Genomic DNA, 112,500 nt, shown 5'->3' with positions numbered 1-112,500 from the left:
CTCTGCATCCTGCTTTCTTCTGGGGAATGGAACGATGACCTTGTCTTCTCGGGATCTGCTGTGAGGTGCACGAGAGTCCACGAGGTTTGCGGGGTCGTGATGGGGTGACCCTCTGGACAGGGTCAGGGCAAACATGTTAGGGCTTGATGCCCAGGATCTTGATGTGTATCATAAAAGAAACTAAGCTCTTTATACCTTGGGCCGGCAGCAGGTCCTCAGGCTGTAGGTCAGAGAGTAATGCACACAAAGTGGGTGCCAAGGAGGGAGAACCACCCCCCCGCAGAGGGCTGGACACACAACACACACACACACACAGCCTGCGGGACTGTGGTTTTCGAACCACCTGTTTGGAGGGACTTCCTGCGTGTTTTATCCTGTTAGCTGAATTAACACACAAATGGACAAGTGACGTGAAGTTTCCTGCCAAGAAACCAAGAATTGAAGAGCACGGTAACGACACAAGCGCCAAGAAATCAGAAGAAAATGGCAACACCAAGCGCCCCCAGGGTGCACAGAGTCTCACGGCCACAGCAAGAACCCAGCAAATCAGACTGAAGAGAAGCCAACCACCGCCGCACACGCACATCTGAAAATACCCAGACTCTGGAAACGGACTTCCATCCATGTTCATTGAGAATGAGCTATGCCTTAAGAACTCTGCTATGAAATAGTAGCTAGTGTTGGTGGCTTGCCTCTTTCCGTTCTAGAAAAACCTAATTGGGAGTGGGAGATCAGCAATTTGTACAGATAGGCATGCACAAGCTGAAGGGTTTGGCACAGTCTAGAAAGGGGATTATTATTACTTTTTAAAAATTTTATTTATTTGACAGCGAGAGAGGAAACACAAGCAGGGGGAGTGGGAGAGGGAGAAGCAGGCTTCCCGCTGAGCAGGGAGCCCGACATAGGGCTCGATCCCAGAACACTGGGATCATGACCTGAGCCCAAGGCAGACACTTAATTGAGCCCCCCAGACCCTCCCAGAAAGTGGATTAGTGGAAGCTGGGCTGGCACACAGAGAGGGGTTGGCCGTCCCTGCAGCCTCCATCCAGGGAGGGGTGCTGGTAGCGGCCGGTGGAGATTCCAAACGGTTGAGTTGACAGAACCTCTAGCAGGTGGAGGTGAGAGCGTGGCAGGGGTCACACCCCGACTCCAAGGCCCTTGCCAACCTTCCACAGGCAGCTGGACACCTAGTCTGGAGACTCAGATCTGAGGGTCTTCAGCATTGACAGGTAGGAAACTTAGTGCTCACTTAGACTTGGAGCACACCTGACGCTGACCCTGGTTTTGCCCGTGACCCACTGTGTGACCTTGGGTAGATGACATCACGCTTTAGTTTACTCATCTATAAAACAGGGCATAATAATAGGGCCTCCCTCAGAGGGTGGTAGGAATTAAATGAGAGTCTGTAAAATCGCACAGCACCTTAACACCCAAGCAAAGGAGGTGAAAGTTACCGTAGCTGCTCATAGGGCCAGGAGGGAGGGAGGGAGGAGCAGAACAGGTGCAGGGGGGGGGGGGGGGGGGGGCAAAGCAGGTGAAGGAATGGGTGGGGAAGGTAGGAGCCAGAGGCGAGAGCTGGGCTTGGTGGAAAGAGCTAGGCTTGGTGGAGAGGCAGGGAGGAGATCTCCTCTCCCCCTGCTGTCCTTTGTCGGGTTCCTGGGAGGCTGCTGGAGGTCACACATCAGGAGGTGGGCTGGGGGAACCAAGGCTGGCTGGTTCCAAAACCGGTTCCCAGCAGAAGCTAGATGGAGCAGAATAGCAGGTACCTAGGGTCCAGGGAGCTGGTTTTGCTGCCCAATTCCTCACTTACGGGCTGTGTGTCCTCAAGTCACTTATCCACTGAGCTGATTCCCCATCTGTAGGAGATCATATCCCTTTCCTAGGGTTTGGGGAGATTTGAATGAAAGCCTGCTTGGGGAGGGACCTGAGGCTTGCCACCCCCACACGGTTGAGTGAGCTACAGCCCTGGCCTGGATCAACCCGGAGGGGAAGAGGACACCAAGAAGGCGAGAGACTGGAGAGGGACACAGAGCTCTCTGCCTGCCCAAGAGCCTGCTGGATACATTGCAACGAACCAGAGAAAGTCTGGTTTGCTGCTGGTGGCGGTCGCTCACACCTATGCTCAAGGGGGCCTTGGAGCCAGACTGCCTGGGCTGGCATCTCATTTCTGACCCTCCCTGTGACACTCAGCTGTGTGCTTCAGTCGTATCAGCCGTAAAATGGGAATCCTTAGGGCACCCACCTCTTAGCGTGCTTTCAGGAAATAAACGACTCCGTAGGGCGTGTTTAGAATGCTGCCTGGCATATCAGCCCTGAAATGGTAGCTGTTTATTGGTACTGAGTCCAAGAGAGCTAAGGAAGGACTGGGTGTCCCTCCAAGCCCCCGGGATGATGGTCCAGATCGGTTCTTCTTCTTTTTTTTTTTTTAAGATTTTATTTACTTATTTGACAGAGAGAGAGATTACAAGTAGGTGGTGGGGGGGGCTGCCTCCTGGCGAGCAGGGACCCTTTGATGCAGGGCTCCATCCCAGGACCCTGAGATCATGACTTGAGCTGAAGGCAGAGCTTTAACCCACTGAGCCACCCAGGCGCCCCCAGATAGGTTCTTGAAGGAAGGCTCACCTCCTGCCCCCCTCCTGGGCAAGCAGTGAGACAGGAGCAAAGCATGCGGGTCCTCAGTTTGGCAGGGTGCCAGGCTGGCCTGGGTGGCAGCGACTCCCAGGCTGAATGGTTGGTTGCCCTGTCCCTGGCCTTTGTCCGATGCTGAAGCGTCTCCTCTTTCCTGGGCCGTCTGCCTTCCTTTGTTGGCTTAGGGGGTCAGGACCCACAGCCACCTGCATTATTAGTGATCATGGGGAAGGCTGGAGCCCCCCCCGGGGGGGGGGTTGACTGCGACTGTAGGCCATGCCAGAGCGGAACCGGTGTGGGCACTGCCAAGGGCTCAGCATTCCAGGGGCTGCCAGATCTCCCGGGAGGGGACAGAGACGCCTGGAAGCCCCTCTTCACTGAACCCGCCATGGGCGGGAGCAAGGGCAAAGAGCCCCAGCGCCCGGGCGGACCAGAGAAGCAGGTCTCCGGGGAAGAGGAGTCAGGGTCGGCCAGCGCAGAGGGCGCGCCCTGCCGGGAAGGCCGGCAGGGTCGCCTTAAGGCCCACAAGGCCAGACCAGTCTTGGAGCCCGCCACTTCGGTAAGCCACGGGACCCCTGGTGGCCGCCGGAAGTCCACCGCAGAGGGGACCGGCAGCTGCAAAGGGCCAGTGGCTGGGCCGCCACCAGAGCCCCAGGGGAGACCAGGCAGCGCGCGGCATGGGGACCCTGGTCTCCGCACCGGGACAAGAAAAAGACTATCCCCGGAGAAGGGAGGATACGGGAGCTCTGCCGCCGCAGGAAGAGAGGAAAGAGGCAGAGAGCCCTGGCTCAGCATGGCTGCCGAGAGACCCGGAGCCTCGATGTGGACCCCTCCTCGGGTGGAGATGGGAGCAGCTCTTGCCTGGACAGCGAAGCCGGCGAGGCCCAGGAAAGCGACAGCCAGAGCGGTGGGGCCCCGGGGCCGTGGCCGAAGCCAGAGGAAACGGACACGGGCTCTGGAGACCCCCAGACTGGGTCAGAGCCAGCGCTGGAACCCGGCGAGCGCCCCAGCAGCGACGGTCGGAGCAGCGACGGCGGGGACAGCGCCGAGCCCCGGAGCCGGTAAGGGTCGTCAGGGGTGGGACCCCGGGGAGAGAGCGCGGATTCCGGGACAGGCACGGAGTCGAGCCTGCAAGGGGCCGGGCCTGGAGGGGGCCCACGGGCAGCCCCGGGAGCGGCGAGCCGAGCCCCTGAGGTCAAAGAGACTGAGCCGGGCAAAAAAGCCAAGGCCTCCAGCCCCCACGAGGACAGTCGCACGTGCGTCCCCCGGAGCTCGCGGGCTTCTCAGGACCCCAGGCCGGCCTGGGACGCAAGGGACAGTGAGTTGCGGCCGGAGGCTGAGCCGCAAAGCGCCGAGCCTGGAAGAGCCAAGGCCTCGGGCGCTAGGGCTCGGCGCCGCCAGGTCGGAAAGGCGGTGGGAAAGGTGCAAGTGGCGGCGGGCGAGAGCGAATCCGGGGTGGGCGGGGGAGACAGGCCCGGACACCCAGCGTCGCTGGCCGCGCTTGTGGCGCTCCGCAGGCTCCGCGCGAAAACCCCGCCAGGCCCAGCTCCCCAGGCCGCGGCTCCGGCTCCTCGCCGCACCGGCCTTACGGAGAGGCTCCGGCGCGTAGTGCGCGCCCTGGGTCTCCTGCGCAGGCTGCGGCTGCGACGGCCGACTGGCGAGGGCCGGGGGACGGGGCCGCCGGCGTGCGAGGGGCGGGGGGCGGGGCCGCGGGCGGGCGGGGGGCGGGGCCGCGGGCCGGGGCTGCGGCGGCGTCTAGTGCTGCGCCTGGCCGGCGTAGCGGGACTGGGGGGACGGTCCAGGGCTCCCCCTAGCGGCGACTCGAGCTCCCCACAGTGGAAGAGCTCAGCTCCCGAAGATCCTTCTGAGGATGAGGACTGGACTCTGGATCCCAAGTTCGCGGTCGTGTTCCCCAGGATCCACAGGACTGGGAGGGCGTCGAGCACTCGGAGCTCAGACGAAGGGTCCACGGACGCCCCGACCGGGGAGGGGCACGTTCGGCCTTGTGCAGAAGCTTCGGGGGAAAGTGAGGGGCGCGGGGCGAGTGGAGAAAGTGTAGATGGGCCCCGCCGAGGCTCTCTCCTCGGCCGTGCTCCCCGCCAGGAGCCCCCACTCGACGAGAGCGCCTCCAGCAGCGAAGCGGAGCCCGAGACCTTGGGGGCTCAGGCTCCCGTCCACTGGGCTCAGATCTCCGAACCCCGCGAGGACCCTGGGCTTGGCATTGACGCGCTGCTGCCCCGACTCACCTTGGAGTCCCGCCTGCCATGGGAGAGAAGCCCGAGCCCCCACAGGTCCCCGCGGGAGCGGTGGGAGCCAGAGGATGAGACCGAGGAGGCGCTGGTGAGGGACCTGGAGCTGAGCCTGGGGCCGGGCCTGGAGGCACCACCCTTCCTGGCCGCTGACAGCAGGAACCTTGGGATAGGCCTGGAAGACACGGAGGACCTGTCTCGGCTGCGGTGAGCGGGGCCAGTTCCAAATCTGTCGTGTCTGGGTCCCACACTTCTCATATCCCTTATAAATTGTACCTTTAGAAGGGACTGTGCTTTTTACCAAAGGTCTGGCTGGAAGAGACAGGGGAGGGGTGAAAAGCAGGTGCCCCCGCCTGGGACTTGCTTCTCTGACTGGCACAAAGCTTCCCTCTGGTCAGTTACCCATAGAGTGCCTAACTCACTTAGCAGCCGGGCCCTGCGTTACGGTCAGGGCCCACAGAGGGGGCCTGACCTGCCCAAAGGATCTCTGTAGCCAGTGGCCGCGCTAACCCAGGCCCTCCTTCTGCCCCCAATTCCCTGCTCCGCTGTCCTGCCGTCGCCACAGACCAGTGTGTGACAGCTCTGTACTGCTGTGCCTTAAGAAGAGATTTCATCTGGGCCGAATCTACGTATGGGGGTACCTGGGGAGGGTTGGGGGGCTGGAGTCCCTGTCCTCTGGGATCAGAGGGCCCTCTGGCACTTCTAGAACTTCTTCCTTCTCCTCTGTGGGCTGGGTGCTTGAAACCTCACTGGGGACCTGCAGAGTGGGTGGGGGCTGGGGGCCGGGCTGGGGAGCACCGGAGCCCCACTCCATCCGTACCCCTGCTTCCTTCATGTTCTGACGAGAGCATCTGCTTCTTCCCCCAGACCTTTGGAGGGCCTCTTCTGCTCTCTCTGAACCCCCACAGGCCCCTGCCTCTCTTCTCAGCTGAGGTCCTGGCAAGCTACCACCCCAAGAGGGCCCTTAACACCACCCCGTACGTGAATTTGCCCCACCAACCCTGTGCTCACCACCCCGTCCACCCCAGGCGGCTGAGCCCCAACATGTCCCACTGCTGAGATCCTGGGGACTGAGGGACCTTCTACACCTAGAGGGCCCAGATGCCGGTCTCTGACAACCTTCTCATTCGCTTCCTTTTCTCCTCCCTCAGACACATCTTGGCCATCGCCGCATCAGCCTGCGATCACCTGTCTCGGAGCTCTGGGCAGGGAACATGCATTCTCCTCGGGTGAGTGATGGTGCCCCGCAGAACACACAGGCCGCTCTGAGAGCTGGGAGGCAGGGGACACGGGGTCCACATTTGAAGCTGCAGGTCTGGTCCACTGCTGGGCAGCTCTGCTGGGCTTCGTAAGGGCTGTGGTCCTGGCTAAAGTCATCCACGTGTCCCTTGAATGTGGCATCTTGGAGACTTCTTTCTCCTTGGTATCCATGCCCTGGGTCTGTCTCTTCACATTTCCGGGGTGCGGGGGTGGGCGTGTATCACTTCCGGGTGGGCATACCCCACTTCCTGGGCTCCATGGGGGGTCCTCTGTGCCCCTTCCTGGAGACCCTGTCAGCCCCTCCTGCCTGCAGTGGGCACAGCGGCTCAGGGAAGACAGAAGCTGCCAGAAAGATTGTGCAGTTCCTGGGCGCCTGGGTGGCTCAGTGGGTTAAGCCGCTGCCTTCGGCTCAGGTCATGATCTCAGGGTCCTGGGATCGAGGCCCGCATCGGGCTCTCTGCTCAGCGGGGAGCCTGCTTCCCTCTCTCTCTCTCTCTGCCTGCCTCTCCGTCTGCTTGTGATCTCTCTCTGTCAAATAAATAAATAAAATCTTTAAAAAAAAAAAAAAAAAGATTGTGCAGTTCCTAAGCAGCCTGGAGCAGGAGCAGACAAGGGACCGAAGATGTCACGTGAGGAGCAGCTGGCCTTTTTCCAGGGATCCAAGAGGGACCGTCCTTCTCCTTTGGGCCAGGAGGGTGGTCTCTGGGCCTCTGGCTTCTTCTTAGGGGCAGCCCCAGGCATCGCCTACCGTGGGGCAGGGCGAGGTGGGGTGGGACTCCCCTCTCCATGGAGGAGCATAACCCCCAGGCACAAAGTGTCCTCGGCTTGGATGGCCGATCAGTGGGTGCCACCGCCATCCCCGGGGTCCTCAAATACATCTCCCCCACATAGCTGGATGGTGTCCTGCCCATGCTCAGCAGCTTCGGCCACGCCAAGACAGTCCTCAATGCTAACGCCAGCCGCTTCGGCCAGGTCTTCTGCCTCTGCGTGCAGCAGTGAGTGGCAGGGGTCCTGGAGGGCACGGGGCCGGGGACGGCACTCATGATCGGTTCCCTTTACTGGGAACTGAGGTGCTGCCCTTGGGTTGAGCCCCTAGTGTGTCCCATTCTGAGCAGGTCCCCTAGGTTGCATGCATCCTGGACACTAACCCCCCTCACTGTCCTGTGCCCACAGTGGGGTCATCGTGGGAGCCTCTGTGTCCCATTATCTGCTCGAGACCTCAAGGGTGGTGTTTCAGGTAAGATCCATCCCTACGGCTCCCCTCTCCGTGGCTCCCAGCATGGGAAAGAGGGAGGGACCGCTGTAAGGGGTTGTGGTCACTCAGCACCCCCAACCCTGCCTTTTCCAGGATTTGTCCTTGCTTCCCCTGAGGCACAGGACCGGACCACTGCTCCCCCTAAGCCGGTCCTTCTCTCCCAAGGCCCAGGCTGAGCGGAGCTTCCATGTTTTTTACGAGCTGCTGGCGGGGCTGGACCCTGTAGAACGGGAGCAGCTCTCCCTGCAGGGGCCAGAGACCTACTCCTACCTCAACCAGGTGGGGGCAGGCCCACTGGGCACTGGGTGACCGGGCTTGCCCAGGGAAAGGTCTTGGCGTGGGGGGGGGAGGGGCGTGCTAAGGAGCGGCCAGCATAGAGGGGAGCCCTGGGCGGCCGGGCCCTGTCCCCTCACCCCTGCTGCGATCTGCAGGGCCAGGCCTGCTGTCTCCAGGGCAAGGATGATGCTCAGGACTTCGAAGGACTGCGGAAGGCCCTGCAGGTCCTGTGCCCCGAGGAGGTGACCGCCGCCTGGGCTGTGCTGGCCGCCGTCCTGCACCTGGGCAATATTTGCTTCTCGTCTTCAGAGGTGGGCTCCAGCTGTGGCCGGTGTGGACGCTGGATCCTAACTGGACGTTAGGAACTGGATTGTATACTCAGGGCAGCAAGGATAGCAAACACCCGTAGGTAGATCACAAAGCCCCGGGCTGCCCCAGGGCCGCTGGAGAGCGGGCAGATGCTGTAGGTGAGCTAACAGGCCGGGATCGTCTGTGCCGCCCCCAAGAGGCAGACCTGCGCTAACGGAGCAGCTCGTGTGTACCCTGCACCGTGGGAATCGCTTTCTGTATGTTTCCCGGTTCTGTTCCGGGCGTTTCTCCTTTAACGAGACAGTGGAGGGGCGTCTGGGTGGCTCAGTCAGGGAAGCGTGTGGGATATGGCGGGTCCGCAGCAGGCCTCTCCCCGCCCCCTCCCTTCTCCGTCCAGCGGGAGTCCCAGGAGGTGGCTGCCGTGTCCAGCTGGGCCGAGATCCACGCGGCAGCCCAGCTGCTGCTGGTGCCACCTGAGCGCCTGAGGGGGCTGTCACCAGGAGGGTCACGGTGAGTGCTGGGCTCCTCAGGAGGTGGGTCCCACTCCCCTACCCCCTCCACCTCCCCTACCCCCAGCCTCCCCCACCCCCTCAGGTTTGGCATGGGCCCACGTGGGCCTCAGGCCTGTTGTTCCACGTGTTCCTACCTCCTCTGCCCTGCAGGAGACCCCGTATGGCTGGGTCTGCAGGTCTCTGCCGGTGGAGAGCGCCATTGATGCCAGGTGACCCCGGGGGCGGGAGGGAGCCATGGCCAGGCCTGGCACTCTGGCACACAGGCTCACCCAGCCTGCCCACAGGGACGCCCTGGCCAAGGCCCTGTATTCCCAGCTTTTCACCTGGCTTCTGGAGAGGAGCAACGCACAGCTGGCGGTTCCTGGGGAGGGAGAGCACGTGGACACCATCACTGTCGTGGACGTCCACGGCTTTGAGGTTCGCCCTTGGGACAGGGCCCGGGACAGGGTGCCCACCTCATCCTGATCATTTGTGGGGTCAGCGCTTCCTGAGAGGGGCGCTCGTGAGCCCTTGCCCGCCTAGCCCTGAGTCGGCATAGGGGCTGCCGCTGAGCGTTTCTGCCCCGCTCTGTCCAGCCCCGACATCGCCTCTGGGGAGTTCTGTCCTACTTGGCTTTGCAGAGTCTCACAGGAGCCTCTAAGGTGGCAGAAGACAGAGGCCCTAGGATGGATCAGCCCACAGCCTCCCCTCCCAAGCCCCAAGAGGAGCAGGAAAAGGGACAGTCCCCTTAATGGCCTGAGTTTTCATAAACTCTTCACCCCTTTCTAGAAGATCCCACCTTCTCAGGGCAGGGAGAACGGGGCTAGAGCAAGAGAAGGTGGCCTCCACCCTCGTTCCCGGGTGGGCACTGTTCAGTGCCCCCTGCTCTCTCCTTTCCAGCATGCCCTTGGTGACTATGCCCTCTCGGGGGTGGGGGACTGTAGAGGACTGTGGCAAGTGTGTGTTCAAGAGCGAGCCAAAGCTCTCTGTACAAAGCCGTATGGAGTGTGGGCTCTGCGGGGCTTGCAAGTAAATGCTGGGGGCCACAGAGAAAGGAACCTGTAATCCCTACAGGAAGAATGCTGGAAGGCTTCTTGGAGACAGCGGCCTGGAGCCCTGCTTATGAGGATGTGGGATTCCAATAGCCAGCAAACTACTAGGTCATAGGAACAGACGCCTTCCAGACCACAGGATGGCTGTGACCAGAGGCCTGAAGGCTCACAGTCGTGCTGAGGCAGAGGGAGGGATGGGGGCTGAGGGGGGCCTTCGGACTTGACCCTGTCAGCCCCAGGGCACCACTCCTCCCTGAGTTCCAGGAGGGGAGTGTGCAGGCTCCCCCCCACCGCCCCGTGCCCCCACAACTGTGCAGGTGCCCATGTCCCTGCCTCTGTGCCCCCAGGCCCTGCGGGAGAACGGGCTGGAGCAGCTGTGCAATAACCTTCCCAGCGAGCACCTTCGGCTCTTCTCCAGCTGCTGTGGGCGCAGGAGGAGGTACGGGGCGCTGGCCTGGGCGGGGGCCGGGGGCGCCCAGGCCTTCCAGACCAGGGGCCATCCTTGGGAAATGGAGGGTGCTGAACTGAGAGCTCTGCCCCAAAGCCCCCTGGCCCACCCTCTCAGCCCTCCTGGGCCTCATTTTACTCATCTGGACAATGGGAGGCCATCCCTGCTCCGGCTCCAGGGACTCCCCCACGCATGTGGGCGTGCTCTGTACCTGGCCCCACGCTGGCTGTTCCCAGGAGGCCTGTCGGCGAGAGCTGCTGGCCTGGGTGCCCCTTCCCCAGCCTGTGCGGGACACCTGTCTGGACCTCCTCGTAGACCAGCCCCACAGCCTCCTGAGGCTCCTGGATGCCCAGACGTGGCTGCCCCAGGTGAGCCCCGAGCAGTGGGGGCCCTGGTGGCCAGTCTGGGCCTCTGAGAGGAGCCACAGGTGATGGGGGCCAGAAACCCTGCCCGTAGTATCTCTGCACAGCTTGGGTTCAAATCCTGTCTCTGGGTGATCCTAACCTCTCTAGGGTTCCTCGGGTGCTTGCTACAGAAGGGGCAGGGTGGTGGGGACAGTACAGGGCTCATGTAGGGCTGGTGGGGTCCCTTGGGCCTCCAGCTAATAGGGAGCAAGCCTCAGGGCCGTGGTGCCCCCATTCCACAAATACTTATTGATCATCCTGGAGGGATGCACGGTCCGGGCTGGGACACCTCGCGCTCAAAGGCCTGAGGGAAGCCCGTCCCTCTTATCAGGCCACAGACCACACCTTCCTTCAGAAGTGTCATTACCACCACGGCAGTCACCCCTGCTACTCCAAGCCCAAGCTGCCCCTTCCTATCTTCACCGTGAGGCATTACGCTGGGACTGTCACCTACCAGGTATCAGGGTGAATCAGGGAGAGACTCCTGGGTGAATCAGTGAGGGCGATGTGGCCAGGGGAGCCCCTCCCCAGAGCTGACTCTCCTGACAGCTAAGAGGAGTAAGTGAAGAGAGGCCCCTCCCAGGGCTTGACCATATGTTTCTACCTACGCCCTTGGCCCTGCACAGTCCCCGGTGTGATTTATTGCGTTCTGGTTGAGCACGAGCCTCAAGACCAGCAGGGGTGGGGCATAGTCGTGGACTTGACTCTGTAACCTCCGGGTGTCTGCTTCTCCTCCTGAGCCTTCGTTTTCCCATCTGTAAAATGGGAATGGGAATCTGTCCTATAACACTGTTGTGAGGATTAAATGCGGTAATGGGGAAGTGGTCAGGCAGGTGCCTGGCACATGGTATGTGCTCACTGAAGGGACTTGCCTTTACCCCTTCAGAGTTTCACGGGTGACAGCACACCTGGGAGGTTAACTGCTGAGGGGTGGGGTAAAGGGTAAAGGGTAGGACCATATGGCTAGTTTGAGGTAGAGCAAGTCCAGTAAGGCTTCTTGGAGGAGGTGACCCGTTTTGGTACACAGATCAGTTATACCTCTGCTCCCCCCTCAGAAAACTCTAATCACATTTTTAAAAAGCCGCACACACAAGGAGTCTGAATAAAGAAAACCACAAAACTATATGGAAGCTCACAAAAGGAAGTCTTTTTTAAGACTTTTATTTATTTGAGAGAGAGAGAGAGTGAGAGAGAGCATGAGCTGGGAGAGGGACAGCAGGAGAGAAGCAGACTCCCCCACTGAGCAGAGAGCCTGATGTGGGGCTCGATCCCAGGACCCTGAGATCATGACCTGAGTCGAAGGTGGACGCTTAACCCACTGAGTCACCCAGGAGCCCCCCCAAAACTTTTTTTTAAAGTAATCTCTACACCCAACATGGGGCTGGAACTCATGACCCTGAGATCTAGAGTCACATGTGTTTGCCTAAGCCAGCCAGGCACCCCACAAAAGTTATAATTTTGATGAAATCCAGTCTGGTTTTTTATTCGGTTGCCTACACTTTTGATATCCTATTCAGGAAATTGTTGCCAAGTCCAATGTCACGGAGCTTTCTTCCTACATTTTCTTCTAAGAGTTTTAGAGTTCCAGGCCTTAAATTTAGGTCTTTGATCCATTCATTTTGGGTTAATTTTTATATCTGATAGAAGGTAAGAGTCCAACTTCATTCATTTGCATGGGGATTTCCAGTTTTCCCCAGAGCAGTTAGCTGACAGACAAAGGTGGCCCTTTATTTAGCCCAGTGGGGAGAGGCTGGATTATGGGACAAAGGGCCCCGCCCCCAGCCCAGCCTTCTCTCTTTGGCTTCCCCTCCACTCCCCACATTGTCTCTTGCAGGTTCACAAGTTTGTAAACAGAAACCGGGATCATCTTGACCCTGCTGCGGTGGCAATGCTTGCCCAGAGCCAGCTCCAGGTACCCCTGCCAGCCCTCTCGGAGCCCCCACCCCTCCACACTGTGTCCCCCACCTTCTGCCCTGGACGCTCTTGCCCTAAGGGGTAGCCCCTGCAGCTTGGACCACGGGCTGAGCCTTCCGGGGTCTGGATGCTGTGGACTGACCCACCCTAGCTCCCCCGGGTTGGGGATGCAGGCCGGGCTGTGGGAAGCAAGCCAGCTCGGCCTCCTCTCGCCCCACGGCTGGTGGGCAGCCTGTTCCGGGAAGCAGAGTCCCAGTCCACGGCCAGGCCGGGCAAGCCCACACTGGCCTCTCGCTTCCAGCATTCCCTGGAGGACCTCCTAGCCCGGCTGGGCAGGTGAGACAGTGCCACCCATACGAGACCCCAGGGACTCGGGGGCTGCTCTGTTGCCCACATGACCCACCCCCCCCTTCCTCCGTCAGGAGCCATGTCTATTTCATTCAGTGCCTCAACCCCAACCCGGGAAAGGTGAGCTTCCCTCCCCCTCCCCTGCCCTGCACCTGGCCCCAGAGCCTTCCCATCCACCTGCCCTGCCCTGCCCTGCTCAGCAGCTCCCCTTGGCCCCCCACAGCTTCAAGCCCCCCGCCCCGCAAGCTCTCACTGGCTCTGTTCCATGGCCACAGCTTCCAGGCCTCTTTGATGTGGGACACGTGGCAGAGCAGCTGCACCAGGCGGGCATCCTGGAGGCAGTACGTACCCGCAGTGCCAACTTCCCCGTGCGCCTGCCCTTCCAGGCCTTCCTGGCCAGGTAGGGTCCCAGGATGGAGGCAGCCAAGGGCCCGGACACAGGACCCATAAGGACGGCCCCCTGGAGTGGCTGGCAGACCTGGGGTTCCTTCAGGGTGCAAGTGGACCCTCTTTCCTTGGGACCCTGAGCCTGGCCTCCACCCACCTCCTCTCACTGCTCTCTCCTCTCCCTCTGTCCCTCTGACCTTCCCTACTGGTGACCCCCTCCCTGCCCATGCCTCCACCTGCCCCTCCGCCATTCAGCAAAGCTCAGCTGGGGTCTGGCACATAGTAGGTGTGTTGCAAATCGTTGAATGACTTAGGGGCTGGGGGTCGGACAAGCGTTGGGGGAGGTCCTCACTGTGCTTGTTCTGACCTCAGTTTCCCCCTCCTCGGGCCAGGTTCCGGGCTCTGGAGACGGAGGCACAGGGAGAGTCCTCTGACCGTGAGAGGTGTGGCGCCATCCTGAGTCAGGTGCTGGGGGCCGAGTCACCCCTATCACCTCGGAGCCACCCAGGTGTGTGTGTGTGTGTGCGTGTCCATGGCTGGAAAGGGAGAGGAACATTCCAGAACAAACTCAGGAATGGGTGGTCCTTCTGGGTGGTAAGGCGTTGGAGTGGGCCTGGGTGGCAGGTGTCCCGGGGTCCCCATAACAATCAGTTGTGCTGCTGGAAGGAGGCAGGCCAAGGCCTCAGGACAAAAGCAGGGCAGGCCTCAGGACCCCCAGCCCTGGCAGCCTCACCTCTGCCCCCAGGTTCTGCTGCGGGAGCCAGGCTGGCAGCAGCTGGAGCAGCACCGGGCCCGGCAATGCTCCCAGGCCCTGCTCGCCCTGCACGGCTGCCTGGGCACCTACATCTCCTGTCAGCGCCTCAGCCGCCTCCTCCTGCCGCGGATGCAGGCTCGCGTTCGAGGGCTCCAGGCCAGGTCTGCAGGGGTGGGTGAGACTGGGGGCCTCTTTCAGGTGGTGGGGCAGAGTATGGGAGGGGTGGGGCCTCAAGAAAATCTACCTGCCCTGGGGCCCTCCTGTCAGCATCTCCGTGCAGTCTCTGCTTGAATACCCCGAGTGACAAGAAACTCACTACCTGATCGGGCCACCAGAACCTGCAGTCTTGACTCCTTGAGTGTTTTCTAGTCTGTTCTCCACTCTGCCCCAAGAATGATCTTTTAAAAGCACGAATCAGTCTGTGTGAGACCCCACCTATCTCTCCAGCCTCTAGGCCAGAATTTTATACTCCAGGCTCTTTGGATTTCTTGGTCCTAAGGACTGGCCTCCCCGTTCTCTCATAATTAACACCCATTCACCTTTACAGCTTGATGGGAAAGTCTGTGCTCATTGAACAACAGCTGCTGGTTGACCTTCTCCATTACCCTGGGCCCAGCTGGTGACCCTCAGGGATGGAGGGAGAGATGGTGCCTCCCAGGCACACTGGGGGGGATCAGGTGTGACAATGAACCTGCCACCAGTCACCCCCAAGGTAGCGGTAAAGCACTGAGAACGTGCTTTAAAGCACTGAGAAAGTGAGGGCAGTGCCCTGGACCCTAGGGGAGACTTCCAAGACCACACCCCCACTGCCACTATTTCCAAAATGTCATCACCAGCTGACCCTCGATCCCTCACACAGTCCTTCCCAGCTCCCCTTTCCTCCAGCCCCCAGGAACCTCCCATCCACTTTCTGTCCCTACCGACTGGCCTATTCCGGATGGCCCAAGTGAGTTGACTCATGCAGTATTTCCTTTCTCGTCTGGCTCACTGCGCCAAGTGGAACGTTCACGAGGTTCGTCTGCGTGGTAGCAGGTGGCCAGGCTTCGCTCCTTCTCGCCCCTGCGTGCACAGACCACACCCGTCAGCGGTCACTAGGACCGCTTCTACTTTCTGGTGCTCGTGAATGAGGCTGCTGGGAACACGAGCGTGCCGGTGTCTGCTCAAGTCTGCTTCCGGCTCTTCGGGGTCTTTACCTAGGAGTGGAGTTGCGGGGGTCATATGGTGATTCTGTGTTTGGTGTTTTAAGGGGTTATGCTCCCAGGAGCGTGTTTCAGGGTTCCGATTTCTCTACAACTTTGCTGGTACTTATTTTCCACTTAAAAAAAAAAAAGAGGGGCGCCTGGGTGGCTCAGTGGGTTAAGCCGCTGCCTTCGGCTCAGGTCATGATCTCAGAGTCCTGGGATCGAGCCCCGCATCGGGCTCTCTGCTCGGCGGGGAGCCTGCTTCCTCCTCTCTCTCTGCCTGCCTCTCTGCCTGCTTGTGATCTCTCTCTGTCAAATAAATAAATAAAAAAATAAAATAAAATCTTTAAAAAAAAAAAAGATTCATTTATGACAGAGAGAAAGAGAGCATCAGCAGAGGGGGAGGGAGGGGGGAAGCAGAGCCCCCGCTGAGCAGGGGGCCCCATGCAGGGCTCGATCCCAGGACCCTGAGATCAGAACCTGAGCCGAAGGCAGATGCTGAACCCACTGAGCCACCCCGGCGCCTTTATTTTCCACTTTTTGACTCTGGCCATCCTCGTGGGCACGAAGCAGTACCGCATCGTGGCCTTGATTTGCGTCTCTCTGATGGTTAATGAGGTTGAGCATCTTCTCACGTTTCTTGGCTTGTTGTGGATCATCGTGGAGAAATGTCCAGTCGAGTCCTCGATCTGCCTTTTCTTCGTATAGCTTGTCTTGTTGTTGGGCTGTGAGAGTTCCTTCTACATCCTAGATATCAAACTTTTTTTTTAAGATTTTATTTATTTATTTGACAGACAGAGATCACAAGTAGGCAGAGAAGCAGGCAGCGGGAGCGGGAGGGTGGGATGCAGGCTCCCCGCTGAGCAGAGAGCCCGATGCGGGACTCGATCCCAGGACCCTGGAATCATGACCTGAGCCGAAGGCAGAGGCTTTAACCCACTGAGCCACCCAGGCGACCCAAAACTCTTATCAAATACGTGATTTGCAAGCATTCTCCCATTCCGTGGGTTGTCTTGTGACGCTCTTGGTGGTGTCCTTTAACAAAGTATGTACATTTATTATTATTTTTTTAAGTGAACTCTAACACCAACTTGAGGCTTGAACTCATGACCCTGAGATGCTCTACAGACTGAGCCAGCCAACCGCCTCAAAGCTGAACATTGATTTTTTTAATTTTAATCCTGCCCACGACTCCTTTACTGAGGAGCGTCGTCTTCTCTCTGGACAATTCTCAAGGACATGATCGCTTCCATGATCTCTTATTAGATTTCCAGTGATAGCACTTGTTTCATTTTTTAGAAATTCCACTTCTTAAGTAAAAATAGGTGAGACTCTTCTCAACATGTGGGCTGATTGATTTCATCTTGTGGTGGGGCAGGGGTTACGCCGATCCTGACTTTGCAAATGAGGACGATGAAACTGAGAGGCCAAGGGACTTACCCATGACCACACTGACCAAAGTGGGGCTGGGGAGTGAGGCCTGCGGTCAGCTCTGCAGCCTGAGACCGTCATCCCCGGTGCTGAATACCTTCTCAATGTACTAGTTCTTTCAAGTGTCCTGTCCTTCCGCCGTGGCTTCTACTAAGCACCCAGGACCCTGTCGGCCCAGGGTCCGTGCATTTGTGTCTCACCTTGGAGGGTTCGGGTATCGGGTCTGGGCTTGAGCTCCTCCCCAACCCCCTTCCCGGCCTCCAGGAAGCAGACGGCGGGCGGCTCTGGGACAGCTGAGCACCGTCCTGCTGGTGGCCCGGCCCCTGCTCCGGAGGCGACAGAGATCACAGGTGAGTGTCTGGGAGTCAGGCAGCCTTGCTGGCGTCCAGGAGTCCTGGCCCGAGTGCATGAGGACTGGGGCTCTGAGACCCCGGCCGCCCCAGCTCTTCCCACTTCCCTGCTGCCAGGCCGGGGGAGGCCGGGGCCTCAGGGGGTCACTCCCATCATCCCTGCCCCCCCCCCCAGAGTCTGACTGTCCCCTGCCTGTCTGGGGTGTCTTCCCTTCATCCCCTCCAGACCTTCTCAGGGCTGGGCTGCTTCCCGGTTTGGCCGGATGACTCCATTATGAGGGCCATAAAGCAGCTCAAAGGTCAGTGCCCACACACGGCTCCCCTCTTCGGCCCCTCCCTGGCTGGACTTTGTCCCCTGGGACCATTTCTTCCTGCCTCCTCCCCAGCGCCCTGGCAGATGGGCAGTGGCTGGTGAGGGCTCCGAAGGGCTAGCGACAGGCAGCCGGCCCCTCTGGGTCCGGGCTAGTTTCTCAACTTGGGGCCAGAGGGGGTCACCGGACCGCTGAGGCAGGGAGGAGTTGCCAGGAGGCTCCCAGAGACCCCCTCACTGGGGCACCAGCTCCCCCTGCATCTCTTCCAGCAGCTTGGGCATCGGCGTGGCCAACACAGTGGCCCGGCCTCCAGGACAGCACCAGGCATGGTAGGTGGCCTGGAAGCTCAAGGGCGTCCGCTGGGTGATGAGCCTCCTGGGACCGGCACGGCTTGTGGAAGAGTGTGGGGTCGCCAGTGTGCATCCCTTGAGTCCCCCAGGAAGAGGCCTGGGCCACCCTTGGTCTCCCTCTGAGGGCTCTTGGGGTCCTATTTGTGTCCAGGATCAGAATCCTTGGTCTTTGGAGAAGTTTATGGTCCCAGGGGTGAGGAGGGACACTGGGTCCCTGTTCCCCTCCTTTAGTCCCTGGTCGATCATTCCTCTCTGCCAGGAGCTGGGGCGCTTGGAGATCCCGGCTGAGGTGGCCGTCTTGCTGAAGACCGCAGAAGGTGAGTTTTGGTTCGTGTCCCTCTTACACGACCCCTCCCTCCCTCCCTCCAGTCTCTCTGCTGTGGTCCCTCTCGGTGATGCTCTGGGCTCCCCTGAGTGCCCTCCGCCCCGGGACTGGGGGCAGATGATGAGGGGCGGGGGCGGTCCATAGCCAGCCTCCTTACCTTGGCCTTTCTGGGCTGCCTCTTGGTGCTACCCCCAGGCCATCACCATGCCTTGGATGGGAGCATCACCGAGTCCATGCCCCCTGAAGTTCCTGCCCTGGCCAGCCTGAGCCTCCCGCCCGACATCGACCAGTTCCCGTTCTCCAGCTTCATCTCTACTAACTTTCAGGTGGGCCCCCAGACCATGGCTCTTCCTGGCAGATTTCCGTGGCTCCCCCTGGACATTAGCCCTGCCGGGCAGAAGCTATGCCTGTGCCCTCTTCCCACTGCACCCATCCTTTCCCATCATGGGGGTGACGGGTGCAGCACCCCTGTTTGGAGAATACCCATTGAAGCGAAACATCTCACTCTCGGGAGTAACTAAGCTCCGTGATGCCACACCTGTGTTACACCTGTGGCTCATCCTGCTGTTGAAGTCGTGTCTTTAGAGTGTGTGTAACGATAAGGCAAATGTCCAGGCTGCCGTGTTGGGTTCAAAAGCAGGATTCCAAACCGGACGACAGAGTATGATCCCAGCTTTGTTAAAAGCAACAATAGGTGTGGGAGGGCGATGGATGTATCTGCGTAGAAAGCAAGACTGGAGGGGCCCCGGGTGGCTCAGTTGATTAATCATCTGCGTTTGGCTCAGGTCATGATCCCAGGGTCCTGGGAGGGAGCCCCGCATCGGGCTCCCTGCTCAGCGGGGAGCCTGCTTCTCCCTCTCCCTGCCACTTCTGCTCGTGTGCGCTCGCGCGTTCTCTCTCTGTCAAATGAATAAAAAAAAAAAAAAATCTTTAAAAAGGAAAAAAAAGCAAGACTGGAAAGAGAGGCTAAAATGTCAACTGTGGTCATGACTGGCAGGAAAATAGTAATGGATTTTTAAATTCTTTATCCTTTTCCATGTTTTCTGAGTCTTCTATATCCATGGACATCAATTTTCTAATCAGGAATAGCCACAGAGATGTGTCCCTAAGGTGGTTTTCCTCACCAGCCCCTCTCCATCTCCCAGGGCGCAGGCTCTCCTGGGATCCACTGGGGCTTCTCCCACAGGTCGGCACAGACCGGCCAGACTGGCATGTGCTCAGACACTGTCACCCTCGTCCTTGCAGGAGCCGGCCCTGCCCAGCCCTGGGCAGCTGCTGGCGGAGCCCCTGACCCGGCTGCATGGGGAGAACCCACAGCACGCGCTGGATATCAACAAGGTGGTGAGTGACACGGTGGGGAGGGGACAGGGTGGGCTGGACCCTAACTCCTGGGGTCCGGCTGAGCGTGGGGGGCGGGGGGGAACGCCCTGGCACGTCCTGCCCTCGCCTTGCTCCGTGTCTGCAGATGCTGCGGCTCCTGGGGGATGGGTCCCTGCTGCCCTGGCAGGAGCAGAGCATGGGCGAGTACCTGGTGCGGCAGGGCCAGCGCCGGCCGGGGCTGCGGGACGAGATCTTCAGCCAGCTTGTGGCCCAGATCTGGCACAACCCGGACGAGCAGCAGACCCAGCGCAGCTGGGCCCTCATGGCCATCCTGCTCAGTGCCTTTCCCCCCATGCCCCCACTGCAGAAGCCACTGCTGAAGTAAGGGGCCTGCTTTGTGGGGCCCAGGGAGTGGGATCCGTGGACTGCCCACCCCCACTGCAGCCCTGTGCTGTCCCCACAGATTTGTGTCCGACCAGGCCCCCAGGGGCATGGCAGCGCTGTGCCAGCACAAGCTGCTGGGGGCCCTGGAGCAGGCGCACCTGGCCCCTGGGACGGCACGGGCGCACCCCCCCACCCAGCTCGAGTGGACGGCTGGCCGGCGGCGGGGCCGCATGGCTCTGGACATCTTTACCTTCAATGGTGATGCTCCCCTTCTGCTCGGGTCTCTCCCTTCCTGCCTCAGCCCTCTGGCGGCACCCCCAGGACCCTGATCATAGGGTCCTGTCCTGCTCTGGGAGCCCCCATGGGGACAGCTGCCCCTTCCCATTGGAAGGACCTGCTGCCCCTCACTCCGGCCCCCACCGCCTGTCCCTGTAGAGGAGTGCTACTCCGCCGAGGTGGAGTCCTGGACCACAGGGGAGCAGTTCGCCGGGTGGATTCTGCAGAGCAGGTATGGGGCCCTGGGATGGGGAGTGTGGCCAACACAGACTGCTGTCCCCTCCTCATCGTCCCTGCCCACTCTCTGTCAGGGGCCTCCTGCAAACCCAGGGCCAAAGCCTGCTCCCCAAGGACGTTGGCGGGGAGTGGGGGCATGGAGGGGTAAGTGGGCAGGAGCCAGACCAGACCATAGGTTCAAGATAGGGAGCAAGAGTAGAGGTTATGTCTGTTGTCCAGATTCTAACGAAACAGGTCAATAAATGAGCACATCAGACCCCATGTGGAAGCAGTAGGTTGTGAGGGGCGAAGAGAGGAGAGTGGTCTGAGGAAACCAGTTCCTCCCCCAGGTTCTGCCCCTTCCCCAGCGGCCTCCCCTTGGGGACCCTCGGGGTGGCCCTCTTCTTGGCTGATTACTCCCTACAGCGCCCCTCTTCCCTCCCAGAGGACTGGAGCTGCCCCCCCGTGGCTGGTCCGTGTCACTGCACTCTGGGGACTCCTGGCAGGATTTGGTTGGCTGTGACTTCGTGCTGGACCTCATCGGCCAGACTGAGGACCTGGGGGACCCAGTCAGTCCCCACAGCTACCCCATTGCCCCCCGTGGCTTGTAGGTGCCAGCCCAGCACCCCTGTCCCAGCCTGTTCCTATCTCTGTTCTGTCATAGGTGACCCCCCGAGCCACCCTATCACACCCCGGGGTTCAGAGGACCTGCTACAGGCCCAGCCCCCCCGCACATACCTCACCTTCTCCCACACCATGGGAATGACCCCCCACACCAGCTTCTTTTCCTTGCCTCAGCCTGGACACCACCTCCATCCAAGGCACCCCCCCTTATCTGGGCCCACTGTCTCCCACAGAGACGAGGACATCCCCCCTGCCCCTGGCATCCAGGCCCCCTCACTGCCAGGTCCACCTCCAGGGCCAGCCCCCGCACTACCCAGCAGGAGCCAGTCAGGTAAGGCCAGAATGGGCACAGTGAGGTTGCCCGTGCGATGGGAATGGGGGTGCCGGATGCCCCATACCCCAGGGGGGCACTAACCCTCCTCTGGCCCCACAGGGGAGTCTCAGAACTCAGGGAACCTGGATGGCTTCCTGGACCACCTCTTCCAGCCAGTCCTCTCTCCGGGTCACAGGGTAAGTGTTCTGCACACACATCTGACCCCATCCCTGCCCCTACCCCCCGGGGCCTCCGCCACCTCTCCCATCTCTCCCGGGGCTCCAGTTCTGACTCTTTGGCCTGTGGTCTTGGTCCCTTCAGGATCTGGAGCAAGCCTGGGCTCTGAGCAGCCGCATGAAGGGAGGGGGCGCTGTGGGGCCCATGCAGCAAGGCAGCTACCCCATGGGTGAGTGTGGGGCCCAGCAATCCATCCAGGGTCTCCCCAGCCCAACCAGGCTCTCCAGGCAACTGGGGTCAGAGCTCCAGCCAGCACCCTTGTTGCTGGAGGGCTGGAGGGAGGGGGTCTGTGGGCCCAGATAAGGATTGACGCAGGAGGGCCCTGTTCCCTCAGTTTACCCAGGGATGATGCAGATGCCTGGATACCAGCCGGCCATGGTGCCTCCCCCTGTGCCCATGATTCCAGCAATGGGCGCAGTCCCTGCCATGCCAGGTAAGGCCAGGTGGCAGGTCCCTTCTCAGGTAGGAGCTGGAGGAAGGGAGGTCCTGCCAGGGGGGCCCGGAGGGGCCAGCGGGCGGGGGGCCATGTGCAAGCTGGGCACCTGTATGCCACCTGCAGCCATGGTGATGCCGCCGCAGCTGCCACCGGCACCGCATCCCCTGCTTCCCAGTGTGGACCCGAGGCAGCTGGCCGCCCAGCAGCAGAGCTTCATCAACCAGCAGGCGCTCCTCCTGGTGAGGGTGGGCGGGGCCCTCAGAGCGCCTCTCGGGGCCAGGTCTGCGGGGCCCAGCCCGACCAGCTCTTACCCGGCCCACCGCCTCTCCCCCCTCAGGCCCAGCAGATGACCACCCAGGCTATGACCTTGTCGCTGGAGCAGCAGACACAGGGGCACCGGCGCCAGACTCAGCCTCAGGCCCAGGCCCCTGGAGCTGCTTCCCCGACCTCACCCCCACCCGTCGCCCCCAAGCCCAAGAAGCCCCTGGCCCTGTGGCGGGAGCCAGAGCAGGAGCTGGAATCGGTGGGTGCCTGTCTGAGGGCGAGGAGCCAGGCAGGGTCTGGGATGGAGATGGCAGGTTCCAGGGCCGAGCGGCCACGAGTCCCCACAGGAGCAGGAAGATGAGGAAAAGATGCCTGGGGTCCGAGCCCCAGCGATGGGGTCGGGGGATGGAGGGGATGCTGGGGGAGGGGCAACTCGGCTGGCGGGGCTGCCACTTCACTTCCCCTTCCTGCCCTCAGGAGACCTCACAGGAGCCCCTAGAGAAGCCCCAGCGGCCCAAGAGCTTCAAGCAGAAACAGGACTATTTCCAGAAGATGGGTGAGGGTGCTTGGGGTGGTCGGGTTCCGCACAGGCCGGGCCGCGTGGGGCACACTCTCCTCCCCTGGGTCCATGTCGCCCGTCTCGGAGCCCGCTGGGCACAGCAGGGAGAGTAATCGGGCCACCTGGGGCACGTACAGGGCAGCAGCAGATCACGGTGAAGACAGCGAAGCCTCCACCCAAGGTGCAGATCTCCCAGGACGAGGAGCAGGACGAGGAGAAACCAAGAGGTGGGGGGGCCGTGGGGGGGCCGTGGGGGAGGGCCGGGCCCCGTGAGACTGGACAGGGTCTCATGTGTTTCTCCTCCTTCTGGTCAGTGCCCTCGCCCCCTCCTCCCCCCGTAGTGACGAGTCCCCCGACACAAGGTAGGGCCAAAGCTGCGCAAGAGGTGGAGGCCAAACCGGTGGCCCGGGGGGCAGGGCCCAGTGGTTGCCCTGCACCAGTGCCCCACCAGCCGGCCGAGCCGAGCCGGGAGATCCGGAACATTATCCGCATGTACCAGAGCCGCCCGGGCCCCGTGCCCATGCCCGTGCAGCCGACCAGGTGGGCCTCGGGGGCGACTGGGGCTGCCCCCTCCCCGGGGAGTCACCCTGGGGACTCAGGGCCTCTTCCTTCTCTCAGGAAGCCCCCGAAAAACTTCCTGAAGAAAAACAACCCCAAGGACGAGGCTCTGGCTAAGTTGGGGATCAGCGACGCCCACGCACCTGCGTTGGTGAGGCCCCAGCCCAACCGGGCATGGCTTCTCACCTCGAGGGCTCTCTGGGGTGAATTCGGTCTTAACCCTAGACCCAGCTGCGTGCATGCTTTGTGCCTCCCCAGACACCGTCCCCCAGCCCGGGGAAGGGCCCCGCACCAGCCGTGGCCCCTCGACCCAAGTTCCCACCACAGTTCGGGCCCTCCAGCTCCATCAAGGACAGCCAGGGTCTCTCTGACGAGACTCCACCTGCCCCCCAGTCACCCTCACCTCCACCAGCACCCCCGCTGCCTCCACCTGAGGAACCAGACAGCCCTTCAGCTGGGCCCCGCAGTAAGGACCCTTCTATCCCTCTCTGGTGGGCTTCCCTGGGGTGGGGCAGGGTTTCCAGAAGCCTCTCCGTGCGCAACGCTATAAGGTCAGGTGCTCAGGGCTCCGGACTTTGGAGCCATGGGCAAGGAGCCCCAGCTTCCGCGTTCCTGTCCCGGGCAGGGTCCAGGTAACTCTGGGGCCCATGTGGCTTTGAGGGCCTGCTCTGGGGTATTGTCCTCGGTGCATCCTGGCAGCTCCAGACTTAGTGGCCCTGCTGACGTGGTCAAGGACAGCAGGGAAAGTCTGAGGGCTGGAAATGGAGGCTGGAGATGGGATGTGAGCAGGAGGGAGGTAGCAAAGGTCCAGCGGGCAGAGCCCTCATTGGGCCCTAGGGAGGGGGACAGTCTTCTGTCCCCATGTCCCTGTCATTCTGGCTCTGGCAGCAACTCGATGAAGCCCTTTGGCTCCTCCCTCTGCCAGGCCGGATGGAGCCCATGGAGGACCAGGGAGTTTCCACGCAGCTGCTCGTGCCCTCCGGCAGTGTGTGCTTCTCTTACCTCAACCCCTCCTGGAGGTTGTTCCTGCGCAAGGAGGTGGGCACGAAGCTGGGGCCGCAGTCAGGCCTCTCCCTGGGCTGGGGAGGGGCGGCAGGCTGCGGGTGGGACCCCAGCATCCCCCCCCCACACACACACGGGGGCTGCCTTCCCACGACCCGCCTCATCAGGCCTGAGTTTCCGTCCCGGTCTGGGAGGCAGGGCTGGGAGGTAGGCGGGGGGAGGGCAGGGCACTGTCCCCATCTCTTCTCCTCGTCCCTGCTCTCCCACAGGTGTTCTACCCCCGGGAGAACTTCAGCCACTCCTACTGCCTCAGGCTCCTCTGTGAGCAGGTGAGAGCCTGGCCCACCTGCCTCAGGGACAGACACGCAGCACCGGCCCCTGGGCCAGGTTACCAGCGGTGCGAGGGGCACACAGCTGGCACTCAGAGGGCAGGCGCTGGGTCTCAAGCACTGCCTTCATTTACTTCGTCCTCAGCACATCCCTGAGAGTAAGGACCATTACTGGCTGGCAGTGAAGGGTTCAAAACAAAGCATACGCTGTCCCCAGCACAGGCCCTGGCACATAGCAGATGCTCCTGGATGCTCCCGGGATCCTGCCTCTTGCCCTACATTCTGTATCCGTCTCCCCCGCTCCCCCTCCAGGGAACTGACCTCACCTGACCCAGGAGCAGCAGCCCGCTAGTGTGGGTCGCGGGAGGCTAGAGGGAGGTGGGGGTGGCCCCAGGCTCAGGGGCCCCACATTCCCCCCTGCTCCACCCGTGCCCTCGGGGCTCTCCAGCTTCTCCATGTGTGGCTGCCTCCATGGTGAGCTCTAGAGCAGGGATCTGGTGGTGACCACTTGGCTCTGCCCCCAGATCCTAAAGGACACCTTTGCCGAGTCCTGCATCCGAATATCCCAGGAGGAGCGGAGCAAAATGAAGGAGCTGCTGGGTAGGGTCCGGCGACCCAGGGGTCGGGTGCTGAAGTCTGGGACTAGGTCTGTCTGGAGGGAGCAAACCCTGGGTGTCCCCGTGGCGGAGCCCGAAGATAGTCGGGGATCGTTCCTGCCCGCAGGAGACCTGGAGGTCGGCCTGGAGTCGCTCAGCACCACCGAGGACAGTGTCAAGAAGCGCATCGTGGTGGCCGCGAGGGACAAATGGGCCAATTACTTCTCCCGAATCTTCCCTGTCTCGGTCAGTGAGGCTGGACGTAGGGCTGGGGACGTCAGCTCCCCAGTCTGGATCCCAGCTCGCTCAGCATGGGCCTTTATGGCAGGGATGAGAGCTGGGGCAGGGGGGGCCCCAATGGGAGGACAAAGAGCAGCACCGGCCCTGAGGAGCCCCAGGGCGTCTTAGATGGTGGTGGGGACCAGGAGCCTGTCTGTGACGCAGCCACCTTCCTTCCGGGCAGGGCGAGAGTGGCAGTGACGTGCAGCTTCTGGGCGTGTCCCACCGGGGGCTGAGACTGCTCAAGATGACCAAAGGCCCCGGCCTCCACCCCAGCCAGCTGAAGACTCTGTGCTCATACAGGTGACCCTGGGCCGGGGGCTGGTGGGGGCGCCGGGCGGGGGCTGGCGGGGCCGAGCCGCCTCTCAGCTCGTGCCTCTCCGCCGGTGCGCAGCTTCGCTGAGCTGCTGGGCGTGGAGTGCCTGGGCCGCTGCACCCTGGAGCTGACCCTGAAGAGCGAGCAGCTGGTCTTGCGCGCGGCCCGAGCGAGGGCCATCAAGGCCATGATCGAGCTTTTCCTGAGTGAGCTCAAGAAGGCAAGTGCAGGCCGGGCAGGGGGCTGGCGGGCAGCGGGGCTGGGGGCCCGGTAGGGGAGCTACATCTGCTCTGGCTGGTCTCGGGGCTGACAGCCAAGCTCCGTCAAGGCGCCAGGGGTGGGACTGTGCGTTCGGGCCGGGTCCCTGGAACTGTGGAGGGCCGGGTGGGGAGGGAGGCCAACAGGGGGAGCGGGCCAGTCAGCTCCCCGGCCTGCTCACCCTCCTCCCGCCTGCAGGACTCCGGCTACGTCATCGCCCTGCGAAGCTACATCACGGATGACCACAGCCTCCTCAGCTTCCACCGTGGGGACCTCATCAAGCTGCTGCCGGTGGCCACGCTGGAGCCCGGTATCCCCGGGGGCGGGCAGGGCAGCCGGCACGGGGAGGGCAGCACATGGCAGAGCCGTGGAAGGGCCGAGGGGCCAGGTGGGTGAGACGCTGTCCTTGGGTGCCTTCCAGGCTGGCAGTTTGGCTCCACCGGGGGCCGTTCCGGACTCCTTCCTGCCAACATAGTCCAGCCGGCTGCCGCCCCAGACTCTTCCTTCTCACCAGAGAGGAGTGGCCAGCGCAAGAGTCGGCTGTGGCCCCGAGAGCCGGGGCTGGCTCAGTGGGAGAGGGCAGCGGAGGTGAGGAAGACGGGGGAGGCGGACACGAAGCCTAACTAGGAGTGGAGGATGGAAAGGGCTCGGTTGCCCCTGAGCGGCCAGGACCACCTGCTCCCTGGCGGGCAGCGCTCAGCCCGATGCCGCCCTCTCCAGATGTCTGTCTCCCCAGCAAGAGTGTGAGCCCCCTGCGGGCAGGGGCTGGGCGGTGCCCCCTTCCCGTCCCCTCCCAGTGCTTACTTGAGTGCTGTCCTAGAATAAAGCTCAATAAATGCCTCTGGACGTCCCTGGCTTCTGGTGGTGTGCTCTGCCTGCTGCTCTCGGCTCGGGCGGGGCGGGGGCCTGGGCGGGGGGCTCTGGACAGGCCAGTGGGCCCTCGGGTGGCACGAGGTCTCCTGTGCTCTCAGCACCATGCCCGCCCCCGGAGCCAAGCACGCAGCAATGACTCTGTAGCCTACATCTCTCTGTCCGTGGACGCCCACACCTACACCATGCAGGAATTTGCCCTGTACTACTTCCGGAAGCCCCAGACCTTGTGAGTGCCCCGGGCCCGCCCTTCTGCCTGGCCGTCCTCAGTCTCCCTAAAGCGGCCCTCCTGCTCTGAGCCACCAGGCCAGTGCTCTTAGCACCCTCCCTACACAACCCGTGATGGGAGCGGGAGGGCTGAGCAAGCAGGGCTGTCCTTCCTTCTGCCCCCTCAGGCCAGACCATACCCATGGAGATGCTGAGGAGGAGGCCATGGCCAGCCTGGTGCAGTACACCAAGGTGACGGGGACAGGTGGGGAAGAGCCGGGCCAGTGGACCTGCCTTCTGGCCTCTATGGATCCCAGACTCACAACCCAGTCTCTTTGGCCACAGGCTCCCATACAAGAATCACTTATCAGCCTCAGCGATGAGGACGCCAACAGGCAGGCTGTGGAAATCTTCCAGAGTAAGTGACCATAGCATCCTGTGTCCCCATATCTGCGATGCCTCGGACCTGGGTGCCAGGTCGCCGCCTGTCCTTGTCAACTCAGGGAAGCTCACTGGTGGTTGCAGAACCCCTCATAGGCCTCACTATTTCTACTCACTCCCAAGGGGTGGTGGGTTGCATGGAGTCTGTGCAGGAAGGCAGTAGCCACAGGTGCCCACAGAACCTCTCTGAGCCCTGTTTCCTCATCGGTAAAGCGGAGACTGCTCTGCTCTGCCTGGCTCGCGTGCATTTTGGGGAGCAAGGCATGAGATGACAGGGAAAGCCCTGTCTAGCGACAGCATGGGCCAAAATCAGGCCCCCAACCCAGCTCACCAAGCTTCTCATCCTGCAGCTCTGATGCGGTTCATGGGGGACCTGTCTAAGCCCCGGGGCAAGAACGAGATGGAGCTCCTTTACGACCTGCTGAGGGTAAGCATGTGCTGAAAGCTTTGGGGAGACTGTGTGTGCCTTGAGGGTCTGTTCCTGTCTTCCTGCCTGGGCCTGAGTGGCTTCCCCCTCCCCTTAGACACTAGTCATTCAGATCATCCAACAGTATTTATTGAGCACCTAGTACATGCTGGGGGCACAGCAGTGAACCAAGCAGGCTCAGTCCCCACAAGGCTTACAAGCTAGTGAGAGGAGACTTCTGGTAAACCACGACACAATGTGTTCAAGAGTAAAAGGTGCTGCGGAGACCGATACAGTAGGGAAGGGGCTGCTAGAATGCTGAAGCTTGGTGACAAGGCGACCCTGGAGCAGAGATCTGAGGGAAGCTGAGGGGAGAGGCATGTGTGCATTGGGGGCATCACCTGCAGGCAGAGGGGGGCAGGGGCGACAGTCCTGGTGACAGTGGGCCTTAGCACCAGCAAGGCCACCATGGCCGGTGTGCCCAGTGAGTCAGGACAAAGTGGAGGATGAGGCTGGAGGGAGTCGGCAGGTCCAGGTCACGGCAGGCCATCATAGGTTCCTGTTGGGACTCTGATTTCTCAAGAGACGTGGGCAGTCACTCAAGGGGGTTTGCAGAGAGACTGGCTTATCTTTTCAGGGGACGCAATCTGCCACCCCTCCCAGGGGGAGATAAGTGCCAGAGGGCGTTATTGCAATGATCACAGGTGAGGGATGGTGCAGGCCAGGCCCAGAGGTAGCAGCTGAGGGGAAAAGACTCAGAGCAACAGGGTTTGCTATGAATTGTACATGGGGTGTGACAGAGAGGTGCCAAGGATGTCACGGAGGCCTTGGCCAGAGTAAAGACCGTCTTCGATACGGGGGCCTAAGGGAGGAGCAGGTCTGGCTTGGTGCAGGAAAGTCTTTTGGACATAGGAAGTGTGCAGTCCAGACTTCCAAGTGGGGGGCGTGGCTTCAAGGGAGAAGTCTGGGCTGGAGGTCAGCACTGGTAGTCCTCAGCAGTGGGAACAGCTGAGATCAGCAGGGCGTGTAGACTGAGTCCCAAGGGCACTGAGGCCCTGGAGGTCAAGGAAATAAGGGGAGCCAGCAGAGAAGACAGGGCTGAGCACAGCCTGTAAGCGGACGAAGACAGTGACTTAGAGAGTGACCCGTTGGACACAGCTGTGTCCAAGACCGAGAGGTGGCCCCAGCCATGGCTGTTAGTGGGATTTCTTTTCTTTTCAATTTTTTTTTTAAGATTTTGTTTATTTATTTGACAGACAGAGATCACAAGCAGGCAGAGAGGCAGGGAGAGAGAGAGGGAGGAGGAAGCAGGCTCCCCGCCGAGCAGAGAGCCCGATGCGGGGCTTGATCCCAGGGCCCTGGGACCATGACCTGAGCGGCAGGCAGCGGCTGAACCCACCGAGCCGCCCCGGCGCCCGCAGTGGGATTCCTGACCTCAGCTCCTGTGTCGCCCTGCCCCCCCCCCTTTGGTCCCCACAGCTATGCCGGGAGAACAAGAGCCTCAGGGATGAGATTTATTGCCAAGTCATCAAGCAGGTGACCAGACATCCTGAGCCGTGAGTATGCGGGGCTGGGGGAAGTGGCGGAGGGCGGCCGGCGCAGGGGCCCGACCCTGCCGGCCTGAAGCCCACACTCTCCACTCCGCAGGGAACATTGTGTCCGCGGCTGGAGCTTCCTCAGCCTCCTGACCGGCTTCTTCCCCCCGTCAGCCACGCTGATGCCCTACGTGACCAAGTTTCTGCAGGACTCGGGCCCGAGCCAAGGTGCCTATGGGAGGGACTTCCCAGGCTGGGGTCTCGGCAGCTTGGGGAGGGGTTTGGAGATGCCGGTGACCCCGGCCCGCTTCCCCTCTGCAGAGCTGGCCCGGAGAAGCCAAGAGCACCTCCAGCGCACAGTCAAATACGGGGGCCGCTCGCGGCTGCCCTCCCCGGGCGAGACTCAGGCTCTCCTGGTATGGCAGGGGTGGGTACAGGAGGTCGGGCATTATGGGACTCCCTGGTGGGGACAGGGAGTTGGGGGCTCTGGCCACTGGTGGGCTGACTCTACAACCTGCCTTGGCAGAGAGGGCAGGAGGTCCGCTCGCTTCTAATCCACCTGCCAGGGGGTATGGACTACAAAACCAGCATCCGGACTTTCACGGTGAGCGTGGGGCCAGAGGAGAGGGGCTGGGGAGAGACAGGAAAGGTGTGGCATCAGTTCTGCGCACCCCGCGCACCGCAGCCTCACGGCCCTGCCCACGTGCCCCAGGTGGCGGCGGAAGTGCTGGAGGACCTGTGTCAGCACATGGGCATCACAGACCCGCAGGAGGTGCAGGAATTTGCCCTCTTCCTCATCAAAAGGGAAGGTGAGCCCCTCGCCTGGGGAAGAAGGGGGGGCAGGTTGGACTCCAGCAGGCAGCTTACCTACCGGTTGTATGCCTACGAGCGGGGCAGGTTTCCGGGCCGGGGCTGCCAGGACGTCAGGGCGGGCTGTGGACCTGGGCTCCCCATTCAGGCGAGCTGGTGCGGCCCCTGTGGCCCCATGAGTACCTCAACAGCGTGGTCGATCAGGACGTGAGCCTGCACAGCCGGCGGCTCAGCTGGAAGACCCCGCTGCACTTCGATAATCCCACCTACACCACCACCCACTACATGCAGGTCAGCTGCCACCCCCCCCCGCGGCCCCCACCAGCTGGTGGCTGGACCCCGGGCTGCAGTTTAGAGGAAGCCCGGCCCGGGTAGGGGCCCGCCAGGCCTCCCTCCCCTCACTGCCGTCCCCCCCTCAGGTGCTGCGGGACTACCTGCAGGGGAAGCTGCTGGTGAGCCCCCAGGCCAGTGCTCAGCTTGCCAGGCTGGCCGCCCTGCAGCACTGCAGCATGGCCCAAGGGGACCACCTGGCGGAGTGAGTGCTCACACAGACCCCCACCTCCTACTGCCCCCGGTCCCTGCTGTTGCTGGGGCCCACCTCAGCACATACTCCACGGCCTCTCCTTCAGTTCCCCAGCCCCTACCCAGTCTTCCAGTGCCAAGGCCATTCGACTTGCACCCTTCATGACCTTAACGTCATGGGCCTGGAGTTGTGGAGGCTACGTACACCTGACCCCCCACCCCCACCCCCCGCCACACCGAGCTCCTCGTAGGCAGGGCCCATGCCTCATTCCTAAGTCTGGATTCCCAATCTCACCCACAGTAGTCCCTGCTCATTCATTTAGCCCCTGCTGTATACCCAGCCTTGAGCGACCACTGTGTGTCCTAGGCGAGACCTGCTGGACTACTTGCCAAAGCCGCTGCGGTCGCAAGTGAATGCGTCCACCGTGAAGAACCTGATGTATCAGGAGCTGAGGCAGCTGCGAGGCTGCAGCTCCCAAGAAGCCCAGATCAGCTTCATTGGTGGGTCCAGGGCTCTGGAGTCGCAGGGGCCGAGGCAAGGGGCCCAGAAGGGAAGGTGTGGAGGGCCTGAGGAGGCCTCCCTACCTGCCCGGCCCGCCCGACCTAGGGTCCACTCGGGCAGGTGGCAGGGTATGAACGACCAGAACGCCTACCCCGGCCCCTCCGTTCCCAGAGGCTGTGAGCTGCCTGCCCCTGTTTGGCTACACTGTCTATGTGGTGCTGCGGGTGAGTCAACTGGCCCTGCCTGGACCCAGCCTCCTGGGCTTGAACCGCCAGCATCTCATCCTCCTGGACCCCTTCAACCAGGTGGGCCGGGATCCTGCCCCCGTGCTGGTCCGAGCGCCCCTGCGCCATTGTCCCATCCCCCATGGTGACCCCTCCCCGGAGAGAGGCCAAGCTCTGCTGTTTCTGCTGCCCCAGAAACTGTGCTGCTCCATCGCCCTGAAGGACCTGCACCAGCTCCACCTGCTGAGCCCCCTGGAGAAGGGGGCCCCTGGCCTGGAGCTCAACTACGGCTCTGCCCACAGCCCCCGGACCATCTGGTTTGAGCTGCCGAAAGTGAGTGGCCGGGGCCTCTGATGACACCCTGGCAAGGCGGGGGGTGCCTGACCCAGGCCCGGCATGCCCGGAGCCAGGCCCCATGTTCATGGCTCGGGGTGCTGCAGGCCCAGGGCAGAGGTGGGGGCACACTGGGGGGCCCTGTCCTCACAGGCCTGTTCCCCGGGCAGGCCCAGGAGCTGAAGGACACCATCGCCTTCCTGAGGGACAGCAGCCTTGCTCCCAACTAGTGGCAAGCCTCACCCAAGAGGGATGGGGGAGGGAGGAGATGAGGAAGGGGCCCCTCCCACATCCCGGTCCGACTGGGAAGGTCTCCCTTGGTGCTGTCAGGCCATTTCGGTTGGGACTTTCCCACTTGACTGTTCTGGAACCTGCCACAGCACAGCGCTGCTGGCCACAGTGGAGGCCACGGGACAGGAGCCGCTGCAGTCATATCAACCGAGAAGGACAACACAGGACTCCCCCGGGGCAGGGGCCGGAGTGCGGGCTGCAGGAACGGGCTTGGGCATGTGATGCTGCCCAGGCTGGGCGAGGGGGATATCCAGCTGGCCCCAGGCCCGGGCCCAGCATCAGCACGAACCACATAAGCCTGGGGGAAGCAAACGGTGAGAAAATAAAACTCTCAAGAGAAAAAGGCCGTATTTTGTGGGCGTGTGTGTCTCAAATCGAACAGGACTTTATTTCTCTGCTAAGTCTCTGTCCAGCCCAGCCTTCCTGACCAGGAGCTGAGCAGAGAGCAGGGCCCAGCTGCTCCCCTGCTCCCGAGCTCTGCACCTGGGGCCAGGCCGGAAGCTGGCATCATGAGGGAAAGGGCTAGTGGGCCCAGAACCCGAGGCCAGCAGGGCTCTTCCTGAAGTGGCCCCGGGCCTCGGACTGGTGGCCTCACCCTGGCCTACAATTCAACCACAAGAAGCAGAGGGACCACTCTTTCCTCCTGTTCCTCTGGCAGCAGCCACCACCCCACCCCGCCCCCTTCTAATCTGGGGATCTGGTTCAGAAAACCCAGCTGAGAGAGGCAGGGAGGCTAGGAGGAGGAAGCCCTCGGACCCTGCAAGCAGAAAGTGGCTAGTTCCAGCCTTTGGCCTTGATTTGGGAGGCGACGGGGGCCATCTCCAAACATGGCTGGAAGACACGGACCCTGAGCAAAGCTGGTGCCCCTGACGGCTGCAGGCTTCCCCCCTCCCTGTTCCTGAGTGAGGCCCAGGCTGGCCCACAGCTGAGGCGGGGGAGCATTCCGGCCCTAGCGGGTAGGAGCTGGTCATCTCTGAGGGTCACACAGACCGTGCCAGTCAGCTTCACTCTCGCACCGGGCCCGACCGTGAAAAAACTGCTTGATGAAATCCTGGGCCTCTTCCTTCACTACAGATTCGGGAAGGGGGAACCTCAGTGAGGGCCAGTCCCCTCCCTGCCACCAAGCCCCGCAAACACCTCCTGGCCTGGTGACGTGGGCACTCACCGCTCCTTCCAGGAGAGGCCTTCTGAGTCAGCGAGTGTGAGAGGTGGCGGGCAAAGGCTTTAAATAATTCCTGGAGGCAGAAGGTGACAGGAGCAAAGAGCACGGACCCCCGCCCTGCCCCCGACACCAGAGGCCCTCAGCCATGACCCAGGGGCAAGGCAGACGCCAGGGAGAGAGGCAGCCAATCTCAGAGCTAGCCTGCTTTGTCCTCTGGCTCTGTTCCCTGCCCCCACGGTACCCAAGTGTCCCAGGCCCAGGGGAGGGTAGAACCCACCCACCTACCCTACCTTGGATGCAAACTTGCCCTCCTTATAGAAAGGAGTCAGGCATTTGACCACAACATTTGCGGCCTCCTTGAGGGAGATGCCAGGGGCTGGGAGAAGGCAGGAGTCTTGCACTGTGGGGTTCAAGATGCCCGGATTGCTGGCCGAGATGCTGTCCTTGGCCTCGGCTAAGATGGAGGCATTAGCTGAGGGGCGAGGCCTCTTCTGAGCCTGGTTCTCTGGGTTCTCCTGGGCAGGACCAGAGTGGAGAGTCACTCTTGGGCTCCCCGTCACGGGCCCCTTCCCTCATTCTGGAAGACTGGGCCCCCTCTAGCCTGTCCCATCTAGCCCTGGGATGTAAGAAGAGATGATTTTTCCCCAAACCCCTCATCCAGAGAACAGATACTGACCTGCTCTGCAGGCCTCCTCCCCTGAGGCCTTGTCCCTATCAGTACCTGCTGGGGTCTGGACCGCTTGCCCCTGTGTGTCTCCTCTGAGCGGGTGGGCTGGCCTTCAGGGGGGTCCTGGTCTCTGAGTGTGCAGGCTCTGGCCAGAGGGGAGAGCAAGCATGAGCACTCCCGCCGCCCGCTGCACCCGCAACCAGCCGGCCCGACAGAGCGCACCCTAGGAACGGCCAGAGCTTCAAAGGCCCTGTTAGCAAAGAGGCAGAGAATTTCAGAACCATCAGGGCCCTTACCTTGGCCTCTCCCTGGTGCACTCCTTGGTCTGGGAGGGCACAGCCGAACACCCCAGGGCTCCATCCTCCTCTCCTGAGCACTTTTCTGGGGCTGCTGGGGGACCCCGCACTCCCTCACAGGAAGGGCCGGCACCTTCTGCCCCTGGGGCTGAGGTGAGGGGAGATGGGCTCTTGGCCCTCCGGCAGAAGCGGGTGATGTTCTGCGAATCCTTAAGGGCCGCCGCGGCTAGGAGCTGCTGCTGCTTGCTGGCCCGGGCCTTGGCACCGGCCTTCGTGGAGGAGCTTTTCACCGTCTCAGGGGAGGACCTCCCACAATAAGCGCTGCTTCCAGGGGCCTCTCCTCTGGGCCCAGGGAGGGGCTCACTACAGCCCTCCCGCTGGAGGCCACAGGGCTGGCTGGGGGGCCCCTGCTCACTTCCCCGCACAGGCTGGGGGACTTGCTCCTTAGCGCACGTCTTCTCCATCAGCTCAGTGGCCGTCTGGAATGAGCAGGAGCCTCTGGGGAAACCAGCTCCCACCCGCCTGGGTTTGGGCTGTGAAGAAGAGAAAGGTTCTGAGTGCACTCCCTGGCTGGTCCGGAACGGCTGAGCTGGCGGGCTCTCGGAAGGAGCGGAGGGACAGCCGGCAGGACACTGCGGGCTGAGGGTCAGGCCAAGGACGGAGGAGCTGTGGGGGCTGCAGAGGAAAGCTGGAGGGCCTGCTGCGGGGCACCCCGGGCCAGGGCTGCGGTGCCAGGAGAGGGCAAGTGGCCGTGCCCTGGCTGAGGACAAAGGACACAATGCCTTTCCCAGACCCAGGTTTGGGGTGGATGGCAGGACGATGCTCACCGAGTACACCTGGGAGGCCGGCAGGATGTCATACTCGGTGGGCTCTGGGGGCCGGGCCGGCTCACTGCAACTCCTGGCAGCGTCTCCCATGTCGTAGAGCTGCCCATCCTTGGAGGCTCTGTGGATCTCAGCCACCTGAGTCAGGGACAGGCAGGGACGCCGTGACACCCACTAGCTCCTGAGAGCCCCAACCCAGGCTTTCCAAAGTGGGCTTCTGGGGTTTGTGGCTGCAGGTAACTGGACACTGGCCAAGTTCTAGTCCTGACAGGGCTGGCTGGAAACACCTCCAGCTGGCCAAGAAGGGAGGTCAGGCTGCCCTTGGGTAAGTGGCCTCCTGGCAGGAGGCAGGCAGACAGCCTGGGAGGTTGGAGGGGCCGTCTCTCCCACCCCAGCCCAGAAGCATGCCCTGCCCAGCACCCACCTTCTTCAGCACGCTGGCCTTGTACAGGTTTGCTGCCTTGGCATTTCGGAACATGGCATGTTCCAGCTCCACAGCCCTGGCCTGGAGATCAGGTCTGAGGGTAGGAACGAGCATGAGGCATCAGGCGGGCCTGAGCCCTTTCTCTGTGGAGCTCCTGGGATTCTCCCTGGGGTCCCTGGAGATGACTTCAGGGCCTGGTGGGCATGACCTTGGGCACAGGGATTCCCACCTGGACCCCAGGCACCCTGGGGCTTACTGTCCAGCTGGCACTGGCAGCCCCTGTCCTGGTGAAGCCTGCACCCCACTGGGACTGCTAGATCTACAACCACTAGGAGAAGGATGGGTCACAATCTGGGGGAGGGGGGCCCAAATAAGCCAGGAGGGATGGGGGTTCTCGTGGTCTACAAGGAATAGGGGTTTGGGGAAGCCTCTTTGGCCCCTCTGACCCGGGTCACTCACCCATGGGTGGGACCTGTGGCCTGGTGGTTACTGCTCAGAGCCTCCTCCAGAAGCCCCAGGCAGTGCTCCCGGGCCTACACAAGGGAGGGAAGTTGGTCACTCAAGCCCAGGGTTGGGGAAGCAGGCACAGGAGCCGGTATGAGGCGCTGTCCACAGCTTACCTTCACAGTGAGGCGTGGGATTTTCCTGCTGGAAGCCTCTTTCAGGGGACAGTCCTCATCTGGGGGGAGAGGGCGGGTCCTTCCACTCTACCTCTGCTTTCTGGAGTCCCCAGCCCCCAATGAGACATTATACCCTAAGAATAGCCCCAAAGCCCCTAGGGACATTTCTGTACTGACCTGGAGGTACAAATTCTTCTGTCTTGGAGTCTTTGCCCTGGAAGATGACAGGAAGGGACTATGAGGCATCTTGCTCAGCTCTAGGACAGGCTCCTGTCCAGCACCAGGGTAGGGGCTGAGTGACTGGTAACGGGGGTCCCAGGCCCCCATCCCCTTCACCTTGCGTAGGTTCATCTGCTTCTGGTAGAAGAGATTCCACTCCCGCTTGTGGGCCTCGTCTCTGCCCTCATCCCCACTGCCTCCAGAACCTTCATCGTACCTAGGGGACAGGCTAGTTGTCAGCAGCCCTAGGCCTGGGCTCTGTTCTCCTGGCACACTTCTCCGGTGGGGCACTATTGTCTTTGACAGCCCGGCAGGTAGGAGGAACACCAGGCTCCCAGCTCCGACGCGGTCCACGGGAACAGGGAATGGACGATGGCACTGCGGTGCCTCTGGTCTGGCCTTGGCACGAGGGGGAGGATGCTGGCCTATCTGCTGCAGGTTGGGGGCCCCTGACTTCACAGCCCCTCACCTGCTGAAGCCCCCATAGCCCCGGCGGCCTCCTTCATACAGCTCAGGGTCAAAGCCATTCCCCTGAGAAGGCCCGATGCAAGTCTTGTTCCAGCTGCTTCTGTGCTCCAAGGCCTCTAGCTGCTTCCGCAGGGCCACAGGGTCCCGGCAGTGGTCACAGCCCTTGGTGCAGGCAGGGGGCGCATCCCCAAAGTACTTGGCAATGGCAGCATGGCGGCACCTGGCGGAGGCAGCACAGCAGAGGTCAGGGGTGAGGGACCCAGGCAGGCCAGCGTTCATCCCCCCACTCCCTACACTCTGGCTGAGGAGTCCTACATGTGGGCTCCACACTCAGTATCTCACACACCTCATGCTGTCCAAGCCTGGCAAGGCCTCATTTGGTCACCCATTTTACAGATGGCAAGGATGAGGTGAAGGAGCTTTCTCAAGGTCATAGAACATACCCAGTGGAGCCAGGGTGTGGTCCCCATTCTGTCCTGCTTTGCTACAGGTTGCTCCTCTAGGTCCTGGCCTCCTGGCCTCTACCGCGCCCTCTGGCGGCGGGGTGCCCCAGAAGCAGCTTCAGCCCTGGGTACAGACGCTGACTCTGCTGCTGAGGCCTCCTCTTTAGGGGAAGCACTGGATGGCTCAAAGCCCACACCTTCTGGCCTGTCGAATGGTGCAGGAAGAGCACCGGCTCCCCTGGCCGAGCAGGGCTGGGGGAGATGGCAGCCGGCGCACGGGGACGGAGGCGGCCCCACCCCCGCCTCGGCACTCTGCCTTGCTTCTATCTCTTGTGGACCTTCTTCGTCCCCAAGGAGGCCGCCCGCACACGCAGCCCGGAGCCGGGGGCTGCTCGAGAGCAGAAACGAGCAGCTCTGCGAGGTGGCGCCGTGCGCTGCTCGTTGGTGAGGGCCGTGAGGAGGCCAGCCTGGGAATGGGTCTCATCACATCTCCCGGGGCCTCAGCCCTGCCGCAGCCTTGTGGCAACCAGACTGCAGCGGTCTCTCTTATGACTCCCAGGATGGGGGCACAGTTGGTCCCTGGGGCAGATGCAGAGGCCCCCGGAGGGGCCCCAGATCTCTCAGGACCCTTGCCAGGGGCCAGTCCTGCCGTGGGAATGTGGCACAGGGTAGGGGAGCCTGAGAGACAGGGCGGCAGAGGCAGGGCTGTCCAGGCGCCACATCCTGGGGACGAGAATAGGGGGCGTCACTCTAACCAGAACACCGCTCAACGCGAGCACCGCCTAGAACTTCAAGAAACACTCTGAGGGGACGCCTGGGTGGCTCAGTTGGTTAAGCAGCTGCCTTCGGCTCAGGTCATGATCCCGGCGTCCTGGGATCGAGTCCCACATCAGGCTCCTTGCTCGTCAGAGAGCCTGCTTCTCCCTCTGCCTCTGCCTGCCATTCTGTCTGCCTGTGCTCGCTCTCTCTCCCTCTCTCTCTCTGACAAATAAATAAATAAAATCTTAAAAAAAAAAAAAAAAAAAAAGAAACACTCTGAGGAGCTGAGGCCCTGAGGAGCAGGAACCGGAGCAAGAGCGGATGGTTCACAGGCCCTAGGAAGCAGGGTCTGGCTGCCTCGCTCGAGAACGCAGCTTCCAGGGGCAGGGGACGGCACAGCGGCCCGGGCGGCCACCAGAGGGCACTGTTCCGGCCGCTCCTGAATCATCGAGGTACTCCCTCCATGGCCAGTCTGTGCATCTGCACAGTGGCCGCCTGTCCAGCCTCTGGCATCCGAGTGGTGTGGCTACACGGTTGGCTTCCTTCCCCCCACCCTCCCTCAAGCCCGGACTCACTGGGGTTTTGTGCTCACTCTCAAAGGGCTCCATTGAGAGCGCACAGATGCGGGCTGGGGTCGGCTCCCGTCCTGCTCCAGGCACAGCCCCGGCTGCTGGGGTGGCACAACCAACCAAATGTCAAAGGGCCCTGCCAGCCACTGAGCTCCGGAGCCCGTCCCTGCTGGCCGGGGCCAGGCGTGCAGAGACGGCCCCAGCAAACACCAGCAAACACGCTTCAGAAAGACAGATCATCAGCAGGGTCCTCCCTCCTCCCGGGGCTGGGGAACACCAGGCACCAGGCACCCCCCCGCCCCCCAGGCAAGCAGGCTACTCTCAAGTCACCCCCAAGTTCTTTCCCAAGATGCCTCCCCAGAGGGCTGGATTTGTGGGTGGGCCGGCAGCTCCCCCACTATTCACTTTCTTTCTTGGAAGGGGCCAAAGGGTGGGACCAGCTGGGGAGTCGCCAGAGGAGGGGTTGGGGGGATGGGCCCAAAGTACTCCTGAGGGGAGGGAGGGGACCAAAGAGCTGGGAGCGCTGTGGGGCCCCCCCCCACTCTGCCGCTCAGGTGAAGCCACCCACAGGGCATCTCCGCCAGGGAACAAGAGAGCCGACCTTATTTATCACCTCCCAGCCCAGGCCCAGCCCACGATGGCTTAGCACACGCCCGCCAGGAGGGAGAGAGAGGAAGAGGAGGAACAGAAGAGGCGGCTCTCGCAGAGTCAGACCTCCCAGGGGCAGGGCAGCACGCGGGAGTCCCAGCCATCCCCCCAAGGTCCCAGCAGGGATTCCCTCGCCTGGGCAGGGGCGGAGGTGGCACTGCCTCCCTCACTTTGGTGGCCGCCCCGTGTAATTTGACACTTGGATCTCCAGGACGACCAACAACAGAAAAGCTGAGGCCGAGACAGCAGCTGGCTGTCACCAGCCAGGAGTTCCACACGCTCTGAGGAAGGCACCCAGCAGCGGGTCAGGAAAGAGGCATTCGAGAAGGAAGGAAGAGGTGGTGGCTGGGCTAAGGACAGGCCCAGGAGGCTGCTGGGCTCCCCGGGATCTGAGCTCCTAGGTGAGTGGTGCCAGCCACGGATGAGAGGGGTGGGGGGTGCGGGGCAGCCAGGGTCTTCTGAGAGCCACCGTCTACCTCGAACAGAGAGGCTCACGGGGGTGCAACATGGTCATGGTCTCCAGACAGCCTGTTTAAACGTGGGCTCTCCCTGCTACTGCTGGGAGTCCGGCACCGCAGGGACACGGGCCGAGGCTGCAGGTCTCTGCTCCAAGTGCTTTCCTCCCTGCTTGCTAAGCAGGCAGCGGGGCCCCGAGTGCCTGCTTACTCGGCAAGTTAGTTTAAGCCTGTTCTATTCAGGGGGCTTAAACTGGGGATTTGACTGTCCTGGCTCGGGAGAGGACAGCTGCCTGCCCACTGAGCCTCCCTTTTTCCCAGGATCAATGCAGAGCCCTGGGTGTGCCTGCTTTCTCCCGGGGGAGGTGGCTCGGGGCAGAGTCTGCCCCGCCAGTTCGTGCCCCCCCCCAGGATGTGGTGGGACCTGCAGCAGCTCTGCCCATCTGTGTCCCGCATCAGCGTGGCAGCCGCCACCTCTTGTGAGGGGCTTGGCCTGCTCACTGCCAGGTGTTCTCAGCTCAGAGTTAAACCCAGGTACTCCTCCCTGGGCCCAACTGGAATCCCGTGAGCTCCCAAACCTTCGTGAATGCTGCACCGGAAGCACGAGGGCCTGACTCTAAACCCAGGGTGGGTGGGAAGAGGGCAACGGTGGTGAGGCCGGTGGAGGACCCGCCTGGCATTTGGCCCTCTGCCGTGTCACTGGAATGCTGAGCCCAAAATGGCTCTTCCAGCAGCACCAGGAGCAGCTCCCTTGGGCAGGGCCCCATGAACCGAGGCTGCCTGTTCTTCCGGCCTCCCTGTCCCCACACTAGGGTTAAAGTCTCTCTTCCCCGCCCCCCAGATGTTTCCCCCAAAGCAAACAGGCTAGTATCTACTTAGAAAGAAAAACAACAATCCAGGGAAAAGTGGAAATCAAGGATCAGTCCAAGTGTTCTTGGCTCTTCAGGGGCTGTGGGACTTGGCCTGGGTTGGTGGCTGGGGAGACTGAAAGCCCCGCACCGATGGGCCAGGCATGGCAGAGAGGGGCCAAGTGCTGGTTCTGTGCTGGAGGCAGCGGGCAGGGCTGGGAAAGGGGAGGGCGCGGTGGTGAGCCTGGGGCTACCCCTGCCGGCTCAGATCTGTAAGGCAGGTGGGTGGGGAGCAGAGTCCCTGCAGCCGCAGGACATGGGGGTCGGGGTCCCCTGCACACAGGAGCTGAGCTGGAATAGGGGGGTGATGCCTAGCTCCTTGGTCTGGGGGTACCACCACCAGCAGCAGGAAAGCCTCCTCTAGTCCTGGAAAACCCACGAGGTTAGGGAAGCAGGACTGCTCTGGGTTCAAATGTCTACTCCCCACAGCAACCTGGAGCCAAGGCAGAAAAGGGCATCATCTGAAAGCTTGACGCAGTGCCCGGTGGACACCTCCGCCTTAGTGGTCAGGCCTCTGGACCCTGCAAATCTGCCCCAACCATGGGTTTGCCTCCTCAGGGCTGTTTCCCAAACAAGACAGGGCCCGGTGGGGCAAGAGTGGCTACAAGCCACCATGACAAAATGACAGTGGCGGGGGGTTATCAGTCCGCCACTTATCAGTCACGCCCAGGCTGGTCTGCTGCCTGCTCTCGTCCACAAAGGGCCTCTGGGGTTAGAGTATCGGTTTTGCCAGGAGGAAGCAGGGAAGCTTCAGTACCCAGTGGCAGCTGTCAAGCCTGCAGGACGCCTGCCTGCTCTGTCACAAGGTCCTCTGTGCCAGAAGATGCCACACAAAGGAACGTTTCCTGGTCCCTCCAGCTCTGCCAGCCTTCACCTCTGCCCGGCTCACTTCTCCCTCCATGAGCTGCCACTGCAGCCATGGCGCACCCTCCAACGGCTCCAAGAAGGGCCATGCAGGCAGCCAAGGCCGCTCTCCCTTCCTGGGGCCACGGGAACCGCTTGCTTTGGCTGTCTCCAACCAAGGCACTTCGGAGCACGGGGCTGGGACGTACTCTGATTTCCCTGGTTCGCTGGCAGGAAGCAGTTTGGGAAGGAGAGTGGATGACCTTCCTATCTTCTCGAGACAGACCAGAAAGATACACGCGATCATCGGTACCCGCTCTGGGCTTTCCTGTCTTCCTCCCTCCAAGCCTGTGAAAGTAAAAGGGACAAGCAGCAGCCAGCCTCAGAGCACCCACACTCCCCAGGTCACAGCAGGGAACACTTACAGACCGGGACACCCTACAGAGCAACGGCCGGGGAACAGACGGCATGGCCACCTGACGACGGCTGGTTATACTGGGCACCAGGCATGAGGCAGGCCCCAGCCTCGCTTTAAACAGCCCGCTGGGAAGAACGCCTGTGCCCGGCTGGAATGTGCCTCCTCCCTCTTAGGAGAACAAGGTCCCTCCAGCTCCCACGGTCCCCACTAAGGTTTATTCTGCTTGAGGCCAGGGTGGAAATGGCAGAACGTCAACTGAAAAAAAAAAAAAAGGGGAGGGGTTCCCTGTCAGCCCTTGGGGCATAACCTCAGGTGTCCAGTGGCCCCGTTCCCGATCACAGCCCAGACAGAATCAGGGAGCAGCCCGGGGCGAGACCCTAGGGGCTGGTACAGCTTGTCAACTCAGCTCATCAGAGGCCCTGGGCACAAAGGCACAATGCCATCCATGGCCACAGATACGGCCTCCCCGGGTGTGGACCGGCCTTCCTCCCAGAGCGGGGCGCAGGTCCCCTGGGTCGGACGCTGCAGCATCCTGACGTCACAACGCTTGGAAGATGGCTGACTTCAGAGCTGAAGCTTCTGACCAACGAAGCCCACCTTTCTGCACAGCAGAGTAGCCTTGGCCCAACCTGGGTCCTCCCTGCTCTGGAGATCACAGCCCTCAGACTGGCGGGTCTCCACGTTCCATCTTGTTCACAAGCGGAGGCTTCCCCCTCCACAACCCCTCCCCAGGTCTTTGGACCTGGAAACTCGAGTGAAAGCGCCGCCCTGGCCCAGCTGGCCTTCGCCCGCTTCCTTTTTCAAGGAGTCTCTGATGGCTACATTAGGCAATGCAGGCACAGGGCCAATCAGGCTGAAGGAGCCAAACCAAGGGGGGAGGAGACATGGTGCCCAAGTCCTGAGCCCTGTGCGAAGTCCCCCCGCCGCCCCGGGGCTTTGCTGGGCACCTCCGTTCCCTCCTCCAGGAATGAGACCAGCAGGCGGGCTGCTGCACTCCTGGGAACACAGGAACTGGGGATATCCAGAGAGGCCCCAGAATGAGGAGACCACCCTCCTGGTGCAAACCCACTTCCCTGGTCAGAGCAGGAGGGGCTGGGGCTTGTTCACTGTGACCAGAGGAGAGGGGCCCTATGCTTGGGGAGGAGTTTGGTGAACCAGAGGCAGACAGACAAGATCTGGCCTTTTGATGACGAGTCCCCTGTGGTTCTCAAAGAACAGGTGTGGCCCCAGCCTGGGGGTGAGGTGCCTGGATGAATGCAGTGCTCCAGACTCAGGAGTGCAGAATGGCGCTGGTCACGCAGGGCACACCTACTTCCAAAAGGCTCTGGGGCCCTGGTCTTTGCACCGGGCCTAGAGCATGGGCAGTGCCCTCAGCAGGCCGCATTGGGAGCTGACTTAACCTGCCAGCCAGAGGGCAGGCCGCCTAGGAAAGGCTTCCACGAGAGCCAGCATGGGGTAATAGGGGGCCCAGGCTCCCTTTCCTGCTGCGTAACCACAGAGGAACCACTTACTATCCCAGCTGTTCCCCGTACAGCAAGGGAAGCAGGGCTAGATGACCTGTGGCATTCTGGGATCCCGTGCCCTTTAGGACACTTGGAAACCGGGATCTTGATCTCCTTTGCAGAAACATGCTGACCCTGGGGTGGGGCATGAGAGAAGACATGAGGATCTAACTCCAGGAGCCTCCCACTTCCAATAGGAAACCCGTGACCCCTCGGCTGCCCGCTACCCTCAACGTCACTTACACCACAGCTCCTGGCTCCAGCCCACCACCTGCCTTCACCTCCCACAGCAGACATCCTGGGAATGCGGGACACAGATGAAGGTCCCCAGGTAGATACCCTATCTGACAGGATAAAAGGGGGTACGACTGCCCCCAAAGGCTTCCTCGATGCTCCTATGGTGGCCAAACCCCCTACCCGAGGGGAATCACATGTGTGGGGCCCCCATGTGTGCCAGGACCTGCGCTGGCCGCTGCTGTGCTCCCAGGAATCAATCTAACAGCCTCGAAAGATGGGCATCTCCTCTCACATAAAATGAGGAAAAGAAACAGATTCAGAGAGACAGAGACGCATCCATGTCACGGAAGCAGGAAGGAGTCAGATGGCATCAAAACAACATTCCCTATGGGGCAGCTGACCAAATGAGGACAGTTACCCTGTGGAAGAGGGGACATGGGAGACACCCGCCAGCTGCCATCCAGGTCCCGAAGGCCCACGAGGCAGAAGAGGGGTACAAGTGTCCTATGTGACCACAGGCGGGACCAGCAAGGTCAGGAGGAGGTCCCACCTTCCAATGATCAGCACTGTTCCAAGAGGGAAGAGGGCAGGCTGTCGTAGCAGGTGGGACCCCCCCCCTCCCACCCCATCTCACAAAGAGGGGCTCAGGCGAAGGCTGCAGGCCAGAAGGAGTGCACGGGGCCAGGAACAAGGTAGAGAGTTCAAGCAGAAGACCTTCAAGGCAGTTCTAAGACGGCTCTACTGTGACGGAAGTCCCAGCAGTGACCAGCTTCCAAGATTGCAGCCATCTCGGGAGAACCACCTGACCATAGCCCAGGACAAGGCAACAGTAATTAGATCCTCAGGTCTGGCATGAGCCCCTGACACCTGTTACCCTCTCTTGGATCAGAGCCGCCTTAGGTGAACAAGTTCAGGCTGGGTTGGCACAGGCTGTCCCTGGTCCATCTCTGAAGAGCTACTGGGTCCCTCATGTCCACTGAAGGGGAAAGACACTGAGATAGAGTGCGCTCCCACTCAGGCTCAGCCTGGACCTTGCCCTGCACCCTGCCGGGCACCCTTAGGAAAGGCTCTCAGTTAGGGGGCCAGAGGGATGAGTTGCCACATACCTGGGGCAGGGGTAGGGGCAGAGGGGACTCTCCTGGTTTGAGCCAGCAGGGGAGGGGCTGGTAAACCAGCACTGGGATGCCTGATCCCATCCTGAGAGGACCTCCTTGGGTAAACCTGCGAGGACACAGTGCCATCTCTTCCTCCTCAAAGAACACCTATGAGTAAAGAAACTGGGCTGGTGGGAGGGGCAGGGGGCCCCAAAGGGACTCGGACCATCTCCCCATTAGCTCTGACCTCGAGCTGACCCTAGCTAGAAGCCCCCATGTGCCTGCTCCACATATGACAGGACCAAGAGCTCCAGGCTGGAGTCCCAAAGTCCAGTCTCCCCGCTGAGAACCCAGGCAAGGCGCCTGAAGTCCTGAAGGACGCAGGGGTCACCGGGGAGCCATGCCAGCCCAAGCCTCCCCCCACCAGCAAAACCAGGAGTGGTGCCTGAGACAAAGGAATGTAACCGTGAAGTCACCCCACCTCGAAGTCGGGAGCCCTGGCCAACCGTGGCAAGCTGACAGACTGCTCCTATGTCTGGCTGAGCCCAGAAGCCCCCACGGCGGGGCCTCAGGCTGCCTGCCGTCACCAGCTTCTCCCACCACAGGTGGTATCGGCGGGGTGGGGGCTGAGGGCCATGGCCGGGTGCTGGGTGGAGGGCCCCAAAAGCTCCCTCCCTGCTCATGAGCCACAGGGGTGCAGGGGTGAGACCTGACTAACTCGTTCTGCGGGCTGCAGGTGGGTGGGGACTCGCTGCTCAGCACTCCGGCCAGGCACCCGCAGGAGCCCGGCGCACCATGGCAGTTGCCAGCTTCGTGCAGGAGATGCGCTCCATGGGTGAGAGGCTACTGCTCAAGCTACAGAGGCTACCCCAGGCCGAGCCCGTGGAGATCGTGGCCTTCTCGGTCATCCTCCTTTTCACAGGTAAGCTGGGGCTCTCGCTTTCTCCCCAGTATCCCCGGCTGTTCCTGGCATCCAGGTGAGACCTTGGTGCTGGCCAGAGGGCTGGCTAGGTGTCCCCCAGACAGAGGAGGGGAAGCGGATGTCCTTGGGGGAGAGCCAAGGGACTGCCCTAATCCTCGACAAGCTGCTCCGGCGATGGGGTGGTGCTGGAACCTGGGCCCAGAGGCAGCCCCGCATCGCGACGCGGGATGGAGGGAGCGAAACTGTGGGCAGCAGAGGCGGCACGATAGGGAGGTCGGGCCCAGTGGCTGGCAAGGGGACCCCCGACACCTCTCACCAGACTATCTTTGGGCAAAGAGCCGGCCACCTCCGGAGGGGTTTCTTTGGAAGTCGGGTGTGTGTTCTCGCTCTCTGAGAGCCCTCTGCTTCTGTCTCCTCCTCCCAGCTACCGTGCTGCTGCTGCTGCTGACAGCCTGCTGCTGCTGCTGCTGCCCTGAGCGCAGAGGCAGGAAGGTCCAAGTGCGGCCCATGACCCCACCGTGAGAGACGAAGATGAGGACGAGACGCTGGAGAGGAGGCTGCCGAAGCCATGATCCCAGGTGCCACCTGGCCCTGTGGCCCGCAGGCCACCAGACCGTGATCCCGTGGCCCCAGCTCCGGCCCTGCCCAGGAACCCGCCACCTGCAGCCTCATCAAGGAAACAAGCGCTGGTACAGCCCCCAAACTCTGACCTGCCGGTGAATCCTGGGGCGCCGAGGACGAGTCAACTGTTTCAAACACTGAGTAAACGTGAACTGGAACTTTCCCAATCTGCACTTTTTAACAAAACACAGAAGCAGGGTCCCCATACTCGGACGGAGAACAGCCCGCACCTGTGGGGAGCTGGCCCTCGGGGCCTCCACGCCAAAGAGGGGCTTTGTGCACTAGCTACTGGATCCCGAGCTTCCCACCAGAGGGGCGGCGTCAGTATTCTGCTCCAGTATTTGCCCGTTTCTCTCCCAGTAAAAGCTTTCTGGTTATGTGTTTCTGCAGCATCAGACTCCCTGGCCTGGGCACTGTGCTTCTGAAGGGCAATGCGCCAGGATCCCAGGGGTGTGGCCGGTGACTGTCCTTTCCCGGCCTCCGCATTCCCGGTGCCCGTGAAAGCTGGAAAAACACACAGGCAGGCAGGAATGCCACGCGAGAGGGAGCCAGGGGAAGGGCGAGGGTGAAAGTCCCATCGGCACCAGCGCTGCTGAGCTCCGGCTCCAGATGCCCCCGCTGCCGTGACGGCGTAGCGCCTGCCCGGGTGCTGGGCTCAGGAATGCCGCCCCACGGCTTCTGCCGCCAGTTACTGTAGCCTGCACACCCCACGCCAGTGGGCTCAGGCCACCGGGTCTTCCCACACTTCTGGAGTCAGAGAAAAGAGGTCAGGCCCCCACTGTGGTCCATAACCTGCATCCCGACCCCTCAGTCCTCCCCCCATCGTGTGCCGGGCTGTCCAGGTGCCAATCCTCACGCCGCCACTCCCCGGCTGCGTGAATGCCCATTAGTGATTCGACCTCCCCACGCCACATTTCCTGCCCTCAGAGACTCTGCTAACCCCGGCAGCTGCCCTCTGGGCTGAGCTCGTGAGGAGAAAGGAGATGACCTACAGCAAGCACTCGGAACAGTGCTGGGCATGTGGAGGGATGAGCCATCGTCACCATCCGCCCGCCCCTCTAAGCAAGAGCAACGTGGACCCGTTTTAAAGACTGGCCCCGCCACAATGTACCACCACTGTCTCCCTCCCTTCAGTTTACTTTCTCTTCCACAGAACAGCCCAGGTAGAGCTACCAACCCAGGAATGAGGGTTGGGGGGAACCAAAAAGCTCTCCATGGTATCTCTCCCTCCATCCCCACTGGTCCCCCAGAGCCACTGGGGTAGCCCTGTCTACCTAGAAAACAGAATGGATCAGGGACGCCAGGCCCTGCTCCCCGCTCCCCTCCATCTCCAGCTGGCAGGCAGGTGTGAGAAACTCTGGCTGGTTTCACTTCCTGGTGTCCACTGACTTGTCTGACGGGTTTGGTTTAGGTTGAAGACCCAGAGAGGAAGTCCTTCCACACAAAAGAAATTCAAGAACCAAGCTGTACCCACCCCACAAGAACAGGATTCAGAATAACAGTGGTAACAAGGAGGATGGTGAAGGCCTCGGGTGATGATCAGGTTGGCTAAACTTCCCTGAGGGCTTATGTGTGCTCGGCCACTGCCTAAAGCATTTTTTTTGAAATGCATTTTATTTGAGAGAGAGAGGGAGAGCACAGAGAATGAGAGGGAGAAGCATTCTCTCCGCTGAGCAGAGAGCTTGATGTGAGGACCCCGAGATCATGACCTGTGCTGAAGGCAGATGCTTAACTGACGGAGCCACCCAGGCACCCCAAGCCTAAAGCATTCTGATACAGGTGATTCTGTGTGATCACAGCAGCCTCAGTGCCATGGGTACCATTATTATCCCTATTTAAGAGATGACAAAGTTGAGCCTTAGCGACATTAGGTCACTCTCCTAAATTCAACCAGCTAAAAATGGCAGAGTCAGCTGCTGGGCCCAGCCCACCCAACTGCAGAAGGAACCCTGGCTCACCACTACTCACCACACCCAGGCCCTGAGGCCTCCCAGCTGCAGTATGGATGAGGCTCCCATCCCATTATCCTCCATCAACCAATCTTAGCTCCCACACCCCAAACTGTCTTAAAATCACCTCCCTGAGTGGGTGGAGCCCAAGAGGTAGAGCTAGGGTGGGGCCCAATTAGGTCTCCCTCCCAGAAGGAAAACAGGGCAGGTGGGAGGGCCCCAAGAGCTGGAGGGGCCCCAGGAAGGACAACAGTGGGGCAGTCCAGTCCCCTTGTGACTCTCCCTTAAGCAAGTTCCCATCGGTACTGAAGAACGGCCCTTCCTGAGGCAGCAGAGGCTGCACCTCCTTGCTAGCAGAGTCTGGCTCCGTGGTCTGGCTGCCAAGAGGTGGGGACCACGGGCCGTTTCTCTGGCATTCTCCTCCTCCTAACTGCGGAGCCCAAGTAAGATGCCATCCCGGCACTGCTGGGAAGACTGACTCCTCCCCACTTGGCAGCAAACTGGCCCACGCCGAGCCCCACCACTAAAGGCTCCCCACGGCGCTCCTGGGTGGGCTTTGGTCCCACTCAGCTCAAGTCAGCTTGGCTCCAGCGCGAGGGCGGCCCCACACACTCCCAGCACAGGGCTTCTCTGAAAGAGGCAGTTAGAGGAAGCAGCAAGACCCCCCATTGTGGGAAAGGACAAACAGAGGTGCAGCAACAGTGGCCACGGAAGGGGGGGCCAGCAGGCTGTCTGCGCCCCGAAGGGCATCTGGCCATCAGTCTCCATTCCTGCCACCAGGCCCCCTGGAACGAGCCACCCCCAAGTCTGCCTGCGTGCACCACTGCACGGACTTCCCAGCCAGCCTCGTCAGGTCTCCCGACTCTGGCCTCATCTCCACAGGAGCCTCTCACTTCCTCCAAAGGTCCACACTTAAGATCCGTGCATTTTCCCAGCTATTAGGACTTACCAAAAACCACCATAGAGCCACGGGCGCAAGAAATCTCATTAGCAAAACCTGGCAGAGAGCACATAACTCTTTCTCCTAAATCTGTCTTCTTCTCAAGCATTAAGTTCAAGAGCAATCTACAGTAAAAATCTTCACGACATGGTTGCTCGTGGGTAACACAACTTCCAGACCAAAGAACTAAGAACAAAATAATTTTGTTCTCAAAAGTAGTTTCCTCACTGTCCTCAGGACCGGCTGCCTGCCATGAAACACTGTGCCCTAGTCCTTCCGTGGTCTTCATGCCTCAACCTAACCTCACGCCTTACCGGGGATCCCCTCAGCCCCCAGGCCAGGCTACACCACACACACCAACAGCATTCTCCACCTCTTCCCTTCATGTTCCCTTCATGAGAATCATTTCTGTAGAATTTTCTGGTCAGGGTTGGCAATTAATTTAAAAAGTCGGTTCAAGACCCTTTTGTGTACACGACCCAAAGACTCCCCCCACATCTCGTTTTAAATGGAAGCACACACGTGCACAATTCCTTGGCCAGTCTTTCTGCCGTAGGGCCAAGGCCTTTCCTCCAAGTGTGGGGTTTGCTGGCCAGAGAGTTCCTACATTGGCTCTTTGCTAACTGTGGTAACTATAAAGCAGAACAAGAACTTAAAGACATCCACAAAGAAATCAACATGTGAAATCCTGGATTTTTGCAAAATGTTTCCAGTTGTCTTGCCACATCTGTTTTCAAAGACATACTGAGTGATTCCAAAGTCATTCCAAAGTAGTCACAGGTGCTTATAAGAACTCCCCCCACCCCGCCCCTACCCCCTTGAGGGGCAGCACAGAGCGGCGCTTAGCCTGCAGCCGACCCCCACAGCTGGGTTTAAACACGACCCCCCCCCCGGGGTTACTTCTCAGATGGATGACCTTGGGTAAGTTGCTTCACTCTGGTGCCTGCTCTCCAGCTGCAGAACTGGGGTTTCGGGGATTCCTGTTGCTCCACACTTTTATGTAACATTAAGTGTGATTATGTCATTACGATAACAAGGACAAGTGCCACAGACAGGTTTGGGAGCAAACAGCTGACCCCCGATAAGTATCCAGCTCCACCGACGGAGGAAGTAGGCCGCTGTGCTAGAGACCAGCCTGCTGGCTGGGAGCATTCAGCAGCCAAGGGCACGCGTCGTAGGTTTTACGGAGGGAAACTCGAAACATCAGGTGAGCCCAGGACAGTTAAGAAGGACTTCACTGAACTCGATCATGCACCTCCTCCAACCCAGGCTGCACGTTAGCATTGCCCTGCCCGTTTTATAGAGCACGAGGCTCCTCTGACTGCTCAGGGACTGAGCTAAGTGATTCCAGGCAGGGCCCAGATGATTCTAATGAGCAGGGCTGAGGACCAGCACGACAGAGTGGAATTCCGGGTGGGCAGGGCCTGCCTCCCTTGGTTCACAATGGACATGAAGTACCTAGTGTGGTTCCTGGCCACACCGGGCACTTGAATCCTAACTTGTAAGGAATAAATGGTGGTCTCTAGGTTTCCATTTCTGCTTCCTCGCTGCCCTATCACACCAGTGGGTATGAACCGACCACGTGAAGCAGCTGAGAGGCCAGCAAAGGCACTGGGAGAAGGTAGCCTCCGCAGGACTCTGGGGCCTCAGTGGTGATAAACACCTCCACAAAGAAACTCGCTCAAGGAGGCGCCAGCCAGCCAGGGCTAGTTAACCATTCACCAGGCCCCCAGCACCGCAGGAAGAGAGCAGCCCAGGTGCGGCTCCAGCCCGGGGCTTCCTGCGCTCTGGCTGGGACCTCCCAGTCCACAGGCTGGCAGCCAGACAGAGGAGAGGCAGGACCCAGCCACAGGCGAGGCGGACAGGTGGCCTGAGGCAAGGGTCCCGGATCCAGTGTCCTTCCCCGCCTCACCCCAAGCCTGAGTTCTCTCGGCAAGGACGCCTGAGCAGCCCCCACAACGACATCACAAAAAGGACAGAACGCAGCTGCAGGGGTAAGTATGAAAGGCAGAAGGGGAAGGCAGTTGCTGGGCAACAGGTCCTAGCCCACCTTTGTCTGCTCCTGTGACAGCGGTGAGGTCCGGTCAGGGCCACTTGGCCATGCCAACACCTTTTCCTCCCAACAGCTGCAGCTTTGAGTCAGGGTGTGGCTCGGGCCCCCAAAGTGTGGGGCCTGCAGGATTACCCTGACCGGCCCGCCCGTAGGACTCGGGAGTGTTACCAGCAGAATCAGGTAGTGACTCCTTCCTTCTTGCCGCTACTCCCCTCAACTGGCCACCGGCCCGCAGCCTGCCCGTCTGAGCTGCTTCAAGACTACCTCGTTGTTTCCAGCTGCCTCCCAGGGAGCTACCTACCTAGGCCTCAGCTGGAGTCAGTCCACTCCTCGACTCCAGTGCTTCTCTCTCAGAATGCTTCCCAAATGTTTGGCAGTGGAGGCAGGGAAAACAGCAAGGATCTGTAGTGGTGTGTTTTAGATTCGAGCCGAGTCGATCTCAGGGATGGGACAGCTCCTGTTCACACCAGGGCGTCAAGCCCGAGGTCCCTGTAGAGGTGGGCCAGCTGCTCTGAGACTGCTCCAGAGGATCAAGTTGGGGGTGGACAGCAGCGCCTGCGACAGGGCCTTGGAGAGGCCCCGGCACTCAGGGCCTCCATCCCCTCTCTTCCAGGTTCACGTGGGCAAACTGACAAACCGGAAGCTCATGTGGAATGATGATTTCTGGCAGAATCCGTGGGACCAGGGGGGCCTGGCAGTGATCATCTTATTCAACACCGTAATCCTATTTCTCATCGTGTTTGCCATCGTGTTTGGTTTGCTCCCTCCACTGGGGAAGGTCAGCCGCTGTGAAGAGTCATGACCTGACTTTCTGAGGGCCAAGAAGGGCCCCACCTGTCAACTCTCAAAACACCATGGACCTTTTCTTCAAAGCCCTTTTAAGAGTCTGCAAATTATACATACGTGTTAGTGTAATTAACTAATTAACAAATGTGATTATCTGATAAGTGCCTGTCTTCCCCGCTGAACCCACTCTCTGCTCACCACTGTAACCCCATTCCCAACGTGCCGGGCGTGCAGTCCATTTCAAACAATATTTGCTGGATGAATAAATGAATGAACGAATAAATGACCAAACAAATGAATAGTCAGGAGGACTGTCGGCTCCCCCAGACCACAGTCCCCAGACAACAGCACCCAGTACAGCTGTGGCCCAAACACTAGGCTGTTCTATCTCAGACAAGGTACAGAAGCCTCAAAGATGGAAGTTGTTTCAACCTAATGATCGTTCTTTTTAACGCTCAAAGATGGAGAGCACCGCCCCGGAGTGAACAAATGCTTGTCACGGCCACGGCTCAGAGAACACAGCTGCACATGGAGGAGAGAGGAGCACCGCTGGATGCCCGGCCTTGACCTCATCCATACTGACCTGAGTGTCTCTGCCACTGGTCCCAGAGACGCCCAGGTATCCCTCACAGGGTCCCACAGCTCCCACGCACCCCAGACCGCCCTGCAACGCCATCTTTGTAGACGCGCCTGCCTCTGCCAAAGCCACCACACGGGCCTGGCCCTGGCTGCCAGGTGCCCTCCCTTAGCAAACAGCTGCTTCCACTATACCGCAAACCGGGACTATTCTTAGAAAAAGAGCAAATATTGGTGGGGAATAGGCGATACACCATTTACGCCATAAAGAAACATTTCTTTTTTTACCCAAAGAGCAATTTCACATTCAGCCACAACGGCGGTTTTTTCCACCCCAGGCAGTCCTGGAATCTGGAACCCTCAAATGTAGCACACGAGATAGGAGAGATGAGGCTGCACGTGGTGCAGCAGGAGGCCCATTGATGCCGAGACCCCCAGAAGCACAGAGAGGCCCCAGCTCCTCAGCAGGACGCAGGAGAAATGAAGGCAGGGGCCCCTAGCAGGATCTGTCCTGTTGCTGGGTGGCCACAGCCCAGAGGGATATGGCAGAGCTAACCCTTTAGATGGTCCCCCAGGGCCTCAGACTCATCCCAGAAAAGAACCTGGCAGGGTTATTTCCAGCAGAAGGGACCCTGACAATTAGCAAGGACATGCGGCCCTCTCATTATCAGCCTTTTGCTCCAGGAGCCTGAGAGGGCCTAATTTAACAACGCCCAGTACTAGTGCCTGAAAAGGGCTCGGGTCAAGACGGCTCTGGGCAAGGGTGCCAAGCACCTCTGCTGGGCATGGCTGGGCCATACAGACCAGACCAGAGACTCAGTCTCAGAGGAGCCACCAAATCATCAGTGAGTAGGACGGGGTGGGAATCAAAACACATGGCCCAAATAAGTACCTCAGTTTCTAGAGGAGCGCTCCAAACATCCGCTTGTCTGTACCGGTCTGTCTACTTACTCTGCTCCAGACTTCAAAAATTCCAGTTGTGCAAAACCCAAGATGGTACGTGTATATGCAAGGCTCGTGTCACTAAAACTCGGGAGACCCAGGCTTGGCGGTGTCGGTCTACTGTGAGCTTGGAGACCGTGACCTCTCTGGGCATCAGCCTATTCATCTCTAAGTCTGAAGCAATCACTTCTGCCTCATCGACCTCACCCTGTTGTTCAATGGGGTCTGCCAAGGTGAGTTTTTTAGACCAAAGGGCCACATGCATGCAAAATGCTCCCAGCTTGTCCAGAATCATCCAGGCTGTCCCTTGTGTCCTGAACCTGTCCTGCCACAACCTGCCTGCTACTGAGCAGCCATCAGGCTCTTTCAAGCCTCTGCCACCAGCACATACAGATAAAATAGAGAAGTGGATTCCAAGTGGGCGGGCTGGTGTTACACGAGAAAAGCTGACTTCTCTCCAAGCTTATTATTCACCTGCAAGAGATAAGGTAGGTCACGCGGCTCTTTTTGAGTCCAGGATAAAAGTGATTCCTACTCAGCTGAAGCCAGTGGTCCGGCTCAGTGTCAAGTGACGACCACAACGTGACTCTTGACAGGTCACCTATGGGAGCAGCTACTCCAGAAGTGGGTGGAGTCGGGTAGATGGACAACCACCAAAATACTGAATGTCTTCACACTGCTAGTTTCTGGGGCCTTCCTGGCGAGGATACTGACATCCAGGCTGCCTGATGGGAAACGCTCCACGCAGGAGCCTTTGGCAGGGAGCGCGCCCTGGTCGCCCAACAGCTATCCTACATCAGCTGGTTAACTGGCAGGTGCTGGCGGAGGAAATACCTCACTAACACAGTGCTGCACGTGTGAAATAAGTCACTCACCCCAGTTCTTCACAGAAGGTCACCAGGGCATCAAAGGCCAGGATAGCAGCTTTATCAGATGCTTTGTTCCCTCTCTTTTCCTGGAGACAAGAAAAGCCCCCTTAGCAAAAGTCTGGTATAGTTCAATTACCTTGCAGCCTAAACGATGATGAGGGACAAAAATACCAAATGACAGCAAGCAAGCCATTTATAAAATGGTGTCCCCAAACCATGCATCAGAATCACCTGGATAACTTTATTTTTTTACTTTTAAATTTAGTTTATTTTTTTGGTGGACAGGAAAGCAAGGTTTGTTGGGTGATAGCAAAATGATAGTACAAAGCTCCCAGGGAGGGCGGGGACCTGAAGGGGTTGCCTTATTTTATATTTTAAAGATTTTTTTTTTTCCCAAGCACATCCACACCCAACAAGGGGCTTGAACTCACAACCCCAAGCTCAAGGGATACCTGCTGTACTGACTGAACCAGTCAGACATCCCCCACATGGATAACTTTCTAACATTTGGTGTTTTGGTTTTTTTTTTTTAAAGATTTTATTTATTTATTTGACAGAGAGGAAATCACAACAGGCAGAGAGGCAGGCAGAGAGAGAGGAGGAAGCAGGCTCCCTGCTGAGCAGAAAGCCCGACGCGGGGCTTGAACCCAGGACCTGGGATCATGACCTGAGCCGAAGGCAGCGGCTTAACCCACTGAGCCACCCAGGCGCCCCCACATGGATAACTTTCAAAAAGTGAGCTGGGGTCCATACCCAGACTACTGAATTGAACTTTCTAGAACAAGAGCTTTGGGAGTTTATTTTCAAAAGCTACTCAGGTGATTCTCATGCCAAAACCCCAACATGGGGCTCAAACTTACAACCTTGAGATCAAGAGTCCTCCACCAACTAAGCCAGCCAGGTCCCCTAATATCATATGGCTAATTTATTTTTTTTTATTTTTTTTTTTTTTAAAGATTTTATTTATTTATTTGACAGAGAGAGATCACAAGTAGACGGAGAGGCAGGCAGAGAGAGAGAGAGAGGGAAGCAGGCTTCTTGCTGAGCAGAGAGCCCGATGTGGGACTCGATCCCAGGACCCTGAGATCATGACCTGAGCCGAAGGCAGCGGCTTAACCCACTGAGCCACCCAGGCGCCCCCATATGGCTAATTTAATAGTAAATATACGTGCCAGCGTCTTTAGATTTGCAGGAACACACGTACCTCTGTGTTTACAGGATACATATTACAATATGAGGAGTGATTTCTTCTGAGTGCTGGGATTATGCATTATTTGCCTTTTTGTACATGTCTTTGTCAAAGTTTCAAAAAATTGTGAAATATTTAAAAATACAGAAAAAGAAACAACAAATGTTGGCGAGGATGTGGAGAAAGGGGAAGCCTCTTACAATGCTGGTGGGAATGCAAGCTGGTACAGCCACTCTGGAAAACAGTGTGGAGGTTTCTCAAGACGTTAAAAAACAGCTACCCTACGACCCAGCAATTGCACTACTAGGTACTTACCCCAAAGATACAGATGTAGTGAAAAGAAGGGGCACACGTACCCCAATGTTCACAGCAACAATGTCCACAACAGCCAAACTATAGAAGGAGCCGAGATGCCCTTCAACAGATGAATGGATAAAGAAGATGTGGTCCACATACACAATGGAATATTACTCAGCCATCAACAAGGATGAATGCCCACCATTTACATTGGTGTGGATGAACTGGAGGGGATTATGCTAAGTGAATCAGTCAAGCAGAGAAAGACAATTACCATATGGTTTCACTCACATGTAAAACATAAGCAACAAAACAGAGGACCATAAGGGAAGGGAGGGAAATCTGAAGGAGGGAATCAGAGAGAGAGATGAACCATGAGAGCCTATGGACCCTGGGAAACAAACTGAGGGTTTCAGAGGTGGGGGGTGGGAAGTAACAGGGTGATGGGTATTAAGGAGGGCACGTGCTGGGATGAGCACTGGCTGTTAAACGTAACTAATGAATCACTGAGCACTACATCAAAAACTAATGCTGTACTATAAGGTGGCTGAGCAAAATAAAAATACAGAAAACAATACAGAAAAGGAATAAAAATATAACGGACACTGATACCTGAGATCTCATCTACTGACCTCCTGCTTCTGGAAGGTGAATGAATCAATCATCCCCAACTCCTAAACACACATAAATACACCTTCTCTCTCTCCCCTCATTCTGCCAATCTGTTTATATCACAATTTCTTCTGAAATCGTAATTCAGCTTATGGTGAGGAAACAGCAGCAACATCATTCACGGCTAAACCAGGTGGCTACTTTTTTACATTTCTTATGATCACATATCCTTTCTTGTACAACTTTGTTCTCCCAAAATTAATAGCTTTTCTTTTTTTTTTTTTCACTTAAATTTTAGTGTATTTCAGGGGCGCCTGGGTGGCTTAGTGGGTTGAGCCTCTGCCTTCAGCTCAGGTCATGGTCTCAGGGTCCTGGGATCGAGCCCCACATCGGGCTCTCTATTCTGTGGGGAGCCTGCTTCCTCCTCTCTCTGTCTCTGCTTCTCTGCCTACTTGTGATCTCTCTGTCAAATAAAAAAATAAAATCTTTTAAAAAAAATTTTAGTGTATTACTACTTCACCCCCAAATGCTGTGATATAATGAAAAATTGATGTCAACAGGGGCCAAACATGGCAGGTTCCACTTATATTTTTAGAAACCTCCCCCTGGAGCCTTCTGTCCCCCTTGTTCAACTTGAACTGCCCCTCCCTGGGCCTGGCACACAACTGAGACGAACCTTCTATGGCGCCCAGGACATTCCTTTGCCTGACTCAGGTCAGATCTCTATCTTCCCCTTACTGATTACTACCTCCCTCACGGGGGACATACTTTAGTAGCTTCTCCACAGGAGGGAGTTTCTTGATATCTTGCGTCTGAAAATGTCTTTTTTTTTTTTTTTAAAGATTTTTTTTTTATTTATTATCTTGACAGAGAGAGATCACAAGTAGAGAGGCAGGCAGAGAGAGAGAGAGGATGAAGCAGGCTTCATGCTGAGCAGAGAGCCCGATGCGGGGCTCGATCCCAGGACCCTGGGATCATGACCTGAGCCGAAGGCAGAGGCCCAACCCACTGAGCCACCCAGGCGCCCCTGAAAATGTCTTTTTTTAAACCAGAAAGTTTAATTATGTTCAGAAAAAACTGAGTAAATAACTTTCTCTGAAAAACCGTACTGACTCTCTGTAGACTGAAATTATTTGGAGGGAGGGGGCTGGTAAGTTAAACTGCCCTATTTTTTTTTTAAAGATTTTATTTATTTGACAAACAGAGATCACAAGTAGGCAGAGGCAGGCAGAGAGAGAAGGGGGGAAGCAGGCTCCCCACTGAGCAGAGAGGCTGATGCGGGGCTCGATCCCAGGACCCTGAGACCGTGACCTGAGCCGAAGGCAGAGGCTCAACCCCACTGAGCCACCCGGGTGCCCCAAACTGCCCTATTTTCTATTCTGAAAATCGTAAAAAGTGCCCCCTCCTGTGATTAGAGACACACGTGCCCCAAATGGCTGAGAATCAATATGAGAAAGACAAAAGCTGCAAAGCTAAGCATGCAACAGGGTCTAAGAGAGTCTCAGAAATACCCCAGTGGTTGGAATGTCTGGCTGGAATCTGAACTTCTTTTGAGTCATCTCTGTCTTTTGCTCCATGTCTACGGAGGCACACGAACTGAAATTTCCCTTTCTGTCCAGACGCTTCTCTGCACAGCTCACCCACTTCCCGTAAGCCGGACTCCCAACGCTGTCTGTGGCTCTCGGGAAATCTCCCCGGATGGTGCCCGTTGCTTCTCCATCAAAGCAAGCAAAAGCATTTCTGAGGACACCTTCCGATCTGTGTCACTTAGCTTTTCGCCAAACACAGTGAGAATCACGGTGAAATCTATGGGCCCGGAGGCTCATTCATCACAGAGCATCCAGATACACACCAGCTGGACTCCTCCCCGGGGAGGCAAGCATATCACGCAATCTTCCTTGTCAGTGAAACCCTCTCTGTTCTGACCCATCGTGCTGAAAGCCTCCTTGAATTCCTGACTCTGTGACCGGCCAAACAAGGGGAAAACACTGGATGTTGAGCACTGGGGATGCTTCTTGGTAGTCCTGATCTTTGCTCTTCACTGGACATGGCGATTAAACCCCTGCACAGCTGGGAGAACATGAGCACTTCGGTCTACCGCCCCACCGCTGCCAGCAACACCCTTCCTGTAAAGCCTGTAAAGACCAACACTTCCAACATCCAACCTCTGCTTAGCAAACCGGAAGCTGTAAATGTCTTTAAACCGCCTCAAACTTAACTGGCTGGCTGGGTTGGAAATTCTACATTGGAAACGGTTTATCTAGAATTGGAAGGCACTGCTTTATTGTTTCTCCTTTCTGATATTATGACGGAGAAAACCGGTGCTGTTCTGGCTCCCAGCCCTCCACATACCACCCCTCTGGAGGCTCTGGATCTTCTCTGTCTCACGTGTCTTCCTGATAAGCCTAGCTCGAGCTCTTATAACCCACTGTGTAAGTTTTAAATAAATATACTATACCTCATCACCTTACCAAAATCTGTTGTCTAATTTAGATTTCAGATAAAAGGGATCAGTTTTAAAAAAAAGGTGCAGGGGAATCAGTTAATAGGTGCCCTTCATTCCTGGCAAATACCAGGTCCACACAAGGCCCCTTCCTTCCCCATCCCAACTTGTACTCACGTCCCCCACCCGTTCGAAAACACCATTAAGCATTTACTATATTCCGGGCACTGCTCTGGCCGTCACAGTTCCATAGGAAACAAGAGGTCCCTGCTCTCATGGAACTTACATTTCAACAGAGCAGACAAGGAATAAGCAAACCTCTAATGTCACACATTAATAAACATGATTTCTTTTTCAAAAAGCAAGAGAAGAGCCCTTGGGTGCTCAGTTATGCCTACCAGCCCCATGGTGAGCACGTGCTGTAATTTTATCACTGCTCATGGCCAAGTGTTTAGTTGTTCCAGTGTCAGTCCCCGTGACCAATTTTACCACACAGGCCCTCCAACACATGAGCTTTTATTCCAGGTGATTCGGTCCCAGAAATACAGTATCTGGGGCAAAGGGTACCTGTATATTAAAGCATAATGGAGGGAGCCTGGATGGCTCAGTAGGTTGAGCATCTGACTCTTAATCTCAGGGTCCTGGGATCAAGCCCTGCACTCAGCACACAGTCTCCTTATCCCTCTCTCTCTGCCCCTCCCCAAGCTCTCACTCTCTCTTAAATATCTTTTTTTTTTTTTTAAGATTTTTAAAATGTATTTATTTGACAGAGAGAGAGAAATGGTGAGAGAGGGAACACAAGCAGGGGGAGTGGGAGAGGGAGAAGCAGGCTTCCCACTAAGCAGGGAGCCCAATTCGGGGCTTGATCTCAAGACCCTGGGATCAGGACCTGAGCCGGAAGCAGATGCTTAACGACTGAACCACCCAAGCACCCCTCAAATATCTTAAAAAAAATAAAAATATAAAGCACAATAGATATTGCTAGAACGCTTCCCCGCAAAAAGACTGCAACTATTCCAGGCAAAGTGCAGGCCCTCTCCTGCGTGTGCTCACTAGCCACGAGTGTTAGAGCCTTTTGGTGCGTGTGTCGTGTGTCATTCTGCTGTAATTTGCACTCACCTGATTACCACTGAATTTGAAAAGTCTTTGACGTGCCGTCTGAACGAGCTTTTCTGGGAACTTGCTTTCAGGTACTTTGCTTTTTCCTGTCAGTTGTCGAAATCTCTCCATGTACCCTCAACTTCAACCTCTGGTTTGCCTTCTGCATAACCAGTTTTCCAGATTTGCTGTTTATATGCTGGCTTTGTTTATGGTATCTTTTGCTGACTACATTCTTTTCATGGGTTCAGGATTTTAGAAGTTCAAGAACTTGGGGCTGCCACCCGAAGAGGAAACCATCTTTAAAAGGATTTTACAGGGGCGCCTGGGTGGCTCAGTGGGTTAAAGCCTCTGCTTTTGGTTCAGGTCATGATCCCAGGGTCCTGGCATCGAGCCCCACATCGGGCTCTCTGCTCAGCAGGGAGCCTGCTTCCCCCTCTCTCTCTCTGTCTGCCTCTCTGCCTACTTGTGATCTCTGTCAAATAAATAAATAAAATCTTTAAAAAAATAAAAAAATAAAAGGATTTTACACTACCTTGGAAGGAACCCTCCACCCTACCCATATGACAGATGACAAACACCTGATTGGGTGACAGGCCCAGGGAGGATTAATCAGATTAAAACAGCCCAACAACAAGCCTATAAAAACCCCTAGATTTAGAAACTCCAGCTGCGACCCTCTTGGGTCCCCTCCCTCCCTGGGAGCTTTGTACTATCACTTTGCTATCACTCAATAAACCTTGTTTCGCTGCTCTCCTCCCCCCAAAAAAGTTCAAGAACTTTAATTCAAATACTTATTTTTTTAAAAAGATAGCTTTCGGGGGCGCCTGGGTGGCTCAGTGGGTTAAGCCTCTGCCTTCAGCTCAGGTCATGATCTCAGGGTCGGGCTCCTTGCTCGGCAGGGAGCCTGCTTCTCCCTCTGTCTCTGCCTGACACTCTGTCTGCCTGTGCGCCCACGCGCGCTCTAACAAATAAATAAAATCTTTAAAAAAAAAAAAAAAAAGATAGCTTTCTGAATTTCTGATTTGCATTACAAAACTATTTCAAGCCCTAGGTTATACACTGGAATCAAATGTCTTGCAAGACACTGTTTTTCACATGTAGGTCCTCAATCTGTCTTCTATATATAAAGCGCCAAATGGGGTACTTTCATCTTATTCCAGAAGGATGCCCGCACCACCTCTCAGACACTCCCTTCATTTTCCATTAAATGGAAGGTTTGGCTTCATCCATATTAAACTCTCATACGATCTGGGCCTTATTTCTAATTCCCTTGTCTGGGCCACTGCTTATTGCTGTAGTACGAGGATTTGGGTACGGCAACACCCCAGCACATTCTGACACCGGGTCGAGCTCGTGCTCTTCACCATTCTTTCCGCTCAGACTTTTTCTGGCTGTTCTTGGGCACTTATTCGTTCACGTAAGTCCTAAGATTCCACTTCCTGGGAGAGGGCTTTTGGGATTTCAGCCGGAACTTCATTTATATTAACTCTGAGGTGAACTGACAGTTTTACGTCTTCCCACTCAGTTTTTGTACCTACTCAGAGCTTGTTTTCTTTCCACAAGATATTCATTTTCTTGATCTAAATCAGTAGTTCTCATGCCTGGCTGCATGTTAAAACCAACTGGGGAGAATTTTTGTGTTTTTTTTTTTTTTTTACGTCTCTTTAAAGGCAGTAACGTTTATGTCTAGATATTCTATAAGTTTTATTCTTAAATATTTTTTTCATTTCCATTCCTAGGTATTCATGGTCATGTGGAGAAAAGTAAGGCTTTTTAAAACATTTCCCTCATAGGTGCCTGGGCGGCTCGGTCAGTTGGGTGTCTGCCTTCGGCTCGGGTCGTGGTCTCAGGGTCCTGGGATCGAGCCCCACATCAGGCTCTCTGCTCAGCAGGGAGCCTGCTTCCTCACCCTCTCTCTGCCTGTCTTTCTGCCTACTTGTGATCTCTGTCAAATGAATAAATAAGATCTTTAAAAAAATAAAAATTAAAACTAAATAAGAAATAAAATATTTCCCTTATATTCAGCCACCTTACCAGGTTTTCTTATGAATGCCAACAGATTTCCAGTAGAGTCTGGGGTTTTCTGGGCAGACATTTGTTGACATTTCTACCTTGTTTTCTATTCTTTCTGTCCTTCTGGGTTTATATATTTTTTTGTCCTTTTAATGTCATTTTGGTAAAGATCAGATGTAAGTACTTGTGTACAATATTTCTCTATTTAGCATTATTTCTTATATGGAAAAGTCTGCATGTATCCATTTACAACTTCACAAATTACGCTTTGGGGGACTTTATCCATGTTGGTTAATGTAGATTTACTGTGTCATTTTTAACTGGTTTAGACCATTCCACTGTGTGACTAACCCACTGTTTACTTATCCAATACCCTACACGCAAAGAGTTCATTATGACCGAGCTACAGCAAACATCTCCGTGCATCTCCATACACATGACAACTTGTTTATCTATAAGGGGAAATACCGAATCACAGAGCCCCAGCACCTTTCCATTCCTTGTCTCTCTTCAAAGCAGTCATACCAGGTCATGTTTCTGACACCACCTTGAGTTCCCCTTTCCCCACATCCTCACCAACAGTGACTGTAAACATGTTGTATACTGTTGCCAGTATGACCTGTATGAAGTGACAGCTCATGACCTCCTCTACATTTCTCTGATTCCCAAGGGAGGCTGAGCAACTCGTCATAGCTTTATTAGATATGCTGGTTCCCTCTTCTGTGAAATTCATACTTCTTGCTCTGCAGCTGTCTGCCTTTTATAGACTGACCTGCCGGAGTTAGTTCTCTACGTATGCAGTCAATCATGTATATTGCAAATACCTTCCCCAGCAATGGCTCATTTCTCCATCTTGTTTACGGTGTCTTCTGTCATACGGAAATTTTTAGTTTGAATTTAGTCAAATAGATCATGCCTTCCTTCGTAGTTTCCACTTTTAAAATCTTGACATGCTCTTTTCTTTGTCAAGGAAACAAAATATTTTTCTTCAATATTACTTTTTTGAGGTTTTTACTCCACCTATAATTCACATGTGTATGGTACAGGAGGCAGGTATCTGACTTTATCTTTTTCCAGCACCAATTATTCAACACTGCACCCTTTTCCTGTTGATTTATAATGTCACCTATCAAAAATCTAGTTCATTTACATACTTGGGTCTATTTCTAGGCTCTCTGCAAAGCAAGTACAACCAGTTTTAAAAAAAAAAGGCTGAAAACAAAACAAAGAACTTTCAACAATATGGGAAAATGCTTATGTAACAAAGCTAATTAAAACAAGGCAGGATTGGGGGGCGCCTGGGTGGCTCAGTGGGTTAAGCCTCTGCCTTTGGCTCAGGTCATGGTGTCAGGTCCTGGGATCAAGCCCCGCATCGGGCTCTCTGCTCAGCAAGGAGCCTGCTTCCCTTCCTCTCTCTCTCTGCCTGCCTCTCTGCCTGCCTCTCTGCCTACTTGTGATCTCTGTCTGTCAAATAAATAAATAAAATCTTTAAACAACAACAACAACAAAAAAACAACAACAAAAAAAAAAACAAGGCAGGATTGGGACTCCTGGATGGCTCAGTTGGTTGAGTGTCTGACTCTCAATTTTGGCTCAGGTCATGATCTCAGGGTTGTGGAGCCTGCTTAAGATTCTCTCTCCATCTCTCTCTCCATCCAAACAAAACAAAACCGAAAAAACCACAAGGCAGGATTGATCTTGGCTATGTAAAATAAAAGGCCTACAAGAGATCGCACTAAGACACACCAAATGTAAGGGAAAGAGTCTAACCTTGTGGCTGCAAGCTCCATATTCACCAGCATACCATTTCCCCCACCGCTATACCTCCTAGCCCTAGGAGCACCCCTGTAGCTTACAGGAGCTCCATCTGGGTTCAGAAATAAGATGTGTGAAACTGGAGAGTGGAGGGGGTTGGACAGAAAGGGGTCCTGCTGCCCAGATTTACCTGGAGTTTTGCTACTTCCTTCCTGATCAGGAAACTGACTTGGTCCCGGTCGTTCCTAGAGTAATAGAGACGGCACCAGGAAGGCTTCCCGTCCCTGCCTGCCCGGCCAGACTCTTGGTAGTACCCAGCCATAGACTTGGCAATATTCCAGTGAGCGACAAACCTGAAGGATCCAAAGGGACAAGCAGCGTGAGTTGCGGCAGAAGAGCTGAGGGGAGGAGTGATCAGAATCAGGGAAACAGGGCTCTCAGTGGTCATCAAGAGTAGGGAGGTTAGCAGGTTTCAGAATAAATGTAGCCAAGACCCCCCGCACCCAATCAGTAGGCCTTCCTGCCATGGAGCGGCCCAAGTTAAAGGCCGCAGCAGAATTAAAGGGGGCAATTCCAGTCCATATGAGAAACCAAAAACTCTCACAGTCATGGCCCAGAGGAAAAAGCACTGGGCTTAAAGAAAGAAGGTAAGGCCAGTAAGGAGCTGCATAACCTCGAGTAAATCCCTTCACCCTCATGGAAGAGAGGGAGCAATAACATTATTAAATACCTACTATGGGCCAGTTTATATATTTGTCTCATTTAATTTTACAATTACTATCAGGTGAGATAACTCCATTTTACAGACAATGAAATGATTCAGGAAAATGTGTACAAGGTGACATAGCAAGGGGACAGCAGAGCTAGGATTTGGGCCTGGGGCTGTCAGAGTAAAGTTGGCCCTAACAAGCCACAGCCAATGCAGGGTCCAAACTCTGCTTCCAAAGTCTGTGTTCTCTTAAATGTAAGCACATAGACTCATTCCTCCCCTGACCAACCCAGCTTCCCTGTGAGTCTTAACGAGACCATGTATGCAAAAGTGCTCTGTAAATCATACAAGGCATTATTGTTGGTGTTAATCAAAGCAAAGGGCTTCCGGTGGTAGCTGAAAATGTCTCTGGAATGTTAGGTGGGGCTAGAGGTAAAAGACTTCCCAGCAGTTGCCAGGGTGGGTCTAGGAGGCTGGGATGTACCCGTCTCTTCTAGATTGTCAGTAAGCAGTAACAAGGAATGCTGGGTAACAAGCCACTGCCTTTGATTTTCCACAGGGAGCATTTTCAGATAGTCCGCTCCAGTGAGGGAACTGGGCTGCGTTAATGGATGGGCCCGATGGCTGCATGCTGCCCTCTACTGGGGGATGGCAGAACCTGCTGCACAGTCACTGGAGAGTGGGCTGCACAGCATCCGTCACCATGTGGGCTATGCACTGAGGATTCTCTCCTGGGGCCTCCTTCCCCTCTGGCGCTAGGAGGACCATGTGCACTTGGTCCTTGAGGAGGAACACTAGGCAGCCCACTTGAGTCAGGGCCCAACTGGATAGGGAAGGCAAGAACCATCACTCACCTGACATTGGCTTTGTCCACTCCCATCCCAAAACTAATGGTTGCAACAATGACAGGGACCTTCTCCTCCATCCACTCGTTCTGCACCAGTGTTCTTTCGGAAGCCTTCAGCCCTGTGATGGAGGGGAAGGTGACGAAGGGAGCCTGTATTTCCCCTGGAATCTACCTCGGGTTTGTTACTGTATTGGGTGCTATACACACACCTGGAATCCATCACTTACCAGCTGTATGGCCTTGGGCCATGCACTTCACCTCAAAGACCCTGGACTGCATGGAGCACAGAGCACTCAATAAGCATCAAAGCCCAGATTCAAACCCAAGTCCACTGGCTTCCAAAACCTGTGCTCTTTCCATAACACCAGTACCTGGACTTCTAAAAACTCCTCACCTGCTGCTGGAAAGGTGCAGGGTGAGAAAAAGAATTCAGGAGTCATAATTCTCCTTTTAGATCTCATTTGTGTCTACACTCCTTTTTATGAACGTAAGGGAATCACTTTAGCTCTGCCTGGGTATCCGGAAAAAGAGGAATAGACATCTGAGCATCCAGGATCCTTAAAGAACAAGAGGCCCACGGAGAGGCTTCTGAGATGGAGGCGGACCCCTCGGCCCAGGCGCCCCTCACCTGCATGGTAAGCCTTGGCACTCAGTCCCCTGTAACTGAGCTCTGTGGCCAGCTGTTCACAAGCCTCTCTGGTCCTGCAGTAGACAATGCCGCAGCCGGACAGCAACTGAATGAGGAGACATGGGAAGAGAGTGAGCATTAAGAACAGAACAATCTGTCCGTTTTACTGTGGCCTCCTTTAAAAGAAGCTCTCGCTCTTTCTCCTGTCAGCCCCATAGGTTCCTCACCCCTTTACCAGCTTTCTGTCCAAGAGCCTTAAGGCAGAAGTCCCGCAGGTTCCCGTAGGGATCAGAAAGCAGCTCTTTGAACTGCACGTCATAGAACAGGTTGGCCCGAAAGCAGGGAGTCTTGAAGGTGGCAACTGGCTGCTTCAGGTGCAGGGCAGCAAATACATCCTCTCGGACTTGCGGGGTGGCTGTGGCAGTCAGAGCTACACACGGGGCATGCGCCAGGCGGGAACGGAGGGTACCCAGACGCAAGTAGTCAGGACGGAAGTCGTGCCCCCACTGAGAAACACAATGAGCTTCGTCCACCACCAGGTAGGAGAGCAGGTGACGGGACACCAGTGAGTTCAGCGTGGGCTGGAAGGAGGCCGAAGCCGCCATCTCCGGCGTAATGTACAGAAGTTTGGTCTCTGGCTTTTCTCGCTCTAGATCAGAGAGCAGCTCCTTTTTCTCCTGTGCTGAGAGTTTAGAGTTCAGGGAACTCACTCGTACCTTCAGAGCCAGCAAGTGATCCACTTGGTCCTGAGGGAACATAGGAAACAGTTCACTGAGGGAAGGACCCGGTGGTCAATGTCACCTTGGCTCGCTGGGCATTTCCCAGCCATAAACGTCCTCCTCCCAACCTCCAAGGTCTTCTCACAGGAGGTGCAGTGGTTGAGAGCACAGAGTCTAGAGACAGACAGTCCTGGCTCATTTCTGACTCACTGAATCACCACAGGCTCTTTGGCTGGCTCTGAGACTCTGTTCATCCTATAAAACTGGCAACTACCTAACAACATAGCTGTTGGCACTAAATGAAATTTTACACTGCAAAAATGAAATGAATGAACATAAACCATTGAGTTCAAAGCCTGAGACCTTGTGAAACTCACAAAGCACTGTTCCTATCACTCTGTTTCTCTTCATGCTGGATGGCTTTTAACCGCATGGCCACACTTCCTCATTTCTGATTCTGTCAGCCCATCTGCAGGCCTTAAATATACCCAGAGGTGCAGAGCAGATGCTGACAATGTCCCAGCCCGTTTAGATCAATTTTGCTTTCTATCATCTGCATCTTCTAACCTGTCAAAAGTGCACATGTGTGTCCATGAGTGAGTGTCTGTCTCACTCATATGTGTATACAGACATAGTTCCATACTCTTCTGGGTGGAAAGTAACAAAGGAAGGTGAGAGACCTCAGGCCATCGAGACACAGAAGACTCATTCATAACCCTCCAGAGTGATATACACTACTGGAGCTCCCATATTTGGGCAATTCAGAAACCCAACACAGAAAGGGAGATAGGAAAATCAAAGAAAATAAAAGGGTAAAGACCAGGGCGCCTGGGTGGCTCAGTGGGTTAAAGCTTCTGCCTTCAGCTCAGGTCATGATCCCAGGGTCCTGGGATTGAGCCCCACATTGGGCTCTCTGCTCATCAGGAAGCCTGCTTCCTCCTCTCTCTCTCTCTCTCTCTCTGCCTACTTGTGATCTCTGTCAAATAAATACATAAAATCTTAAAAAAAAAAAAAAAGGGTAAAGACCAAACAAGAAGTGACATTTCCAGTTGAAAACAACAACAACAACAACAAAAACAAAACAAACCTTCCCCTAAACTTTTTGGGCTACCATCTTCACACCCCTAAGCCTCACCTGAATCAAAGCAATGAGTGGAGAGATTACGATGGTGATGCCTTTGGCCAACAGAGCAGGGAGCTGATAGCAAAGGGATTTTCCTGCCCCTGTGGGCATGCACACAAAGACATCCTTGTCACCTGCAAAAAGACAACAACACTTAATAGTTCCTGCCTGGGGGGACCTGGGTGGCCCAAGCAGTTCAGTGTCTCTAGATTTTAGGTCAGGTCAGGATCTCAAGGTCGTGAGATCAAACCCAGCCCCACTTCAAGCTCTGCTCTCAGTGGGGAGTCTGCTTGAGATTCTCTCCTTCTCCCTACGTCCCTCCCTACATTTGTGCACGAGCACACTCTCTCTCTTGCAAATAAATAAATCTTTAAAAGAAAATAAATAAATAAATAAATAAATACTTCCTGTCTTTTATCTTTTACTTCATCAAGGCTGTTGAAAAATAAGAGTATAGGAAATGCACCTAGCAGTGTCTGGCACACAGAAAGTTCTCAATATAATGCTAATTTCCTTCCCATCCTTCCTGTGTAAAGGGTAGAGATCCAGAGAGATTTGGAAATGGCCACAACCATTTCCAGTAATGGCAATAACAACCATGAGGGTGAGAAGTCTGAGTCTGTTGGGATATGCATGATGGAATTAAATAGCCATGAAAAGTTGAATATTTCTAGATGAGTGGGCCCAGCTGTGGAGACAGGGAAGCAACATCACTTAGAGATCTTTTGTTTATAAGTGTTATAATGTAATTAATATTACATTGTTGCTTTCCTCTTGACAACCCCCATTTGCCAATGTATCTCAGGTTTACAGTATTATTACTCCCTCCTTCCCTACTTAGGACCCAGGTCAGTCTTCAAAAAAGGGCTTAGAGGGGCATTTGGGTGGCTCAGTAGTAAAGCATCTGCCTTCAGCTCAGGGTCCTGGGATCAAGCCCCGCATGAGGCCTGCTTCTCCCTCTCCCACTCCCCCTGCTTATGTTCCCTCTCCTGTTGTCTCTCTAACTCTGTCAAATAAACAAATAAATATATCTTATTTATTTATTTATTTATTTTTTAATAAAGGGGGGTTGGAAGGTCTGTGGCTGGATTAGGTTATTCCTGCCACGCCCACCACCGCCCACACACAAACCAACATGGATTGAAATCTAAGAGTTGTTTTCAAAGATAATTGCCGATGCTGGCTATGAAATGTAAGAACCAGAAGAGCTGGGTGATTCTGCCAATAAAACTGAAAGTTTTAAGTGACAAGTCTACAAGATTTCCAACAATTAGGGACCAAGAGTGGGAAAGTAGGAAGGGTTGAAAAGGAGGGCTTTTTGAAGGTGGCAACTGGCACCCTCAGGCAATGCTACAGTACAGCCAGCACAAATGTAAACGCAGGTATTTTGGCAATGTTACCTCTCACTACGGCCATGGTCGCACTCTCCTGTAAAGGTGTCTTAAAAGAGTCAAACCCAAAGACCTTCTTCAACGTGCTCCGGACTCGACGTTCAGGGTCAAAAGAAGGGCGGGTGCTCATCTTAGCGACAGACCGTGGCCAGAAGTTAAGGTAAAGGTGATGATCATATGATGGCAACGAAAACCCTCTGTTCCGCTTTTAAAATACTGCTCATCTTTCTCTAAGTAAAATTTGCTTTATTACTCTCAAGCAATATATTATTTCCAGCTAAAACAGCTCCAGATGAACAGCCTCAAGCAACACATTGCCGGGCAATTAACATCTCCATTTTCACGCTCGGGAAAACAGAAACACTGAAATATCCCATCCATGATACAGCACAGGCTAGAAATCAGATTACGAGAAGAAACTCAAACTGTATCTTTGGAATAATTTGGAGAAGATGGAATTGTTTTTCTAAGATCCACCTCCCGCTCCTTTTATAAGCGCTGATCTCACGGCCATTCTTCCCCCAGAGCCCCGACCCCTTCTTCGGACCTCCCGGAGGAGAATTCATCCCTCTTCCTCTAAGCCCCACAGATCCGCTCCTTTCTCCCTTCCCCAGCCGAAGCCTCCCTCGCTTCACCCCAAGATATCAGAGCTGGGCGCGGGCCACCCAGGAGCGAAGGACTCTTGCCGGGCCGCTGCTGCCCGCCGGTCGGGAACTACTCGAAGAACCCCATAAGCCACCCCAAATTCTGAGGAGCCAAATGGCTGGGAATTCTGTCAGGAAAAACCCACTCAACTTTATATCTGTCGCGCGGTGATGACGTTCCGAAGGGCGGGGCCAGGCGCAGAAAGGGCCCTTTTGATTGGTTCCTGGAGGGGAACCGGCGCGGGTTCTCCTGGGATAGGAAAAAGTCGCCTTTCCGTACGGAAGTCGGCGATTTTGACTCGTAGAAGTGAAGCACTCTGGGATTGTGGGAGTAAGATGGCGGGGAAGAAGAATGTTCTGTCGTCTCTGGCAGTTTACGCGGAAGATTCAGAGCCCGAGTCCGACGGCGAGGCTGGGGTCGAAACGGCGGGCGGCGCGCCTGGTGAGGCCCGAGGAGGGAACTGGAAGGGGAGAATCTGGTGTCTGCTCGGAATGCTGCTCACCTAGCAGAGCGGGAGGGAAAGAGATGGTCATTGTGCCCCCAGTGTCGGGTCCGCGAGCGTCAAAGCGCGATCGAGCCTCTGGCTGGGACAGAGTAGACGCTCTGGAATAAAAACGGGCCATCTCCTTCCGTTGATTCGATTATTCTGCCGAAACTTTTGAAAGGCTCCGTGCCGGGCAGCGTAGGACAGAGGGGTGGATGGAGAGGATCCAAAGCTACCTATTCCCTCCGGGTTCACTGTGTAATGGGGAGAGCGATGAGTAGAACGTACGTGGAAGTTGAAAAAGGTTGTGTCTTGTTAAATTTATAACTTCGCTTTAGGAATGTGCCCTAGACGCATCTTGGAGCCTTTAAAGATATGTATGTCTGATCTCGCTGATGAGGGAGTAATTCGTAGATTTGGGGTAGGATCTGGGTGTTTTGTGAGCTTTCTAATGCTTCTCAGTGATTCCCTTACTTTGTGAGCTGTTAAACCCCATCAGTGATTTTGTTGCCCTACTCAATGTTAGGAAATGAGAACAGATTGCTTTGGGATAATAAGGCAGCAAGTTACCTATCATATCTGGGCCTTCCTTTCCTCCTTTGGAGGTTAGCTTCTCTCAGTTTTTTGTGGTGTCTTCCAGTTGGGAAGTTCTCTGGTGGTTTCCCAGTAATTTGTATCATTTTATATTTTTTGTTGTTAGGTTGTTTTGGTTTAAAGGTAGAAGATGATTTTGTTTCTCAAGTAAGTATGATTGGTAGCCCCTTTGAGGGTCCCAGTTAAAGCTCCTGTTCGTAGGGAGGACACACAAAAATGAGGACAAAGGAGGTTTTCAAACAACCTGCAACAATAGCAGCTCAGAAAAGAGAAGGCTTCAACTGGCATACTAGGTGGATAGGAAGCATGAAAGCAAGAATTTGGCATTTGGTTTTCTTCCATGTTCTTTTAATGATTTTATCCACTAAATTGTGTTCTTTCCAAAGGCAGATTCTGGACCTATAGTCACTTACACGAGATTTAGGCACCCCTCTGATCTTCGGGGCTGGTTCTGGCCGCTCAAAATATTGTCTTCCATTTTTGTATGCCTTCATTCGTTTTTCTTTTTTCCTCTGTTTCAGAGGAGAAAGGTGGATTAGTATCAGAAGCCTATGGAGAGGATGACTTCTCTCGCCTCGGAGGTGATGAAGATGGCTATGAAGAAGAAGAGGATGAGAACAGCAAACAGTCGGTAAGTAAATCTGTTCCCAAATCCAGAGTTGCTCAAAGCACCGTTTCCTTTGGTAGAAACCTTCAAACTGTACTGACAGTGTTCCATTCCATGGCTAACGTCATTCCCCTCTGTTCCCCTGCTTTTTATTTGGTTTCAGTTGAGGAAACTGGGTTGGATATCAGTAGTTCTGTTTTGAAAACAAAACTTGTTTTCATCTGGACCATTTTGTATTAACTTTTGATTTGAAATTGGGGGGAAGAGATAATGGACTATTTCATTTAAATGAGATATCAATGAGTGTTTCATATGGGTTTTCCCGGTTTAGACAGTTTATTCCATTTACAGCAATGCATTCATCCTAACTGGTGTATCATTTATATCTGCAGTCAACTCTGTACTATTTTTAATCTTGGTTGGAACTTATTCAAATCTTTCAGCTTTTTAGTGAGATTAGGAAGGGAAATTATTTAGTTTTTTATTTGTGGTTTGATCCTTCTTAACTTCTTTTTTGATATTTGACTTGCACTTTTGATAAAAGTGCCTGCCGTTCTTGAGTACAAATCTTCCCAGACATTTAGTATGTGCTGGCAACAAGGAAAAGAGAAGTTGTGCCTTAATTAAACAGAAAGCCTTTGGATACATTATTGCCTGAGTCTTAGGAGCTAGAGTTTATAACAGCTTGGAGAGAAAGCAAGGATTCAAGCTGATGCTTAGCACAAAAACATACAAAGTGAAATCTGGTTATAGAATCTGGTTATTCAGCAACACCTTTAACCAAAATACTTAATGTACTTTACTATTTGTTTGAAAGTTTTCTTGTGTATTGATATTTAAATATTAGTGTCGAAAGATGTTTTAAGTAAAACAAAAAAGCATTTTGTATTTGATGCTCTTTTTGTAGATATTTTCATATCCGTAGCTCCACCATTAATGCTGATAATTAAGAATTGACTAAAATTGTTTAGAAAAGCTTTGCAGATTGTTTTCTTAAGTGCACCCATACTGGCTTAACACCATAACTGTTCTCTTAGTAATGATAACATTTCCGAAGTGTTGTTCCGCATTGCTTTGCTTAGAATTTTCATCATATTTAAGCTTTACATCATTCTAGTAAAATCCTCTCATCAAATCCCGATCTAGACATTCTAAAATGTGATTGTATTTGGCCGAGCTACATCTCTGATTATTTGGCACGATTGATCTCATCTTAAGGAAATCATGGGGATTACATTTAACCCTTTGGGCTCACTGGCACCTGGCAGGACAATTAAGTCTCGAAGCTACCCGTATAATTTGTTCGAGTCTCACAGGTGATGTTTATATCAACATCTGGGGCACTACTTGGTTTTTGGGTTAAAGTGTAGCTCAATTGAAAAAAGCAATTTCAAGTGAAACTTAATTTTTTTTCCCCTGGGTGTTAAGTTAAAGGCTCTTGTGCATTGGGGTGTTCTGGGAACAGACATGGATATAGCTACGTAGTAGGGTAGCCGATCTTTGACCTTCAGTAGTCTTCCATGGAATGGTGGGCTAGCCCGTGTGAGGCTGTAGTGCACACTTTAGAGAATGCCTTGTTCACATGATGATTTGTGTCAGGCTGGCTGTTTGGATCAGGAGCAAGACTGGATAGAACAGGTCAGTGGCAGTTCTGTGAGTGCTTGGATGGAGGCAGAGTCTGCTTGCCTGGGACCCAGGAAAGGCCAGGTGTTGATCTGTAGCCTTTCCCTGGGTCACTTGCCCTGGTCGTTTGACGCCTGCTCTCCTACTGTTCATGTAACTGTGACTGTTCCTGGGCTGAAGTGCTGGGGTGTGGTTGTGGGGGTCATGGCACTCTGACCGTGAACCACGTCATGGTAGGTCTGGGCCTGATGTCCTTGTGTATATGAAAGGCAAAGAAGGAAAAAAAGGTTCTCATGTTCCTGGTTTTAATAAGCATATTTCATTAGAAACACTGTGTCTGTTTTACCCTGTGGGACCTGGTCTTATTCTTTTCTGACACATTGCAACCTTTTTCATTTTTATATATGTGATTTTTAATCTCAGGCATTTTCATCACTCTAGACTATGGCACTGCTGGAGTCACGACTTTGAGCTGCTGATGTTCTTTTCTCCACCCCACCCCCAGAACATCTCCTTTTCCCCTTCTCTTCCTCTAGTTCTGGGTCATAGGGCAGGGGAGGGGTTCTTGGTGGGATGGCTCCAGCCCCTAGTTATGCATGTGAGAACCCACAGGCCCGCTCCTTTAAGCTTAATCCTCTAAATTCTTTGTCTTGTAGGAAGATGACGATTCAGAGACTGAAAAACCTGAGGCTGATGACCCAAAGGTATTTGGTGTTGGCTGTGGTGGGGTGGCTGGATGCAAACAAGGCATTGTAACATTGTGGCTCAGTTCCTATGTCTGGGCCAGCTCAGTCCCGCTGACACACTTTGCTAACACACTGTGCAACCATGTGTACATTTTCTGTGTTGAAACCAGCTTTCTAAAGAAAGGAGGTCACCATGGAATGAGTAAGTTCTGAGGCAGCTTGGATTTCCAGCCTTGCAGATAGTGCCATAGCTCCTGTCTAGAAAGATGAGAGGCCTGGCTGAGCATAGCAGCCTGCCTCTGCTCTTAGCCAGGTGGGCTTGGTGGGGTCGCTATACCTGCAGGTGGGTTAGATGTGGGAATGTCTCTGGAATCAAGAAGCCATAAGGGCTGCCTGTTGTACTCTTCAGTTGTCTAGAAGTGAGGAAGGGCCATGGGAGGGTCAGACAGAGTGAGGCCTCTCCCTGCCTTTTGGAAAAGTTGTACCTAATCCTTGTTTCCCCAGGCCCATGACCATCTACTTTTAGGTAAACAGAACGGGCTTTCTGAAACAACATCGCTATTTCTTCTGATACTTCCCTCCCAGTAGCAGCTGGGAGTCGTTAGCAGCATTTCCTGTCATGCTCCTTGACCTATTTTGATGATGGGTAAGACCCCCCCCCCCCGCCCTTCCCACCCCTGCTTTGTGTCAGGTAGCCTTGCTGGACTGTACGCTGTGCCTATTGAGGACACATTCTTTAGGGAACAAACATTTCTCTTTCAAAGAGAAAGTCTGATTCTGTCACTCTAGGCCTGGGGAATATGGGCCTAGTTTTGTGATTAAAAGCTACTTTGAAACCAACCAAAGCCTTCAAGGCAACATAGTAGAATTTAGAAAATTGTACCAAATTATAATCAAAACAATAGTGTATCCGAAAACAGGGTGCGAGCTCTTCCAAATTTGAACCGATTCTGTGTTTGGATAGAACTTTGTGCAGCCATTCAGCTAAGCCCATGAGAGGCTGTGGATGATACGGAAAACACATTTTCCCAAGGAAGAAAGCTTGGGCACCAGCACTCAGAAGAAAGAAAAAACTTGAGCCCTAGGTACTGCAAATGCCGCACCTTTCTGTGTCAAGTTCAGGAACTCAGGGTTAACTCATCCAGGCATTCTAAACATAAAACCGGAGGGCACACCTGTGGCCTGGGTCAAGGGCGGCCTCCCCGCTGCTTGGCTTGCGGAAGGAAAATGGCAGTAGTGGTAGTATCTTCTGTCTTAGTATTTGGGGTGTGAGGGCCTTCAAGCCCAGGCATGAGATAAGCCTGAGGAGCTGGCCAAGTGCTGGAACTTCATTGTGGAGGAAGAAGAGGGTTTGTGGGACCTGGAGCCTTTGTGTATGTAGTGGCTGGCCTTTGCTTAAGGCTGGAAGGCCTCCTGGGGAAGCTGGCTAGAGAAAAAGGTACAGGTACTCTGCTGCCACCCCTTCTGGAATACAGCAAGCTAAACAGCAAATCCCCTGGGAATGAGATTGGTGGTGAGGGGGCCAGAACTGGGAAATAGGTTAAAGTGTATTGGGTCAGCCTTTCTCGGTATCATGTGAAGGTTGGGAAGACGTGTCTTTTTTTTTTTTTTTTTTTTTAAGATTTTGTTTATTTATTTGACAGATCACAAGTAGACAGAGAGAGAGGGGGAAGCAAGCTCCCTGCTGAGCAGAGAGCCTGATGCAGGGCTCGATCCCAGGACCCTGAGATCATGACCTGAGCCAAAAGGCAGAGACTTTAACCCACTGAGCCACCCAGGTGCCCCAAGATGTGTCACTTATACTCAGCGTTTGACTGATGCGCCTTACTATATTTCATTCAGTCATTTGAACTTCGAGTCTGGTTGTGGCATAAAAAGTGTTCTAAAACAATGTCTGTTCTTGAGAGGCCCTTGGAGAGCAGAACACAGAAGCCACTCTCACAGTGACTTGTAGTTCTTTTGGAGGATGAGTGTGGAAGGGGTCAGACAGAGCTGTACATGTCCTTAAGTCCAAAAATCACGAGTGTTCATGGCACCGCAAGGACTGGAAACAGTCTTCTGTGCTCCCCATGCCTTAGTGCTGGTGCTGCCTTCCTCTCCTGCCTGAGCTGGTCTCAGACTGTCTTCAGGCAGCAGCCTCCACATCAAACCCCTCCCAATCCTTCATCCCTCTATTTCAGAACTCTTCTGTGGCATGCTTAATTTATTTTTAACTATATAGATAAAAATATAGATATAGATAGATATATATTCCTTAAAATTTATTTATTAGAAAGTCTGCATACATGTGCTGGTGGTAGAGGGAGGGAGAGGGAGAGTCTTAAGCAGACTTGACTGTAGGGCTGGATCTCATGACCTTGAGATCATGACCTGAGCCAAAACCAAGAGTGGGACACTTAACCAACTGTACCTCCCAGGCACCCCAACTTTTTTCCCCCAAATTGGCACCCCAACTTTTTTTTAAATTTTTTTATTTGACAGAGAGAGGGAGATCACAAGTAGGCAGATAGGCAGGCAGAGAGAGAGGAGGAAGCAGGCTCCCCGCTGAGCAGAGAGCCCGACGTGGGACTTGATCCCAGGACCCTGAGATCATGACCCGAGCTGAAGGCAGAGGCCTAACCCACTGAGCCACTCAGGCGCCCCGGCACCCCAACTTTTAACAATATTTTTGAATTCCAAGCCTTCAGTTTTGAATATTTCTACCTTAAGTATATGAAGTTTCTAAAATAGGATATGTTACCAGGATAAATTAGAGGCATCATTTATTTTGTTAGCAAATGGCTTGATGTCATTTCCACCAGAACTGTCTTTTCCACCAGATGGCACTCCTTCCTGCTTTGGCTTTTTATTATTATTATTATTATTATTCAAGATTTTATTTCTTTATTTGACAGATAGCACAAGTAGGCAGAGTGAAGGGAGAGGGAGAAGCAGGCTCTCTGCTCCCAGGACCCTGGGATCATGACCTGAGCCAAAGGCAGTTACTTAACCAACTGAGCACCCAGGCGCCCCTTATTATTATTTTTGTAAAGATTTTATTTATTTGTCTGAAGGAGAGACTGAGAGCACGAGCAGGAGGAGGGGCAGAGGGAGAGGAGCATGGAGCAGGGCTCAATTCCACGACCCCAAGATCACAACTAGAGCTGAAATCAGATGCTCAGTAGATGAGGCAGCCAGGCGTCCGCTGCTTTAGCTTTTTAAAATCTGCTTTTCGTTTCTTACTACAGCAGTTCTCAGAACATTTTGGTGTCTTTGCACAATTAAACACCGAGGATCCCGAAGAGCTTTACTTCATTTTGGTTTTATCTATTGGTACTTACTATTTTAGAAGTTAAAACTGAAAAAATTTTGGGGGCGCCTCGGTGGCTCAGGGGGGTTAAAGCCTCTGCCTTCGGCTCAGGTGATGGTCCCAGGGTCCTGGGATCGAGCCCCACATCAGGCTCTCTGTTCAGCAGGGAGCCTGCGTCTCTCTCTCTCTCTCTTTCTGTCTGCCTCTCTGCCTGCTTGTGATCTCTCTCTGTCAAATAAATAAAATCTTGGGGGGAAAAAAAACCTGAAAAAAAGTTTTAAATAGTTGTCATTTTAAAATAACAAACCCATTACATATTAACGTAAATAACATTTTAATGAAAAATAACTATTTCTGAAACTGAAAAAAGTTGATGCAAAGATGCACTTTTTCCCACTGCACAGGTCTCCTTAACGTCAAACGGCCATCTTGGTGCACAGCTAGGTTCTCCTCACCCTTCCGGCACTTGCTCTGTTGCAATGTGTTCTTTTGGTTGAAGTAGTTAAAGAAAATCTGGTTTCACATACCGGTCATTGGGAAGAGGAAAAATTATTTTAATAACCCTTTAGGTGATTGTGGATCTCTTCTTTAATATTTTATCAAAATTCAACAAGCAGTGGTTTCCTAAAAGTTAATCGCACCATGGAATGTGATACGTTCTCAGTGACCTTTTTTTAAACTTTTCTTTTAGATTGTATTTATTTATTTTAGAGAGAGAGCTTGAGAGAGAGCACAAGCAGGATGTGGGGCAGAGGGAGAACCAGGCTCCCCCCTGAGCAGGGAGCCTGATGTGGGGCTCAGTCCCAGGAACCCTGGGATCACGACCTGATCCAAAGGCAGACACCCAACCAACCGAGCCACTGAAGCACCCCTGAACTTTTTTTTTTTTTTAAGATTTTATTTATTTATTTATTTGACAGAGGGAGAGCACACAAGCAGGGAGAGTGGCAGGGAGAGGGAGAGGCGGGCCTTCCGCGGAGCAGGGAACCCAATCCAGGGCTCGATCCCAGGACTCCGGGATCATGACCTGAGCCAAAGGCAAATGCCCAACCGACTGAGTCACCCAGGAGCCCCCTCAGTGAACTTTTTGTACTCACTTTATTTAAGTCCCCGGTCTGCCTAACACTCTGAAGGGCTGTTTTACCCATCCATGATGTTCCATCCTCAGGCTCTGGGATTTGGGAAATGTTGGTTCACCGAGTTATGCAGATGTGCAGTGCTGTATCTTGTTTTCTGATATCCAAAAAATTGTATTTGTTAATGACATTACTAATCTCATTAGACAAGCCATTAACTATTTCACTGCGGAGAATACACATTTTCCAGGATGCTAATTTTTACTCAAGATCTTGAATTTTATTATCATCAGTGAGTTCAGTGAGTTCTGTTGGAGTTTTCCTTGATGTGACAGGCTCCATTTTCTAATTTATTTATTTTTTATTTTTTTTTAAGATTTTATTTATTTATTTGACAGACAGAGATCACAAGGAGGCAGAGAGGCAGGCAGAGAGAGAGGAGGAAGCAGGCTCCCTGCCAAGCAGAGAGCCCGACGTGGGGCTCAATCCCAGGACCCTGGGATCATGACCTGAGCCGAAGGCAGAGGCTTTAACCCACTGAGCCACCCAGGCACCGCTAGGCTTCATTTTTTTAGAAAATGTCTGGCACTTACCCAAATCTGACTAATGGTAGTTTGTCTGTCCCTCATTCTTTCAAGTAAAAATGGTGTTCCATGGAGAAACCAACTAGATAAGCTAGTAACTCCCTCACCTAAGTGCTTCTCCTTGAAGTAACCATCGGACCTCAGTGTGCAGAGGTGTTGACGCACCCTCTCATGGCATCAGAGAAAGTGCAAAAAAAAAATTGTACTCAAGGGTCAAGACTCAGTCAGATTAATCATTTTGACTACTTCAGCAAGGATATTCTCAGTGAAATGTTTTTTTTTTTTAATTGAGAGTATGCCTACTGCTAAAACTAAGTGTAGCTGCCTCGATTTGTTCTAAAGGGTCCAGCTTTACCCACCATCGCTCCTGCCAACATCAGCATAGTGAAAAAGGCAAGTGATGTCTTAGTATTGGGGAAATAGTTTTGACTGTGCAGACCCCCAGGGGTCCACAGATCAACTTGGAGAACCACTGTTCTTCAGAAACAAGGATCTTGGGTTGGTAATACTGACTCGTTGTTACACGGCTTTTTACAGTGGTGTGTAGCATCCAGTCAGCTGTCAGCTGTACAGGGCCTTGAGCTGCAGGGAAGGGGGAGGGTTTCCAGAGTAAGACCAGACAACCCCGGGACGGCGGGGGCACTTAAGTCTCTGGAGTAGATGGAGTTTGAATTCCAGCTGTCTTTGGGCAAGTCCCTTAACCTCAGGCTTTGTCACCTGGAAAACAAGCATCATCATAAAATCCACCTCATTTGTCTTATGCGGATTAACTGAGTGAATAGGAGCAGATAATTAGCTTGATAATGTCGGGGATGTGTGTGCTCAGTGGCATTGGTCGCAACCACCAGGACCTCCTGTGCTTGCTTCCCAGGCTGGTCACCCTGTCGTTGGGCCTGTTTGGGAATTACAAATTCCACATTTTGAGACTGGAGTGCATTCAGAGGAGAGCAGTCATAAAGGTGAGGGGGCTAGAGGGATCTAGCTAGAAACCACGTTACCTGAGAGGTTAAGGAGCTGAGAGGTGATGGGGGAAGAGCCTGCATTGTCTGCTGTTTGAAGGGCCCCTAGGGGAGGAGCAGGGAGGGGAAAGCCATGTGCAGACCTTAAAGCAACGCACAGAGTTACGGAAGACACGTTTGCTTCCCAAGGTAGTGAGCTCCCTGTTTCTGGACCTTTTTCAGACAAGTTTTAAGAAAGCCTTTGTCAAAAAAAAAGAGAGAGAGAAAGAAAGAAAGCCTTTGTCAAGAATGCCCTAAAGAGGGGCACCTCGATGGCTCAGTGGGTTAAGCCTCTGCCTTCGGCTTAGGTGATGATCTCAGGGTCTTGGGATCGAGCCCCACATCGGCTCTCTGCAGAGAGCCCACTTCCCCCTCTTTCTCTGCCTGCCTCTCTGCCTACTTGTGATCTCTCTCTCTCTGTCAAATAAATAAATAAAATCTTAAAAAAAAAAAAAAAAAGAATGTCCTAAAGAAATGTGTGAATTGGGGTTGGACTGACCACTGCCCCCGCCCAGGTGGTCTCCTGGGGAAGGGCGTGGACATTATGGATAATCGAAGTTGAGTGTTCTCTCACTCCACTTACTATCTGCTGACTTGAGAAAGTACAAGTGTAGAGTACAAAGACTGGGAATTGCCCTAATTTTTATCACTGATGTTGGGGGTTGCCTCTGAGCGCAAAGTCCCATATTTGGAAAGTTGAGTAAGAAATGGTAACTCCAGACCCACCTCTGGAGGGAGACTTTGGTTCTAATCCATCAGCCTGGGAGGCAGGATCAAGCTCTGGGTTGCTGAGTTTGCCCTAACGCTAGAGCAAAGGAGGTGGCCGAACATTCCACGGGAAGAAGAATGCTTCTGCACTTCTGTTCCATTGTGTTTTTCTCTCCAACTTCCAGTTTTCTGATCTTACCTCCTCAGTAAGCAGCCTGACTCTGATCTGATCACTCAACAGAAGGTGGCACTGCTCTCCTAGAAAAAGTTGGACCAGAAGTGGCAGGCCTCCCCTTCAGCTCTTTACTGTAGGCACGAGGGTGCCAGATGGCTTAAGTGTTTCCTCCATCTGTTTGCCCTTGGCATATGGGCTTCCTTTTCCCACTCTCTTTTGTCCGTGGTCTACCTCGGCTACCCTGGAACGTTTTGCCTTGCTTATTTTTTTCTCCACTCCCACAGTTCCTGTGGATGAAGGTATTTCCACTGGCTTACTGTCTCTGACACACCCTTCCTTTGAAAACAAACACGGGCATTGATGACCTGGCACGGGAAAGCCAGAGCGGCCCGCTGCCAGCTAGCTGGGAGGGCCGGCTTTGCTATGCTGTGCGGGGTGGGATTGCCGGCTCCCTGCCGTGTTGCAGTCCCGGCTTTGACCTGGGGAAAGAATCCTCTTGGCCCGAAGAGCAAACATCTGTCAAAACAAAATAGTGTCTCTGGGTCAAGAAGGTGGCATCGGGTGGGAGAAAATACGGTTCCGGCATTTTTTTTAAAGGTGTGTATAACTCTGATTAAAATAAAACATTTTTTTAAAGATTTGATTTTATCTGTTTGAGAGAGAGAACATGAGTGGAGGGGGAAGGCAGAGGGAGAGGGAGAAGCAGAGTCCCTGATGATCAGGGATCTCTACACAGGGCTCAATCCCAGGACCCTGGGTTCAGGACCTGAGCTGAAGGCAGACAGATGCATAACCAATGGAGCCACCCAAATGCCCCAAAATAAAACATTTCTAAGATTCATTGACCCTAAGGGGCGCCTAGGTGGCTCAGTTTTGTTTGAGTGTCTGCCTTCAGCTCAGGTCCTGATCCTGGGGTCCTGGGATCGAGCCCCGCTTCGGGCTCTGCTCGGTGGGGAGCCTGCTTCTCCCTCTTGCTGCTGCTCCCCTTGCATATGAAACCACTCTCTCTTTCTCTATCAAATAAAATCTTTTTTAAAAAAGATTTTTTGACCCCGAAAATAGTGCAGAAATGTGAGTTCATACCCTTGGAGCCAACTTGGAGTTAGTGGACTTGGAGTCAGAAGACCCAGGTTGAGCGCGCCTCGGCTCCCTGCAGCTCTGGGACCACAGGCACCTGGCTTCAGCGGCCCTCAGCTCGTCTGTGATGCCCACTTCACTAGGTGGTGTGATGCGTGCGGGCGCTTTTTAACACAACTGGGTCTGCCCAGAGGCCCCCATCCTGCAGGTCACAAGTTGCCACATTCTTCTCAGTTCATGGCACCCTTGCTGTCTCAGGAATTTTATCACAGAACTCGCAGGCCAAAAGAAGTACCCAGCAGTTAACTCGAAACAGTATTCCTAGCCTCACAGTTTGGTAGCCGCTTGAAAGGATAATCCATGAATTTGTGTGGTGTCCGATGGATACTGATTCATGCTGTGATCCCCTTGAAATTTTGATTTATCTTTTTTGAGAGGGAGAGTGTGAGTGGGGGTTGGGGACAGAGGGAGAGAGAGAATCCCAATCCCATCCACACCTAGTGTGAAGTCGCCTGACACCGGGCTCGATCTCAGGACCCTGAGATCATGACCTAAGCCAAAATCAAGAGCCAGCTGAGCCACCCAGGCTCCCCTCCCTTGAAATTTTTAAATGCCATGTGTGTCCTTTGTGAGTTTTCTGCAGCGTCCTGGGTGCTTTGATGGCATTCTGTGAACTGTGTTGGTAGATTGTCTCTGCAGTTCCAGAGCACCGGGACTTGTAAGGTTCTCATCCTCCCTGGAGGCTGGGCTCAGCCACTCACGAGTCTCACCTTAGGTGACTGTACCTCACACACTTGAATTCCCTTAAGGAGGTCAAGTGTCTTGGTCACCAAGTGTTATTAATTGGCTTGAAGTCTAGAGGAAGGATTCCCACTGGATAGAGCTGATTCGGTAATCCCCTGCTCCTTCTCCTCTCCAGCCTCTCCCCCACCCCAGCATTTTTCCTTTAAGATTTTATTTATTTGTTTGACAGAGAGAGAGAGAGCACAAGCAGGCAGAGAGGGAGGGGGAAGCAGGCTTCCCGCTGAGCAGAGAGCCCAGTTCGGGGCTCAATCCCAGGACCCTGAGATCATAACCTGAGCTGAAGGCAGAGGCTTAACCACACTGAGCCGCCTAGGCACCCCCTAGCATTTTTTTTTTTAAGATTTTATTTATTTATTTGTCAAAAAGAGAGAGAATGAACACAAGGAGAAGGAGCGGCAGGCAAAGGGAGAAGCAGGCTCCCTGCCCAAGCAAGGAGGCCTATACAGGACTGAAGCCAGAGGCTTAACCAGCTGAGCCACCCAGGCATCTCCCGTCAAGGCATTATTACTGATCTTCCCAAGTTTCAGAATCAAACATCTGGAGACTGGAAACTGCCCATGGATCTTATTTCCAAGGAATTTGTTACTGGCTACTGATTTTAGGAAGAACTTCCAGGAGCCTCCCAGCCATTGCAGGTGGGCTGCATTTCCAGTTGAAATCCTTGATTCTCTTTATTGGCCGTCCAAGGAAAGGTGCTCCGGAACATGCACCAGCTTCTGCAGGATTGCCGCAGAGCCAATGTTTTCCTCTTCGGGCTTTGAGTGTGCTCTTCCTCCAGGACTCTGAAGTCAGACAGGAAGATGCTAAGGCTTTTCATAAACAAGCTGCATAGGGTTCTGTTTACCGTGAAGGCTACTTAAGAGAGACAGGTTGTGGGGCACCTGGGTGGTGTGGTTGGTTAAGCACGTGACTCCTGGCTTCAGCTCCAAGTCTACTTGAGATTCTCTCTCCCTCTGCCCCCCCTTCCCATGCTCATTTTCTCTCTCCCCTCTCTCTCTCAAATCTTTTTTTAAAAGTTGGGGGGAGCGCCTGGGTGGCTCAGTGGGCTAAGCCTCTGCCTTTGGCTCAGGTCATGGTCTTGGGGTCCTGAGATCGAGCCCTGCATTGGGCTCTGCTCAGTGGGGAGCCTGCTTCCCCCTCACTGCCTACCTCTCTGCCTACTTGTGATCTCTCTCTCTCTCTCTGTCAAATGAATAAATAAAATCTTAAAAAAAAAGGGGGGGGGGCAGGTTGTACGGTGTGGTATAGGAACCTGAGTCCTTTTCCAGCCTTCACAGGCGGGTCATCGTGTGCCTTTGCTTGGTGAGCTTCAGAAGAACCCATGCTTGTGGAATATTCTACTGAAAATTACTCTTCAGGATGGTACAGCAAAGGTTAGCTGTTCGAGCATAAACTTGGACTTTTTCTTAGCGGTCTTTGATACCTGAAAGGGTTATATGATACTGTTTTTCTGGTGGTTTTCCTATCAGGATTTTGTTTTATTTTAATTTTATTGTCAAATTACTATAATAGCAGGAATTGAATATTTTGTAAAAGAAAAATCACCTAATTCCACAATCTTAACAGTGCATCCATTTCATTCTTCTGTCCTTTCTGTTTGCTCACATAAGAGCATACATATTTTGCAGTTTTGTTTCCATCTGAATAAAAAACGTTTTCAGTGTCGTTCCAGTCTGCGTAATTATAACAGTGGTGGGAAATGAGAAGCTAAACACTTAGAATTGTGTGGAACGTGAGTTATAGCTCAATGAAACTTTGCTCTAAGAAGAAACTTTTTTTGTCATTTTCTAAAAACCTTCAAAGAGGAATGATGCAGGAAAGGTTGAGATCTGGCACTTATTCTAAGGGAAAGACCAGTCACTAGCGTACTTTTTCGCATCAGTTCCTGAAGCTCTTCTCATGTGAGCTAGCTAGAATACAAACCAGAGTGAGTACCCTCCAGTAGCAAAAAAAAATAATTTGTTTATAATTGTTACTGAACAAAACACCACGATTAGGCTCTGGTGGGCAGAACACATGCCGTGCTCTTTACGTGGGTTAGAAGAAATAACTCATTCTTTGAAACTTGAGTTCTCACAGTCCCCATGATTGTTCACCCAGGAAGGGAGGAGGGCTGAACAGTGGTCAGGATTTGGTAGCATTCCTTCCAAAAGCACCCAGGAAGTCTCTAGGCTATGGACAGGGTAGCAGCCCTCCCTGGTTATATGATTAAATCTTCAGTACCAGTCATTCCATTAAGGTCAGCTCAGACATTACTCACTGGAGCACTGTGGACCCTTGAGCTATTTCCCTACTCCTTACAGTTAAAAGGTAATACTTTTGGCTGTCTTCCCCCCTTAACGCCTCCTTTGCTCTGTGACTTACTATGGAGTCATTCCTGGAAGGATATTTTTTCTCCTTGGTCTTTGATGTTGGCTTCCCCAGTTGTTGAACCAAAGGCTTCGGAGAAACCGTTATTATCTGCCGCCTTGTAGTCTAGAGGGAGGAGATCAGAAATTGGAAAGCAGTACTACTAGGCTTTGGGTCGGACAGACTCGGGCTTGAGTCTCAGCATTGCCACCGCCTAGACGAGAAGCCACTTCATTGGACTTTGCCTTGGTTTACTTATCTGTAAGATGGGAATGATAATGTCTGCCTCGTGGTAAGGGAGATTCGGATGATATGTGTTAGCTTGGAGTGGGTTTGGTGGTTCGGGGCCTGGGAGGGAGCATATGTACTTGGTCTTGGTCCCTCCATCTTGGTTTTTTTATCCTACCTTCCCCCATGTTGTGCCTCCTGTACCTCGTGACCCTTTGAGTGCTGATTAGAAAAAAGATTGCAGCATGACTCATCTGAGACCAGAGACGGAAATGGCCCTTGACCATTGCTGGATTGGGAGTCATCCACTCTGAACTTCTTTTTTTTTTTTTTTTTTTTTTTTTTTTAAGATTTTATTTAGTTATCTGACAGACAGAGATCACAAGCAGGCAGAGAGGCAGGCAGAGAGAGAGAGGAAGGGAAGCAGGCTCTCTGCTGAGCAGAGAGCCCGATGTGGGGCTCGATCCCAGGACCCTGAGACCATGACCTGAGCCGAAGGCAGAGGCTTAACCCACTGAGCCACCCAGGCGCCCCCACTCTGAACTTCTTGCTGGAAGTTGTAATGTGGCCTTTGAATTGTTGAGAATGCCCAAGCCTCCTTACTTAACATTTCGTGCTTCCCTGCTCTCTCACCAGGATGGCCAAATGGCCACTCATCTTTAACAAAGCTGGGGTTGCCCTTGCAGAAGTGGGAGTCATGGAATTTCCATGCTGGGATCTGTGCTTCTAAATGGTGACCTGATCCGAGCAGCAGACAGGACAGAGAATTGGGGGGGGGGGGGGCCTGCAGTGCAGGCTGTAGCACTTTTATAGAGGGAAATGGCTCTTTTGTTGTCCAGATTGAAAGAATTCCAAGCTAGGTCCTTTGTGTAGCCGCCTTCCAGAGAAGGTCTGATTACATCTTCAGCTGAGCACTTCTGATAGAAATGTCATCGCTGGAAGTGGTGATCTCCTGCAGAGGAGGAGGACCATTATTCTCCTCTGACCTCCCCTCTTGGCTCCACTGAACTGCCAACAGACTATACTTGCCCCAAGTCAACTGAGGCTCAGACTGCCAGAAGCCCCACCCCGTTCCTTTGTGGTTCTGCAGCCAGAAGGAGCCCCTGCATGCCCAGTCGGCCAGCCTTCAGCCCTGCAAGCCCCAACATACTTCTTCCCTTTGGGCCCAGATGCCACAGATTACTAACCAAGGTGTGGCTGGGTGCCTCCTTCCCTAGTCAGGGTTTATCTTTTTGAAATTCTATGATTCAGAAAACAAGCTGCCTGTCCTTTGGGAGGGATCTGGCACTTCCCACCCTCATTCTGTAATTCTAATCCTTGTCCCTTGAAATGCTGCGTGCAATTTCTGGGTTCAAGAAGATTTTGCTCATTTGCATTCCTAATTTTGGAGTTTGTTTTTTTCTAAATGGTGCTTTAAAAGCACGGGCTTTTGCTTTTGGCCCCATAGATCGTTAATTCCTCTTTCTGCCTTTTTGCAGATGGTGACCAATTTGCCTTTCCAATCTCCTGGCTTTCTGGTATCTGTTACTTTTGTCCTATGTGTTAATCTTAACACGTGTTTGGTGGCTGACCTCTCAGATGGGATGATGGTAGTGTAATTTAGTGAGCATGTCGAGTTATATGTCAGAAAGACTTAACTTTTCTGTCCTCAGACTCACAAAGCTATTTTCTTTGTCCTTGTCTGGCTCCAAGCCCTTCCACCTTGTCCCCAAATAACAATTTGAAACGTTGAGACACTGTTTTTATGGAAGACCTTTAAGAAAAAAGTACAACCTGACACACCACTGAAGGGCTAATTCAGATTCTTGCTGTGAAGTGACCTCTTGACCCAAACACAGACACCCCTAGGTATAAGAGGGAGGAATGGAAGGTCCCTTTCTGAACATCTTCTGCAACTTTCTAGAAACTCAGAGTCTTCAGATGTCTTGAATCAAATGTAATCAAATCAGATACCAAAGTCTCCCCTTGGGAAATGGCTCTTGGCCAGAGCTTTGCATTTACACTGAAGTCTGGATGATTCCACGTGACAGAGCGTCAGCACCACACTGAGCGATGTTGGCTTTTTGGGCTAAAATTTTCAGATAGGGAAAAGAAACTGTTTTCCTCTTTTCTTCAGTCTACAAGGCCAGGTTTGTTTGTTTGCTTGCTTGTTTTAAAGATTTTATTTATTTATTTATTTATTTATTTATTTTTAAAGATTTTATTTATTTATTTGACAGGCAGAGATCACAAGTAGGCAGACAGGCAGGCAGAGAGAGAGGAAGGGAAGCAGGCTCCCTGCTGAGCAGAGAGCCCGATGCGGGGCTCGATCCCAGGACCTGAGTTGAAGGCAGAGGCTTAACCCACTGAGCCACCCAGGTGCCCCTTGTTTGTTTTTAAGATTTTTTTTAATTAACTAATTTATTTATTTGACAGAGAGAGACACAGAGAAGGAATACAAGCAGAGGGAGTGGAAGAGGGACAAGCAGGCTTCCCGCCAAGCAGGGAACCTGATGATCCCAGGATACTGGGATCCAAAGGCAGACACTTAAGTACCGAGCCACCCAGGCGCCCTACAAGGCCAGTTCTAGAGCTGGCTTAATTTGTCTTAGCGGATGCATGTTTAACCCTTTCCTGTAGAAACCTCTGCTTGGGGAACTGAGCCTTCCCATCAGTGAAGGTGAGTCCATTGGGTCCAGAGTGACCCCACCAACTTCCGCCCATTTTTCTGACAAGTTGAGTGTTTCCATCCCCAGGCAGGCAGTGTTGCCATGGCAGTGACCCAATCCTGGCCAACAGGATACAGCAGAAGGAAATGTGCCGGTGATGGGCTTTCTCCAAGGCTCCCCTGCGTGTGTGGGAAAACGGCGCAGACGCTGGGCATCTGTGTCAGGGAGGGCCGAGCCTGTGCAACATGGGGTTTGGTGACTTCTGCCGAGCCTTGGGATTACTGATAGTCTCCATATGCCCCATTCTTGGCCCTCAAACCACAGTCTTTTTTTTTTTTTTTTTTTTTTTGAGCTTGGAAGTGGTTTTTATTCCTCGAGATTGAGTTGCATTCATATTCTGTCCCCAGTGTTTGGCCTGCTGCCCAGTATGTAATAAACCTTCAATAAATTATTTGTGGAATAAGGAAAGGGGTTAACTGTATGATAATTCTGTTTTTTCGTTTTAGGATTAGGAGTGTCAAGCTAGATTTAAGGGGGTTTTTTGTTTTTTGTTTTTAATTCAGTATTGTTCCTGTGGCCTTCCTCCTTCTGCCTGTCTCTCGTCAGCCTTTCTTTGCCAAGTCTAGCCCCTTTCTTAGTTCCCCTCTGCTGCCTCCCCATCTGACACTTGAGTCGCACATGGAAGCTAACTGTGGCTCTAAACCGGTCTGGAGTCTGGTGCCGGGGAGCACTGCAGCTGAAGGCGGTCTGGAACTGGGTGGAGGAAGGGACTGCTGGCCTGTTACAAAGGAGTGTGTGTGTGTGTGTGTGTGTGTGTGTGTGTGTGTGTGTGTGTCTCAGTCTTATCGGGGTCGAGCAGTATTCAAGCAACTGTTGTGGGCAGGGCAGGAACCTGCAGGTGCTGGGAACACCTTGGTAACTAAGACAGTGAGGGCCCAAAACAGAGCAAAGGTCCTTATTGGCTTGATGGGGTGGGACAGAAGACGACTTCCTTGAGCTGAGGACTGAGGTCTCAGTGAGGCTTACTTTTCAGCAAGAGTGGGGAGGAGGAGTTGCGGGTAGCCAGTTCTCCCGGGGGCCCTGGTGCCGCTCTCTGCTGGGAGGAGGGGGCCGACGTGGCCGGCACGGTGTCACCCAGGGCCTCGGACCACAGTGAGGAGTCCTCTCAGTGAGCTGTCACCAGATCTTAATAACTGCTTGGCCAGTCCCAGGTCTGGGAGAATCGAAGATTTGGAGAGCATTGTTTTACTAATCCGCCTCGCCAGCTGCCACCTACTTTCAAGAAGCAGATTAGGCCAGTCATGTATCGGAAAACTGTTAAGCCTGTTGCATTCTTCCCCTGGCAGTGGGGAGAGGCCTCTGCCCTCTGTTCAGAGTACTTTCTCTGTGCCCGATGCTCCCAGAGCTGGGGCAAAGCCCCCACGTTTAGATGGGCCAGAATCCAGCGGCTGGGGGCTGCACGGCTGTGGCTGCGGTTGGACACTGGACCTTTGAGCAGGCTTTGTGGGGCTGGCTCCAGGAGCGACCGATGAAGCGTTGTTGGCTCTAAATAAAATTGCATTGTCTCTCAGCCAGGATCTGGTACTTCTCTGCTGAGCAAGTCCTCCCTGCTCAAACGGCTGCTTAGCCCACGTCATGGAGCTGTATTGTTTCTGTTTCCTTCCTCTGCTCCAGTCATAGTTTCTGAGTGGCTGGACTTTTGTATTCTCTACAGGGGGAACCATATTCCAGGTTCTGCAGTCCCTGAGAACAAGGCCCCTGTTGTATCTGCCGCATCCTTATGGGTCTTGGACCCAAATGATTAAGGAACCAAAATTGGGCAGGTCCTGATCATTTTTCTCCAGGGCCACCCCCTGGCCTGCTGCCGCCACTTCATGCCCTGGCGCCCTAGTCGCTGAGGCTTTAGGCTCAGGGGGGAGCTTGGGGAGGTTAGAGGAGCGCTGACAGTCGGGAGGAGGGGCCTCGCCTCAGAGTTTATGTCTTAGACCAGCTCAGCACTTGTCCTGCCCTTCCCGTGTTCTCACTCAGCTTCTTCAGAAGCTGTGCATTTGTTTTGTTTTTCTTGGCATCTTACGCAGACTTGAACTAGACAGCTGAAGTGGCTTACCTGGTCTTTTCTCCTCGGAGCTGCTAGGTGAGATGCTTTGTTTTCACCTTCCTAGTGAACCGGAGGGAAAGCCCTTGGCCCACCGCATCTGAGGGCCATGCGCGCCTGCGTCCAGGCCTGTCCCAGTCTCTGGGCTGTGGGTTCCGTGCCTCCCGGCTGACTCAGACACGTGTCTGGTACGAGGTCTCCTGGCTGAGTTCGTGACTTTGACCAACCGAGACTATTCCCCTGCAGGTCAGGGGGACAGATTCATACAAGTCAAGACAGGGACCCTCCTGTGCATTCCAGAACAGCGCCATGGGAGAAGAACAGAACAGTGGTTTCTTGTTGCTTTGTACTTGTATCCTCCTAACGGCTGCCTTCCAGCCTCCTTAAGGGCACAGAGAGAACCCGTGGTGGGTTTATAACCGTTGTCTTGGACAACTGGCAGTTTAATAATGTGAACCTTCCGTCACTCTCCTTAGCTCTGTCATATTAAATACTTCATCAAATGTTTTTTCATGGCTGCCTTCCAAAATAACTATCATGAATGCTTGGTTCATTTTGTACTGAGTTCCTGGTATCTGAGGCGTGACTGGTAGGAGGGTGTCTGTCTAGGTCTTCTTCTCGGGTGTGGACCGCCCCTGCCCCCAGGACTTTGTCTCCCCCTGAGGCTACCTTTACTGGATGAAATGTACCTTGCTGGACAGTTGAGGGGAAATAGCCCAGCAAGCATCTTTGGGGAATTTGACAGCCATCCTCCATCATCTCAGCAGACCCCCCAACTCTGCTTCCTTGCTGCTGTTCTTCAGCATCGTTTGAGGTCCTGGGTTCATCCCCCTTTGAAGAACACTGGTGTTTGGCTCCACAGGCCCTTTGGTGTGGGGCATAACTCAGCATCCTTGTGCTCGGGCAGGATGTGGGGTTAAATGTTTTTGGATCCAAAAGAACCTGGGTTGTTGGCCTTCATCTTGGGGGGCATCTTGGCCCGGAGCTCAGCAGGCTCACAGCCCAGCTTATTCATGTCAGAGGACGGAAGAATTACATTCTAAAACCTAACAAGGTGTGGCCACCAGGAGGCACAGGTTCCCATTGTTTCATTGTCAGGGCCTAGGAGTCCCGGTCATGCGTAGTCGTGACAGGGAGGGATCCGTACAACCACAGATTCCAAGGTCTGCGTAGTTGTGACAGGGAGGGATCCGTACAACCACAGATTCCAAGGTCTGCGTAGTTGTGACAGGGAGGGATCCGTACAACCACAGATTCCAAGGTCTTTCCCGGAGAACTTTGTGCAAAAGTATATGGCTTCCCGTCTGGGGTGGCTCATTTATATTTTCGGTTTATAGGATTCTCTTAAGGCAAAAGAGTCTTCTTGCACTTAGAGTTGGGTCCATGGTTCATAGGGGTTGACACTCTGCTTGGAGGGATCATGGAGCTGAATTCTGCTGCAGGGGAGGGGCTGTTCCTGGGGATGGCGGGTTTGGGGTTGAGCAGGAGTCCATAGCTCCATGGGGCTCCGGGGGCACCCTGGACACGCCCCACCCGGGGGTGTGCGCGTGTGTACCCACGCAGTGCTGTAAGAGTGAAAAAGCAAAGAGTAGACCAGTTGGCAAATTGAAACCAACTATCAACTTTATCACTTTTTGTGTTTGTGTAGAAAGATTAGTTTGAAAGAATGAGTAACCGAGCCAAAGATGGAAAGAAGGGAGAACACCTTCCTGTTGGTGACTTTTGCCCCAGCATTGCCTTTCTCCCTGAGATGTGACTGAACACCCCTAGCTAAGCCAGGCAAGGGCCTTGTGAAATGCAGGAATCCCCGCCCCTCCCACCCCGACCCCTCCTGTCTTGGGGGTGGGGGCCCACACACAGGCTGCTGGAGGCCCCAGGGTGGCTCACAGCCTTTCACCCAGCCCAAGGAACCTGCAGGTGAACAAGTATTTTCCCTGTAGAAGAGACACTGTGTTTGGTGACCAACTTCCTGTGCCTCTGGAATAGTGGACCCTGTGGAATTCCCACGTGGCTGTCTTGCCTCCCTCCTCAGGCCAGCTGAGGGGCTGGTGCCCTGTGGTGCTTTGGGAAGGTTCCCCAGGCGGCCTTTGAATGGTTAAGGGTCAGTCCTTGGAATACTGGTCGGGGGAGGGGAGGTAGGATGTACCCGACTGATGTTTTCCCACAGTTAGCACCCAGAAAGCTGTCCCCTAGAGGGAAAATTTAAGGACCTTTTCCAACCCCACGTTTTGTTGCTGCCACGCTATTTAACATTGGTTCCTTGGGAGTCACTGCTACAAAGGGGTTGTTGTGGGGCCCCTGGAGACGGGCGCTCCCCGTAAAGCAGCTGGTTGATGACCAGCCTGGATTGGCCATGGCAGTCCTCCAGGCTCGCCTCCCAAGCCCTCCGCTCCCTCGCACAGGCCTGCCTCCTCTTTGCCCACCTGATGGGCAGGGGGCGGGTGGCTGGGGGAGACCGGTTGCTAAGCAGCCTGGCCTAGGACGTCACACCCGTCCAGGTCGAATGAATGGCTGCAGTGTTCAGAAGAGTGAGGGGTTTGGGCCTGTCCCAGAATCAGGAGGGACTTTTTGGGGAAGGACGTTAAGAACGACTACTCTGCTCTTGGCCAGGAGCCATGGCACAGGAGGGCTTTCGATGGCCTCCTGGCACCTTCTTTTCTGAAATGTTACTTGGTATAATCGTAAGTGGAGCACACGAGCTCTGCAGCTATGGCCGGGTGCCCATTTTCCAGAGTTCCTGTCTTGTCTGCCCCTGCCCCGGCCAACCAAAGGGAAAAGAAAGGAGATAACAGCTTCCTGTGAGCCCAGCTTCTGCCACTTTGATCCTTAGCCTGTGGTGGCCCTTGAGAGGCCTGAGCGGGCTGTGTGTGAGGGGCCGGGTTTCCCCCGAGATGGGTGACACAGGTATGTTGTTGCTAGCGGCCATCTGGGACAATGGAAGCAAGGGGAAGCCTTCCTCCCTCCCTGTGTCCAGGCTTGCGACGGGAGCTGGGACCGTAGCCTTCTCCAGGTGGCTTTGGTTTAGATGAAGCCTGTACTCTGAGCAGGGAAATACAGAGCGAGTCCAGAAGAACGCCTGATAAGAAAGCTTTGCCCAGAAATTTCTGCTCTCGGCCAGCCCGAAGGACACGCAGAAGTGGTATTGCGGGGTGGAAGTTTGCATTAAGGATCAGGGAGAGCTTTTTCTTTGGAGCGAGAGAAAGCCAATGTAAAGAGTCGAGAGGTGAACCCAGGAGAGAAGCCGCCCCTGTGCCAGGACCTTACTGGGGCCCGGGTCAGTCACTTATTTAAAGGCCCAGCACATGCCTGCCCCAGGGTTCCACGAGCTTCCCCCTGACGATAAACTCTCCTGTTTCTGCTTAAACTGAAAGCGAGATCAATCTCTTGGCAACAGAGACTTTTGTCTCTTGGAATTCTCGTGTTGGGAAGTTGCCTTCTCTTGCTTCCTCGGTGCCAAGTAGGGGCGACGTGATCAGGGATGGCTGACCAGCCCCCAGGGGAGATGGTGGGCAGGTTCCAGGCATCCAGGCGATGGAGGCTGGTGTCTGCTCTCCTCGGCATTGGTGGATGTTGGTTCCTGCTGGAGGCCGTGGAGGAGAGACTGAAGCAGGCATCTGAGCGTCCTGGCCGCTCTGATGACGGAGGGGGCTGAGGTGGCTCCGGGGTCCCAGAAGGCCCCCAAAGCACCAGCTCGCTCTTAGGTTCCTTGTGTCACTTGCACCTTTTCTCCTCCCTTAAAATCCTGTGTGGTTTCAGTGGAGAGAGGAGCTGTGGGTCAGGAGTCCTGGACTTAACTCCTTGTATTTGTTTCTCTTTTGCAGGATAACCCAGAAGTAGAAAAGCGAGATCCTCAGGAATTAGTTGGTGAGTACCCCGGGGGAGGGTCTTGGGGGCAGATGTCTGAGCCTTGCCCGGAGTGACCTGGCTTCCCACCATGCCCAGGCCTGCCCCTGCGTGGGGCTTCTCTGCTTCAGCCAAGGCCGCCGTTCTGCTGACAGCCTTCTCTTCATGTGCGCTCTCGGGGCCTTTGGCATTTGCTAAGATGTCTGAGTAGGACACCCAGGGAACAATTCTTCTTTGAAAATCATATTCATGGTGCGTTTCATTGGGCTTCGGTCAGTTGCCAGTGTTGTCAGGATGGATTTGGGGCCTCCTTCAGCTGGGAGCTCATTCCCCTTGTGCCGTAGACCTGTCCTCTGTCCTTGAACGCCTCCGCCCCACTTTGCTGGCATACTCGTGTAGTCAAGGAGCAAATGTGGCCTCTGCTGGCACTTTGTTCTGTCCCCAGGAGGGAACATGCCTCACAGCCCCAGAGTCTAGGATACTTTGTGACTTAGGAGGGCGGGGCAGTTATGTTTCTGAAAAATGGCACACCTGTCATCCCAGTCCTGTGCTAGCCCCAGCCTCCTGATCCTTTTTAGAAAGTCCCTCAACTCTGACAGTTTGGTCGTGGGCTTTGTAAACAGCTCTTCCAAAGCCTGTCCCAACCTCATGGAAAGGGTGACCCTCCCTCTCTGTGGTGACTGTGACCATCTTTCCCTGCCTGCTGTGTTAACCTTCACAAAGCGGAGGTCCTGCTGCCTCGGGGCTGCCGCGGCTGCGGCCTGCAAAAGCCACTCCCACTCTTCCAGATGGAGGCTTTGTGGCTTGTAGCCCCTTGGACCTGTCCCGTTTTTGGACGGGATCCTCTAAAGGGTTACAGGATGTGGGGACCCATTCTGGTTTTCCTAACTAAAAGGACTGAAAGTTGTTCCATTACTTTTGTTTGCTGAGGAAGGCTTGGGTAGGAATGTACCACGATGACTAGCCCAGGCCCTCAGCAGGATTCTGCCTTTATCCCTGAGTGAGTCTTTAAAATCCTATAAAAACCAGAATTTTTCTAGACCTTAGTGTTCACTCCTTAGAAAATGGCGCTCAGGGGATGCGCCCCTTGGCTTTGCAGACAGAGGAGCAGAGTGTGGCTTCCTTCGAGTGGGTAATCCACAGGGGTAGGTATGGACCAGAGCCTCGGTCTCCCATTCCCTCCCCGCCTCGCCAGGCCCTGCATGTACTCCCAAGAAACTAGGGGTGGGGGTGGTTGTAGGTCTGCAAACAGCCTGCCCGGGAGCCCGCCGCGGTGCTCAAGGCCGCGGTATCTGGCAGGCTGTGGGATGGGGGCACATCAGCCATCTCCACCACGACTTCTTCTTCCCCAGCTTCCACCTGCCTTCTCCTTGCCACTTTGTGCCATTAGATGAGCTTTGCCACATCCATATAGTCCTGGTGACCCCCGTCACAGTCACAGTGTAAGATACGTCTGTCACTCCAGGGGTGCCGGCTGGCTCAGTTGGTGGAGAATGTGACTGTTGATCTCGGCGGCACGGGTTCAAGCCCCACATTAGGCCTAGAGCTAACTTAAAGAGAAATAAATGTTTAAAAAAATTTTTTTTCCCTTCACTCCAGAATGTTCCCCATACCCCTCTCCTTGTAGACCGTTTCCTCCCTTGGCCTCAGGCAAGCAGTGATCTATTTTTCTCACTACAGTTTTGCCTTTTTTTAGAATTTCATAAAGAGCAGGATTTCTCAGCCTTGGCACTCTTGCCATTTTGGGCTGGAGCATTCCTTGTCGTGGGGGCCTGGCGTGCGTTTGACACCGTGTTTTAGCATATCCTCAGTCTTCAGGATGCCCCTAGCACTCCCTTCCCCCTGCCAGATGTGACAGGGAAAAATGTTTCTAGACATTTCCCAGATGTCCCCTTGAGGGCTGCGGGAACGTAATTGCCCCCCCCCCCCCCCCAGTTGAGAACCACAGATAGAAATGAAATGACCATCTTGTTCTTTGTCTGGCTTCTTTCACTTACCATGTGTTTGAGATCCTTCCGTGTTACTGGGCATATCCGTAGTTCCATTTTACTTCTAAGTACGTTCTTTCACTAGGGTTACCCCCATAGTTTTTTCTCTGTTCACCCCAGTAGGTCTTGAAGCCTCATCGTCCTGATTCCTCCTACCGATCTTCAGTGACAAGGTGATAGTTGAGCTCAGTCTGCACTCAGCTCCTTCGTTAATACCTCTGGAGATGGGACTCTCAGGTTGCTCTCCCGGTATGGGAAGGATTTTCATATGTGTAGACATATGTGTAGCCCCAGGTTTAATGGAGCAAATGAAAGCAGAGAAGCTGACTCACAGGTCTCTCCAGCACCGTGGCCACTTTGCAGAGCCGAGCACATATGCCCTCCAGGTGCCCCACTGGCACCCCGTGCCCATGCCTGGAACAATGGCCTGGGGTGGTAATCGGTTGGGTTCTCCGTGTCCCTAGTGAAGTAGAGAGCACTGCACTGCTTCCTGCTCCCAGCCCCACAGTACCCCCCCGGCACTCCTTGCTCCCCACCATTACGTAAGCTCGACCAACGAGCCGCTCCTGCTCAGATTCACACCGGGTAGCTATGGATACCAGGGCTGTTTCCTGGCTTGGCTGTGCACAGGGGTGAATCACCAAGGTAGACTTCTGAGTACAGCTGCCCTTCTAGAATGTCCCAGCACACCCAAGAGCAGCCATGGTACCTGGAGCTGCCCTAAGGGCCTGGACACATTTCTCAACGGATTTCCTGGGAAAATGGTTTGAGGCTTTGTGGCTGCTCAAATGACCATATATGCAAGTTTGAGGTCCTTCTACTTGAGATCGTGCTGGGACTTAGGAAAGAGAATCACTGAAAGATTGCTCCTGGAAGCTGTGCAGAATTTTTTACCTAATTTTCTAACTGTCCCTTCACTTGCCAGTTACTTCATAGGAATGCTTTTGTTCCTAACCCGGGAGCTCAGGAGGGGCTCCCCCCCACCCCCAGTCATACTGTACACCACTTGAGCCCTAGTATGGTTGGGTTGCTGTGGCAACGGTGTCACACCCTGTTTTTCCAAAAGGCTTTCCTGGCAAATGCCAAAGGGCATTCTTTGTCCGTGCTGCACACACACATACACACACACACACTCTCTCTCTCTCTCTCTCTCTCTCTCTCTCTCCCTCCCTCCCTCCCTCTCCCACCCCCGCACCCCCAGGGAAGAGCTTCACCCTTCTCATTGTGCCCAAAGCATGCCAGGGCCCTCCTTGTTTTTGCCCTCTAGAAATACCGAGGACAGCTCACCCCGGCCAATTCCGCTCTCAGCTGGCCTCTGCAGCCTGCTTGAGCCTCTGGCTGAGAACCCCAGCCCCTCCCAGGGCTGAAAAAAAGGGGGAAGTTGGGAGGAGACTTGAACTCCAGCCAGATCTGGGTACTGCCCTTGCTTCAGGACTCAGGAGGCAGAAGGGAAAGGCCGGGCAAAAAGGAGCACGTAGTCCCTTGGTGGAAACTGCTCCTGGGCTGCACTCATGTCCCAGGTCCACAGCAGGGTAGGTCACCCCATCCCGGTCTTGCCCTCACCCAAAATGGCCGGCCTAGCGCTCTGTTGTCAGGTCGCATCCAGTGAGAACCCTGCTGCTAACCAGAGGCGTTGGCACGTGTAGCGTGTTGAGACTCTGCCCCAGCCTCAGGCTTAGCAGTGTGTGCAGGCCTGTTCTGCAGCAACTGAGACTGGCAGAGCCCACAGAGCCATGCCCTCAGCCCTGCTCAGCACTGAACTACTTATACCAATAGTGACGCTCTGAGCGGAGATCAAAGTACCTCATCTGCTAAGAAAAATATTAACCTGCCGCTGGGAGAAAAGAAGGCAAAGGCTGTGCTAGCTAGGCTCTCACCAGCCAGTCCGGACAGCCACTCAGGGCTAAGAGGTAGTCTGGCCCAGGGCCTGGCACACAGTGGGTACCCAGCAGCTGCTTGCTGGGTGTTATTGGTGCTGGTTTGTTCATTCTTTCCCTTCATCCTGCCCCACCCCACTCCGCCTGCCGTTTGCTCATTGTATGGCCCTTTTCATGAGAGAATGTTTTAAAGAGCACAGACAGAATCTTACAACAAATGGTGCATTGTCCGATCCCGAGCACATTCTGCAGGCTCAGGGTGGCCAGAGGCTATGGGGAAGGGACAGAGCAGGCAACTTGGGTGGGCAGTGGCAGATCTCCGAGGGAATTATCCCTTGGGAGTTGTGGTTCTTCACGTCAGAATCAGGCCTTTTGTTCCCAAGAATGAGGTGGGCCAACAGAGGGTTGTTGATTGGTTTATTTTCAAAAGGCTAAACTAATAACAGGTAATTTCTTGTAAAACGTCATTTATGCACCAGGCAGTTTTGAATGTTTTGAGTCCTAGAGGAACTCTGAACTTCTCTATCTTGGGCAAGAGCTTCCAGAATCCTGGGAGGTGTTAAAGGAACATAGTCAGTGGGGGGTTTGGAGCTGGCTCACACTGAACTGGTGGTGCTCCCCTCTTCCTGGGCCTGGGTCCAGCAACAAGATCATCAGTAACCCAGAAACTGGCAGGTGCTGAAGCTCAAAGCTCCCTCCCCTTCTCCCAGCGGGTTGTTAGACGTTCACCAGCAAACCCTGGACAGACCTTTTCCTGAAAAGTTCACTTCTAGGACGTGGTTTTATGCATTCTTGACACCTGTCCCCTCTGCCTGAACTTCTCTTCCCCCGTGTTGGCACACGCTGGCTCCTTCTGGTCATTCGATCTCAACTCAGATGACAGAGAAGCCACTCTGAACACCACTGTACTGTTTCATAGCCTTTCTCTCTCCCTGAAAAGGTCATATGTGCCTTTTTTTTCCTAACCATGTTTAGCCCCCATCCTACACCCGCCCCCCGCCCCCCACCACATACATCCACAGAGAATTCTTTCTGTTCTCTCACAGCCTCCTTTTCTGAAAGAGTCCGGAACATGTCACCCGATGAAATCAAGATCCCGCCCGAGCCCCCTGGCAGGTGTTCGAACCACTTGCAAGTAAGTGCGGGGCTCAGCTGCCACAGCCCTTGTCGGGGGGGAGGGCTGCTCGGGTGTCCGGTTTGGTCTGACTTAAAGAGCCTTCCCTAGAAGAAACAGCCAGGTCAGCAGGGGCCCGCACATCCTGGTCACCTCTCCTCGCCTGCGACAGGAGTTTGCTCTGCGCCCACCGCCAGCAACCCCCCATCACCTGGCGCTGTTCGAGCGGGGACCCCCTAGCTCGCCCTCCATGGGGTCCTAAGCCTGGACAGAGAAAATAGCGTGACTTTCTGTGTGGCCCAGCTGAGCCAGGGGGCACTTGACTGAGAAATGGAAGAACCACGAGAATGGAAGACAGTTTGTAGAAATGCAAAAACACAGGCATTGATGTGCCTAAGGTTCTTGTCCTCCTCTCCTCACAGAGTCGCAAACAGCCCCAGCCTGGGGTTTTGAAACCGGGAGGAACTGGGGCAGTTAGTGCAGTCACTCCCTTGGGGCAGGGCCTCGGGGGCAGCTGGGCCTTGTACTTCCTTTTCAGCGCCTGCAGTTGTTTCTCCTTGGCCCTCGGCGGGTCCCCGTGTGTGTGGAACCTCGTGATGGACACGAGCAGACACCCGGGGCTGCCCAACACGGGCACCCGGTCCCCCTGCTCTACCTTTGATCCCGTAGGTTCTGCTGGTCCCTCTGGCCACAGCACAGGCCCAGGGTGCCATCCTGACGGATGCATGACTAAGGGGCCCAGGAGCTGCGGAATGCAGCTGGCTGGGCAGGGCCCTCGTTGGGGCTGGGGGCACGGCGCAGATCCTCTTCCTTTCCCAGAAGTCTCCTCCCTTGGCTGAGCTGTCCATGAGCACAGCACCCTGTCTCCCCGCCAGGCAGCAAGCCGCAGCCTGTAAGGACAGTCCGGCAGTCTCTGCCAGACAGACAGCCAGCTGGCTCAGCCCTCAAGTTCAGCGCATTTCTCATTTTTAGATCCTTCTAGTGGTAGAAACCATGACCTTCAGTGAACACTTTAGTTGACCCGAAATGGGAGAACCCATCTGATGGCCCAGGAAACCCAGGAGAGTAATCTGTAAGATACAGGTTGGCCTCAGTGGGCCAGGCCTTCCGTGTGAGGCCTCCCTGGTTTGCCCTTGAAGAGAGAACGGGGAGGTGTGTCATTCTTGGTGGTCTCTGCCCTAGCAAATGCATTACAGACCTCTCTCTGCACTTCAGTGCTTCCTCTGGCCAGTCTCGGCAGAAGGAGTCAACCTTCTGACACAGGGAGTGGATCACCTCTCCTGATGTTCCCCAAGGGCGTCACACGGGACCTCCGGCCCTGCCCACCACCTCCTGCAGGTGAAGAGTGCCCCACATGTTTTCCTTCTGCAGAGTCTGTACATTTAGCCGCCACTAGTGGGGGAGGCTGCACAGAGACCTTGCCCTGGGCCAGCACCAGCCTTGCTGGGTAAGACTGCTCCTCCTCGGAGGTGACTCTGCCCTGAGACCCGGGTTTCTGGGGCCTCTTCCCATGCTGGGTGATGCGGCTGCCATCTGCTACTGGCCTCATCTCTCTGGGCCTTGAGACACCTGTGGGACTGGCCTGGCTCCCTGCCAGCTGGTTCTCCTGTTGCCCACTGAAAGCCAGAGGACGGGTCTCGGAGGGTGGGTAACTTTAATGAGACCGGCTCTTGACCCCTGACAGTGCCTCTTAATAACGTCGTGGGGACTGGCCATCTGTGAGCTTGCCTACAAAGGATACTGTAGGAAGTTTGTGGAGCCAAATCCAAAAAACACTACTCCTTCCTTCCTCTGAAAGGATGTAGCCTTCCCAGGTCTCCCACTGAGGACTGAAGCCTATGTTAAAATTGAAAACCAGCATTGAGCCCCCCTGCCCATCTTCTTGGGGTGATTCAGGAGCTGACTGACAGTGGAGGAGTCCTCCATTGTCTTCTCCATGGTTTCTCCACCTTGACCTTTTACTGCTCCCTCTGCCAGCCATCCAGAGGGAGTGAGGAGAAAGCAAAACGAAAACAGACTGGTCTTCGGTTTCTCTTACTTGTGCTCAGCGCTGGTCACAGGCTGGGTAGAGAAAGACAATGTGACTGGAGTAGGTCTTCGCATGGCTCTGTGGGTCTCTGTGACCCAAGTGTCCACCCAGCACATGTGACCACAGGCTGGGATTGCCATGGGTAGGTGGTGTCAGAAGTACCCTTCTGTTTCTCTTCTGTAGGACAAGATCCAGAAGCTTTATGAGCGGAAGATAAAAGAGGGAATGGATATGAACTACATTATCCAAAGGAAAAAAGAATTTCGGAACCCCAGGTGAGTTTTCCATGGGCCTGTAGGATCAGGTGAGTCACTGATGTCGGCCTGGGAACTGGAATGCCCCTGTGGAAGTGGCAGGGAAAGGCCTAGCTAAGATCCCACCTGTGCCCACAGTGGCCACCACCCAGGCTGCAGTAACATAGAAACCAGGATGAAGAGTGGAAGCCAAGAGGCCTGAGCTGGGTTCTCCTCCTCACTCTGCTCCTAAGGCATACAGCCTCTCGAGGCCTCAGTCTCCTCCTCTCTACAGTGGAGGAATTGGACTAGATAGTCCGTGTGGGTTCCTCTTCCCTTCCAAACTGTCACTGGTGCTGCATGCAGGTGACAGGATTTAGGTACAGAGATTTGTCCAGGTCTTACTCCACCCAGGGCCCCAAGCACATGGCACACCTGGGAGTCTGATATAGGGACATCAGGGGCCCGCCCCGCCCCACAAACTAGGTCAGAGGTCCGGATAAGACCGAACACCTAGACACCGTACCTGTCCTGGCCCTGGCTGATGAGCCATCTCTCTGGGCACGGGGAGGACTAGGAATGACTTCATGCCCGGCCAGGGGACATTTCCCCTTCTATCACGAAGCTTGCTCGGAACAGTTCAGCTGGGTTTAAAGGGTTCGTTTGAGCCCAAGAACCAGACGGTTCTGGTCTCTCAGAATCCGCCGCACACACGGCGCGGGACCAGGGCTCGCTCAGTGCCTTCTGCTGTTCTTTTAGCATCTACGAGAAGCTGATCCAGTTCTGTGCAATTGACGAGCTGGGCACCAACTACCCAAAGGTATGCCCTGCGCGCAGAGGCGGCGGGTCGAGGGGGGCTGGCCAGGGCGCTGCGCTCGCTCTGCTGGATTTGGCCTGGAGCCACTACACAGGCCCACGTAGCAGCAGTGCTGGCTGAAGAGCGCAGGCCCCGCTCCCTCGAGTGAGCCCCCCTGGCTCTAAAATAGTCCAGGAGAGCGATCACAGTGACAGACCTGGCCCTGGGACCCTGACTGGTTAGGGCCCAAGCGTGCACTCGCTGTGTTCCTGTGGCAAAGTCCACAGACGAAGGAAGGCCTCACTGCCTCATACTCCCAGGAGGAAATCGGTTACCCCGTGGCTGGACCAGGGATAACAGCTGAGCCCCTGTGCCCTTACGGCAGGGGCCTCCAGACTAGGAAAAATCCATGGAGGGACTTGGGTTTTTAAGCCATTTGTCATCCAACAACCCTTGCTGGCTACAGTGTTAGCTCTTTATTTTGCAGGATATGTTCGACCCCCACGGCTGGTCTGAGGACTCCTACTATGAGGCATTAGGTAGGTGGCCGTCCGTCCATCTGTCCTTCCGTCTGTTCGGTCAGCCTGCCAACATGTATTTCAGGGTCTCCCCTGTGTCAGGCCATGTCCGGGGCAGTGGGTATACAGCCTTGAATGGTACAGACCTGCTGTAACTTAGGAGGCTTACGACCTGGCACAGAAGGCAAAGAAGGAGCAGTCCCAGCAGTGACGGGTATGGTGGGGGTGCAGGTAGGGCGCCCTAACCAGCTGAAGGGGGCCAGGGCAGAGGGGGTGGGATCGGCCTTGCCGAGGAAGTCCTATTCGAGCTGAGGTTCGAAGGTGCAGAGAGAGTGTCGCAGGCAGGGGGACAGCGTGTCCTGAGGCCAGTGGGAAAGCATTTTCTCAAGGGTCCGCACAGGGAGAGCAGAGAGGAATTTCAGAGTCCGAGCCCTCTGCTGACAGGTCTTAACGCAGCAGCCCCTTGCCCAGATCTGGCCTGTAAGTGTGTTTGGTTTGGCCCATACAAGTTTTGTCCTGCTTTAATTTGAATGAGTTGCCAACATTGTACCTCAAGTTTGTAACCCGGCTTTTCTGGGTCAGCGGGTAGGTTGTCCACACGGGGCCTGCATCCCCACATGGCGACGACAGTCTGCTGGCGCTTAGGAGCAGCCGGCCCCTCCACACGAGGGTGCACAGCCCCAGCCCCTGAGCCTGCTGGTGTGAGGCCTCTGCTTGGTGCCAGCCGAGGACCGGCCCTTCCATTTGTCCATCGCAACAGGACAGTGAGCCCCGTGGCCTGGAGGCTGGGTGTGCGCACTGAGCAAGAGTATGGGGCGTGGCAAGTGCGGGTGTAGGGGCCCTCGGCCTAAAGTGGCCCCTCACGCGGGAGCTGTTCCAGGGCTGCTTTTTTTAGATCTTCTGTTGTCTTTGTAGCTAAAGCCCAGAAGATTGAAATGGACAAATTGGAAAAAGCCAAAAAGGAACGAACCAAAGTAAGTGATGGATGAATGTCCTGGTGGTGGGAGGGGCAGGTGTGTGGACTGTCATTTCGCAGCCCCCACCGTCAGCTTGAAGGTGCCTCTCAGTTGCTTCCAGTTGGTTTCTTGGGGTCTGTGGTCTGCCGCGCTGCATCCTCCCTCTGCTCCCCTCACCACTGTGGCGCTCTGCTGGCTCTCGCTGCTGTCCCGTGTCCTCCCCGGCCTGAGTAGAGTGACAGGTCTTCCTTCTGAGAGCAATTTCTCGGCCTCCGGGTCTGACCCCCACAGCCCGCCTCAGTGCCCCTCGCAGGTCCTGCGCCTGGTGGCCGGAGGACCCCTTATTTTAGGCCTCTGACCACCACTTCTTCCCAAGCAGCACGGTCTGGATCCTTTGCGGAACAAATTTGGCTCTGAGACTAAATGTGCTCGGGCCACTAGCTCTGCCTGCCTTTGCTCTGCTCTGACCTTCCAGCGGCAGCGGGGCCTCCAGGATGCGGCCCGACCCCACCCCCAACAAACCCCTAGCAGGGGCTGCATCCCGGGTGTGCCTGCGGCCCTCCAAGCAGCTGCTGGGCGATCAGGTTTTCTCATTCTTCGTGCTGGTGGAACGGTCCCTCTTCTTTCCCTCCCCGTTCCAAACCCCAGGCTTAGCGTGGCCCATGTCTGCAGCACACGGGGACCAAAGCTGTGCTGCTCCTGGGGCCGGGGGGCGGGGGGGGCACCTCCATCTGGAATGTGAGGCGGGGCAGCCGGTTTATGTGTCCCGCATGTATAGAATCCCAGTGATGCCCAGACCGTTCCAGTATCTGTCTGGAAGGCTCTCCTTGGGGCACCTGGGGGGCTCAGTCGGTGAAGCAGGTCGTAATCCTGCAGTCCTGGGATCAAGCCCCATGTCGGGCTCCCGGCTCAGCGGGGAGCCTGCTTCTCCCTCTCTAGCTCCCCCTCCTTATGTGCACACGTGCGGGCACGCGCCCATGCTCTCTCGCTCTCTCAGATAAATAAATACTAAAAAAAAAAAAAAGAAGACTCTCTTTTTACTACTTCTCTTGAAGTAGTAAAAGTAAATCCTTTTTCTTCCTCTTTTTCTGCCCCTCCCCACTCCTAAAAAATAATAAAAATAAAAGGGGTGCTTGGGTGGCTCAGTCAGTTAAGCATCCAACTCTTGGTTTGGGCTCAGGTCCTGATCTCAGGGTCATGAGATCGAGCCCCAAGTCAACTCCATGCTGGGTGTAGCACCTGCTTGAGACTCTCTCTTCCCCCCTCTCCCCCACCCCAGCTTAAAAAAGAAAGGTAGTAAAAGTCTCCTCTGGGCACCTCTCTGACACCCGTCCCTCCCTTAGATGGTGCGACAGGACTGCTGCACAGGGCCTCCTTTGTACGGTACCCATCTGTGTCCCGGGCACAGCTGCTGGCAGAAGGATGTGGATGAACAGTTGGCTGCCACCCTTACCTCTTTTCCGCTCTCCCTCCAGATCGAGTTTGTGACAGGCACCAAGAAAGGTACCACGACCAACGCCACGGCCACCACCACCACCACGGCCAGCACAGCGGTGGCAGGTAGAAGGGGGCTTGTTCGCTTCCAGCCACACCACGAATGGAGCGAGGGTCTCCCTGCCTTGTCTGGGGGAGGAGAGGCTGTGGGGATCTTGGGCCTAGGCTCCCACTTGCTGTGCTTTTTTCTGACCCCAGAGTTTGTTAAGGCCTGTTGGGAGCCTGGGGTGGGGTCCCCAGTCCACTGCTGCTCTGGCATTTCTGTGGCAGGGGCCGCTCAACTCTGACCTGCTAGAAAAGGGAGTGTTGCTTTTCGGTTCGTCTGGGTCCTGACACCTCCCTCGCCTTATTGCAGATGCCCAGAAGAGGAAAAGCAAGTGGGACTCAGCCATTCCAGTGACGACGATAGCCCAGCCCACCATCCTCACCACCACGGCGACCCTGCCCGCCGTCGTCACGGTGACCACCAGCGCCAGCGGCTCCAAGACCACTGTGATCTCTGCAGTGGGCACCATTGTGAAAAAGGCCAAGCAGTGACCTGAGGGACCAGCTTGGGAGTGGCTCGGACATTCTTCTTCGCATTGATGGGAGGAGCCGCTCCAGGGCCCAAGGAGACTGTGTAGCACAGCGACCCATGTTAGCGCGGAGGAGCCGCTCTGTTTATTTCAGGACTGGGATCTGCTCCCAGATGCCACCCCAAGAGGAGCCTCTGTGTGGCTTTCCAGCCAGGGAAAGGACATTGCCACAGAGGAGTCGGGTGCTATGGACTGTGTGGACACACCACTTGGGGCCCGGGGCCCTATTAAAAGTGCCGTGTTCTCCCAGCTCCGGCCTCTTGGCTGCACTGGCCTCTACTGTGGTCTGTTTTCAGGCAGAAGTGGGAGTTCCAAGTGCTCCCTCCATCTCTTGTCAGGGTCACTACCTCAGGGTTGGTAGTGGAGCGGCCGAAGCCTGTGGCCCTAGTCCGTGGGGGTGGCCTGGGAAGTTGGCGTGGTCACTCCCAGCGTACGCCTCTTGGCGCAGGCAGATGGGAGCCCTGAGGGTAGGGGAGCCCCCCTGGTCCCGCTGTCCACTGCCCTGATCCTGAAACCCAGCCAGTTCTCAGACGAGAGCCAAGGCCTCTCTTCCCTTGGGGGTGACTGAACCCTCTCCCGACCAGTTTTTAGACACACCCAGGCTTTTGAAGTCAAGCCAGTTGCCAGAAGGCCTGGGTTCGATCCCCAGCCCACACACAGAGCCAGAGAGGCCTCAGCACCCGGCCACGGCGGCCACGGCGGCCCCGGTCCCTCAGTGCCCAGCGAGCGCGGCCAGCAGGCCCCGCACGGTGTGGGACATGAATCACCTCCTGCCCCGGCCGGCGGCAGCTCGTTGTTTACGTGAAAGCCAGGCTCCTGGGAGGATCCTGCCACCCCACCTTTCCTGTGCCTGTTATCTCTGCCCCACAGCAGCGTCTGGGCAGCGCCAGCGGCCGCTGGGCTCCCCTTGAGGCCAAAACCGATTTCCCAGCCGCTGCCGGCTCCGGAGCCCAGAGGGAATTTGCTGCCTTTCTTGCTCCCTGGCAGCTCTCCAGGCCAGCGGAAGAGCTCCGTGTCGGAGGGGGAAGCCGGGCCGTGAAGAGCCGTGTAGCTTCTGGGGCACGGAGGGCTGGGAAGGCAGTCCCGAGAGCGCCCCGGTGCCTGCATCATCGGCCGAGGGTGCCGGTCCCACCCCACCGTCCCCGCAATTGGACTGGACCTGAGTGTGTCCCTGCTCCCGTGCCCCGCTCCACACACCCGGGCGCTGAGAGCGGTCAGTCCCCCTCCCCTCCTTTGATGGGACCTCGCAACCCTGGCGAGGACCTGCTGCCCCCTTAGCCCCAAGGGGGTCTGTGAAGGCCTCCTGCCCTGCGGCCTCCACCGGAGGCCCCTCCGTAGCTCCGTGCGGCGCCGTGGGAGTGGCGGGAGACCGAGACTCCGCACTTCTGCTCTGGAGCCTGGTTTAAACAAGTCGTGTTTTAGTCGTGTGTCTCGGGCCCTTGTCTCTGTGAGTCTTCTCTGTCAGATCCCCGTAATAAAGCTTCCTAAGGCAGTTGTGAGGAATCTGTGGAATGATTTATGCAAGAGCTGTGTAGACAATAAGGTACGACTTTGTTGCTGGCCCGTCAGGTTCCTTCTTCATTGAGACCAAGGAGAGAATCAGACTCCACAGCTAAGACCAGCCATGGTCATGGCCCTTGGCTGTCCTCTGCACACCCCCTGCCCTGCCACTGAACGGTAAAGGCCACTAGCTCAATGAGGTGGGCAGCCCCACGTGGCCATGCTGTTCCCCTCAGAAGCCTTGAGTTGGGTCAAGCCCTCTAATCCCTCTGAACTTGATTTTACTCTTCTGTAAGACAGGATTAGTGCCTGCCCACCTTAGTGCCACTGAGGGTGGTGTGGGCTCGAATGACCAGGTCTTTTCTGTGGAGACCGGATGTTGCAGGTGCTGGGGACCCAAGGGATCGCTGCCTGGTTGGCCCCTGCTCACGAAGAACTCAGTCTGGACAAACCGAACTCTGTCCCAGCCCCCCAGGCATCCCTGCCCTCTTCTATATTCTGACCGTGGGTGATGACCTCAGGATCCGTCCCAGGCCAGCAGCTCCATACCCGGGATCCTGTGCTATCCCCACATCGCATGGGCCCCTTGGGAAGCCCCTGCCCCGTCACCAGCGTTCCTGCTTAGCTGTGGCTCACATCCCTCTCGTGGCAGACCTTGTCTGTAAGTTGCCTCAGCCTCCCCCACTCCCATCCAAGCTCCATCTGGCCTCGTCCTACAGCCCCTCACAATGGGGCTCTCACCAGGTCACATGGCCCCCTGCTTTCCATCCAAGCAAGGCTGGCAACAGCCTCGCCACTCCCGGCCTCCCATTCCTCTTCTCCACGGCCCTTTCACCGTCCTCATCTGTGCACCTGCGGTGCTCCCAGACGTGGCTCGGGCTTTCCCTCCCAGACTCCCCTGGGCGTTCATCGCTCCCCGTACGCAGAGAAGGGGCCCTCTGCTCCCTGTACCTCTGCGTACATGCCTTGGTTCTGAGACCACTCGTGTCTCCTGGTTCTCCTTGAGTGGAGAGTGGTCAACCGGACCTCGGTCCAAGTGCCCAGTGATTGGAGGGACGGGACGGAAGGAGAGGTGTTTCTTGCCCCCTTGGACACTGGACTGAAAGCTCCCGACCCTTGTACCCGCCCCCCGCCCCGACAGCCTCCTGGTGGAGATCTCTGCACGTTGGTAATTGTTGGGGCTCAGTCATGGCCACAGGAAGGTTCACGATCCCCTCTAATTTTGTGTATGTTTAAAATCTCTTGGGCCGAATGGGTGGCTCAGACGGAGTCCTGGGATGGAATCCCACAAAGGGCTCCCTGCTCAGCAGGGAGTCTGCTTCTCCCTCTCCCTCTGCTCTTCACCCCACTCTCCTACTCTCTCTCTCTCTCTCAAATAAATACGTAAAATCTTTAAAAAATAAAATAAAATCTCTGTTTAAAAAAAAATTAGGGGCGCATGAGTGGCTCAGTTGGTTGAGTATCTGACTCTTGGTTTCGGCTCAGGTCATGCTCTCAGGGGCGTGAGATGGAGCCCCGTATCAGTCTCCACATCAGTGTGGAGTCGGCTTCAGATTCTCCCTCTCCCTCTGCTTCTCTCCCACCCCTCGAGTGCTCTCTCTCTATCTCTCTAAAATAAATAAATAAAATCTTAAAAAAAAAAATCAGGGGCACCTGGCTGGCTCAGTCAGTAGAGCATGTGACTTTTTTTTTCTTTTAATTTTATTTGTGTGACACAGAGGGAACACAAGCGGGGGTGGAGGGGAGAAGCAGGCTTCTGGTTGAGCAGGGAGCCCAATGCAGGGCTCAATCCCAGGGCTCAATCCCAGGACCCCGGGATCATGATCTGAGCCAAAGGCAGATGCGCTAAACGACTGAGCCACCCAGGCGCTCCTGAGCATGTGATTCTTAATCTCAGGTCATGGGTTCAAACCCCACATTGGGCGTGGAGCCTACTTAAAAAAAAAAAAAAAAAAAAAAATTTTTAATTAAAAAAATAAAAAAATCAAGGCCTGTCGAGCCAGAAAAAAGAATGAGGAAGATCTCCATGGACAGATTCAGAGTGATCTCGAGAGAGAAAATGAAAAGGGCAAGGTGCAGAAACAGCATGTAATATGATGCCTTTTGTGAAGAAAGGGAGCGAACACAAAGATAAAAGAGACAAAAGAATAAAATCTAAGAAATTAAGAAAATTCCCTAATATTAAATTTGAATCAGAAACATCAATACGAACTCATGATTCAAAAAAATTTCCTAGGGTGACTGGGTGGCTCAGTGGGTTAAAGCCTCTGCCTTTTTTGCTCAGGTCATGATCCCAGGATCCTGGGATCAAGCCCCGCATCGGGCTCTCTGCTCAGCTGGGAGCCTGCTTCCCTCTCTCTCTCTCTGCCTGCCTCTCTGCCTACTTGTGATCAGTCAAAAAAATTTCCTAGCCATGTCCGTTGAGAGGACCCAGTGTGATGGCCCCCAGTAACAGTTAAGATTTTTTTTATTTATTTATTTGAGAGAGAGAGAGAGAGAGAACAAGCGAGAGCCTGAGCGGAGGGGAGAGGCAGAAGGGAGAGGGAGAAGCAGACTCCCCGTTGAGCAGGGAACCCCGTGCTCCTTAGAGAAAGGAACCTTCCACCCCGGAAGCTAAGTGGGACTAGAGCGGGTTGTTCCAGAAAGCAAGGAAGACTAGCAGGAGTGTTTCAAAAGTCAATCAACCTGGTGTAAAGGCTCTCCCACTGGCCAAATGTGACGAAAATCGAACATTCACAAAGAATGCAGTTATTGTCAAAAAGGAAAAGAACCCTTGTTCTCTGTCCACTTCTACTCACAACGCCCACAAAACACTTCTGACACCAGACGTGTGGGCTTTCCACGTCATGTAATTCTGACACCAACGACCTGTAGTTTGTGAGAGCTTCGCCCCGCCCCCTCTCAAATGCTAATTGCAAGGCGGGGCCTCTGGTACTTCGGACCAACTGGCTATAAATTGGGGGTTCCCATGATCTGCTCCAAGACTCAGTAATTTGCTAGAATGCCTCACAGAACTCAGGAAAACAGTTTACTTCATGGATTACTGGTTTATAAAAGGATACAACCAAGGCAGCCAGACAGAAGAGAGGCATAGGGGCTCGGTACAGAGCCAGGGGCTTGGAGTTTCCATGCTTTCTCTGGACACAACACCCTCCCAGCAGCCCAGGTGTTCAGCAACCTCGAAGCTCTCCAAACCCCCTTGGGTTGGGATTTTCATGACGGCTTCATTACTCCACATAATGGATTAAATCATTGACTATTGGTGATGGAACTCAATCTCCACCCCATCCCCTCTCTCTAGAGGTCCATGGGGGCAAGAGTAGGGGTGGGGGAGCGTGGAGGCCGAAAGTTCCAACTCTAATCACGTGGTTGGTTCCCCTGACAACCAGCGCCCCCATCCTCCGTGGCTTTCCAAAAGTCACCTCATTAACATAAACTCTGTGGTGGTTGAAAGGGGCCTGTTATGAATAACAAAAGACACTCCTTTCACATTTGCGGCTCCAGAACTGCTCCAGGAGCTGTGGACAATGACCAAGTATAGATCTCTTCTATCCCGTCGCCACCGTACACGACTGAACAAACAAAAAATTATTCACGCAAAAAAAAGTTATTCATGCATAGTATTTAAAAAAAAGCAAAAAGGTATTGGCCCCCATGAGGGTAGAATATTATTCACTCTTTGCTCTGAAATTGATAGTTAAAAGAATTCGCCCTTTGGGCACTTTTGACAGGGTTATAAAATGGTGGGACCACTCTGGAACATAGCATAGTGGTCCTCAAAAAATTAAACACGGGGCTACATGTGATCCATCAATCCCACTTTGGGGATAGATCCCAAAGAATTGAAAGTAGGGTGGAGAAGATTGATTCGCAGGGTAGCAGCATTATTCAAATTTCCAAGGGGTAGGAATAACCCAACACCCACTGACAGATAAATGGATAAACAAAACGTGGTATTTAGATACTAAGAAATATTATTCAACCTTAAAAGGCAGGAAATCTTGCCGCATGCAACATAGATGGACAGTATGATAAGTGGAAATAAGCCAATTACAAAAAGACAAATGCTGTACGATTCCACTTATATGAGGTTTCTAAAGAAGTCAAATTCATTGACACGAAAAACAGACACAAATTCATTGACGCAAACATAGAATGGTAGTGAACCAGGGGCTGGAGGAGGAAGAAATGGGGAGCTGGTTAATGGGTACAGAGTTTCAGTTCTCAAGATGAAAAGTTCTGGAGACACTGTGGCCCAATGATGCGAATATACTTAACCCTATTGAACTATACATTTACAAATGACTAAGATGGTAATTTTTTTTTAAAGATTTTATTTGTTTATTTGACAGACAGAGATCACAAGCAGGCAGAGAGAGAGGAGGAAGCAGGCTCCCTGCTGAGCAGAGAGCCCGATGCGGGGGCTCGATCCCAGGACCCCGAGATCACGACCCGAGCCGAAGGCAGCGGCTTAACCCACTGAGCCACCCAGGCGCCCCATGGGAGAGTTTTGTAGTAAGAAAACGAGGACCTCCCTTAAGTCGTTCCTGAACAGGTTTTTATGCCTAATTCCCAAAGTTTTACATATTTTCCTAGTTTATCACTTACTAAATTGTGAATAAGACTTCACCCCCTTTTACTATCCGACATTCTTTTTTTTTTTTTTTAGATTTTATCTATTTATTTGACAGAGATCACAAGTAGGCAGAGAGTCAGGCAGAGAGAAAGGGGAGGAAGCAGGCTCCCCACTGAGCAGAGAGCCCGATCCCAGGACCCTGAGATCATGACCTGAGCAGAAAGCAGAGGCTTTAACCCACTGAGCACCCAGGCGCCCCATTACTCAACATTCTTAAAGTTTAATAATTTTTTTAAAAGATTTTATTTTCATTTTTTTAAACATTTTATTTATTTGAGAGAGAGAGAGAGAGCATGAGAGGAGGGAGGGTCAGAGGGAGAAGCAGACTCCCTACTGAGCTCAATCCCAGGACTTCAGGACCATGACCTGAGCCAAAGGCAGACGCTTAACCGACTGCGCCACCCAGGCACCCCTAAAGATTTTATTTTTAAATATTCTATAGCCCCAACATGGGGCTTCTGCACTGAGCCAGCCAGATGCCCCCTTAAAGTCCTATTTTAGGGGGGCTGGGTGGCTCAGTCAGTTAAGAGACTCTTGGTTTCACTCAGGTCTTAATCTTAGGGTTGTGAGTTCAAGTCCCATGCTAGGCATGGAGCCTACTTTAAAAAAAAAGTCATATCTTAGCTTTACATTTCAGACTTGTTCAATAAAATGCAAATAATAAAAAATAGAAAGTAAAATAAAAGTTTCTATAACCCAAAAAGAAGCATTTATCCTGTATTTTGGGGGGGGCTTGGGTTTTTTGGTTTTAAATTTTTTTTTTTTCTATTTAAATTTTATTTATTTATTTATTTATTTATTATTTTTTTTTTAACATATATTTTATCCCCAGGGGTACAGGTCTGCGAATCGCCAGGTTTACACACTTCACAGCACTCACCATAGCACATACCCTCCCCAATATCCATAACCCCACCCCCCTCTCTCAACCCCCCTCCCCCCATCAACCCTCAGTTTGTTTTGTGAGATTAAGAGTCACTTATGGTTTGTCTCCCTCCCAATCCCATCTTGTTTCATTTACTCTTCTCCTACCCCCTTAACCCCCCATGTTGCATCTCCTCTCCCTCATATCAGGGAGATCATATGATAGTTGTCTTTCTCCGATTGACTTATTTCGCTAAGCGTGATACCCTCTAGTTCCATCCACATCGTCGCAAATGGCAAAATTTCATTTCTTTTGATGGCTGCATAGTATTCCATTGTGTATATATACCACATCTCCTTTATCCATTCATCTGTTGATGGACATCTAGGTTCTTTCCATAGTTTGGCTATTGTAGACATTGCTGCTATAAACATTCGGGTGCACATGCCCCTTCGGATCACTACGTTTGTATCTTTAGGGTAAATACCCAGCAGTGCAATTGCTGGGTCATAGGGTAGTTCTATTTTCAACATT

General features: G+C 54.8%; 4 protein-coding genes and 2 pseudogenes across 15 annotated transcripts; 4 read left to right on the top strand and 2 right to left on the bottom strand.

The window, feature by feature from the left end:
* Positions 1-2,819: 2,819 nt before the first annotated feature.
* LOC125086916 (collagen alpha-1(I) chain-like) lies at positions 2,820-8,137 on the top strand (annotated as a pseudogene).
* An 84-nt stretch (positions 8,138-8,221) lies between these two features.
* Positions 8,222-32,177, top strand: MYO15B (myosin XVB). The gene is given in 58 exon segments (XM_047706577.1): positions 8,222-8,453; positions 8,456-8,487; positions 8,640-8,698; positions 8,774-8,906; positions 9,868-9,934; positions 9,937-9,959; positions 10,205-10,336; positions 10,704-10,829; positions 12,207-12,284; positions 12,507-12,622; positions 12,709-12,754; positions 12,910-13,034; positions 13,414-13,509; positions 13,511-13,529; positions 13,767-13,950; positions 16,652-16,737; positions 17,318-17,377; positions 17,658-17,715; positions 17,919-18,049; positions 18,969-19,064; positions 19,189-19,424; positions 19,507-19,685; positions 19,863-19,935; positions 20,365-20,526; positions 20,777-20,874; positions 20,977-21,053; positions 21,178-21,262; positions 21,428-21,526; positions 21,653-21,768; positions 21,867-22,052; positions 22,271-22,349; positions 22,490-22,579; positions 22,667-22,892; positions 22,971-23,061; positions 23,169-23,376; positions 23,836-23,948; positions 24,182-24,241; positions 24,766-24,841; positions 24,965-25,083; positions 25,301-25,419; positions 25,511-25,652; positions 25,889-26,000; positions 26,112-26,278; positions 26,662-26,789; positions 26,956-27,019; positions 27,113-27,185; positions 27,559-27,635; positions 29,094-29,170; positions 29,262-29,377; positions 29,471-29,565; positions 29,676-29,753; positions 29,862-29,958; positions 30,108-30,250; positions 30,379-30,494; positions 30,849-30,982; positions 31,155-31,288; positions 31,403-31,540; positions 31,711-32,177. Coding segments are annotated over 58 exon segments (6,327 nt in total). The 5' UTR covers positions 8,222-8,236; the 3' UTR covers positions 31,771-32,177.
* Positions 32,178-32,183: 6 nt separating this feature from the next.
* RECQL5 (RecQ like helicase 5) lies at positions 32,184-69,662 on the bottom strand. 4 transcript variants are annotated; one of them, XM_047706571.1, is made up of 20 exons: positions 69,518-69,661; positions 68,882-69,016; positions 67,494-67,615; positions 65,867-66,385; positions 65,640-65,745; positions 65,019-65,130; positions 63,646-63,808; positions 54,052-54,131; positions 36,513-36,731; positions 36,161-36,260; positions 36,002-36,038; positions 35,825-35,883; positions 35,664-35,737; positions 35,205-35,298; positions 34,784-34,918; positions 33,957-34,489; positions 33,715-33,805; positions 33,284-33,508; positions 32,997-33,066; positions 32,184-32,899 (listed from the first exon to the last, which is right to left on the bottom strand). In XM_047706571.1, exons 2-20 carry the CDS (start codon positions 69,000-69,002, stop codon positions 32,799-32,801), a joined length of 2,961 nt encoding a protein of 986 aa, XP_047562527.1. In that variant the 5' UTR covers positions 69,003-69,016; positions 69,518-69,661; the 3' UTR covers positions 32,184-32,798. The 4 variants fall into 4 exon arrangements, with proteins under 4 accessions (XP_047562527.1, XP_047562530.1, XP_047562528.1 ...); XM_047706574.1 differs by having other exon boundaries at positions 68,882-69,047; positions 69,508-69,649; XM_047706572.1 differs by lacking the exon at positions 69,518-69,661 and having other exon boundaries at positions 68,882-69,509.
* SMIM5 (small integral membrane protein 5) lies at positions 38,012-47,602 on the top strand. Of its 6 annotated transcripts, none has more exons than XR_007123301.1 (4): positions 38,584-39,331; positions 45,124-45,309; positions 45,734-46,696; positions 47,342-47,602. XR_007123301.1 is itself a non-coding variant. In XM_047706576.1 (3 exons), the coding sequence occupies exons 2-3, from the start codon at positions 45,183-45,185 to the stop codon at positions 45,829-45,831; spliced, it is 225 nt and encodes a 74-aa protein (XP_047562532.1). In that variant the 5' UTR covers positions 38,584-39,331; positions 45,124-45,182; the 3' UTR covers positions 45,832-47,602. The 6 variants fall into 6 exon arrangements, 1 of the variants encoding a protein (XP_047562532.1); XR_007123300.1 differs by having other exon boundaries at positions 45,734-47,093; XR_007123297.1 differs by lacking the exons at positions 45,734-46,696; positions 47,342-47,602 and adding an exon at positions 43,179-43,387 and having other exon boundaries at positions 38,012-39,331; positions 45,124-45,177.
* On the bottom strand, positions 57,527-63,490 carry LOC125086935 (myosin regulatory light polypeptide 9-like; annotated as a pseudogene).
* Positions 69,663-69,809: 147 nt separating the features above from the next.
* On the top strand, positions 69,810-106,465 carry SAP30BP (SAP30 binding protein). 4 transcript variants are annotated; one of them, XM_047707720.1, is made up of 12 exons: positions 69,810-69,958; positions 71,117-71,226; positions 73,482-73,529; positions 93,364-93,406; positions 98,297-98,385; positions 100,577-100,668; positions 101,386-101,446; positions 101,910-101,961; positions 102,523-102,525; positions 102,856-102,914; positions 104,372-104,456; positions 104,746-106,465. In XM_047707720.1, exons 1-12 carry the CDS (start codon positions 69,853-69,855, stop codon positions 104,925-104,927), a joined length of 930 nt encoding a protein of 309 aa, XP_047563676.1. In that variant the 5' UTR covers positions 69,810-69,852; the 3' UTR covers positions 104,928-106,465. The 4 variants fall into 4 exon arrangements, with proteins under 4 accessions (XP_047563676.1, XP_047563678.1, XP_047563677.1 ...); XM_047707722.1 differs by lacking the exon at positions 73,482-73,529; XM_047707721.1 differs by lacking the exon at positions 102,523-102,525.
* The last annotated feature ends 6,035 nt before the right edge of the window (positions 106,466-112,500 follow it).

The sequence above is a fragment of the Lutra lutra genome, chromosome 16 (assembly GCF_902655055.1).
Source record: "Lutra lutra chromosome 16, mLutLut1.2, whole genome shotgun sequence".
NCBI classification, from domain to species: Eukaryota; Metazoa; Chordata; class Mammalia; order Carnivora; family Mustelidae; genus Lutra; species Lutra lutra.
The sequence above is the reverse complement of the archived record's forward strand: the minus strand, read 5'-3'. Positions and strand labels throughout refer to the sequence as shown.

What these genes read in the sequence shown, in the direction of transcription:
- SAP30BP (XM_047707720.1), top strand. Translation starts at nt 69,853, where the DNA reads ATGGCGGGGAAGAAGAATGTTCTGTCGTCTCTGGCAGTTTACGCGGAA. An exon ending in ATGAGAACAGCAAACAGTCG is followed by an intron (nt 71,227 to 73,481) that starts GTAAGTAAATCT and finishes TTTGTCTTGTAG; the next exon opens with GAAGATGACGATTCAGAGAC. An exon ending in AGATCCTCAGGAATTAGTTG is followed by an intron (nt 93,407 to 98,296) that starts GTGAGTACCCCG and finishes GTTCTCTCACAG; the next exon opens with CCTCCTTTTCTGAAAGAGTC.
- RECQL5 (XM_047706571.1), bottom strand. Translation starts at nt 69,002, where the DNA reads ATGAGCACCCGCCCTTCTTTTGACCCTGAACGTCGAGTCCGGAGCACG. An exon ending in TGCACCAGGGAGAGGCCAAG is followed by an intron (nt 33,806 to 33,956) that starts GTAAGGGCCCTG and finishes CCCTCTGGCCAG; the next exon opens with AGCCTGCACACTCAGAGACC. An exon ending in AGCGGTCCAGACCCCAGCAG is followed by an intron (nt 33,509 to 33,714) that starts GTACTGATAGGG and finishes GGTCCTGCCCAG; the next exon opens with GAGAACCCAGAGAACCAGGC.
- SMIM5 (XM_047706576.1), top strand. Translation starts at nt 45,183, where the DNA reads ATGGCAGTTGCCAGCTTCGTGCAGGAGATGCGCTCCATGGGTGAGAGG. An exon ending in GGTCATCCTCCTTTTCACAG is followed by an intron (nt 45,310 to 45,733) that starts GTAAGCTGGGGC and finishes TCCTCCTCCCAG; the next exon opens with CTACCGTGCTGCTGCTGCTG.